The 144,179-nt window shown below is 40.5% G+C and overlaps 7 protein-coding genes and 1 non-coding gene across 11 annotated transcripts; 4 read left to right on the top strand and 4 right to left on the bottom strand.

Moving 5' to 3' along the window:
- Window positions 1-1,295: 1,295 nt before the first annotated feature.
- Window positions 1,296-39,277, top strand: LOC110985043 (zinc finger protein 704-like). Its single transcript, XM_022245752.2, has 9 exons — window positions 1,296-1,771; window positions 3,028-3,215; window positions 12,829-12,938; window positions 16,954-17,097; window positions 19,793-19,947; window positions 30,360-30,463; window positions 33,807-34,059; window positions 34,368-34,460; window positions 35,088-39,277. Exons 1-9 carry the CDS (start codon window positions 1,478-1,480, stop codon window positions 35,331-35,333), a joined length of 1,587 nt encoding a protein of 528 aa, XP_022101444.1. The 5' UTR covers window positions 1,296-1,477; the 3' UTR covers window positions 35,334-39,277.
- LOC110985044 (meiotic recombination protein REC114-like) lies at window positions 38,968-43,140 on the bottom strand. 2 transcript variants are annotated; one of them, XM_087131067.1, is made up of 7 exons: window positions 42,984-43,140; window positions 42,326-42,412; window positions 42,048-42,131; window positions 41,454-41,585; window positions 41,025-41,084; window positions 40,232-40,421; window positions 38,968-39,644 (listed from the first exon to the last, which is right to left on the bottom strand). In XM_087131067.1, the coding sequence occupies exons 1-6, from the start codon at window positions 43,110-43,112 to the stop codon at window positions 40,248-40,250; spliced, it is 666 nt and encodes a 221-aa protein (XP_086987193.1). In that variant the 5' UTR covers window positions 43,113-43,140; the 3' UTR covers window positions 38,968-39,644; window positions 40,232-40,247. The 2 variants fall into 2 exon arrangements, with proteins under 2 accessions (XP_086987193.1, XP_022101446.2); XM_022245754.2 differs by having other exon boundaries at window positions 38,968-40,421.
- Window positions 43,141-43,584: 444 nt separating this feature from the next.
- LOC110985082 (uncharacterized) lies at window positions 43,585-51,203 on the bottom strand. The gene is made up of 4 exons (XM_022245829.2): window positions 50,981-51,203; window positions 46,535-48,110; window positions 46,042-46,098; window positions 43,585-45,475 (listed from the first exon to the last, which is right to left on the bottom strand). Exons 1-4 carry the CDS (start codon window positions 51,002-51,004, stop codon window positions 45,342-45,344), a joined length of 1,791 nt encoding a protein of 596 aa, XP_022101521.2. The 5' UTR covers window positions 51,005-51,203; the 3' UTR covers window positions 43,585-45,341.
- Trnaa-cgc (transfer RNA alanine (anticodon CGC)) lies at window positions 46,272-46,343 on the top strand. Its single transcript has one exon. It is a non-coding gene; the product is annotated as a tRNA-Ala (tRNA).
- An 852-nt stretch (window positions 51,204-52,055) lies between the features above and the next one.
- On the top strand, window positions 52,056-65,720 carry exoc3 (exocyst complex component 3). Its single transcript, XM_022245810.2, has 24 exons — window positions 52,056-52,256; window positions 53,427-53,483; window positions 53,799-53,911; window positions 54,380-54,470; window positions 54,879-54,985; window positions 55,195-55,276; window positions 55,456-55,494; window positions 55,763-55,872; window positions 56,739-56,852; window positions 57,503-57,608; window positions 57,875-57,958; window positions 58,171-58,244; window positions 58,559-58,654; window positions 58,852-58,918; window positions 59,168-59,260; window positions 59,532-59,625; window positions 60,078-60,148; window positions 60,431-60,484; window positions 60,684-60,775; window positions 61,975-62,046; window positions 62,373-62,531; window positions 63,181-63,286; window positions 63,851-64,027; window positions 64,240-65,720. Exons 1-24 carry the CDS (start codon window positions 52,179-52,181, stop codon window positions 64,312-64,314), a joined length of 2,211 nt encoding a protein of 736 aa, XP_022101502.1. The 5' UTR covers window positions 52,056-52,178; the 3' UTR covers window positions 64,315-65,720.
- A 3,622-nt stretch (window positions 65,721-69,342) lies between these two features.
- LOC110985077 (uncharacterized) lies at window positions 69,343-79,634 on the top strand. The gene is made up of 2 exons (XM_022245814.2): window positions 69,343-69,531; window positions 71,866-79,634. Exon 2 carries the CDS (start codon window positions 71,903-71,905, stop codon window positions 74,465-74,467), a length of 2,565 nt encoding a protein of 854 aa, XP_022101506.2. The 5' UTR covers window positions 69,343-69,531; window positions 71,866-71,902; the 3' UTR covers window positions 74,468-79,634.
- A 166-nt stretch (window positions 79,635-79,800) lies between these two features.
- Window positions 79,801-120,989, bottom strand: LOC110985068 (uncharacterized). Of its 3 annotated transcripts, none has more exons than XM_087132957.1 (14): window positions 120,764-120,989; window positions 95,350-95,770; window positions 93,421-93,543; window positions 90,628-90,747; window positions 90,354-90,476; window positions 89,990-90,112; window positions 89,257-89,465; window positions 88,639-88,684; window positions 88,198-88,331; window positions 87,435-87,560; window positions 87,115-87,229; window positions 86,382-86,516; window positions 85,368-85,493; window positions 79,801-84,210 (listed from the first exon to the last, which is right to left on the bottom strand). In XM_087132957.1, the coding sequence occupies exons 2-14, from the start codon at window positions 95,498-95,500 to the stop codon at window positions 84,083-84,085; spliced, it is 1,659 nt and encodes a 552-aa protein (XP_086989083.1). In that variant the 5' UTR covers window positions 95,501-95,770; window positions 120,764-120,989; the 3' UTR covers window positions 79,801-84,082. The 3 variants fall into 3 exon arrangements, with proteins under 3 accessions (XP_086989083.1, XP_086989085.1, XP_086989084.1); XM_087132959.1 differs by lacking the exon at window positions 120,764-120,989 and adding an exon at window positions 115,624-116,024; XM_087132958.1 differs by lacking the exon at window positions 120,764-120,989 and adding an exon at window positions 115,462-116,024.
- Window positions 120,990-127,158: 6,169 nt separating this feature from the next.
- On the bottom strand, window positions 127,159-133,269 carry LOC147799784 (uncharacterized). The gene is made up of 4 exons (XM_087133831.1): window positions 132,151-133,269; window positions 131,225-131,420; window positions 130,527-130,618; window positions 127,159-130,177 (listed from the first exon to the last, which is right to left on the bottom strand). Exons 1-4 carry the CDS (start codon window positions 132,278-132,280, stop codon window positions 128,346-128,348), a joined length of 2,250 nt encoding a protein of 749 aa, XP_086989957.1. The 5' UTR covers window positions 132,281-133,269; the 3' UTR covers window positions 127,159-128,345.
- Between the last annotated feature and the right edge of the window lie 10,910 nt (window positions 133,270-144,179).

Here is a 144,179-nt window from a genome sequence, read left to right on the forward strand (position 1 = left end):
CCATTCATATTAACAAAGTATAGTTTCCTTTTGTCAGCTAAGTACAGTGCCTCTGTCAGATTCTCATATTTCTCATGTCTCCTTGTTGTTTATCAGTATGAAGGTACAGATCACTTATCTAATCGACGGTGACGAATTGTGAATACCTGTTCGATTTTTGAGAACTAAAAGCAAGCAGTACCATATTTCTCGTATGCCAGTGAAGCATTGTGTTCTGGCACTGTCTTGATTGTGTCTGGGATATAGCGGGCATTGTCCTCGTTTGGTTGTGCGCGCGTGGCCTACGTGCAGTCTGCGAGGGCGCACACTGGTTTGGTGCACCGCGTGGCAGACAGATTTCTCTGGGGTCTGTCGTGTCCTTGGCACCGCGTGGTTGTGGGTGGCAGCCCGCTATGATGATGCTTTGTAACTGGTGGTGAAATCACTTCCCCCGCAACGAGCCTCTTTTGCAAGCTTTCCTATGAAACATTTCAAAGTTCAATTTCGCTGTAACTTTCGGAAGTTGCCCCAGTTTTAAATGATTTACATGAGTTTGTGTTGTGTCTTCTCACCTAAATTTTGAACTATTTACAAAGTTTGTTGTTATTAACTACTGTATGACCATTTTGAGGATTCGTGGCAATCCCTCAAACTTTTCTTTTGGGTAAAACAGTTTCCGGTGCTTGAATTTTCCAACATGTTGGACAAAGGCTGGCTCAAGGAAGCTGTTGACAGCTATTTTGCCCGTACTAGTTGTAGCTGAACCGACCCACTTTCGCAGTTTCCTTCTTTAATCAAAACATGTTTTCGTCCTACATAATTGTACTTGTCAGCATCTCTTTCATTGCTTAGCCTATGACCCACTTGCCCTAGTTTTGTTTCTAAGACTGTGCTCTAAGCTGCCTTTTCTTTGCAGTTTGATCAATGGGTCCCTGACAAATCTTTTTTCAGGGTAAAGCTGTTTAATTATGTAACTCTTCGTGAGCAGCGCAGACTGGAATACACATTTCCTTGAACTATTGACGCTTTCCCAGCGGCCGATTGCAGTTAGTGTCAAGAAACTATCCAACGAATTTGGAGTAAACACCGGTACACTGGCCTTGCTTTGCGGTTGTGCGCATGAGCGCACTTCATATGAATGGCCTGGGTCTCCAGTCATCCGCACAATGGAAATATGCAAATATATGACCTCATTAGCATTCGCCAATGGTTGTAGAGGGTGTTTCTTGTTGGCCAATGGCAAGGCGTGTTTGGTGACCGCGATATCGGAAAGCCGGCTAAGCACCGCCCATACGTGAAATAAAAATCATAACAAATCTACCGGCGTGCTACTTACCGGGCCATTTCACAGCTTCAAACTTCAAGTTGCGGTCGGGCCTATGATATCGGAATGCGAGAACCTTTCGATTGAAGAAAACCACAATACTTGACGCAACAAGCCACCGGTTTTAACTATATCGAGAATTAGTCAAGCTCAAATTTAGACAGAGCAGTAAACATGTACGGTTCGAAGCGCCTAGCAAAGAGAAGCATTGTTGGCACCCGCGTTTGTGCTCCGTGGCCGGATGGTATCTACTACCCTGGCATCATCCGAAATGTAGAAAATCAGACCTACTACACCATATGCTTCGACGATGGTTACATCAAGGTGTACAGGGAGGCCGATATTGTCGGACAAGGGTTCCGAGGGGTCTGTAGCATCCACCTGAAATTCGGCCAGAAGGTGTATATCACCAACAATGGACGAGAGATGGTCGGCCACGTGCAGAAACACAAGAAGCCAACCAACGAGGTGTGTATCAGTCGCATTTCTAATTCACCACACGTATACAATTCCGTTTCAAATTGGATTGCCATAGCAATTAATTTAACCCCAGAGAGGATACAGACCTTTCTCTAGTATGATAAAACTGATCTATTGCTCATTATGAACCAGGATAACTGGTGTATTTTCCAGAATTTTCGATTTCATTGCTGGAATGAGCATTGTCAACGGTTTGGTCACTTCTATTTGTGCACAAGTGGACGTTTTCCTATAAATTATTTTTGAATGAGAAATTATGACGAAAAGGAATGACTAATGTTACATAGAAGCAAGTGCAACTAGACAATACTTAATTGGTTTTATTGATTTGATTTTTACACTAAATGTGTTAGCTCTGTCTGTGTTTCCGCAGGTTGTTGGAAACTCTATTGATACATGCACTGTACATTTTACCAAGACTAGCCTAAAAAAGAACTTTGGTAGTTGAATACACCTAGGGAACAGCGTTTTTATACACAGTATTTTTCCATGATCAACATATACCGCTTGTCACGCTGGATGTAAAACAGGCAGACGGAAGGAAAATTACAGAAATCAAAGTTGCTTCCATTCGTGCCATTGGGGATTGAGCCGCTACCCGTCATGTCTGTTAAGCCCAGGCCTTGAAAGATAAAACTTGCTTTCGAGAGGCTTTAGGTGATGATTGAGAGAACCAGCCCCCCCCCCCTTTTCGCGAAGTGAGCTGGCATAGTTATTTGCCGTTTGGGTTAACTAGTCCACCTTGAATGCCCCGTGGCCTTGGGAGTGCGCGGAAGTGATATACATAAACATGGCACGTGATACTTATAAACCCGAGTCGATCACAAAAAGCCCCCTCTCTTGTCGCACGCCTTGCAGTTCATCGCTAATCTAACCATGGAGGATGGTAAGATTAGCCCATGACCTAACAATGTACATACAGGAAGCTGTGTACCGACTCGCATTCATGACTGCATTTACCACATAACCTAATTAAATCGACCGGTCTGAGAAGGCTTGCAATGAAATGCATTCTGTTGACATTTCTATTATCATGTAAATCTTAAGGGATATTACAGTATTCTTTAGCATTATAGTAAAGTTAAGAAAATAAAAGATTTGAATGTCAGTTTTGTTAAGTATCTATAATTGCATTATTTTATTTAAATTTTCCAAGCTCCTGGTCCCCCGTCTCGTCGAAACGTTTATGTGGTATTTTGAAAGTTCCTGATGATAAATTATATTGAAAATTTTTAAAATTTCAGGTTTTCATCAAAATTGCGGACAGCTCAGAGACCATGATCCAGCGAAAATTGGACGAAGTCCGCCTAATGGAAAGCCGCAAGTCACCACGGCTGGCTGACCACGAAACCAACTATCTGAAGCTGGCCGACATGAGCCCGACTTCGGACGCAAAGAAGAGGAACGTTTCCAGCAGTATCGACGTGCCCAGGTGAGTGAACTTCCTAAGCTTGGTAAATCTGCCCACTGATAGGAGTTCTGGGGGTTTATTCATACACCAACAGCTTTCAGAGGCGCCTTGTTATTTTACATGGAATTCTAGCAGTACTAGACGTGTATTGTTAATATGGGTCGACTGAGCATTTTTTGGAAACGAGAAATCTTTCTTGCAACCTTGGTTGCTTGGGGGACTTTTCATCATGTACATGTACATTACATCAGGGACCAGCCATTTATGGTCAGCCACGCCACACATGGTTCTGGGAAACCTATCTGTGTTTTTGCCTCATGGCCGTTCCATTCACGAAGAGGTCCGTGGGTCTATGTGAACCCCCCCCCTTAACATCTCATCCAATAAGCCTGATAGTGTCCACATTTACATTCATCCTTGACCCGTCAGACCTGCGATTTTGAAAGAAACAAACAATACCCGCATCACGTGCTTTAAAGTTTTAGGTTCCATTTATAGTGTACCTCCGGTGTGTGGTGGACGTTCGCAGGGATTTTCCTGCGGTTTCACAACGTCAATTATTGACAGATGGAAAATGAATTTGTAAATGAGAAATGCTCCCTGTTGCCAGAAAGACCTTTTTATGTTTCCAAAGACCTCAAATTGTTGCCTGGGATATTGTTTATAGCTTTTATTCAATTCATATAAAAGCGTGTATTCCTGCTGTAGATTAAAACCCTAACCCCCAAGGGTGTACGTAAAATCGTATAGAAATAGGAGGATTTGGGACTGTTAAGGTTAAGTATGCATACCTACCGTGTTGGCTGATTGTTTTCAAGCTTGCAACAAAAACGGTTGGATTAATAATAACGTTATCGATCGTGACTACGTGTGCTGATATAGACTTTCCTGAATGGATGTACATGTATTTGTTAGAAGAATTTGACAGGAACCTCGGACTTTGTCCTAGTCGTTCTAGAAAAAAAGTGGAGACTTCTGCAAAATTTGGGTCAGGTCTGTACGTCATTTGTTGACATAATTCGATAAACAGATCGTTCGAGTATTTCTCGAACGTCGGCCTGTTGCCAGACATCAGCAGTTGTTTACTGTTGATTGTTTGCGCGAGCGTTGTATTTATGTTTGTCATTTGTCCGAGCATAGGCTTTAGGTCCTCACGTTTTGTCGCGGCATTATGTAAATAAAGCCCCCCCCCACTCTAAGGGGCACACCAAATCTAAGCTCGTACATGCCCATTTCATTTTTTAAAGATGGTTTCATCGCGACGGAACAGAGATCTTTTCTTATTTAAATTTGGATTGGATCTTCCGGTTGAACTTGATATAAAGTTTCGACAAGAAATCAGAAATTCCCCAAACCTGTATCGTCTGTGAAGGCGCGCATTCTTAAATCAACGTGGAGGGGAATTCACCTTGTTGATGTCATGTCTGCGTTGAGTTGCGCAACACGGGAAGTGTACTTTGTTGTGGTGGGCGTTACCGGAATCATGTGATCGTTTGTCTCTTCGTATCTCTCTGGTAGATACCCGTGCAACCTTGAGAAATCGAAGTATTACGTTACTGGGGAAATGTTCTGAAGTAGTTTATCCTTATACAAATAGCTGTCGGAGCTAAATACTACCAATTTGTATTAATTTTGAAACTATATTCTGCGGTAATGTTTTCGTCGCAAAATTGATTGATTTTGCACCAGAAATTAGGATTGCCCAATTTGTTTTTAAGAGAAAATCACTTGAAAAGAATGTCTTGAGACTGTGGCCTGCAAAGATACCAAACATACATGAATGCACATCAGTCTCATTTTGCGGTCTTGGTTGAATTCTGAGAAAGATTTATAGAATCTTCTGCGTTTTGCTCGAAGTTCACAGAAGGCTATATCCAAGGTTACGACACATAGTACGGACCCTTCTTGATGTGATAATAGATGTGTACATGTGTTAACACGTGACATTTGTGCAAGAACATAAGACTGTCAACAGTTGCTGCAGGGTACCATCGATGGTTTGCGCGTCCAGTGCAACCTTGTCTTCAGGTCATGGCCACAAATAATGACAAACGAGATCAAGAAATCGATTAAGAGATTAATACGTTGAGAGCTTTCCAATGCCGTTTTATGTCTGGCAACGAGAAGTGTGCACTAAAGATTATCTGGGGATGGGTTTGATTACAGAAGATTGCCACCAAGGTAATTAGCCCTAGTCTTCTCAAAACTAAAAGTAAAAACACAAAGGCAAATACTGGGGTACATGTGGTCAATATTTATATTGGACAGGTTGGAAACGCAGAAATTTAACCTGTAAAGTGTAAATCGTCACGACTTGTTGAGGTCACTGTAGGCTTTCAATAATACAGCTTCACTGCTGTGTTTTTAATGCACGGTTCGTTAATGCAAATGCATGTAATGTGGAAAAGCTGTACATGTACTTCTGATCGTTAATTGATCAGGCACTGTGTCTCCTGAGGCTGAATCACAGACCTTGATTGTGACTTCCCAAGTTTAACATTTAAGAGAAATAAATAGCTTTCTCAGTTGGTTAATTTGCAAATCTTTCTGTGAATACCCCGTTCATTCCATTAAAAAAATAAAGTCACACAAGCTTGGCACCGTTGTCTTGGATATCCTCCACAGAACGGAAATACACAAATTCCATTTCCAGTTAATTATAGTTACCACATTAAAATCAACAGTTAAGGTTCAACCTACGAGTTAGTCTTTAACCAGTATGTTTCAACTTCAAACTTGAACATTACATGATATTAAAGTGTGCTTGAAAAAGTCTGTCACTTCCCCACTCGGGGGATTCACATGGGCATACACATGTACATCAGGCAGTCTCGTTCATGTTCAGCTCTCTGACTTCTTGGGTGCTATTTTTGGTACTTCGACCCATACCACCTGTTTTCCAAATGGCTTAGCGCAGGGTTCACGCCAGCAATGACATACCGCGGAGCATTCCTAGGACTTCCCGCGTGTAGCTATAGCCGTGCCCGTAGAGCCCAATTTCTGTTTCAGTTAACCTTTCGATGTCAATTTACAAGCCCGCATGCCCCGACCTCGGATTGCGAACAAGCTTAAGCGCATGCCCAAACGAGTGGAACAAAGGAGAATTAATATCTTCACATGCAAATTTTTAAGCCGGGCATGTTTGTACATGCCCAGACGTGAATTGCTGGGCACGTTTTCGGTAGATTCTATTATAATGGGGCCCAACCCACTCCACAAGTTAATAATTTAACCAGGTTATGATGTTCGTATAATATTTTTGTAAACTGCTTGAGATGGAAGTCTTGAAACAGTTTGACCACTTTTGAAATCATGATAATTCCCTGTTTTACAGTCCATGAACTTGAACAAGCATAGTACAAGCCTACAGTTTTGTGAAAAATCCAGGTGTACTCATGGCGTGTTATAAGTTTATCGTTTGCTTTATGGTCCTATCAATATAGAAACGGCACGCGTTCCGATGGACACTAAAAATGTCGCATATGAAATGCATAACTATTTGTACGTGTGCTGACGTAGCCTTACTTCTTTTATTCTAAGAGGAAAAATGGCGCGATGTCTGTAATTTGTACCCGTATTTTTCCGTTGTTACCACGAACTCACTGGGAAATCACCTGAATGACAAACGCAAAAGAAATACAGTGTTTCGCAATCACCCTGCATGTTTGTTGACAGCATCTGCGAATCGTGCCAACCCCGGAAATTCCACTTGCCGGAAGAAATTAAAAAAAAAATACCCTGGATGCCGTTCACGGATGAGCTCATCCATTGACGTTTTGGTACAGTCCTTATTAAAATTCGGTCATCCACGTGCAGAAATGGTACGTCCCTCATTATTTTGTCCAGTAGAAACGCGTATTTTGTGCGGGTTCGCGTGTCTTGATTATAACTGTGCGCTGGCCATTGGACCGTGACTTGATAAATGAAACTCGAAGAACGAATTCGCCTTGATTTTTTTCAACGTTTTTGTATCAGAAAAGGGAACAAAAATGCCCATTATTTCACGGGCATGGGTGGGTTGAATTGAAGTTCCATATTACAACTATATCAACATTCATTTCGATGGGGATTTGATACCGCACAAAATAGTTTCACATGGAAACATGCTCACAGTCAGAGTTTACTAGAACTGCCTATCAACTCCGTCGTACAATATGAAGGTTAGCTCAAGGAGCTGCTGTTTTGAAATTAGAATTTAGGCCACATTTCCACCCGACCAGACGACCCCAAACAAGAGACAGACATAAATTGGTAGGCCTGTAGGTCTGATTCAGCATCTCCTGATTTCAGGAAGCGTTAGTGGTTATCGCTGAATTACGTGTTTACTTTGTAGTTTTTGGTTCTCCATTCAGTTTTTATCTCAAAACGATTGCTACCGTTGTACTCATGATTTGCGTTTGCTAGATGGTCCAACACTTATCCCTTTTTAAAATTTCTGTTATGAATACTTTCATTCATTATTTGAAAAGCCCCTTCAACCGGAAAGAAACAAAGAGCGTGAAAAGCTTAAAACCTATGTCGACTGGTTCAAAGATATTGTTTTTTCTCAATCGCGCGGATCGAGCAATAATTGATGCAGCTTGATTTTTAAAGGGAAATACAATCAAGCAAAATAATGTACACATTAATTTTTTTCTTCATTGCTGAAAAAGTGCAACAGCCATTATTCCTGCAAAAAAAAGGTTTCTTTTTATCCCCTCATCAATATTCATCTATTTCATTTCATACTCCATGCCTGAATGAAAGGTCCAAGAGTGAGACTTGCATGACTTGCGGACTGTTCCTTTAACGCTCTGAAGCATTGTATGGTAATGAGCTACACACGCGGGTCGCTTTTGCCGGGCGTGTTGTACATGTACATATTGTATCTGGTGTTATGTACATGTACATGTACAGTACAGTACATATACTGTACATGTACATGTACATGCCGTTTGCTATACGCGGGCACACTGCCAAGTAAGGCGTTGCCGGGCCGTTTCCATGACAAGCAGGGATCAACCATTATTTTGCGCCGGCCGGTGAAAATGGTCAACTGAAACACTCTGAAAAAAGCAGTATTTTGCAGAGTGAGTTCTATCAAGAGGTTGTTGATTTGGGTCAAATCCAGTATTTTCTTTAAGATTTTATATCGTTGTTTTTTGTATATTTACATTGCGCCTTAAAACGATGTTTAGATCAAGATTCAAAAGTACTGGATTTGCAGGAATATGGAATGTATTGACCCATGATTTATAAAGTACGCGCCTAAACGTAAGTGCCACATGGCAACGAAACTAATGGTTCCTTTGAAAGTAAACAGAAATTGTCATTTACAAGATGGTTACAAGAACTATTTTCTTAATGATGTGTTGCTGATTGAACTGTTTAACCCTATGACACTCGCCTGCATCTTTCAAAATTAGCCAGGAGGTTTAGGAAGATTTGCACCAAAAAAAAAAAGAGATGAACCCAGCAACGCGACTTGACAACCCCTTCCTGAGAGTTGACGTCACAGCGTGTGTGATTGGGTTCAGCGCAGCCCGTGGAAGGGGCGGGGGCGTGTCGTTGAATGTCCGCAAAAGTTGTCTGTAGAGTTATGCTTCAGGGCACTGATATCCTGGCCGAGAAAAAGGGCTTTTAACCAACCCGCATCCGCAGTGCATTGCCCATCCTTGGAAGAAATTTCACCTCATAAGAGGCCGCATATTCTGCTCCGAGTGACAGAAAAAGAGAGACTGACTATCATCAGGGCACAATGGATACGAAACTTCAAAGGAAATGGGTCAACGACCAGCCACGATCAGCTCACTACAATTTTCCACTTCCAGTCATGTGAAACACCACGTTTTATAATTTCGAAAGAGGTGAATGACTGAACGCAATGAGCATCTATATGGAATATGCTGGTTGCAAATTACCAATATCAGTGTTGTTTCTGCCTCCACAGGAATTCATTAATCATTAATGGGTGATAATATGTTCGAAAGATCGGTTGCATATATTGCGAACTGCACGTACGCTATGCAGTGAACACAAACAACAGTGGGAACCTGTCAAGTGTTCTGTTCCTCCGAGAATTTCGAAAATCGCAAGCCCAAACCTGGGGTCGGGAATTTGTCGATCGGATCACACCATAGAGCCAGGAACGTCACATTCACACCAAGTGGTCCGATGAGGCGACTTTGAGTTTGACCTGCTGCCTGTGTTGTAGATTTTGTTTGGACATGTCCCTGAAAAGAAGAAAAAGTGTGGACATAAAGGATTTTGAAAGTCGTGGTCATTGCCATGACTTACCTACTTCGCTAGAATAGAAAAAAATTATAAGCCAGATGTGATACAAAAGAAACTTTAATAAGGAATTTTTCTTCCAGTTTGGAAAATTTTGAAACAGACAAAGAAGACAATGGGTCGTATGAATAAAAACTAGCAAATGCTATGAAGTTCAAGAAAACAGCAAAAGCATTTACTGAGAAGTCAAACCATTAAGAATAAGCAATTGTTTGAATTTGTAGGAATAAAATGTTTCTTGTACTATTCTCCATTTACTGGTATAGCAAATGCTTTATGCTGGAGGCTGACTGCACAGCTGAATGATTTTGGACAAAAGGGCTTCCCTTGTCTGCACGTACAGACGCACCTCGTCTGCACACCCACCCGCACACAATGCAACACGGTGCTGTATCTCGAGACCTCCGCAAGGCTTTTAGAAAAGCACGATAGCAGTAATTTTCATCGCAAAAACCTTGATGAAGAAAATTGATCTGCTTCTCTCAAATCGGTACAACTGCCTGCATCTGCTTTCCTGAGATTCCCTCTGAAAGGCATACAGCTTTTCCTTTCGAATGACATTCGTGAACGCTGCCATTTTGAACATTAACTAAATGCTCTAAATACTCCAATTCTGTAGAAATTACTATTTTTATTCATACAAAATGAAGAAACTGCTTATTGTCAAGCACAAGCTTAAAGAGTAAAAAGTAAATACTTTTACTTGTTAGCAATTGCACTAAAGTAAAAGCATTTGCTTCATTATTATTCATACAAACGCGAGTAAATGCTTCAAAAATGATAGTAAGAGCAAATGCTACTTTCTATTCATACGACCCACCAAGAATATTACCTTGTGAGTTGTAATTAAACCTATACTCCAAAACCCAATATCTAATAGGTTCGTAGCAAAAATATGCTGCAAGAAGACACTCGTGGTTAATACAGGATACATAATTGCTGATTGTTTTAATAGAATCAGATGAAGATGAGCTGGGAAGTTGGCGTTAACGTGAGGGGGGAATGTCCTCATTGTATAAACTCTCAGCACGTTCACACAGAGCGTTGACCTTCGATGTGACAGATCCAGCGTCGCATTCGAAGCGATTCTTGGAAATGCTTTTCGAGGAAATAGTAGTGTTGATACGGAACGTGTTATCGTTGTGAGTGGCCGGAGCTGAAAGGACTTTCAACCCTCCTATGAGGACAAATAAGTAAAGCATATGCTCGCGGGGAATCAAGTTCATTGACTTGCTTTTTAATCATGAAAGATTAATGAAACATGAATATTCATGCATTAATAGTTTATAGCTTGAGTTCTTTTTTCCCTCGCATGATCCGTAAATATACTTTTGCAGCCATTCATAAAGGTCAATGTGCAGTTTAGTTGTCCCAAATATCAAGTATTCACAAAACTCTTGTACATGGCTACATTTTACAATTTACAATTCACTCATTTTAAAGTGCGACATTTTCCAACCCCCCCCCCAGTCGTGTCAGTGATCTGTTTTAGTGGTCACGCAAGCACTTTGTAAATTGCCAACAGCGGTTGATGGTTAATGAAAATAGCCAGGCGCTAAAAGTTCTAGCAGTAATGACAGGGTCCTTAACATCTTTTCTCATTTCGATACAGAACCCAACCCGAAGATAATGACATTACCATGGAAATGAGTGACTCTTGAAATGGCCGGTATAATAAACACCGTTCAAGCGATGCGTATTAGCCGAGTAACCAGATCGTGATGGTGGACCAGAACTACCTGACCAGCGGTGGTCACTTTAATTTTCAAACCTCTAGGGTACTAAAATGGTCAATTATTTCCTCTCAGTGAGCCAAGCAATTCTGCCTCATGGTCACTTGGGATGTTCACTTCCCTTTTATTCTCGAACCGTTCTTTGTTATAGAAGAAAACTGAACAATCTTGCTTGCCACCTCGTGTAAATATTGCATGTAAATATTGCGCAGGGGCAGTTACACGACCAAATAACGACATTGTATGTGTATCTAGCTCACCAACTACCGTAATTTTTTTCCTGAGTGATGTTCATTAGAACAGACTTGGGGCAGAAAATGCAAACAAGATGAGGTCAGGGCCGTTATGGATTTATTGGACCACTGTCCTGGGAGTTTGACCACTGACCTACACTGTCCGGACAGATCAACTTGGCAAATTGACCGGCCAGATGGACGTGCAAACGAACAATAAACTGACAAGTAGTTGCCGAGGATAAAATCTGCCTGTGAAAAATCTACTGGAGGTGTAATTTGTCAGATCCCTGTCACCCAGTTGAGCTGACCCAAGGGTCAAAATCTAAATGGTTCATTTTGTGGCTGTAGTGAAGGAATGAATGGTCTTCTGCAAAACTAGCTTATCTGGGTTTGATTTCTTTATCTCTCTGTAACCACTTGACAAGGTTTTTTTTATTGACTTCTTGTGATTTTTGGGTTGTTCAATCGAGTCGGGAGTTCATGGAATTTTCAAAATGATATGAGATAAGGTAACTTACGGAACAGATTTTTCGTAAATTTTTATAAGAATGTTGACATGACATTTTCAGAACACTCTCTTCTCCAGTTTGTTTTGCCGATTGGTTTGTGCCTTTTGAAACTGTGAGTTTTATTATTACTTGGGAGTGGGTTCCACTTGACTTCTCTGTATCATCTGATGTTTAGACGCCGATCACCGTGATGAATTACTGCATGCCGTATGAGCTGTGTAGCACGTGTTCATCAAGTGGTTAAATGGAAAGTTCAACCACATACCATGCCTTGGTCACATTGGCCTACAGTTGCATCATCTCATATCCTGTGCAGTTCCCAACCAGCATTCGTGTCTAACCATCAAATAGACATGATGCAAGCCCTGATGAGACTTGCCCCATAAAAGATGAGAAAATTACGGCCATATTGTCCCTTCTAAACATCAGTCGTAATACACTGCTCTGCTGCCCCATAAGTGTAGAGACTAGAGTGTAGACTTTTAGAATAGCTCCGGTTTCTCGGTCATCATCTGTGATTGAAATTCTCCCCCATTTCTGAGCTCCATTTTTCCATTAAAGGTTCCACTCAATTCTTTGGTCTGTGTTGTGGTCTTGGGGTGAGTAACACATCGGATTCAACAAAAGAGCTTTCTCATATTGCTCAGAATTTTTGAGTTTTTTCCATTTAAATAGTATTAGCATATACATGTCCCATACCTTGAAGTCACTATCCCAAGCCTGGGCTGTATGATGTGTTCCATTTCATGATATTGCCAATATTCTCTGACTAGCAAAGGCTAGCAAGTGTTAATGTTACTAACTCCTTTCCTTTTGTCACGTTAGACATCAAGTGACTGGGGTCTTTTGTTGAAAGGTTTTTTCTTTTTTCTTGTCGCCTTTTCAGTGCCAAATCGTTTAAGATTGAAGAAGAACCTTTGATGGATGATGTTATGGCAGCTATGGTGCTGACGAGCCTGTCTGGCAGTCCACGGACCAAACTCGACAGCAGCTCAGGTAATGAAAATATATATTTTATCAGGATGTGTTTAATTGGTTTGGCAGGAAAGAATACGTGCATCTCTACAACTTCCACCAGCTAGTGGTTTGACACACTTCCCATTGGCAATATTGTTTCCAGCTGCAGTCTAGAAATTCAGATGTGGCCTTAGGTATGACAAAAAAAATTGACTGGACTTGGATTTAAACCTGAAGACAACCAATGAAGACTCTGGTCTGTATCTGAGCATTGTGCATTCAAATTCTGTGGTATGGCTTGAGTTCCCAGCCTATCCTGTAGTCCGTTGGCCAACTGATTTGTATTTGATCTGTAGCACATCCCATGGTTTTTTTCTCATCACTGAAGTCCTCCATTATGAAGCCTCATTTGAAAGTCTTAAGGTCAGTTCTTTCACCACCACCCCCACCCCACTCAATAAACATACCAGGAGCTGTCAACATTGTTTTGACATGGGCAGTGCTGTGGGTTTTGTCAATAGTTACTCTCAAGGTTACGATGCCTCCTACTTTCTCAATCCCTAAAATTGGGCCGGCAGACATCAGATCAAGCCATACAGCGAGGACTCAAACCATGGCTTGCATTTGTATCACTCTCAGTGATTAAGTCCTGTTGCTGAGGATCCATTCAACTCTGCCATTTTAGCATGTCTAATATTAGTAACAGAAAGAAAAATCCAATTCGCATTTAAACTTGAATACACCTGTCACAGACAATTAGTGGCAGGCCACAGCTTAGTAGCATCTTTTGTAGAGTGAGATTTCAACTGGAACAGAGTATTCTAAAGTTACTATGACACCATTTCTGTGCAACACATTAGTGTTGTTTTTCTTCTTTCAAGGGAATGTTTGTTTTTTTTCCCCTTGGATCATGGCAAACTGTAGCTCAAGGTTGCAAAATGAAGTGTTTGACATGGTAATTTCTCTATTCCTGTGAGCTGGATAGAGAGAAATGTTTAAAATCAGATGTTCTCCCACCGCTGATCTGAGTTTAAGTTTGTTTCGTGGCAGCAAGCTGAGCTAGAGATATGAAGCTCTGAAAATGAGGGAGTAGCTCTCAACTGTTTACTGGAAGCAGAGGCTAGATCTATCAAATTAAGCCATACAGTCTACACATTATGTACGTTATCTGTGGCCACATGGTTGTCTGTAGTTTTCTTGTACATGTACATGTACAAGTGCATGATGTACAGGACAGCATGTTGTTTGTGTGTGCATGGAGTCATAACTCCACATCTGCAACCTACAGATTATGACTGAAGTTTGAACACAATTGGCTGAGAGGGGACGCTGAAAGCCGGCCGGCTAATTTACATAGTGATGTCAAGGACACGATTAACATTGTTGACAGAGCTCTGAGGTCAGTAGCACTTGCCTAACCCCTCCGGAAAAACAAGAGCACTTTAAACAGGGTGAAGAGCTGTGAGCCTTCAACAGCAATAAAATCGATTTAGCAAGGAATTATGAGGAAAGGGGGGAAGGGACTGGACTGTGGTGAGCTGCTAACCAAACAACTTGGAATTGATAACAGTTGACAAGGTCCAAAATGGTGTATGCTCATGAACCCCTCCCCATTTCAAACACTTTAATTGTTCAACATGGTTTAATTAAGCATGAAGTAAACCTTCAGTGGATTGAACAGGTTTTAAGTTTCAAAGGTGTGCTTTTATTCTCTCGTTTTATGTGTACTTTCCCTATTGTGGAAATGATTCTGGTCCTGGATGTGAATTTTCATTACGGAAAATTCAGTTATGGACCTACTTACATATGCTTGTTAAAAGCATACTTGTGCTTTCCCTTAGGCTGAATTACACTCCTTTGTTATCTTTGACTAGGTGTTCTGTTGTCCCTTTGCACTAGTAAACTTGAAGCAGGAGATCTCAAAATAACCTGTGCATTTTACAGTCTGGAACTTGGAAGAGTGCCAAGAAATGTAACATAAACAGATCTAAATGCAACACAGACAAACAATGGTCCGGAAATAAACCTGGAGTGTATGTAATGGTGTCTTGGTTTGGTGATTTTGCACAATTGTGACTAAATCCTGGGTCTTTTTTAGAAGGCTTACAAATGCTGTCTGAATCACCATGGACAATGTGGCCGCCAAGGTGCAGTGTTTTTGTAGTGGCTTGATCTCATTGATTACTTCTGCCGGTTTTCCAAAGTATTGATTTTAGCATTAAGCTTATGTTGAGAAGTTGCAAATCTGGATGTCTGATTCCTTGAATTGTGGGCCTATGTTTGTTGGGCACTAGTGAGAATACCCTTGTTAGGAGAGTCAATCCTGTTGCCCTCTGAAAAAAATTCTGTTCTCAAAAAATCTGCATTTTTACTTTCAGTTTGATTTATTTTACTCCTAGTCCATTGGTTTGTGCAAGAAAATTCAGGCTTTTTCTAAACATGAATAAAAGTTTTATTTAATACAAACAAAACTAAGGTAATGTTTTCTTTTAGTACAAAACCAATCTGCTTATGATTCATGGGCACTTGCCCTTCCATGTTGCTGTTTTATGTAAGTGTAAATTTTCTTATTACTTTCCAGAATCCACACAAGAATTTGAGCAATTCAATTGCAGTACAAATATTTCAGAAAATTCTGGAAATGCAGTTGAGTTAATTTACACAGTCCCTTCTTTGTAAACAACAACGGAGTACCGTGGTTTGCAGAAGCCAGTATGGTTAATCATTGTGCACAATCACCTGACTTACTATGAATAATTAAATTTCCCTTAACGAACTTCTTCAGAAGTATTACTAGTTGGAGATGAATGGGAAAGAATTCTTGGACAGATGAAAGAGTAAGCTTATGGATTTGTGGCCATGAATAGTCTATGAATGATACCTCTGAAGTACTGTACACCTGTGAAGATAATAACCAGGGCAGGTGAACACAAACACACCAAGGAAAGATTATCAGTTAATTCTGACACTGATGAAGTGATTGCAGATTTTCTGAAATCCTATAAAGGGTTGCCGGTAATAGCCAGTGTTTGTTCGACACTTGTGTGAAAAGTTACCTACGTGGTTGTAGCTCTATGGTCTAACTTGGCTGAGGTTCAAGTTGAGGGGGCGGCTTTTATTAAGTTGCTAGTCGTGAAGGGCAAGATTTTCTGCCTTGCAGGTTGATGGCATTGTTGGTCATGAACAAAAGTCACAAATAAGAAAGATTTTCCATACTGCTTTGCTAACCACTGAAGGACTGAAACATTCTGAAGGAAAAGTTTTGTAGAGCCGCTGTGTTGTTTTATAATTCCTGTTTTATGTTGGCGTTACTGTAGGCCTAAGTGAAATTTTTATGCTAGTCTATTTTTGATTCTCCCAAATACCAAGTAGTGTCAACCACTTAAAAACCTCAGTGTGGTGATTACAGGCCGAGAGGTGCAATGAAGATGTAGACATTATAGAACTTTAAACAAAAGTATAAATATAGGTTGTTGTTATGGCGATCTGCCATGCTAGTACATCAAATATTTTCTTACACTTTAATCAGACAAGACACCAATCATTGCCGGAGACACAGGCAAAGGTCAGAGGGAGGCACGTGCTGTGTCAAAAAGGCTGTTACTAAAGCGAATGACTAGAGAGTTGGATGGATAAATTCATCAAGGTTTGGGTCCGCCACATTGCCAAAATTTGGCAGCTGTAATGGACTAGTATTCAACAAAGGGAATTGAACCAAATTGGAAGAGAAAAAAGTATGGAAGATGTAGATTGAAATGCAAATTATGGCGACAATGTGCTCACTGTCATTTTAAGAGTGTTCAAAGCTTGATCAAGAAGGGATCAAGAGGCTGAAATCAGTTATTTCCCCCAATATAAATGCTTCATGAAAGAGGCTCTCATCCCAGTTTTTAATATATGCATGTTTCAGATACCTTCCTACATGTATGGCTTGTTTTCCCAGGAAGTTAAATGGCAACCTGAGAAGTCGTGGAGTTAACTGGTAGCGTACACAAAGTTACTTCAAGATCTTTAAAACTTCTTGATTTCTTTCCTTTTCTCTTTTATGTCACAGTACCATACAGTCCCATTAGTCCGATCGGGGGTGCCACATGCGATTTATCCACAGGTACAGCATCTTCATACAGCCCATCAAGCAGCGGTCATTTTAGCTGGGATTTCCATTCAAGGGGGACACCCTCCCCAACTTCTTCGAACAGTAAGTGCTTCTCCAATCCCATGCTTCCTGACATCCTGTATACAATATGCCAGGATTTCAATTCATTTTTTAAAAAGTAGCATATTTACAGGAAAGTCTTTGTTTGGCTTTTATGGAGTAATCCCCTGTTAAGGACGATGCTTGAGATAGGCAGTGATCTCAGTTGACTTCCATCACTTTAAGAGTTTCAAATTTATTGAATTGTTATGCTGTGGCTCCTCCAAAACCATTTTTTTTCATCAATGAATCGCAGCCATTAATAGTTCTTGTCACCTTCATTTTCAATGAAGTCATTCTTGCTTACAACCCGGAAAAGTCATCATCCAAATGCAGACAGGTGGAGCCTTGATCTTTTGTAACAGGAAATGAGCTTGTGTCATTTTCAGCAGATTGTGGAAGGAGTGGCTGGAGAGTTGGGATACTCCTTTAAAGAGAGGTTTCTATATAAAACTCCCCCTGTTTGGAAAGTTGGAGTGTTGTTTACATCAAAAGGAAACTCTGAAAAAACCTGACTTCCGGTTGGCACCTAGATCTTGCATTACGCACGGACTGAATTATGATTCCGGATATAAGTCACTTTAATGCGGGAGAAAATGAGAGAAAAAATCAAGGGTCTTAGTGGATGGAGGAAGGAGATAGAGAGTTTCCTCTTAAGATTCCTTTGGCCCAGTTCCAGGTAGGGGGGGGTTGAAAAAGAACGTCAAGCGGGAGAACTTTCCAGATTTTGAATCAGATTGATGAGGTCACGGTTGTCAGGGAGACGAGTTCCCACAACAAGGCAATGGGAAGCCTAGGGGAAACTGCCGCTCATGGCATTTGTGCTGTTCCATTGGATAAGTCTATCCCTGTCTTTAGGCATGAGTCATGAAGACTGTGTAGTTTGGAAATGAAAAGTGGCATTTGTGAGGAGAAAATATTCTTAAAGGCTAGGATTTAATTATGTTGATTAGTCTTGAGGGGGATTTCAAGGTGTTGGGATAATTGAGATGAAAAATTAAGTTTCTTGGAATTATACAAAGAGATATATTTTCATTTTCATTTGTTTTGATCAGGTATTTAGCAAAGAAACAGTTAAATGTGGGGAACTATTATCTTGTTTTGGAGGGGTGGGGCTTTGGGGGGTTTATGGGGCGTGACTGATGTTTCAAAATATACATATAAAGCTGCCAAATGTTCATGACATGAAACAACGGTAATTAAGAATATCTTGCTATTGCAATACTTCCAGTTGATGGATGAAGGGGATGTGAACAACTCTTGCTAACAATTGGCAAAAGCAATGTTTTGTAGGGACAGAATCCCAACACTGAGTCTGAAATTGAAGCTAATCTGAGCCGATCACTATACACTGGAGGGTCAAAGGTGACATTGCTTCTTGGGTACTGACTCTCTGGTGAATGGAAGCTTTAGCTCAGTGTTAAAAAAGTTATGTTACTTGTCTCTCAAGTGTGCAAAACGTCATTTTTTAGAATTCTCTATCTGAATGAAACAGAAGACTTGTGGTTAATGGAGGTGACAAAACAAAGTGCTCACTTTAAAATCACTTTCGTGATACAAGTCAAACAAGGTTCAAAATAATAGTGGTATATGTGATGACAACTTATTTAAAGAACTCGTATTCGTAATGTTCAGGAACTTGTGATGACCATTCTTTGTAAAACACTAATTGCCCATTACATCAGTTTTTCACAAATCCCAACGAAACAAAGCAATAGGCTTTGCCTAAATGAATAGCTGTGATGAAAGTCTGTTTTTGTATACTTTTTAAAATCTGTCTTTGCATAACTCACTCTTTATTCTTGCTCTGAACACAACATCAGCTGACCATCCCAACCATTTCTTTTATGAAAGTAACAACCTACGATATAGTTTGTGAGCCACAAAAGTTTGGTAACAATCTAAAATTTACGACTTGACCAGGACTGGAAACCTGTCAGAGAGAAAAAATAGCTCTGTTGCCTTTGGGCCTGATAAATTTACTTTCACTGAGGTCAGAGGTGGAAGCCAGCCCGTTTTTTTCTTCCAGTGTAGTAGTTTGAACGCATTCAATAACAAGTCCCCAGGCACCGTAGATACTAAAGATTTGGAGCAAGCTTTGAGGCCAATTTCAGGGAGGGAATTGTTAGAGAAATTGGAGTGGTCTTGAATTTAAAGCTGAGCTGTGCTTTTGGGGGAGTGGTGGTTTTGTGAGTTGCTGTTTTAGTTACTTGTGGTACATGTGGGTTTTAGTTACAGTGTTATGGGAATAAATATGGTTCTGAGAACTTACAAAAGGAGGAAAAACTGGAAAACATATTTAATCTTTTTCATAGTTTTGTTATTAAACATTTAAAGAATTGTTCTAATATTTAAGGGCATAGGTGGAGTTGAAAGCTTTGGTTAAACCTATTTAGTTCAAAAATTGCTTCAAAGTCAAGTGGCTGTGACATGTTTGCTTGGAAAAGACATGTACACAATGTACGTGCATTTTGCCTTGTTGTATAGGTTTTAATTTCCGTTCTGAATACCATTTGAGTTGTTATTTTGGTGATGTTGAAATCTTGTCTCAACATGTCATAACATGTTTTCAGAACAATCCATTGGCATGAAGTGAATCAAGTAACCACATTACCAATGCTAGAAAAACAAATGGAATTGTTTACATGACAGCCTGGCCTTGGAGAAATTTATGATTAAACATCTTATCTTGTTGCAGGCGATGTGGAGTGCAACGTAACGGTGTTCTCGTATCCCGAGATCGGTTCAACCAACGGCGTCAACTTTGACCAGCTCTCTGTTGATGAAGGGATCGACATGAGTGAGGTTGGGGCGCTGTGCACCATTGACGACATCCCTGCCAAGAAATTAAAGGTAACAGGCTGCATCATATGGTGTTTAATTTGTATTTCATATCTTTCATTGGTAGTGCCTGATACAGTTTCAGAGCAGAGTTTCCGACTTCTTGCAGAGCTCTTTTGTTGAAGGCATCTGACACTATCCTTTAAGAACTGGCATATTACACCGTCATGTAATTATCCTACCCTGTACACCTGTAAATGTTGTTGCAAAGTGCTGCAGTAACCTTGAAACTCAAAACCAACTGCTGTCATGATCATGTGTGATGTGGTGCGATGATGGTCAATCTCTTTTTAGTTGTGGTTTGGTGAAATCAGATATTGAGTGCAATAACCACACCACTCAAGGAAATCAAGATAAAGCATACATCTACATTGAACCTGCTACCCTTAGGACAAGCAGTAATACCAGTCTTTGGAGAAGAAAGATGCCATAGTTTGTATCCTATCTAGGTCATCTCTTCCCGAAGAGTGCAATTGCGAAGGGGGGGTCACCTTTTTTAGGTTTATCTAGCATAATGAATAACAGATGATGTGATTTCCCCTTAAATGACATATGATTAGTCTACCAGTATCAAGGTACCTTTCACCTTCACATCTGGGAAAGGTCTTCTTAAGTTGTCCACTTTCACTTTCAAATTGTCCTTACCCCTGCTCAGCTGTCTGACTTCTGATAGAAATTTACCACAGAATATGTGAAAGTACATGTACTAGTAGCACAAAAATATGCACCTCCCCAATTCCATGGTGGATTGCTTTCCCCCCCTTGCACTTGTTTTGGAATTCACAGCTGATTTTGTACATAACCACCAGTGATGTTTTAGAGCCCAGTGTTATGACAGACAGCGGTTAGCTTACACACTTGTGGTTTAAAGCCACAGGTTTTCAAATCTCCCATGTCTTCCCACACACCACTTAACTTTGTTAATCTGGTCAAACCTGCTAGGGTCATTCAACTCCCAGTGATTCGCCCGAGATCACCAGGGATGACCTCATTTCAACAACCACTGCCTCCACTTGTTTTGCAAGTTTTTTTATTACCCCGATGGAAACCTGCAATTGCACTGTACAAGCCAAACCCACCATGTTGTCTTGGATCCTGCTGGTGCCTCGATATCAAGGTCCTCCCTGGCCCGCCCAGCTTCTACAGTTGGCCCAGAGCCAGTTTCTGAGACCCTTCCCTCCCCCAATCACGACCTGTGTTAGAAGCAACAGGCGCCCCTAAGAGTTGTTTTGTTTCCTGATGACCTCATAAAATGGCACAAAGGTTTTTTTCACTGAGCGTACATGGGCAGAAAATGTTTTTTCATAAACTGAACCTCCATTAAAACAGGGCTTGTGCTCAGAGGTTGCATTTTGGTGAACGTAGGTAGCCGTAGAAGACATGAACCCAGAAGTTAGGAACAGTTGTGGAGGATAATTTTTTTTTTGACATGTGGTTTTTGAATTTCCAGCCATTCTAACAGGTTTTTAATGAATGGTTTGGCAAGGACAGGGTAAAAAAAATTACATTTTAAAAAATGAAAAATTGCCCTGAAGGTTGTGAGTGGCATTCTCATGTTACATGGTAAGGCTGAGAATGCTTGGTGTGAGTCTGGTATCTGCCTCTATCTAATTATGTTACCGTCAATCATCCCAATGCCAGGATCTGTGTTACTTCATACTCTGCTGAAAGACAGAATATGGGTAAATGTGGGTCATGTGGAGTCATGTGGTGCGTCATGATGACCAGGGGTTATGTTGCATCATTTGCAGGTGGGGGGGGGAATTGCAAAAGTCTGCTAGTCAGGTGGATAAGGCATGGTGATGAAAAGCAAAATACGTTGGGGGTGTGGTTTGAACTGTGATGGTGGGGGGCATTAAAGAAATACTGAATACAAGAAAACAAGAAGAACCCAGTTCTACCTGTTAATCCAGTATGAATTGAACCATACAGGTATTTCTGATCCAATTAAGGAATTTCTTGTGGTAGCTGAATCCATCGACCACTGATATGATTTTGTCAGTATCAAATTATCATTCTCATCTTCCAGCCAATCGAACTTTCTTCTGCATGTGGGAGGAATGACTTTGAGTTTGATTCAGGGAAATGGCAATAGAGCCTGAAAGTTGACCCCTGATGGGGCACTTCTGGAACCCTTGGATAGGAAAAATAACATGTAAAGATTTTAGAATTTGTAATTTTTTTTGGTCAGTTTCTTCTTAAAAAGTCGAACTTGGAAAAAGGGCTTTGAAAAATATTTGCTAGAATATCAATTTATAGAAACTGATAAATTACCTGATCTAAAAGAGAAATATCCTGTCAAAAATTGACCCATCACTTCCGAAATTCTAAAATACATGAAGAACAGTGCAATGCAGCAGTCTCGTATGCAGATGAACATATACGGTTTGAAATGTTATGGTAGCCTACAGGTAAAGCCAAAATAAAAACAGATCAAAATATTATACACACTTTGATAATTTATAAGGTAAACTTAAAGCAATGTTCTACTTTTACAAAAAATTCTAAAATTTTATCTAACCTTTGCTGACAACAACTGCGTGATGTCAACTCAACGGAATCTGGAACCCATGGACTGCAGATAGGTAAATATTTGCAAGGTTGTACAATCTCGTTTTCAAGAAAGCACGGCGAGTGAAAACAAACGTGCACGAAAAAGGAGACCTAGGTACGATATCGCCGGAAGTGAAAGGTCATTAATAAAATTCGTTTCTCCGGGTGACTTTTCCAAAATATTACTTGAGGAAGACAAAGGTAAAATGCCAACATGAGTGTTTCATGGGGTGGTTTCAGTAAGGAATTATTTTTCCAAATATTATCCAACGTGATAGGATGGCCCAATGTAAAATCCCTATACGAGGACCACGCAAGGGTTCCGGCAGCTCGCTGCATGACCTTTTACTTTCAGGCTCTTTTGCTGCATTACTACCTTTTACCCTGTTATGGTAAAACCAAGGACTTCATGTTTTTTTCTGCTGGCTTGAGATCGCTCTCAATAAAACCTAATTCTATTCTCTTCAGGACAAAATCTGTGCACGCTAATTAGGAATAATAGTAATGGAGGTAATAAGGTAATTTTGGTATCCCCCTGAAAGATAAGCTTTGCTGTGTGTAAGAATAAATCAGACATCTTGGGAGACAAAAAACACATTTTAAATCAGTGATCCATTTATGAGGCAACTGACCTATTTCAGCAGCATTCAGCTGCCCTGAATGCTACACAAACACAGGATGTTTGGCCATAAATCATTTCTACTGAAAGGGTTTTTTCATTATCAGTTGTGAAACTTCCTCGGGAATGTTGTGGATACCATTATGTTTTATTTGCACAATCGGGACTCTGGTTTGGTGATAACAGAGGTTAGGTAGTCCCCGTGCTTCTAATGGTACAGTCCATGCTGCTGTTGTACCATTTGTGTCGTGAGATAAGGGACAAGGTAGTTCCATTCCTGAGAGCGTTGTTTTGGGTGAATGGCTTATTTGAGGGGCTATTGACATACTGAAGCTTATTTTTGCACAAATTCAGTGTCATTGTAGCCACATCTCAACATATTCAAGTAATGTAGTGTATTTATTAACGTTCACATATGGACAATGTGCTGTTACTGTGATTGGACGTCCTCCCCAGTGACTGTAGCTCCTACTATTTGTAGCTGCTAGTTGTAGCTCCAACTAAAACTGCTAGACCATTCATGAATTCTGTAATTCAGATTAATTAGTCAAGACAAGGTCCCAAAATAGTGTTTTGAGCACACACCATTGATAATGTAGTTTCAATGTATTGCCCCTAAGTAAGTAATTGACCACCCCTGTTTTTAAGTGGTACAAACTTGCAATAACTCTTCATGGCCAATGTAAGTCAAAACCCATAGGGTGAAATAATTTACTCAAGGAGGGATGGAACTGTAGCTTGGTTGAGATTGGTCATTTACTTGTGTTTACAAATCTTGAGTAAAAATGACCAAATCTGCCATCATGAACCACAACATCCAACTCACAAAATAGAAATGGTTTCCAGTGGAAATGGACTTAATATTGAGGTATGCTTGAAATACACAAATAGAAGAATAATGACTAACTCAATCATCATACCTGTCATTTTTGGCCCTCTTTAATAATAACCACTTTCTAATTCTCACACATCACAGCTTTGATACATGTATCTACCAGCTCCATGGCCCCTGGGAATGGCATACTGTAGGTTAGATCAGAGGGGCCAGAACCAATTCACTGAACAGCAACAACAAAGTGTTTTACATACGAATCAGTGGGGTGCAGGTACTGAATGGAATAGCCCCAGGGGTCTTCCCTTTAAGCAGGTGGTGTTTATTTTTAACCCAGCACAAGTAAAATAATTGTGCTACATTGTATTACAATGTAGTACTATTTATGCTTCAGTGGTACATGTAGAGCATATGTTGTATGTGTACTTAAGGTGAATAGACCTTTTTCATTCTAATTCATTCTGAAAAGGAGTAAAGATATGTGTAGAAATAGATTTTGCTGCAGGCAATTTTTGATTTATTAGGAGGTTTACTGTTGATTGACTACAGTCACATGACGACATATCCTGAAATGGTTGGTTTGCCTTGCTTTGTAAGTTTGTATGGGCTGTTGGTTGTGGATAAGTGAAGCCATTGAATTAGGAAACATGCTTGTAGACTCTAATATCACCAGTACTCATTGGTTGATACCATGAAGCCCCATGCTGTTACAAACCTTCTTCGTGAGCTTCACCTTCTTAGGGAATAATTTAGGTCACAGAAACAAAACACAGTACATGTACATGAATAGGGAAAAAGGAATTTCAGCAAAACTAAAACAAACAGTAAGTAATGAGTAACCCGAACAAGTTGCAGTAAAAAAGGTTGCCTTCCTCCTCTTGTAGAAATTTGTTTTCCAGTCACTTGGAGTTTTTGTTTCTGTTTTGACAAAGAATTCTAGTTCATAATAGTCATTTATCAGTCCTTGTGTTGGTTAGGAAAGCAAGTGTTGGCTGTTCTGTATATGTACAATCCATCTCCAGGGTTTCCTGTCCTTGGTGGGTTTTCAGCCAGGGCACTTGCCAACACCAGTCAGCAGGTGGTGTTATGTAATGCCAAGTGCTGTAGGCCAACCTTGGATAGATGGTGGGATCATAGCTCCATGGTTAGATCATAGAGCTATGGTCAGATCAAAGGATCTGATTGAAATATTAATAACAGACTGCATGTAGAGTTTATGGGGGGTTAGAGTTGTAAGGAGCAGGTGAGGTTATGTAATAGTTGTTATGACATGAATGGATGACCTTAGCTCAATGTAGATAATCACAAAGACATGCAGAATTTAAAAGATTGGCAATTGATGCACAAAATAACACATGCAATACAAAGACAGTCTATTTCAAAACTTGGATTTACAGGTATTGCCTGTAGCATAGGACGCTTGCAAGACCATGGCATGATGGCAAGTTATTCTCCAAGCCCCTGCTGGGGAGTGGATTGAATTATGTAATCCATGCATACTAAGTGTGCCTCTATGCCAGAGTTGTCATACCATTTAATGACCTTTGTGGAATGACATGACTGCAAAGCAAGTTAGGCCTGAATACGGGCTGATGACTACCGAGATGTTTGTGTCATCAATAGCTGTGGATTCTTCTCTGTGTAAAAGCTCAGATCCGAGCAGGTGAAATGAACAGATTGATAAACACTGTGTTCAAATCCAATCTGAATGCTACAGTTTAAGGCCTCTCTGTTGAAAGGTGATGTCCTTAAAAACCATACTATGAGAGTTTCTGTAAACCCTTCATGAACTGGATCAAAAGTTGTGCTGTAATTTTCCATTATGCTAGTTCAACCGCAGAAGCTAGGATCATTGAGCTATGCTAGGATAAACTGCATTCGGTATCGGAATCACAAACTAAGGAAGTACCCCTTAATTTTCCACGCTGAAGGAAGGGTTAGGTTGGGAGGGGACCTAACTTGCCCCGGGAGGGCAATGAGGTAATGATTCCGAGAATCTCCTGGAGAACAGAGCTGACTCATGGTTGCTTAGATGAGACACAGCATCAGCGCTGCACTGATTGACAGAAAAAAAAGAAAGAAGTTTCAGATTTCGGGAGTCCAAGAATATTATATTCATTGGCAAATACTGACGGATGAATCTGCATACAAAATCTGCACGTAGGCCACGCACTTGAAGTAACCCAGCAAACAAGGGAGATGTGAGATTAAGTCATAGGTCTGTAAAGAGCTGGGAACTGTTGAATGAAGGCTCTTGATGTATACAGTGAAGGAGGCGATAATGAAAGCACCAAGCGTCTATGCTGCTCTGGTCGCTCTGCCAGAAAGCTGGAGATCAGAGCCAGCCGCTAATGTTGTTAGAATCTTTGTGCAGTGACATTCCCTGAAAGAGAGGCACACAACTACCCCCACCCCCCCCTCCATGCATCTGCCCGATTCCCTCACTCACAGAATTTTTTAGAGAAGACAACAGACTAAACAGAGATCAAGGTTTGTCTCAACTGACCCCCCTCTGTTGCCTCCACCTCCAGAACGGGACCCTAATTATGCTGCCGATCTTTAATCCAGACACAAAATGAAGGAACACCAACACCAGTGCCTCATGTTGAGTAGTTCACAGAAACGTCTGAAGGCAACTTATTTTTGCTCAGATTTACTTGTGGAGCAACCCTGCACCTTGTCCTTCAAGATCTTGATCTTGATTTGTTTTTTTGAGGGGGGTGGGTTGGGAGTTGCCCATCTTTTATTGTGCATAAGATATCTGTACTCGGTCAGTACTTTACTCACACCAGACAGGGTTGGAGGTTGAACGGATAGTGAGGTAAATAGGTAATCAAGTCAATGGCATGTAGGGATTATTACTGTTCTATAGGAATTGCTGAATGTAGCTCTGGTTCCACTTTTAATTCCTGTCCACCTAATTATCATAAAGCATAGAAGATAGCCTCAATACATTTCATGTAACATATAAAAAAACTTGGCTTCAAGAGCAGTCCAGTGAAAAAGCTAAACCATCTGCTGCCAACTCAAATTCCAAATACTTTAAGTTGACCTTGTAGTCTAGACGGCAATTTTCTCGATCAATTAATCCAATTTGATGGCAAAAACAAAAATATACAATCTTCTTGTTCGTAAAAATTTAATAATTAAAGTTGAAACCAAGGCTATTTGAGGATTGCTTTTATGGGGTTGTGTGTCCAAAGTAGTTAGATCACAGCGTCTGTGCCTCCTGGCATGGTGACCAATTACTCAAACAAAACTAATCCCAAGGCCACCAGTACTCAACTTGGTTTTTCATACTAATATGCGAGTAGAATTGACAAGGGCGGAGGTTGATTGGTTGATTTGATTTTTTTTGCATATTACACTACAGGGGATGGGAAGGTAATTTCTGAAAGAAAAGAACATGTCTATCCTTGTTACGGTTTAAACTTTAATATTTACCAGTAGCAATGAATAATTTACATTAACCTCAGTATTCTGCAGAGGTAATTACTCTGAAAATAAAAGATAAGATGTCACTTGGGGCAAAAAGCTAGTTATGTAATGTGTATTTTGAGAGGTTTGTCCTTGATATGATTGGTGATGATAATTAAAGGGCTTGGTGCTTGACCAGTGGTTTATACATTACAGAAGTACTGAGAATACACCAGCAAACTCCAACGCAATCAAGAAAGCAATCCATTATGGTGAAGCAATTACGGCGGCATGAAAAAAAGGGAATTTCTGTGAAATCGGGGACCCGGCTGACAAGGACTGTCTAAAGGAAATTATGATGCTCTTGTTGTAATTGGATTGTAAATAGGAAAGAGGTAGGGGGTTGTGGTCAGGAGGTTGAAAACTTGAAACCTTGATTAGGCAATAAGGTCTGACTGTTGCATTTACAGGGTGTATTGTAATATCTGATTAAAGTCCCTGGGCTTTTGAAATGGAGACAAAATATAGATGAACCCAGAGGCAGTCAAATCTATAATCACGACGCCTTACGCCCTGCCTAACTATCTGTACATCACTTGATTGGATATTTATATGACACTGATAGACTCATCTGTCATTTGCTGATAAGTTGCTGAAATTTGATTTGAATTAAAACATTAAGATTCATGATCAACAGGGAATTAGTTTCTCAATTTTTTGAATGATGTGAATAAACCCAAACCAACTTACACCTTAGTCAAGCCAGTAACCCTGTTAATATCTTCCATTACTAGCAGCTTGTAGTTCAAGTTCCCACCATCTTGTACAATTTATTACACCCACGAGTGTACTTGTATGGGCGTCATCTACACTTATAATGTGATTTCCTTTAATAAGTGGAGTTTCTGATGCAGCAGAATCTGTTATTTTTTAGTTGCCATGGTAATATGTAGTCAACGCTTGCATGACTCGCCAAGCAGATGTAATTTACATAATTGAAATCCATGAGATACCATCATTGTAGAACACGCAATGAAAAAAGAAATTACTGTCTTAATGGATGGAACCTGGCAGTGGTAGGCTTTATTTCAAAACAACAGTTACCTTCAATGATCGTGATATATATTCGCATCCAACACTAATTAGTTGCAATAAGTTTTAATGGCAGCAATTTCAAAGATATACTTGGAGGGACAATTGATTTATTTTATGCTTTGTAATGTAATACACGGTATTCACGGTATTATGTAATAGTTGATGAGATGCATAATTTAGTTGCTGAATGTGTTGAGGACAGCTGGACGTTTTCCACACTTACAAAGCTGACTATCAACAAAGTGGCTACAGTTAATGTATTATGCATGATTCATATGGCACATCTGATTAGTTTCAAAGTACAGTGCTATCATTTATAAAATGTTTTATTAATGATTGAGGTAGGCCCCCTAGATTGCTGTTAATTTTTTTAAATCTATCTAATTCTTGAGCATATGCGGGGAAACTGAAGTCGACTTAGTCTTCGCACAAAAAATGCAAACCTGGGGAGCGCTCATAGCTCGATATTAAACGCAATACTGCGCGGAGTAGATGTTTGCGTACTATTATCAATAATATATGAGGTGTAATGCCAATACCCCCTCAATGTATTGCACAATTCAATGCACTCCCTGCTTACTGTAGACAAAGTAAACCTGGTTACATTGAAAAGGTTGCCACCCCACACCACATGTACATGCCATTAATTCATTATCCCAGGATGTCTTTACCAAGCAGATGAAGCTGTTGAATTATTGTCATAGTCTTCCCTCAAGTACAAATCCAACTTAACTGATACATTGAAAAAAATTAAGGTGGCTTTCCCGTCTCAAAGTCACGAATGACAATAGGACCAAGATCACCAGTAGTAATATGGAGAATCTCGGAACCAAATATAATGCTGTTATTCTGATAGGGACTGGGAGTTATTTTCAGCTGGGAAAACAGCAATTTCACACTTCTGAGAATGAAGCCTCAATAACTGGAGTGCCCCTTTAAATCTTTTGGGCCAGCAGGGATTATTCCAAGGGATGAAAGGTCCCCAAGGGAGTTTGTGTTAAGCAGCTGCATCAATCATAGTGCTCTGCTCATGTAGAATAAATTCCCAGGGTTCTTTGATACCGAAATGCAGGCCCTGAAGAGTACTTCATTGCTTGCTCTTGTGCTGTTTCTCTGATCACGTCATTATCTTTTCATGGTGCGAGGTGCAAACCATGTTTCAAGCTTTGGTAGTGAAATAAAGCCGAGCCATTAAGAAACGTCCACAAGGCCATTAGTGCTGGTGTAAAATAAGGGCAGGTAAAATGAGAAAGTCTGAACAAATGAATATTACTCATTTGACCCATGTTTGTATAAGCATGAGGGTTATCTGGCATGCTGTAAAAAACATAACTGGCGCTGGTTAAGTTTGTCAGAATACATGACGAGATAAAATGATTCATGGTATTTCTGCTCTTGTGAGGTCTAATTTCATGGAACTCCATTGAGGTTTGGTCTCAGTCAGGAGTACAAATTGGGCATTTTGGTGTTCTGAAGACGGTTATTAATGTCCACAACATGCCCTTACAATGGACACCCCCTGAAGCCGGGAATAGCTTTTTCCATGTTTCATGGTATTTATATTGGAATCAAGATTTCAAGGCCCAATTTAGATATTCTAAAAAAAAAAGTGTTTTATGTCCTAAGGATTTGTGTGATGCAAGTTCACATTTTAATGGCTTTCAGGAGACAGCTTTACATACAACCTGGCCACCTCAGAGATAATGGACTATGGCTAGATATAATTAAAGTCTATTGGAAATGCATGAAGCCACAATCTGGTGGTTTCTAGAGGCAGGTGTGTATGTTCAGCTTTAGTTCAGTTTTTTTGGAAATCAAGTCAGGGTCAAACCACCACAGATTTTCAGTCCTGTAGACTTGGTAAACGTCTGACCACATTGTCTATTATTTTTCTGCATTGTTGTTCAGGTCGCTCCAACCAGGACAATGTACAAGTGCACATGGCCAGGGTGTGGCAAAAAGCTAAGCAGAGTGCAAGGTATTGAGAAACACATCCGCAGCCAACATCTCAGGTAAGGTGGAGCTCACCCATAGAGGCCCCAAGAGGATCTTGTAACTGACGTCTTTACAAAGAGCAAGTCAAAAGCAATTGCCTAAATAACCAGTGGCTGGTTGGAGACGTGCAGTTTTTCACTTGGAAGCTACATGTTATATTGGGCTGCATTGAAAACTTACGGCTGTGCCCTGGCCAGCAGAAACACTTATGTCTATGGAAGGGAACTGGCTAGTGGCTATAGCCACTTTCCATAGAAACGTGTGCAATGTCAGCCACTGCCAGAAATTTTGGATGCAGCTTTCCATGTGAATAACTCAGTCCAGCTGTGGTCCCCATATCAACATGAACCTTCGTAGTCTTGGTTCCCATCTGCACACTGAAACATGCATTTCTGTTGATGACCAGTGATGCCGCCTATTAACACTTGATAGACAAGAATACATCCAAATCTGTTACCTAGGGCTGGGACTATGTATTCACCTGTTGGGCATGCACAGGGACATGGTGATAGTAGACATAGCCATAGCCCTCGAAGTCTGTTTCTGACAGCCGCAGTTTGAAATGGTTGACTTGTCCAACCATCAGCTACCATGCCTTTTCGTCATAACAAAACTGATCGTGCATAGCACTAAACATAACCCAAAAGGACTGTATCAAGCCTAGCACTAAACATAACCCAAAAGGACTATATCAAGCCTAGCACTAAACATAACCCAAAAGGACTGTATCAAGCCTAGCACTAAACATAACCCAAAAGGACTATATCAAGCCTGGGCTGTTTTCCAATATTTAACTTCGTCTCCATTTCAGGCTTCATGTAGGAAACCAATCCTCGATTGTGGGCTTGAAGCATTTAACGTAAATTGAAGTACTGTAATGTTCGGCTCTTTTGCATCTTACTTGATGTTTTGTGGTACCATCAGACTTACTATTGCGCTTACAACCTCAACGTCAGGAAGTAAAAAAAACAGTTGAAGCCTGAGACGGAGCCCAAGTCGAGTATTGGAAAACGGCCCTGAATTCTATCTCGTCATGAATCCTACTCATGACAGTGGGATGGCTGTTTTGTTACCAAAACCACATGTAAGGATTCCGAACAAACTCTCCAGGTTCATTTCCTGTTACCACTGCACTAAATCCCACGATACGTGCGTGTTTTGAGATCTAAGAACAAAGATTTACCCAAAGACAACTTTAGTTCATATACCTGCCCATGAAGTTGATGAGAGAAAATATAATTAATCAGCTGCAAGTTTAATAAAAAAAATCTGTGAGTGGACACTCTTGAAAAAGTAATGAATTACAGATGAAGTGTACTGGTAGATCAGAACTGGCAGGCATTCAGGGCACATTTTCAGGCCTAAAAGCCAGGAGGCTCTTATGATAGTGGCATATAGCCATCAGATGAGATGAATTCTTGGTAAAATGAGATACACTCCAGAGAGTTGGCAAATATTTTGATGGGGGGAGAGTCTTCCTAAGTGCCCCTCCAAAGCCCAGGGCCAGGGAAAGTCAATAGATACGATCTGGAGGCTAGGAATTCCAGATGCTAAGGTTCCCATAGGATTGTTGTATGTTTGGACCAGTCTATGAACATAATGGGGAGGCGAGATAGTTATTTGTCCAGAAAGGTGTTGACGCATTGGCAGGTACCACATTTTGGACCCTGTGTTCGTGGTGGAATTTGTCTCTGGTTGGCTTGTTAATCAATCTCAGCTGCTAGAAGGTTAGTTGTATTGCTGGCTGGTTGGCTAAATGGCATGATGAATGCAGTGGTTGCTTGATTGTTGACTGATTAGATGTGTGGTTAATTGCTTCCGTTCCTAGTTGTCTGGTTATGAAGTGGGAGCTTCTTGGATTAGTTTTCTTTTGAGCTGTTGAAATTGTTACTGAAAGAACCTGAACCAAAACAGTGAATAACTGGTGGTTATGGCTTGATTAATTTAAGTAGGGTTATAATTTGACTCCTCTTTTGTAAAGGAATCTGTGAATGAAAACTTAGATCAGGGTACCTTTCTGTTTTGTTGAGACACTGTCAATTGGGTCATACGTGCTAGGCCTTCCTTTGATGTCGGGACTTCTAGAAAGTTAATGACCTCAACCATAACCACCTTTCCCCCCATGAAAAGAAAAAGGCCAGTCAACTGAAGATTTAAGTTCAAACAAGCAATACAAGAAAATGCACACAATTGATAAGCACACATGTAACTTGGACTTTGTATGCAGTGGCCAGACAGACGTAAACACTTGAATTAGAGCAAACAGCAATATTTCAGAGGATAATGCAACCTGGAATGATAGTATCATGAGATAGTTTAACATTTATAGACTACTGGCAATGCAGAAATAATTGGCTGAAGAAATTGCTGATTTTCAGGGTTGAAGTATAAGGTTGTTGCCAGGATGTTATTGAGGTACCTGTAGCTGGTCCACGGCGCCAATGATTCTTAAGGGGTGGACTGTTTGGATGTTAAACACTGACACCCAACACTATCAACAATATCAACATTTGAACAGTAGACAGTAGATTCAATAAGCACACATTTTATAGTTACATATATCTTAAGGTCTGTCCAACTGTGCATCTAAGGCTAGTTCTAAGATGGACAGTTGGCTCATTGGCTGCGTCCTAACTGGATTTGGAATATGATGCAATTCTGTTTGGGTTCTGAATCATGTTATCAACCTCAGGTTTTCAAGCTATAACGAACATGATGGGGTCCACTCTAAATGTTTCGTTACATCGGTCGTTGCAATAGCGAAATTAACAGCTGAATGTTCCGTTGCCATGTTGAATAGTGCCCTCTCTTGTCTAACTGAAGTGCACCCTCTTGTGATACTATGATTTGCTGAATTCGCGTTTGAGGTTTTTAGAAATGTATCTGTTAATTATTTTTGTTTTTTATTAAATCTTGAGTCACAAACTTGATATTTAGTTTATCCTAAAAGTCGTGAAGCTACTGCTCAGGATCGATCTTTGATGCTTGCTGTGGCGAATCTTGGTTGATTTTCAACTGCATAATGTTTGATAGGTTTTGTGCACAAAATATTGGGAGCCAAGGATGACATTTGGTACAGCCGAATGTTCAATATAGCGGTGCTCGGTATAGCGACGTTCCACTATAATGAAGTATGCAAGTTGTGTTACACAGAACTCTGAAAAAATACGGAGTACCCTCAGCTGGCCACTAGTAAGCTGCCCTGAGATATCAAATGCAGGACCAGCAAGTATACTTCATTTTGATCTAGATCAATTACATTTTGCACATCATGTCAAACGGGACAACATCTTTTCAAGATCTTATTCAATCTTGACATGTGGAGGATCAATTACTGATTGTTTTTCTCTTCGTCCACAGGACGAAAGACACCAACAGCAGCTGTAGCGACCATGAAGAAGAGTTTTACTATACAGAGGTGGAGACCACGGTAGACAGCATGTCGGACATGTTTGCTGACATGAACACCTCCTCCCCACCCCCAGCTCCTGGTCCAACCGACATGGTGAGACACACTCGTGAAGACCTTCGAGACAATAACGGCAACAATATGATGTGCCTAGATAGAGTGATGGCCCAGATGGAGTCTGTGCCCGAGAATAGCATGACCATGGTGAGAGAGAGTGTCAAGTTTTAGTAGAATGCACATAATCAATTTCCAGTAGAATGTGCATAATCAATTTCCAGTAGAATGTGCATAATCAATTTTGTGTAGAATGCACGCGGCCAGTTTTCAGCAGAATGTGCACAATTTTTTCATTTATAGCTTCCTAAAATTTCACTCATTCTTGTAGAGTCCGCATTAGAGAGGTTATTTTACTTGTCAGGTTGCTCTTGAAAACTCCATGAGCCGCTTTAAAAAATGTGCCTGGGAAGAATTTGTTTAAGTGCTAAAAGATGTTTCCTCCTGTTTTTTTCCAGGTTGCACCACACGGTCAGGTCCCACAGCAAACCACCTTCACCTGGCAGACGACCCATCCTGCGAGTGCCACCCTCTTCCAGACAAATGGACAGGTAAGAGTCAGAAAGGGATTCACAAGACTCTGGAACATACCAAATGTGTCTTGGGGAGGATCAAATTAGATAACACATTACTCAACCCTAAAACGTAAGCCCAAAAGAAAAACATGAGAAGTTGCACGTACTTTAATACTCCAAACTTTGCAAACAAGCACAAGTTCATGTTTCTGAGCAGGGCAGCTTTTCAGTTATTTCTAGCAGCCAATAAGTAAAACGTTGCTCAAACATGACAACTTGATTGCAACCATGTGGCCACAAAAGTTAGTGGCTTTCCAGGGGGTGAAACCAGTAATTGTAGAGGTAAGTACCTACTAGCTCTGTGAGCTTTACAATGTGATTTGTGGACAATATTTATTCTCTAAAGAATTTATTGCTAGAATTATTTTTCACAAAGCAGGGAATGGGATAGAATCTGTTCCTTTTTATCGGTCCTGAGCACGCGCAGTTCTGAGTGTGCTTGCATAGTTCTGAGCATGCACAATATTGTAAAAATGATGGTATGTCTGCGGCTACCAGTGTCCCAAAGTCTTCAATTAGAGTTGGTTTTCTCGTCAGACAAGCCAGATGAGTTCTCAAGTCCAGGAAGTTATGTTTTCTTCAATTGTATTCACTCTTCTGCAGTATTCATCGCCCATCCGAACCAAAACCAGCATCGTCCAGCAGCGACAGCAGCTCCACCAGGCCGCCTCCCCAAAGACCCACCTTCACTTTGCCCCCTCCTCCACAGGCTCTGGCTCCGCCTCCTCTTTGGGGCACCATAAAACCCGGGAAGGCAAGAAGTGCCGGAAAGTATACGGAATGGAGCGTAAGGACCTGTGGTGCACTCAGTGCCGATGGAAGAAAGCCTGCGTTCGATTCACCAGCTAAAGATGATCGGCCATGAAACACAATGACCAGACATGTGACTTGCAGCAACAGGGAGTGTCAGTTTAAGAAATGGTGACTGTAAGACCTTGAGACACTTGTTGAGGTCCTGCATGCATCCTTGATTAATAGCTGTCATTGGTCGATATGATTCTGCATGCTAAAAAAAAACAGGATCTACATGTATCTGAATTTGACAAAGTTTGATGACACAGTGTGAGGAGAGAGCACTCTAAGCAGGAAGTTGGGTTGGAAACATTTCTCTTGATGAGAATTTTTGCACACAGGTTCTAGATTTTTATTTAGGGGCATTTGGTGAATAAATCTGGTCAAGCAGAGAGAACATTGTCTTACTGAGTATTAGTGTGCCATTTGTCCAAGGCAGTTAACGTGCACACCACAGGTTGGTTATTACCATCTTGTCGGCCTTGCGTGGGCTTGCTCAGTTAGCAAATGTGACACAGTGGTCTTAGCTTGCTGTCCCTATTTGGACATTTGAATTACACATTGAGATAAATGTTGGCAAACCCAATTCCTAAACATGATTTGATAACAGCAGTACAATGAAATTATACGTCAAGACTCGTTTGAGCAATGAAATTATGTGTCAAGACTCGTTTGAGCAATGAAAATATGCGTCAAGACTCATTTGAGCAATGAAATTATACGTCAAGACTCATTTGAGCAATGAAAGTATGCGTCAAGACTCATTTGAGCAATGAAATTATACGTCAAGACTCATTTGAGCAAAAAAGGAAAACATTTCTGTCTATTTCTGACACTTTGCACAACATGAAGCGCTGAGTTCTGAGATTGGAATCTCTTTGCCAGTGCCATGTAGGCTCCTTTGCATGAAACGTATTAAGGTAATCCACTTTTGTTTTGTCACTTTCCTATGCACAAATATTATGACGTCTCATCGCATGTGTCGGTTGTTGTAATTTGTCTTGACAGTTGAAAACAAATCAATGGATGACGTCCGGGATGAGAGAACTGCAACTGGTGCATTGTATGTGCAGATGTTGTTCTTTTATTGAAATGTCTTTAATTGCGGTTTGAAAAAAAAGCAGATTTGGTATGTGCTGAACAAGTGCAGTTATGGAGCAACTATTGGGGGACCTGACATGCTCAATTTGAAGGTTGAGGTGGTCACCTGTAAGGGTTTTTGTTTTCTTTTTGGAAATGCTTTTTTCGGGTGGGGGAAGCTGAAAACTTTTTGAATGTGGATGGAAAAGGCTACAGAATTGTTGAGAAATTGTGAACTGTAATTTGGTAGCTTGGCTTCATCAGGAAGAAATCTCTTCTTTAAATACTGGGGAAGGCATTTGACCAGAAGACCCTCCCCAAGAAGAACTGTCTAGAGCTATGCCTAGAGAATGTAATGGTATTCACAAGAAGAAAGATTCAATGAGTTGCGCCATATTTTGGTCAATTGTAAGAAAATATATGTAATCACTTTTTAACATGTAGGTGAAGAGTCTTTATAATAATGGAGTATTTGAAATGTTACAGAAGTGCATTAAAAAGTAAAAGCTAAAGATAATCCTACCGTATGATGTTAATCTTCTTTTACATACATTTCATTTAAATTTAGTTTTCTTTGTTTTTCTGAAAAGCAAACTCTAAACATAAAAGTGCCAAGGTTGGTTGATAGAAATTAGTTGAAATAATGCATGGTTTTAGGTTTGTTAGACACTTCCCACATTTGGCGGTCAGACCTATTAGAGATCAGCACAGCCAGTCACTGGTGGCGATTTCCGAAGGCCACTTTCTTAAGACTGCTCTTCAGCCTCTTTTGGCCACTTGCATTTAGTGGCCTTTGGTCAGTGTGGCCCATCTGATCACTAAACATTCATGAAGTTGGTACTTGCTCAACTTGAAGGCATTCCTGGCCTCTGATCTTTTAATGGCCTTCGTTCAATTGGATGGCCAGTTGTTGGATGGCCTTTATCTTGGGTTTGGTGGCTGGTTTACTGACCTTGATCTGGTGTTGGTAGCCAGTGTTTGGAGGCAATCATCTGGTGTCAATAGTCAGTGCATGGTGGCCACTCCACTATTTTGTGAATTTATGAACATGTTGTCCTTGTTTATTTTTGTGAGAGATTTCATTCTCTCAAGATCAAGAAGAGAAAAAAGTATTGATAATCGTAGCAGAACATTCATTGGATCACTGTGATTCCTGTCCCCTCAGAAATGTATCAATTTTCAAACATCTAGTCTTTACATTCAATTACCTGAGTAAAGTGTTGTCATGAAAGTTGTGTACAAGTTTGTCCTTAAAATTGAAACTATGAGAGTGGGATATGTGTAGCGTTACCTGTTTAGATGAAGTTCAAAATGAAAGGTAGACATGTAAACATACAGCAGGAGTGATAATTAGTTTTTATCAAAGTAGCTTTATAGATGCTTTACAACCTTAAAGGCACATTGTCGGCAAGTGACATGAAAGGTGTCAACAATTTTTACTCAGATTGGGGTGAATTTTTTTTCTCTGAACAGCAAGGTTTTCTTGTCAATAATTTCTCAGGTACACTTGGACAGCTGCGGATGTGCACTACCTTACGTGTACATGTACAGACATCTCAGGCAATGTCTTTTTTACTATCAAATTTTCATATCAAATCTTCCAGTTAAAAACAAGTGGGCAAAAAAAGGATGTGGAAAGATTTTCTCTGAACAGTTTCTGTGTGCGAGTCCCAAGGAGACCAACTGTACATGCATCTTCCACTGTGAGTGTGCTTTATCTGATGGAACTTTTCACAGTATCACAACCTTTTCTATCAAAATGTGATTTAATTTTTGAACAATTTCTCAACGGTAGACAGTTTCATGTATTTTAAGATTTCTTAAAATGAGCCTTTCCCAGTATGTACAGAATAAGACTGTTCTGGCTTCATAGTTCCCAATAAACGATTCTTCTCGCCAAAAAAGAATGATTGATTTCATTGCTGATATGCCAACCCCAAAACAACTCTTACAATAAATAATTTGTCATAAGTGTCTAAGTTGTTCTACCTGAACTCTCTCCATTTTCTTTACTAATTGGTATTTACTTATTGGTAAGTGCCTTTATTTAGTTAAGGGGAAAGCCACAACACTCGAAACAATGTGTCCTAAAAGTAAACAGCTTAAAATTACACTTGATAATTTTGATATTTAAAATATCTGGAAATTTGTGTGTTCTAAGTTTAGAAGCTCGCCACATGGTTTTCACTGCTTTTGTCAAAAAACCCCCAGATATTCTGCTGCCTGTTTTGCACAGTAAGAAGCTCTGCTTATGAATAGCATGTAAATTAGGAAATCTTCAGAAATCAGGGATTTTTATCAGAACTATGCTGGTGCCAAATATCAGATTGCCTGTGACTTTGTAGAAGATTTCTTTTGCATTTTCAGACTTGGAGGAGAAACTGCTTTTTGTTGTACCAACTGCAGGCATCAATAAGTTTGATTTCAGACAATCTTTGAATGCAATAGAAACAATATATCTCTGTACAACATTTTGAGGTCATTGGGCTGATGTTGAAATTATTTTCTGATGTTGAAATTATTTTCTCTCTTGATTTCAATTCCAAGTTGTAGACAATGCATAACCACTTGGTATTTTGTGGCAAAGTATTAAACTAGCTTTTGACATAAATTTCAGTAGGATAGTAGTGGCAAGAAAACGTTTATTTTAGTTTGGAAATGGCTTTTTTTATAGTTGATAAGATTAACTATAATTTTCTCGTTCATCAACTAAGAAGGGTTTTTAAAGTTAGTGTTAGGTTCATCATTGTAAACTGAAAACTCTTGAAGTGTTCATGTCACAGCAAAGTATAAAGTCATACTCTAAAAGGAACTATTGTAAATAAATTTGTATAAGTTGTACAACAAAAAGGAAACATGTACATAAAAGTGGCTTTTTAAAGTCAAAATATCAAATAAAAGGTTAAACCAAAGAAAAGAAATCAAGTGCATTCCTGTAGTTTGTATTTTTGGTGTGAAGTTTTATGGTGTCAGATTCGCTTTGTGCTTTTATTTGCATGAGGTGTATATATTGTTGAACTTGCAACCATCAGAGAGACAAGTATTCTAGTAGTCAAAATATGAGAACTGATTTACTGGACTATATTTTTAGAACATGTCTTGGCTTGATTCTTGGAAGGAAACAAAGATATACTCAGTGGGAGAGCTGAGTCCGGCAACAACCTGCCCCACCTGTTGTCTAGCTTGTCATCTCAATCTTAAAAATGCAATACAATTTGTGTGCAGATAGTGGTTTGGTAGTGAACCAAAGTTGCACCATGTGACACCGTCTTGTGGGTTTGTTCAGTTCTGAAAATAACCAGAGAAATAGGGAACCAACCCCATGTTTCAGACGATACATGAGGAGACTTTGGGAATTCCAAAAGGCAAACACAATGTCTTGTTGCTTCTCGTGGAATAACAGGCCCAAAATGCAAGTTGGATGAAGAAACGGTCCATCCTGTGTCAAGTAATTCAAGTCAACTTTCAAATCAGAAGTTTGGCCCTAGATTGAGTGATGGTTCTTGTCAACTGATTGGAATGATTTGGGGCTAAGACTGAGTCTGATTAGCAACCATCAGCGAAACACGGATTGATTTTTGCCCAGTACCCAGCATATATATTTTCTGCATCAAGGGAAAGAGACCAGATGTCAACAAAAATCACTGATTAAATTTGGTCTAGATAACTGCCAAAGTGATAGACTTATGAAAACTTGACTGCAATATTGTTGACACTTCAACATGTATCTCCGGCTAGAAGCAGGCTATGCCACTGGTATCAATTTTAAAAGTTAGCCCTGGAAATTGTTTTCTCTAAACTTTTTTTTTGAGGTAATTAGACTCTTTTTGAAGGGGTAATTTTGCTTGGGTTTGACATTCGGTAGAGGAACTCAACTCTGATAGTGAAGTGTCATTTTTCTCTGTTCAATTTCTTCAGTTCATCCTCCACGGCCTCCACAAACGCTGGAAATGTTGGATCTGCAAGGCAGAGCCGTAATGCCCCGGCAACCTGCTCAGGTTGCCATGACGATTGGTGATGGTGATAGGCCAGAGGGAGGTCAAAGGTTGTGTTGCCTAGTACAACCTGTGTTATAAGTTGAGAATCACGTCAATGTATGAGATTAGGTAGGCTATAGTCTCTTTATTGAGATCTTCAACGGGCATTCAAAGCGTAAGCCCTGTCTGCACTTGACTTTTTGGGGTAAATCTTTACCACGACGATGGGTACTTTTGCCGTTTTAAGTCCAGTAACTTTTACCAGGTATCTTTCCCTGGAACGAAAAGTCCAGTGCGGACAGTGCAAGTCAGCTCAGTAGAGTGTGCATCCCATCCAAGTGCTACAGAAATCATGCAAGCACGTTTCACGACAGTGTGGCATAAAGCCAGTATTTCCAGAGCGTTATTATTCTTTTTGTGTCAATCATGGCGGGAATTATTGGCGCAAATGGAAGTTGAATTGATTGGTGCATCATTTAGGGCAACGTTGTGTCTAAGGATGAAAACAAATGCAGAAAGTTCACATATAATGACCTCATGAGTCGAGTGACCAACAGCTCGGGTACTTGTCCCACAGTCTTGGTAAAGTTTGCCCGTTGAAGAATAAAAAAGCGTGAATGGAGGTAAAATTTCACCATTTTTCACTTTACCATCATCTCAGTAAAAGAGTTCAGTGTGGACATGGTTTTACCTTAGCAACAGTTCCCATGGAAACCTCTCCTTCCAGAGTCATTCTGTTCTCAGCAGGATTCTGACGAATTTGAAATGAGAAAAGGAGCATATGTTAACAAGTCTACAAAGACACAGACAGGCATCTTGAATTCTATCCACACCATCCATTTCTTCAGCTCCCTTGAAAAATTATAGATGTTATTTTATTACAGTCGTTTTGACAATGACCTTGCAAATTTCTGGAACTCTCTGCCAACCTTTTATTGACAAAACAGCCTGCTGTCCCTTCTCTGGAAGTGTAATTGCCAACTTCAGCATCTTGGAATCACTTCACTGCATCAGTGAAGGTTTGACCCATACATCAATGGCATCCTAACGTCCTAAGACTAGAAGATGAAAGCTAATGTCCAAAGAGATTGTTTGGACAATGGTAAAGTAGCCTGCCTACTTGTGAAGTTCCAGCTCCTTCCTCTTGAATGTGGAAGAATGCCTGCAGAGTAGCGATGCAGTCTGCGCAAGCCTTCAGAGTCGACGGAAATGGACCTTGCATAAACTTGACACGGAACTTCCTGCATTCGTTCTACCCATGAAAAGAAGAACAAAGATACCCGGCACACTAGCAACTCCTCTGCCTTCCTCCTCTGTCTTGCAGATGAAATGAAGTCACTTTATACACCTTTAGGTTATCAATTGATCCAGTAGATAAGAACAAATTTACAGCAAACTAGTACTGTGCAATAAGACCGGGGAGAGAATTCCATATACAGACACCACTGATATTGCCCTGCAGTGACCTTTTAGCTACCTGAAAGCAATAAAATTCAAATTGTGCGGTAAAAATATTGAGGTATTCACTTAGAAACACTTTTCCAGACCAGTCTCATGGTGCTTGAGGACAGGGTGTCAAGCAGCCTCTCTATATGGAATTCTTTCCTAACACTGTGGAGGCAATGACTTTTCTATTTCACAAATGAGACCATTTCATATTATATCCCAGTTGGAAAATGGAAAATTAATGGCCAGAAAGTATTCTTAGTCAAACCTTAATTTTCTGGATGAATAACACACAATCTCCTTTGAACGCCCCCTTTATGTAGTGCTCAGCATCAAAGAGAAAGTGACTCTCCTGAAAGATTTAAAGATAAAACTTTGTTTCCATCCAGCAGCTAGGAGGTCCTTGACCTAAAAATGCAGCCAAGAATAGCATGACAAGGTTCACATTATTTAGCTGAAACTCAAACCTGGATTTCTTTCTCAAAAACTTTTGATGAAGCTAGCAGAAAGTATTTATGACAGTAAGAACATTTGGTATTTTCTTACAAGGATTAGCTTGCCTCTGGTGATTAGAAGCTGGCTGGAATCTTGAATGGACAGCATTAGTGGTTCAGCATCAGACCAGGAAAAATGCTACATTCAATGCAATGATAAAAACGACTTTCAGGTCCTATTAAGTATTTTGTTACTAACAGCTTGGCAAAGAGGAATCTCAAAAGAACAGAATCACTTTTTAACCTTTAGGCCTAGCAGTGCTTCATTGTCTACCTCTCTATGAAAGAGTGTTGCATCCTGCCTCCACTTTTTTTCATCGGAATAGGCACCTATCATCTCGATAAACATGATAACGGTGAATCATAAATGCTGAAACTTGAAAGGGTCATAAAAGTAAATGTAGTTCCAATTTTGTTAGGAAATACATGTACTTTTAAAAATTCTTGACTCTCTATAGACTTTATGCGCGACCACTGAAGTGGAGTCAGGATGCAATCGTAAGCACAGACGCTTCTTTTGTCATGATTTCAATGCAAGTTATTTTCTGACCTTCGTGGTCAGCCAATGGCAATACAATGCGCGCAGCGATACAGAAGTTGAATGAGTAGGCCCTACTAAAAAAGTTTCAACTTCAAGTAAAAACTCAGAGAGTTTGGACACACAGGATAAGTGCAGTTGTAACTCCTCAAGGTTAGCACATTAAAGTCACCTTCCACGTTCCTGCTGGTGTCGAAGCATTTTCCTTATCTTTTTCGGCACTCTGGACGGCATCATTTGAGCGAATAAATCGCGCATATCGGAGCAAATGCCACTCATTTCGCTTGGAGTTCAGCGCCATGATTTCTACACAGCGCCCTCTTGCGATGGTTACAAGCTATTGAGCCACGGTGAGATAACTTGAAGGACCTCTCGGTCGTCACCCGTTAAGTTTTGCTATTCATGCATCAACAAACTGAAATACCAAGATAAAAAAAGAGTTTTTAAAAAAGGCGAGCCATGCTTTTTCTCCAGTCATACTTTATAATCTTCTTTCTCTTTCCAAATTACCTTTTTATTTAAAAGCAGAGGAGGAAACAAGATCGCCACACGCCGGTGTCAAAAGGTGTCTGGTGTAAAAGAGTGCCATCAGCATAGGTGACGTCGTAATGACAGCCAATGCATGGAAGGTCTGATCTGTGCATTTTCCCCGTTTTACTGCACTTTCCTTGATTGTTAAATTAGTTTCGAACCTAAAGTTTCATTATCATTTTGTTACCGGTCGTAAGGGATATAACACATACTGTTACATTTTCATCCAAGTTGAAACTTAATTTCCTTTAAAAACATCTGCAACATAATATGAAGCGCTACCGTATATTTATTTCAACTAAATTTTAAAAATTGCAGAACGTATTTCAGTTTTTACATCATGATATGAGTAAAGGAATATTTGCATGCTCAAAATAAAACATATTCGTATGAAAAAAATCTACAATTCATCATCATCATTATAGTTACCATAATCAGGAAATGTACACACATACACCTTTCATAACTATTTTCTTATAAAAATCATAAAGAATATAAGAATTTGTTTAAAATTTACATAGTTCCACATTAAAAATTTAATGTATAAATTGCTTTCCAACATAACACGATTTACAAGTTACATGTATACAAATATTTTAATTTTATTAAAAGGTTTTTATTACATTGAGTTCAATAAGGTTTTTATTACATTGAGTTCAATATACACTATCGCTATCAACTTATTTTACTTTTGCAGAAAGTCCAACACTTTTTTTATTGGATTATGAACCCGCCTACACTGAATAATGGAATTTTAGACCACAAATTTAATTTAAAAACTAACATTATTTTTCCCGACGGTGATTTTTAGTGGTTTAAAAAACAGGACTAAGCCCCCCCCCAAAAAAAATAAATAAATAAATAAGTCTCCGGTTTGTGGTCAGGAGCTGGATTCAAAAGCATATGCAGCAAGGTATGAGACGGAGAGAACCCCCCCCCCCTGCTTTGTGTTGGTCATTGTCTCGCAGGAATCTGGGGAATTCCTTTCAGAAGTCTTGGGGGGATGTGTTAGGTAACAATAGTCTGGAATGTGTATAGGGATTGGACATGTGGGGGGGGGTACCCCTCGGTCTCATTTCTTGCTGGGTATAGCTGGCCGCTACCAACGCTAAAATAAACTGGGCCCCGCACTTTCTTAACTGCTTATAAGCATTTTAACCTTGTACATGTACACAGGACATAAGACCACTTCGTTTGTCTGGTTCCCAGATGTAAATGTATAATACAGAAATGACATCATCTGACAAAGAGTGCCCGACTATGTATTGGAACCTACATTGACTCCTTTACTGTAGTGTATTACTTAACCATACCCCATCAAAAACAGGTTACAATTACGCAGCAGCAAGATTCCAGTCGATTAAGTAAGTTTGACCGCTTTCGGACATCGTTTTACACCAAATACATTATTTTGCCGAGGCGCAGGTCTACGGCCGACGCGCGCGCCGACCGGAAACCGGAGACTTTTTGTTTGGCCTAAAGGGATTTTTTCCTCATCCGACCCTAGATAATTAATTGTAGGGGGAAATGGAACTTTAGAGTTTTATAATATTTTTCGTCCTCCTACCCTGCAAAGTTTCCTGCTATGTTCGTAATTCAATAAATTCAAAAACATGCTAGCCAAATGAACGTTTCAGCGTTTTGGAAAATGAATAACCTCGGACGCAAACTAAAGATGAGCAACGTTTTAGCTGAGCTGGGTTTTACATTTGTTTGGCACAACGTCTTTAGGTTTTGTCATCGTCAGATTTCCATAGTTTTTCCTCAACTGAAGTCACTGAACTTGAAGGTAAACGGAAATTTCAACATTCTGCTTCCGTTTTGAAGACAATTGAAAAAGCATCGTCGTACTGATGAGCTACATTTTTGCTATAATATAATTAGGAACGAAATCAAGCTGATGAAAAACTGCATTGGCATTTGTCCTGTAGCCTTTAATATAGATATAACCATTAATTTAAAATAACTGGTAATTGTTCTTAGTCTGTTCAGTGGTTTCTCATGGAAGATACGTTTGTCTCTCTCGTGGTCTGTACTTATGTTGGTCGCGTTGTCTCCGAGAGACGTTGTAACAACACCACGTGAACAACGCAAAGACTACGAGAATGGCCAGTGCTCCCAACGCCACGAGGCCTGCAATTTGAAGATGAGGAAAATTATCAATTTGTGTATTGATAAAACAAATCTACCCCTTCACAAAGACAGGGGTTAAGTGTCTACCCCAAAATTGTATACACTTCTAAATTTGCGCGCCAAACCATTATTGTATGCTGTATCTAAAAACAGCGCGTGTTGAACGATCAGTGTTGATTATTTTTTTAACAAGGCAGTTTTCATACGTGTGCCGTTTAATTTTCATTTTACTTCGTGGTATTGGGGAATAAGGCTGAAGTGCTTTCATGAGGAGAGTATCCAGTTTTTCAGTAGATACTAATTAAAATCTTTTATCAAACAACCAGAAGGTAGCTTTCGAATAACCCTAAACCGAAAACAAAAATTAACAATAAAATAAAACAGGATGTTTAACCTGTTCAAAACATTCTGCAAGTATTACATAGTACAAGGTGAGGTTTTAGGCTCAGAAAAAAAAAGTGGGAAGAAGTATCTTTTTTGTATTGTGGTAGAGAATTCATGTTTCATGTTTGGTGCAGATTTACATGGTTTGGTGTTATTACTGTAGGCCTACTTGGTTTGCTTACCCCCAAGATATCCTTGTTCTTGTATCAATCCACACGGAGCACCGTCACAGTTACCAGCTGCAATTTAAGTGGAGGAAAAAGTACTGATTTCTTGATCTTTCATATATCGATTAATAGATCGAAGAGATTGACTGCCAAACAGGCTACCAGTTGACCAATCACCCAATCGATCAGGTCTGATCCAGCAATTTCACTAAGTAAAGCATCTGTCAAAAAAGTCACGACTAAGCGGGGACATAGCTCAGTGGTAGAGCGCTCGCTTCGCATGCGAGAAGCCCCGGGTTCGAATCCCGGTGTCTCCATCTTTTCGTCAGTTAATTGGATCTCTATTTTTATTTTGAAAGATTTTTTTATCAAGATAGGTTGCTACACGTAATACTACACAGTACGAATGAGTCTTTTTCAATGAAATGAGGTCATCTATATTTCCGTCTCTTTGTTTGGTCAAATTAAGAGAGAAATCTAGTGAGAACTAAGACGACAGTCTACTCACAGGTGACGTAAACAGAAGTGACCACTGCAAGGCCTATAATGACTCCGAGTGCTAAAAGCAAGAGCGTGACAAAGCAGCATCGATTGCAGAAAGCAGCCATGGGTATGCCACTGTCTGGATACCGGCGCCTTGGGGCGTCCCACTCCCTAGACGGTGGTGGGTAATTCCTCATATCTCCCGGTATGGGCCGCAAGATTTGCTCCATTTGAGGTACTATGGGAGGTGACCAGGGAGGGGGTTCCTCGCGGATGTGGGAAGGGTCACGTCGTCCTTCCTGGTGCTTGGGTCGTTGTTCTTGAGGAGGTTCTCCTCTCTGTCGATCTACTCCGCTCAGCTCGGCCACCACTCGTCGATAGTTGACAGCCAGGCTAGTGCTGCGAGTCACTGGTTCTGACGAGCGCTGTGACCATGGTGCCACAGCCTCCCAGTTTTCGTGGGTCATGATGCTGACGTCTTCTCGACCTTCTTGTATTTGGATGAAGCGTTCTTCTGCCTCCTCCCCCTCCTCTGGCTCATCCTGCTCCCCACCGACGGCTTGTATGTTCAAGTTAGTCTGCGTGCTCATGTCACGGAGTTCCTGGGGTGCCGACTCTGGGACCGGTTCAACCTCGACCTCCTCAACCTCCTGTTGGTCCTCATCTTCCTCAGCAAGGGTATCCAGAGGCTCTGGTACGGGAGGCGGTATCTCCTTCTCTTCTTCCCAGGTGGGTTCCTGTTGTCTGTATTCATCCTGATTCGCCACAGCGCGCGGTATCACCAAGGGCTTGGCTGCTGGCTTTGGCAGCACCGGTGGAGGCTGGGGGGCAAACGGCGGTGGTTCTGCTCTCATCTGTTGCGATCCCGATGATTTGGATGCCCAGTTCTTGTTCACAGACGAGTAGATGGCCCCGTCTCTCCTTTGGGTCTCTTCTACTATCCGGGACGCAGAGTCGTTCACGCTCACATCATCGCCGGCTTCTAAGTCTTCTCCCATGTTAGAGGACTCCGATTCGTCGCTGTCACTGCTGTCCTGGTCGTTGCTGTCGATGTCACGGTCGCCCGTGTCATCATAGCCACGGTTATGAGTTCCTGGGAACTCAGAGGTTCCGGCCAAGAGCACATCCAGGTGCACTCCTGCTAGCGGATTCCGTTTTATGTCGTAGTCCTCCTCAGTGAAATCGAACTCATGATGGAAGCGGGGAGCCATGGGGTTCCGGAAAGCCCGGTGCTTGGACGGATCGGGGAACGACAGCTCAGGAGTCGGCTTGGGCGGTCCCCTCCGCATGAAGTTTCTCATGCTGATCTCGGTGTCGTATAGGCTCTTGGGATGGCGCGGATTTCGGATGAATCGAATGGGCGTGACTCTAGGCTGGTGGTGAGCGCTCATCTGGCTGGAGCGAGGGCTGTTTGGTGAGTAAGACTGGCTTGGCCGCAGACCACCAAGACTCCGACCAGCGGCTGCCCTGATGTACCGTCCCGTAGGAGATCCATAACGGCCAGAATCCCGTTTCCTTCCACCGTACTTGTGAGGTTGTGAGGGGGTGTGGGACACACGCCCAACAAACTCCAAATCATCTTCCTGAAAGCCTAAGGGCTCCTGGTAATTAGAAACGAATATATTCATCAAACCACTCACATTATTTCTTACTCTATTACTCCGTTAGGACAAAAATTCTTTCCTATGGATTTTTTCACAAATTTTGTTCATTATTTACGTAGATTATCCTTACATGCAGGATACAGTAAATTAGCGAGACCAACAACACTTTGGGGTTTCAGAAAACAGCATTACAAGTGCATTGGGGAATGAACTGCATTTAAAACACAACAAATCACAGGAGCCGTCCTGTTGGGGTGTTTGTTTGTTTGTTGGGTTGTTTGTTTGTTTGTTTTCACGGTGCATAATCTAACAGGGACCTTTCCCTCATAAAACCAACTTCATTTTGTTTATATTTTTCAATAGCACACTTTTCATTTTGTACGTCTTCCTCGAATAAATGTTCAGTGACAGAATACTCGAGAAGAAAGCAATGAACCATCGAAATGGCGAACAATGGTTGAATAGGCACAAATCAAACGCATTCAAATACACTGACGTGTTACAGCAAAATGTAATTTATGTGGAAAACATGCTTAGTCAGTGTGTTTCCTCTTAAGAAAAATGCCAACTCACCTGTGCAATGACGCCTTATAAGTTGTAATTGAAAATGATTTGACGTAACGTAGCTGCACCACATTTTTTTAAAGAAACCAAACATTTCTGCTGTTTTTTTTCTGAGATTTACATCTTACACAGTAATGTCTCTGGAATCAAAATCATCTTTGCATATCCAACCGGCAGAATAGTGCCAGATTATGAATAGCCGGCTGCACAAATTGACCCATAGACCCCGAGTTTATTCTCAATTGCCTCAGAATTCAGAAGAGAGAATTGCTAATTTCACTTTTCTCCCAGTTAAAAACAAACTGCCCGCAATCCGGCCCACGGGCCCAGATTTTGGCGTTTAAATATAACACAATAAAGCATGCTTATGCGAGAGTCAGAGTTCGTCTTAATAAGTTCGTTTTTTTTGGTGGTTTTTTTTGGTTTTGTTTTTTTGCAATGTATTCCAGTGGCGTAGCCACAGCAGGCCTGGGGGCACCTGCCCCCCACAAATTCCCGGTGCCCCTTGCCCCCTCACTGAAAAAAAATATTGAACAAGGTTAACAAAAACACACCACTGAAAGCTGGTGCCCCCAGAGTAAGATGCTGGTGCCGCCTTTGTGCCCCCCCTAGTAAAATCCTGGCTACGCCACTGGTGTATTCCTCCACTGACCCGAAACTTTCATATTGAGTGGTAAGACTATTTGCCACTTTTCACTTGGCGCGCAGGATAAATCACAGACTGCATTATGTGACCTTGACATCTTGACCGGCTACATGCAAGAACTCCTCTTGTCATACAGCCCTTTTGTTTCAAGTAGCTTCGCATTCGGCCCTGAAACAATAATGCTACTCACATCGTGACTGAGGCTTGCCAAAAAAAAAAAGATAAATGAAAACCATAAATAATGGACAAAAGACGCGGACTTTCTACACTGTCAAATACATTTCCTCTGCATTTGTTTTCACTTGCCAAGGTTAGAACTTTTCCCATCAAAAGTGTCAGGGTTATTTTCTTTTTAATCTCTCCGTTCTCTCCATCTATTTTCTTGTTTTGCAAAATTTTGACTTTGTAAGGTATTCAGTATGGAGTGCGGTTCGAGTTTCGACCATGCATCGAGGGCCCATTGGAGTGTAACCTTCCTATCCACCCAAGAATATCCTATCCACCCCAGCTTTATTCAAGGCGTTTGGTTTTATCTTATTGTTAACAAAGTCGACCGACGATGAAAAAAAACCTGAACTTTGCTTGTGTTACCGTTTGTAACCCGCTGATCTGCTCTGTGTGGGTGAATCTCTGTGTGCACGCGGTATGTTGTGTGCCAATGTTTTTTTGTTTTTTTTTTGCTCACTGCATGTCGACCAGACAAGTCCAGGTCAGATGTAAGGGGCATTGTACATACACGCACGGACGGAGCAGTACGGCCGTTTACGAGGGTTGGTATGCCGTGAGAGCACACAGCAGCCTGTTTGCCGGGCGGCTTCGCTTGCGTAGTCCCATGGACAAAAAGCCACAGACGCCTTGGACAAGACTAGTCAACATCCGGATTTCAACTTAAAACCTAGCCGGTGTCTTAGACTAAAAGTGGGATTCCCAGTTTGTTTACTGACAAAGCCACGTTTGACGGGGACCACAGTGAATGTAACACAGGTTTCAAACCTACTCATATGCTTATACGAAGAGGTATTAGCAGGCATTATAATAAATAAATTCCAAAAAGCAAACAAGCGAATAAAAAGAAGTATTGCAAGATATTGGACAGCTTTAGTTAGTGTGTTTAACGATGATTGTAACGTAGAAAACCTTTTGGTATTTTGATAAATGAACTAAACTAAATTGATATAAATACGCAACCATTCTACAATGAGAAAATCCAGTCCAAAATACGGACATTCCCCCACTAAATAATGTCATGCGCCTCAGCTCCATAACCATGAAAACACTACGGCGTCAGCGCTTCAGTTGAAGAACTTCAGTGGCCGCTACTAAGCCTCATGACTCATGGAACACTTTTATTGCCTAGTGACGTCAACAGTGGTATGAAAACGAAATGGCAGTGCACTATGGGCTGAACCTCTCTGAACTGCTTTAAGGCGTAGGCCCATAATGCAGCAACTTAATGTCACGGTCATCTTCATATACAAAAATATCTGTCACAGCCTTATGAAGTTCAGAAACACACGCATGTATACCTAAAGTAGTTGACTGAAATGTGCCATGTAGCGACATACAGAAATCAATAGTTAAGTCAAGGGTAAAAGTTCAGCAAATTTGTCGCTGTTTTCTAACTGTCGAAGATTTCTTTGTGATAGTTTGATCTTACCTCCATGATGACACTGAGTGACATGACTGTCCCCTGTCGGTTCTCAAATTCCTCGGACCTTTCTCTAAAAATCAGGAACCAGAAAGTTGTGTCTGGTTCCAGTAGGCATTGGTAGGCCTACACTGTCCCGCCTGCATTAAATCGTCCACCAACTCCCCAAAACAACTTGCGACCCAACGTTTTTTTCCAGTGCCACAACTAGTGGTATGCAGTCTTTTTGTGAGTGTCCTTTCATTTTCGGCCTTGAATGCACTACCCTGAACGCTCCAATGCGTTTGAAGTTTACATGCAAACAATCGATTATTATTTTTCTGCCTTTCAGGGGACGCCTACCGTATCGGGCAACCAGAAAAAAAAATCTTGGTACAAGTTAAATTCAAGGCCGTTCATCGAGCTTTGAACAGATTGTAGAAAAAGTAGAATAGATTTTCGTTGTGTTTTTACTTTCTCCAAGCAGTCCACAAAAAGTAAGATTACTGATTTAATGTGATAATGAGGCTCATCGGGCCGGGGTATAACACGCCTGAAAATTAATCACAAAATTTAGGTTTAGAAACTAAGGAAGGTTGCACACTCCCTGGGTATGTGGCCTACATACGAAGGCGTGAAGGCATGAATTTAGCTTTAGATCCCCTCAAAACTTACAAAAACCTTAAGTTTTGGCCCCCACTCCCCAGAAATATCATAAAATATGGTCGTAGATCCTCCCTTTCGTAATAGTAGTAAGTGGCAGGCACGGTCACCTACAAGACCATACCAGTTGTAAGCACTCAGGATAGTTTCTTTTCATCGAAAATAATGCGCTTCGAGTATTTTGAAATATTTAAAGGTCTAACTTAAATAGTTTATGACAACCTGTTCGTTAGTGTTTATTTTCTAATCTGAATCCCATGACAATCCCAAACCTTTTCTGTTTGTTGCAATTTGTTCAATAATTGAATGATTCAGTAATCTGGCTGAAAATACCAAATTCATTCGAGCGTCTAAGACACATGAACGGGATGTCTTTGGTCCGCGCAAATCCGCCACCTTCATACGCTGTGAGTGCGCCCTCATCGAGCTGATGTAGTTATTTGAAGATGGCGACTTCCATTTGAGACTAGACAGTGGAATTTGACTCTTAGAACTTTGTATCAAACCTCTAACAAATAAGTTTGATTCATGCCTTATTCTACGTTAAGGGGACCTTTATATCACCATGAATGAAGAGGATTTCAGCAAAGCAGAAATTGACGCCATTGAGGCGGCATGCAAACGGATTGAAAACATGATGAAGGTGGGCAGAAGAAATTTTGTTTTCTTCATGATCGTCACACTTCCATGACTTCCGTCACTTTACCAGGTTCACCGTATTCTCACAGCGCAGTTATGATTTTCTAACATTCTCCTAGAGTATTATTAAATTGAATGACAGTATTCATCCATATGGTCAGAATATATCAAAAGGTGAAGCGAAATGAGTTCATGATATACGGGCAACACTAATTTTCCCTTAAACCATCAGTGACCATGCCATGTTCGAAGTGGCTATCGTTACAGCACTCGTAACACTTTTCTCATTTTCTATCGTTACGGCACTGAACTGCACAAGTGCGATGACGTAGCTGATCATCACGACGGTTTATATATTTTAAAATTACCTGACTTGTTGAACGCATTTGGCCAACTGGTCAAGGTGGAAGCTTTGGAAACAATGGTGTGTGAGTTTGAATCTGCGCTTCGACAATTTTTTTTTGCCTAAATTTCATATTTTATACTGTAATTGGTTTTCTGTGTTGGTTTCTAAGTGTATTGGCCTAAGCAGGAATCTTTTTTTCTTTTCTCATCGGAGGCTTTGGAGGCTTTTTTTTTTTAGAAGGAAATAAAGTCCGAAATCTGCACTTAAGCACAGTTGCAGTGCCGTAACGATGGAAAATAGGAGATGCATTATGGCTGCCGTAACAACAACCAGTGCGTAAAATGTTTTACTACTTTTAGGCCTAACACTAGTAACAGTCGTCAAAAAGTTGTAATGTCCAAGGCAATAAAATGAAATTTAGCTAAAAAATTTCCAAATCATTGTGCATCAAGTGTCCGTATATGGAACTCTTTCCAGCAAAGCAAAGATTGGTAAATAGGGCCTACCGTTTTTACTGATGTAAATGGAACAAGTTGAGAGAAGAGTTCCATATAAGTAATTCCCTATAGTGACCTATTAGTCATCAGAAAGCAAAAGTATGTCCAGAAAAGTGCGATTTAGGAGGGAAAATACCGAATTGTTTACTGCAAAAACACTTCCAATTTTTCAGACCAGTCTTAAAGGGTTTGTGCACAGGTGTCAAGTGGCAGTCTTTCCTGATTTGAACATTAGCCCAGGTTGATTTCAACTTCCATACACAGACATGACGGAAGACATTACTTGCCCATTTTGTTATTACTTTGTGAGTTATTGTTTTCTTTTTAACAGAGGCCAGATCAGCTGGAAAGAGTTGAGCAAATCCGGAGAAGGGAGTCAAGAAAGAAGGTAGGAACCTAGGCCTAGACAAGTGATCATATCTGTTTTGTCTATTATATTAAATCACATAATAAAAGTTAAACATTGGTTATTGTGGCATCAAGTTCAATAGAACTTTGAGAGAATCTTTTGAAAGAGTCCTATTCCGTAAGGTGTTGTAAAATTACGAACACATTGTATCCACATCAAGTTGATTGCATCGGGAAGTGGTGGTGTTGAGAGCTGTGAATAATTTCATAAAAATTCCCCTGCAGTATTTCAAAATGTTGTTGCTTTTGGTCAGTCACGTTTTGGGTTCAAATTGTTGACTGTATTTTCCCACAGGCATCGGTGGAAGCCAGATTGAAGACAGCCATGCAGTCACAGCTGGACGGTGTCCGTACGGGACTGAGCCAGCTGCAGAGTGCCCTCTCTGGCATACGAGAGGTCAGAGGTTGGTAAGTGAACCTTGGCTGTATGATACCATTGAGGGTGCTACTTTGTCTTGTGCTGTTTCAGCACATTGGTTTCCAAATGCATGAAAGTCTCATCAAAGTCAAATATAAGAATGATCAAGCTAGTTTGAACAAAAATAATTTTAAAGGAGGATGTTCAAATGTTTCCCTCATAGCTGAGCCCCTTTTTTCTTCCGTTAGATTGTATTGAAAACTTGCTATATTTTATCATGTATGTTAATTTCACATTCATAAATCATAAATTTGCTTGGTTTTTTAGTCTCATTTCAAGCCCCTTTACGTTAATATTAGTTGCTTAAAATCAAGAAAATGCTCAGTGAGTAAGGAGCTTAAACAAAAATTAAAGACCGATTTAAAAGTCTGGGGGTTTTGTCCTCTTTAGTAGTAAATTCTCTCCGCCCAATTTTGAAATCATGAATTAAGAAAAGAAAACTTTGCTCTATATTTCAGGATTCAGGAAGTTGATGGCAAGTACCGGGAGTGTGCTGAGCTGTCATCCAAGCTGGGAGAAGTCAAAGAGGTTGCTCAGCAACATAGCCAGGTCAGTATGTCAAAGGTCAAAGGTTTAGTCAGATGACTCTAGCCTCCTAGTAGCTTTGTGGCCTCGCTGAGACAAATGCTGTCAGCATTTGTAGATTTGGCTGAAAAAGTAGGGATTAAAACTGATCTTATAGTTGGTGGTTGAAAGGTTGTCCTTGAAAGCTGAATCTTTCCCCAACTCCCAAGGTATGTTTGACAGAGGCCGCAGTCCTTTTATATCTTCATTCCTTATGCGTAAGTTTCCAAGAGGCATCAAGTCCCATCTGATGTAACAGTGACTGGGCTCTACCTTCCTTCATACCGCAAACCTTCTAAACCTCCTGGTGGCTTTTGAAGGATCTAGGATCAGTTCTTTTAAGAAGTGGGACCTGTGACTCATTTCTGTTGTGCTTCCATCTTTCTTCCTCAGCTGGCTGCTGCCGTGGAGAATCTGAAACACATCTTCACCGTGCCAGAGAACATCATCAAGACAGAGAAGTTCATCCAGGATGAGAAGCTACTGGAAGCTCACAAGGGGTAAGCAGGGGGAGGGGAAGACATCATGGAAGGGAGGTACCAGGTACAGATAGAGCTTAAGCTATTTTCTCTTTGGCATCATAAACTCTCATTCCTTGATTCCAGGATGCAAAATGAAGTCTACTATTTTTGTTTTATCTGGCTTCTGAGAAGTCAACAAGAAAGGTCATTGACTAGTTATCCTTTTTTCTACACGGGCATCCTCACAGCTTGATGGAACTGGAGAGCTCTCGGGATGACCTCTTGTACGAGCTGCATAAACATCCCTCTGAAAATCCAACGGATGATCACGTAAGTGAAACGAAAAACAAAACAACAGAAAGGAATAAGGATAGCAAGTATTATCTAGAAAAGGCCAATCCATTCAAATCCATTTTATGAGAATTTTGGTAGCTGACGAAGCCTCTAAACCATGTAACTTCTAATATCCAGTAATAATGCGGATTGCGTCCTGGTTGTTTCATCCACAGCTCCTGAAGCAATACTTCTCAGAAGTTGGAAGGCTCTCGGTAAGTATGAGCTTTATTTCTGCTGATTTGATAGATATTGATGCTCCATTTTTCCCATTTGGAAACTCAGGAACAGCTCATTCAGATTGGCAAATCTCTTGGAATCCCACATTTTCCCATCAGAAATATGCTACGTTCTGACAGAAAAAGAGAGCTCTTAATTTTGAGACATTCTCTTATCTTAAGCTGAGTGTCTAAAGTGCACTGGAGTGTCTTCTGTGTTCCAAGTTTTTGAATTCTTCCATTACCTAATCTGACTGTCCTGCAGGAGATGCTTTTCAGGCAGTTGAAGCTGGTCATGCACCGGGTCCTGAACGCTGCAAGGGAAAACCCATCCATGGTCACCACAGCGCTGCGCATCATCGAAAGAGAAGAGAGGTGAGCCTTTAATACCCTTGAGATACATCCTAAGGAGACTTTACTCTTGTCAGTTGGACATGGCAATACGGTCCACTTGGACTGCACTGGAGGATGTAAGAGCTGGTCTGCTTATGGATTGAATGAGAGGGTGCATTAGACGATAGTAGGGAAGTACTTAGTGCTTCTCAGAGGATTGCTGCCCTTAGAATGTCTGCCAGCTCACCATGCTATCATGTGACACGTATTTATGACCTCTGCATAAAATCAGCACTCTCTTGTTAGCACAAACTGACGTTTTGGAGGTTTCAGCAATGTTACAAGCACTAATTAACATACATGTAATTTGGGATCTAACTTGACAAAAATGAGTTTTAAGTTACCAGAGGCACTACTGAGTTAACGCCCTTCAAACTTATCTGACGTAGTGCATCAGTAGGAACCCCTGAGCAGTTTTCACCCACATGATGCCCATTTTTCACCTAGATGCCAAACTGAGTGATGCGTCAAACCAAAGAGCTTATTTTTCACCCTCTCATACACACCAAAACAAATTTAATGAAAAAAAAGTAACGTTAAGACTCATTTTGTAAGATCAGGTCATATTTGTATACACAGTAGGAAGTCTCTTACAAAAGATCTTGAGAAGACTATATGAGGCTTACGGATGCACCATGTAAGAAACTCTCTCTTTTGGAAGAAAAGTGGTTCTGATTAGAAGGGGGAGTACTCACTTCTTTAGAACCACACTTCTTCCAAAAGAGAGAGTTCCTTACAAGGTTCATCCACAAGTCTCATACAGTTCAGCCACCACCATGCAAAGCTCCACGCCTTACCCATCTTGGGATCAAACTCATGCCCAAAAATCTTTGTCTGATCAAAATCAGAATTGACAAGAAGATGCTAGACCGAGAGAAGATGGCTGGTTTCAAGGCACCTGATCGTCCCAAGAGCTGGAAGAAGAAATGCTTTGATGAACTCAAACAGCTAGTTCTTGTACGGTAAGTGGTTGAATATCATTTGCATCATTTAAACATCATTTGCAAAGGTTTACTGCATTCAGTCATCACACAACGTGAATGACAGCCAAATGTATATTTAACCATATGCTGCCGGGTTTACTTTGAAGTTACGTGACGTATTCCCAGGGGATTTTCAAGATTTTCCATTTTCAAAATGCTTCAAAAATTAATAACTTCATTGACTGGACGTATATACCCACACAAATGACTGCCTGGTGGCTACTCTACTCTGACAGACAACATCCAGTGATGCCTGAGTATTTCAGCCAGGCCTGCCGCCTTGTAAAAAGAGCCCAAAATGTGCGGTGTTACATAATTTTCTTTTGTTCCCAAAACTGGCCCACTTTGCTGCTGGCAGCTTTTCAAATGTGGACCAGATTAGCGTACAGGGGTATTGTATCACTCATCCCTGTAGTGCTTTTGTCGCTGGTGGTAATCCGCTCGCACTGAATGCCACAAACAGTGGTATAATCATTCAAAACAATGATGGACTACCTCTGGAGCCAAGCTCCTTTGTCTGATTTCGGGCACCCTGGCTTTGCATATAAAGCCAACGACTCCGGTACTGGGCTCCCAAGCACGAAGTGGTTAATTCAGTTGGGGTTTTTCTTTTTGATTTTGTCTCTCAGGATTGAGGGCACTCAATTGGAGGATCGTACCATTGACAAAATGTGGCTCGTCCGCCATCTTGAACTCATACGTCAGAACATGGTCGGTGACCTCAAGGTTGTCAAGGTGAAGAACAAATTTCTTGGACCACATCCATGAAAGTATTGGTCTGCATTAAAAGACATTTTTCTCCAGTGTTACCAAATCCACTTTGCAAAACAAAAGTTGTAGTCTTCTCTTGTTTTCCAGTGTGCATGAGTTTTCCATGTTTCCAGTCGAAGCTAACTGTTACTGGACCAGTGATATTGTCGTGGAGAGAACTTTATGTCTGCCTTGTTCATTGAGAAACAATGGAATTAAATTTCACCCTCGTCTCTTTGCTCTGTCCACAGTTCTTGCTAATGCCATGCTTTCCGCCACATTACAACATCTTTGACCATTTTATCAACATGTTTCAGGAGTGCCTGGCAGTTCATGTAAGTTGGACTTGTTTAGATGACATCACTTTCTCACACAAATAATGTCATCATTGTTAATAATGATTAAACATTTTGCCCAATAAGATTCAGATTGGCTTGAAATTTAGGTAGTTTTGTTTGATATTGATCTCTTTTTGTCAACTGCGCAACAGGAAATATTGAGTTTACAGTGAATTTCTTATTTTATTATTTTTTTTCATTTATCGCAGTTGCAAGAGATGATATCTGATGAATTGGAACCAAATGAAATCATCTCGCTGCTTACTTGGCTAAATGAATACAGGTTAGCACAGTAATTAGTGCTTGAGATTTGATCAGCACTTTTCTAAAATTCCAAGATGATCCATTTTCATATTTTTACCCGTAGTTGGTGAAAGATTAGTTTCAAACCACTCAGAGTTCCTCACAATTGTTAGAACTTTACCTTCTAACACAAATATGATACCTTAAAGCCGTAATGGTACCAATCCCAGTTTCTGATTGGTCACTTCCTGCCCTTGTGATCTAAACTGACCAATGATAACAGTCCAATACAAGATGTTCCCAAACATCTATCCATGTTCCTGATTGGTTGCTGATTTGCGTACGTGACCTCAGGGGACCAATGATGATGAGCCATGCTGAGCTTGGTATTGACATCAAGAAGTTACCTCCTCTACTTCCACCAAATATAGTTGAGGACCTACAGCAACAGTAAGTGGAAGAATCACCAGTATTTGTCTAACCATTTGTACACTTCTGTGAGCTGCATTTTGGAGCTTATGTATTTCTTAGTATCTGTTGTTTATTATCGATCCTCGCTACTTTTGAGGTTAACTTTTAAGCAGTAAAAGTTTGTTTCAACCCTTGAAGTCAGTGGTTGGTGTTTCTGATCCCCTTTTTTTCATCAGATACCTTAAAACCCTTCACACTAACATCCAGAGGTGGATGGGCAATGCCTTGCAGTCGGATGTCAAGGTCAGTTTGTCCTATATTTTAAACCCCACAAGAGAAGTTTGCCGCACTTATGTTGTCAAGATGTGCTTGCCACACAAGCCCACACGTCACATATGCCCATATTACTTGTTAAAAAGCACAGAACAATAACTTGCAGTGCAATTTGATGTCAGTTCGTGTATTACTGACTCCAGAGTTCTGTCAGATTCAAATCACCCCAGTCCACTCTCCCTTTCTGCAATTAGAAATTTCCTGTCTTCATTTTGCTAGGATTGGCAGAGTGACACAGAGCCAGATGCAGATGGCGAAGGCTACTTCCGTACCCAGTTACCTGTCATTATTTTCCAGATGATAGAACAAAATGTGAGTCCAATGAGAATTTGATCTTCCTCAGAACCATCGAGTGCTTTCCACTATCTACTCAACTAACTTGCTGTGTTCTTGCATCCTCTTCCAAGGGATTTAACTCCTCCAGAATTTCAAGATTTTACGTCTTTTAAAAAAAAATGTCATGTTCTTGTTAGTATTCACGTATGTACATTTGACCAAATTTCCAGTTTTCCAGCATTCATCCCTACATTTGTTTGATGTTTATATCTTTCCTATTTCCCCCTCCGTCCCCTGCCATCATTAGCTTCAAGTTTCCAACCAAATCAGCACAGATTTGACCACCAAAGTGGTCCTACTCTGCATCGAAGAACTCCAGCTCTTCATTGACATTTACAGATGTGAGTCTTGGCTTTCAATACGTGATATCATTCAAATTCTTTGCCTGTCCATTAGATTTTGTATTTAAAATAAATAACATGACATTGCTGGTATTACCAGCCAAACAAGTGATCCTTGAACCCTGACCTTTGACCCAACTCTGCTTTATCATTTACTAAGGGGTGCACATGCCCAGGGTTGTACCATTTATCGAGCAAATTATGGAAAAACTCACACATTTCCTTCCTATTTATTTTTTAGATATTTTTGCTTGGAACCTTCCTAAATCTACAAAACCTACCCTGTTGGAAACCAACACCACATTCTCTTTACTTCAATTTCCAACGGACATGAAGCCACATGTAAAGAAAGATTTGCTGTATTCTACCATCCTTAGTCCTACAAAATCTTCCAAACCTCTTGGTGGGTTTTGAAGGATTTGGATGGTCATGATTTTTATGACTTATTGCAGGTGCTATTAAGAATTACAAGAAGGATCACCTTGCTGACCGAAGCCAGCCAAGGTTCTACTTCCAGTACATGGTAAGCCAAAAATGAGGATTGTTCAACACAGAAAACTGCTAAGCATAGAGAAGAAATGCTCAGCAGAAATGGGCAGAGGCAAATGCAATGCAGTGCCTACTGTGTTCAACTGCTTTTCTGCTAAGACTTGCAGAACACCCACATTTGCGAGGCAGTGTTTCCTGCTGAGGAGCTTTGCAGCATTTAGTTCATGCTCTCAGTGGTTTTGGTAATCACTTGCCCCGTTGACCTTGAGCAAAACATTTTGGTGAACTTTCTTCCTGTTACAATTGGTCTTATCAGGTTGCAGTGGTCAACAATTTCATGCTCTTCATTGAATTCACCAAACAACTTGAGGTAAGGCTTTTCAAAGTTGAAAGTCCCTTTAAAATAGCCAAGGGAACCAGATTGACAAAGTGCTACTTTTCTTACCTACATCTCAGAAGCCGGGGTTCAAATCCCACCCGGATTGATTTGTGGATAAGATCTTCTGATATTTGCTCCCACCACAGAGGTTTTGATTTTGCCATTTTTGTCTTTGTTTTTATTGTTTTAGAAGAGACATCTCAACCTCCCTGCCAATGAGCCCAGTTCCACAACCTTTGTCCAGAACCTCGTTGATTCCTTCAACAGACTCAGTATGGAATGGTACGGCAACTTTTTATAAAGTTGCACTGGATTAAAATGTAGATAAGCCCATGTTTCATCTCTCTGCGATCTTTATGCAGCATTTAGAAAAAAAAATGCACAAGGATTGGCTGGTGTCAGAGGGTATATTTCACAAAATGCACAGGGATTGGCTGGTGTCAGAGGGTATATTTCACAAAATGCACAAGGATTGGCTGGTGTCAGAGGGTATATTTCACAAAATGCACAAGAGTTGGCTGGTGTCAGAGGGTATATTTCACAAAATGCACAACGATTGGCTGTTGTCAGAGGGTATATTTCACAAAATGCACAGGGATTGGCTGGTGTCAGAGGGTATATTTCACAAAATGCACAGGGATTGGCTGGTGTCAGAGGGTATATTTCACAAAATGCACAAGGATTGGCTGGTGTCAGAGGGTATATTTCACAAAATGCACAAGAATTGGCTGGTGTCAGAGGGTATATTTCACAAAATGCACAGGGATTGGCTGGTGTCAGAGGGTATATTTCACAAAATGCACAAGGATTGGCTGGTGTCAGAGGGTATATTTCACAAAATGCACAGGGATTGGCTGGTGTCAGAGGGTATATTTCACAAAATGCACAGGGATTGGCTGGTGTCAGAGGGTATATTTCACAAAATGCACAGGGATTGGCTGGTGTCAGAGGGTATATTTCACAAAATGCACAGGGATTGGCTGGTGTCAGAGGGTATATTTCACAAAATGCACAGGGATTGGCTGGTGTCAGAGGGTATATTTCACAAAATGCACAAGGATTGGCTGGTGTCAGAGGGTATATTTCACAAAATGCACAAGGATTGGCTGGTGTCAGAGGGTATATTTCACAAAATGCACAAGGATTGGCTGGTGTCAGAGGGTATATTTCACAAAATGCACAGGGATTGGCTGGTGTCAGAGGGTATATTTCATAGTGGAAAGCTGTGGCAATACTCTCAATAAATTCTTCAATTTTTTGCAAATCAGATTTACAGTCCTGCCCAGGATTGAACTCGGACTATAACCTCTAGATAGACTCATAGATTTTCCTCCTTGTGCCCCTTAGCTCATGGGATAATTCACTTGTGCCCTTTAGCTCGTGGGATAATTCACTTGTGCCCCTTACCTCATGGGAGAATTCAGAACAATAAAAATCACCTGTTTTTGGTCAACATTTCATATTTGTCTTTGTCATCCAAGCATGAGTGATCTGATTGGTGAGATGTTGATGGATCTACAACCTCATCTACAGCAACTCCTGTCAAGAACGTGGTGAGTTTAGTCGTCAAGCCTCTCCATGAGTACCTCAGCGCTTAGGCTACATCTGAAGCCATTAGTCTAGAGCTAGGTCTAGGTCCTCACCCATTGGAAAACACACTGGGCATGCTGACAGCAGACATAGCCACAATTCCCGAAGGATGTTTCCGACACAGCTGTAGAAATCTCTAAAGATCCAGCTATTTTATTCTCTGTGTGCTTGAGGGAGTGATAGAGGGCGCTGTTTAGCCTATCAATGGTTGCATTTCATTCCTGTGACTTGGGTTGAATGTAGCACTTGCACCTCTGACAGTAGCTGACTAACCCTGTCGTTATCGTAGGCTTCAGATTCAAACGTCTCCAGCCATTGACACCGTGTGTGTGACCATTGAGGACTACTATCGAGACTTTGTTCACCTCAAGAAAAACTTCTTTGAGCCACTCGTGAGACAGCTGGAAACAACTCTGGTGACAGAATACATCAAGGCGCTTGTAGAAAAGTAAGACCATCTATAAGGTTTTCAACAAAATCTTTAATTCCATTCATGATCAATGAAATAGTCCATCAGTCACACTGTGTAATTGCCAATGATACACTGGCATGGTTATCATCCTGCTGAGGATGTTTGCGAAGTACCAAGCACAAGTAGAAACACACAAAGCCTTTAAATAATTATTAACAGAATCTTTCTGGCCAGTTCTTCTGAACAGCAGTAATTTCATTTCCCTTTGTCAGTTTGCAAAGTCTCAGTCCATTGCCTAAGATCTAGATGGAAGACAGTAGACTTGGAATCCATAAAAGTTTAAATTCCAGGCTTCACATTTCCATTGTTTCAGCCTGATCCAAACCTGTCATTAGTGGAATAATTCTTTCATGTTTTCATCTTTCAATTTATCCACTGATGAAGTAATCAACCATTCAACCAATCAGTCAATCCATTGATGAAGTAATCAACCATTGGTTGAATCAGTCAATCCATTGATGAAGTAATCCACTATTCAACCAATCAGTCAATCTACTGATGAAGTAATCCACTATTCAACCAATCAGTCATTCCATTGATGAAGTAATCCACTATTCAACCAATCAGTCAGCTCATGAGCAAAGTAATGATAAGGTACTAATAGAGCAATTTTCATTTCAACCAGGCGAATGACGTTCAGGAGCTACGAAGAGCGAAGGACAGCAGCCGACAAAATGTTCAAGGAATCTGAACAAATCGAGGCTCTCTTTGAACGCATCCTGAAAAGAGAGGTATTCAGTTTTGCCCCAAAATGGCTTTGGACAGAAATGTTCTGCATGCTCCTTAGATATCTGTCGATTTACAATGGAATTAGTCCACTTTGTTGTGTAAGGACCAGCTTACTGTCTGACACTTCATTTCTCTGAGAAAAACCATCCAAAGACTAACTTCTGATTAATACTAGTTGAACCGAGCGATTGATTATAGTTTGGTTTGAACCCCTTCCACTCATCAAACTTAGTACATATACTGATGTTTTAACTATTAATCAATTAACCCTATCTTGCAGGTGTCCCCAAATCTTTGTTCACAAGGCACAATTTACAACATACACACTGACAAATGTAAAGGGTCAAAGTGTAGTGGTGGAAACCAGTACAGTGTTTTAGGCATTGGAAGTTCAAACTTCCAACAAAATACTTAAGAACCAACATGATGTTCCACCTTTGCTACATTTCAAAAGATTGTCAAAATAACCCAGTAGGTAATTCATGAGAGTTGGTGGATTAAGCAGGTTACTTTCCGCAGTTATAGTAACATTATAGTGTTCACTACGTCATTGTCTCATCCAATAGGACAAGTCTCCATGTGAAGTTATTCCAATGCTGGCCGAAGTCATCAAACTGATGGACACGTCCCTGCTGTCCCTAGAGATCTCGGGACTGGTCAACAAGTATGCAGACATTCGCACTGACCACCTGGTCAACTTGCTTGTCATGAGAGGAGATATGTCCATCTCCAGTGCACGACAGGTAAGGAGTCAGGTTACCATCTTATATTACCGGTACCCGTCATTCTTAGCCAACCAGAGGCAGATTTGTATTCTGTTCCAAAACCACATACACAATGGACTATTAAATGCCTGACTTGAATGGCAAAAAAACCCATTGCTGACCGTTCATATTTGGTCACTGTGTCTGCTGTTTTGATTTAGTACATTTGTATTTTTTTCACTTTTCTGCAGGTTATAGAAGACGTTTTGGGAGAAGATAGTGCAAGAAAGAAGACACCAAAAACAATCTTTTCACTTGTAAAATAAATAAAAGTATTGTCTACATTATTTAGGTTCTTACAGTTCATTGATGTGAGGCCATTTATTATTTAATTTGGAGAGACATGTTATAAAATGATATGTTTAATGATACTGAGATCGTAACGCTTCATTGGTTGAAAACTGGTCATGTGATATATTTAAGAAATTCATCTCTAATCGCTGGTTGGATTACCCCAGATACATTTCTATAATCATCTTCAAGATTTGGGATTATTACAGTCTTGTGAACGGGTTACATGTACTTACAATTGGTGCCAGCTCCAACATTGGTACAAGACAGAAACTAGGTTGAATTTTTTCAGTCTACAAGATTTTTTTGCATTAACGCAAAACCGAGAAGACTTAACAACTAGATGTTATTACTGGCATATTGCACGTAAATGAATTAAGTTTAGTGACCAAACTACATGTATTTGGAATTGAAGATAATGCTGTAAATTATGTTAAAGGAAAAGAAAAATGGCTTGAAAACATGTGTAATATAGATTGCATGTACCATTCGTAGGCGTATGAAATGTACAGATAGCCCATGATTTTTGGAGGAATTTGTTGGTAATATACCAATTAAGGATCAACCCCTTAAGTGCAATACGTATACATTGCTTTATATTCGGTTTGCTTTGGGTGTTTTTTTGGGGGGGGGTAAGTAAAACTGGCCCGCATTTTGGGGTGTGGCTAATATTTGTCAAAATGTCTGATCTCATTTTGTGGCATTGTTGCGTAACTTGCGTAAAACCAAATCATTTTTTAATACACGTGTTACAAAGTTGTCGCATAGTATCACATGAATGTAGTGACAGTAGTTGGAAAGTCATGTTTTGCTCGAGAAATTCTCTTGTATGCCATCGATAACGTGGATTCACACGTGAAATGTGATGAGAAGTGTTTCGTCTGTCTCACGTTTGAGTTCATCTTGAGCATACTGCTAGATTATTTTCACAATTTTAGTAATTTTCTTTTCTCTCTACTGTCATGTCTTTCCTCTCTTTTGTGTGGCCACGTGATCAGCAGATAGCTCTTTTAAAATTAGTGCCTGTCTGAAATTACAGTGACAGTTAACTGGGGATGAAGTGTCAAGCTTGCGACTCGAGGCTTTTGCGCGGAATTGTTTCCCCCACGCCCGCTTCGAATTTTGAAAACACAGGAAGAGCTTTTGTATTGTTGAAAATCATGACCAAATCTAATCTTAGTGGCCTTTAAAATAGACCTCTCGCAAATTCAACCCTAGGCACGCCACATTAGATCAATGAAGTAGTTGGCACATTGTAAGATGCCCTGTATGGAGTTGAAATATTAAACGCGAAGCTTTAGAAACTAACAGCCTCCAACACTCAACACGCACTTTTTAAAGAAAATAAAAGGATGGTATGTTTGTTGTGTAAACATTGAAAGTTTGAATCTTGAGAATTGTAGAGAAAGAAGTAGACTTTACGTTAACAAGGAAAAGGGGAATACAGTGACACCGAAAAAAATGCGGAGAGGGGTCGGTATGAAGTTGCGCGATCCATTCGACGGAATACAGTGCATTGAAGGTATACCTTATGGTGTCATTGTCACCCGAAGATAGGATTTCATGACTTGAATGGTTTTCAATCAACCCTTCAAGAAACTGATATTAAGTTCTCGTTGAAATGTCTCTATATACCACAGACGTTGCACTATTAAGAAATCGCCTTGGATATAATAGGTTGATACGGATGGCGGCAGGAAACTTGTCCCATAGCGCGCAGACTTGGAGGGAAAACGATCTTGGAGACGGTAAACCAATCATCAGCTCTGTTGGTAACACGATCACAGCGTCTTTCTTTCGTCATCTTCCCGCCTTTTCTTGCAAGCCATCGTTAGGTTGGAGGAAATTGGATGAGAATAGCATGGGGTTGAAGTGAGGGTGTTATGACTAGGATGTTTTATGTGGTAACAAGAGGCGAAATTTTTACGTGCTCTCCGCAAATTGCAACAGAGTTGGTTCGCGCTGGTGACGTCATCGGCTGTTGTGATTGTTCTGTGAATAATGTTAATTTTCTATGGAAGTGACACTGGATCATAATGATGTGCATGCCTTCTTATCCACAGCAGTCTAATATCCATACTGTAAAAGAAATAAGTAGGCCTATGTCCAGATCCTTGTGCAACGAAGGGGCTTCAGTAAAATCTCATTGGACAAGTGAAAACTGTACCCAGACTTCCGTACTAACGCAGTGCGCATCATCGGACTCGGACGTAAACCAGCATCTGGCGAGCTTTGTCTCTTTCTAGAGCAGGTCATTGACATGTAAATAGTTTCCGAAACCACCTGTATTACAAGAGGAACCAACTGTTTTTTCTGCTTTAGCTTTGCGGCAAAACACCCACAATGCACGCATAGGTTGTTTTAACGCATTTGTTACCAACTTCTGTTTTGAAATTTCTCAGCAATTTTCAGGAAGATCTGTCGTCTCCTACCGTGGGAAGCTGTGATAAATATGTTTATTTGTATAACTTGACAACAGAAGGAAGCAAGCACACTGGTTTCAAATTGAACACTGTTCAGTGAAGGTTCCTCACATGGAATGAAAGTAGGCTAGAGTAGTTTGATCCACAACTGACAAAATGTAAACGTACATGTACATAGTCGAGACGAGAGCGGGCGTCCACGTTTGCGTTGGGAATGCTGTGTCCTTTTGAGAAGGTGGGCCTTTTTCGTGTGTAAAGCGATTCGATGGTGGGCTTGTCTCGATTATGACGGGTTGACACTTCAAAGATTATGGCAAAATATTGTAGAGCTTGGGTAACTTTATATCTTTGCATCCCCTCCCGATTCCCCATGATAACGCCTGAGGGTAATTTTTATCAAACATAGCCGTTCAGGCAGGCCTTTTCCGAATAGAAATGAAAAACAAAGCTTTTTTTCCCACCCGGAGAAACCTTTTGGGTCGATGTAAATTTCCCCAGTTTACGGTTTGTTATCATAATGAATTATTTTATTTAGCATCAGGAACTAGTTGCACAGCCACTGCACTAGTTGGTTCCACATCCGGGTACTCCAAATTACGGTGGCCGGCGGTTGGTTTCCTGTTAATCCATTTATTAATAAGCCTTTTATCTTTTAGACAGGGCTGGTTGACGACGTGGCCGTAGTGTACACTTTGAACGTACTGGGTACCAGCGCACACGATCTAACTGGCTTTTTGACCCTTTAGGTCATCACCGTACGGTCTTTACACGATCTTCGTGTGCAATTATATGGGTACCAGTCTTTTATACCATGGATAACTGTTGGTTGCGTGGCAACTGATGGAAGAGATGCTTTGGACGAAAAAAAATTAACATGTACTAGAAAATGATTGTTCCATCGTTGAATTCAGACAATAACAAGATTCATAAAAGATTTTGTTCAATCTGTATTTCAGTCATTACCTTGTCGAGCTCCTGTCACCGATTGGTTTATTCTGTTGTGTGACAAGCAGTTTGATGAAGATTAAAACAAAATCTTGGTCACAATCTGTCAAAATGCCCGGTCAGTTTTTCCGCTAAACAAATGATACTTAAAGCAGTTTTCAGCACCTTTCCTCTGAATTCACTCGAAGAACGCTGACACCGAAACGGTTTCCTGCCACCAGAAACGAAAACAACGTGCGATATTCGAACGAATTCATTTTTCTGTCACAGTCCGGAAAGCTGGTGTCTGTAATGAATTTCCCGGCTTCGTCAGGATTTCTGACCAAGTACATGCTGACATCTTCATTTGCGAATTCCAAATCGAATGCAGCCCATTTGGTTACTCCGAGTTTACGTATCCAAAATCGATATCGGTTGTTTCAATTCGATTATATCCAGCCATTTGCACTGCAGGAATTTAATAGAAGTTACCGGCTCGTTACTTTGCCTGCTCTACTGCTGGGCCGATCCCCCATCGCCTGTTGGTCTTGATCTTTGAAATTTACCTGTTTTCATGTGTTTTAGTCTGGAATCTTTTTCCTCGCGCCGCTATCCTCCAGTGCACGTTCGTAATAATTATTTCGTGCACTAAGTCGTGCGTGATATGGTCGGCGTGTCCATATTTATAATCCAAATTTCATAAAGGCCGAGGCCTACTTTTATAATATAGTTTGTGACCGGAAAATTACCGACGCATGTTACGCGTACGCTGAACAACCTTTATTGGTTTACATGGTCATTTACATTAATAGACATCGAAATGTGTCACTTTTTGGCAAGTGTCAAAATCCAGAGTGTGTGTGCGGACTCAAAAAGCGAGTCACTCATCGATTGCAGATCTCATCGGAGCGAGGTAATTTAGTGTGCCTGCCTGTCACGTGGCCACGGATGGCCGAATATGGTCTATTCACTTTCGATACCCAACATTAACACGGCTTTCAGGATGACAGCTCATTTTCCCCATTAACTTCGGTAACTCGGGTATACACGAAGCCCAGCTCCGAAACGACCAAAGAATCAATCATTTGTGTGGACATCGAGTCCCAAAAGGCCCCCTGGCCTCAGCATTTGGCAAGGGGACGGTCGGCCTCGCCGACGCGGCAGGTCATGCTATCCTTCGGCAAAGGACAGACGGCGTGATAAGAACACCTGGGGCATTCGAGATACATCATCCAGAGACTAAATTGCAAATTCATTTACCATTCTAAATTAGCTTCCCTTTGAACAAGGAGGTTAAATTTATTATGTCTCTTTATTTGGTCATGCAGTGTGCTGACTACTCTGCGATTCCTCGAAACAAAAATTGATTGCAAATTTTCTTTGAAAGTGCAAGAGCTGAAATGGTGGAAATAATGACTGCAAACTGACCGTCAAATCACATTTTTTTTCTTGTGGGTATTTCCCCGCTAATTACCATCATCAGGGTCATCGTTTGAACATGAAAGTGATGAAAATTGTCTGGTCTGGGTCGGGAGCTTGTGCGTTTTTGTATGATGTTTGTTGGGGCAGAGTGTAATGTGTGCGTGACGAGCGGACGTGTCGCAGTCAGACGATCGACCGCCAGGTTTTTTCGCTTTGCATTGTGGGTAACTAAGAAGAAAGAGGGCCGTGTGTTGTGCGCCATTGCTCTTTCCGTGGAACGGTGCGCGAAAACCGGCAAGTGTCGAATCGTCGCCGATTCTGCCCAATTTTTTTCACCTTCGTGAAATTTAGCCCCTGTCTTGTGGCCGAAGAGTCTTCTAGCTACCCTTGGAAGCATTGTGTTTCGTTTTATTCAGTCTGCAGGTGGGTAAAATAGGGAATTCCGGACTTGTTTTCGGGTCGGTTGAGACAGGAGCCGGCCGAATGCCGACCGACGCGCTGCGTCACGAGTCGTGCATTTTGTGGGGGGCTCGGGACGAGTGCCTACATTCTTTGGAAACTTTAGCCCCTCAAATGGTCCAAAAAGGCCCTTATCCCAAACGTAGGTTAGTCCAGATATCCTGAATTGTGTCGTGGTGAATGGTTTGGTAATGAGGAAGGACCATTTTTGGCTGTATTTTTGAAGCTTGAAACCGGGAAGTTTTCAGCAAGAATTCGGTTGCCGGCCGGGTGGTTGTCGAGACACCCTCGGGCGCAGTGCTTGCCCACCACATGACACAGAGTCTGCTTGACGCGACATTCACGTACATTATAAACTCTTTTGACATGGTTACCATGTCTCGTTTCACTGCATTTCCGTGACTGTCTTTGTGCATGTAATTGAATAATTGATTTGCTGCTGACTGTTCCTTCAATTCTCATAAATTTTTGGCTGTCTGACTGACCATGTTGACAGGAGTTTGAAGTGGCATTAACCATGTTAATACTAGTGTTTGGCCTTGGCCCTATGTGACGACGACAGATGTACATGTGAACTGTAACTTGCCAAACATTGTTTATGCAATGTTGAGACATATTTCGGCTGATACATTTGCCTGGCAATTAATCATTCTGTAGGTTTTTAACTGCACATTTCTTACTTGTGTATGCCCTTAAAAACTGTTCTTGTTTCATTTTTGGTCGTGGTGGTAAAAATATGTTTCGATGACATGTACTCCCGCCATCAAAAATGGTAGTGTGAAAGTTTATTGAGAGTCCATACTTCACTTTTTGTGGATAAAATTATATTTTATCATGCCAACTTTTTTGTTTATCATGCTTGCTCGTATCCAGTTTTGAGTAGTTTATCACACCCACCAAGTGTAGCTGATGTTAGAATTAATCATGCATTTAATGTATCCCCAAACTTGCTAAATTTTTATTTGCAATTTTTTTTTGATTAAGCAACAAAATTGTAAATACCAATAATAACAAGTAACAAGAACACTGGTGTGGTGTACAACTAAAACCATAATGCAACATGTTTGTAATTTTTCTTGACATTTTGCATTAATGCGTAGAAGTTTTCACTTCCTTGATTCAGCAATTTAATATTTCAGATGCAATACATTGGCTCTATGTACAAATGTATAGGTACACATGCTTGAAGCAGTGTTATGGTCCACATTAGTTGTACCATTTGTATTCTAAATTAATGCAGTCAGTTGAGTGATAGCTAGATTCTGTTCCAATTTTTAGCACCAGTTGCTGATTTCAATCGTACTCTTTATCATGTACAGTCGAACCTCGTTAATAAGAGTACATGTACAGTTAATACAAAATTCTGCTTTCAACGAGGACATTTTTAGTCCCTATCCTTTGTTTTCAGTGTTTTTATTCCTGATAATACAAGGTTCCTGTTATAACAAGGTAATTTGTCAAGTCCGAAGGACCTTTTATTGACGAGGTTCGACTGTACATGGTAAAGAGTCAATGGACCGGTCAATTAACCCCTGTCCTATGTTGCTCTGACCAGTGACATAATTTCTGCCTGACATGCTTGGCTCAATATTGGCATTGGTGGAGGGCACATGTTAACTGCATAGAGGACAGGGTTCAGTCTATTTTCCTGTAGCATAGACTCATCAAGAACTGCAAACAGTACTGTGTGGCTAAGGCTTCGTGTATGCCCAGTTTACGTGACTGTGGCTTTAAAACAACATGTTCCTGTGGAAACTGCTCGCCACACTTTGTTGCTTCATCCATTTTTCAAAGACCTGTGTTTCAGACCTGGACCAACTCAGATATGTAAGAATAGCACAGAATTGGGGTGGCCAGTTTTCAGTTAAATGTGCACAAAAGTGCGGAATAAATGTCATGTAGTAGTTTGACCCTAGTGGTCATGTTATAAACTTTGCTACGAGTAATATGCCATGATTTTCAAGTTAACTTGTAGCGTCTTCACATCATAAAAACCTGCATAAGCATATTGTGTAAAAAGTACATACACATGTGAGCAGGTTCGGGCACATATCATATGGCATAAATTGTATGTCCAATATTCAGTTTATTTGTGGTCTCGCTATTCTTTTACCAATGAGGGGATTGTTTTGCACAAAGCTCACACGGAAAGAGAATTTGAATGTAAGATATGAAAATGATGTCAGCTGATAAGGGCTGATTGGAAATTTCCATAAATGAAGTTCTTGCTTGTTGCGTGAAGATGATGTTTGACTCCAGAAGCACACAATAATTTGTCTTTAATTTGCTTTTGTACAGATTGGCCGACACCCCTGCCTGTGCCCATAACATCACCATGACAGACATGGGTGTCCTTGACACCCAAGCTGACATTGCTAAGGGTCAGGAGGGACCAGCTGCCCAGGCCAAACAGCCGGATGTCACAATCCTTCATCCACCTATGAATCCAGCTCGTCATGGCATCCAACAGATTGTTGACTGCTTCCGTTTTGGCACACCCTTTGTGAAACAGCTGATCCTGCAAGAGGCAGATGTGATCTACGAGTGTCGAGTCTGCCGCAGCCTTTTCCGTGGCCTGCTTAACTTCATCGAGCACAAGAAGTGCTTCTGTGTGGAACGAGTCAGCTCAGACAGTCAACTGGCAGGGAGACGGCAGAACACTGATGCAAGAGAGCATGGGATATCCAATGATGAAGCAGCTAGCATCTTATCTTGGGGTGGACCTGGACCAGAAAAGGAGATACGGAAAAATGCAGAAACTGCATCAGTTACAGAAGGCGAAGCTTCCAATCAGTCAAGTACAGAATTGAAGGACATATATGATGGAGAGGAAAATGACAGATTCGTTGTGCTGCGTCCAATTCCAACCACATCAAGAGCTATTGAGCAGCAGATTGTCAGGTCTGATCAGATCCTGCATGAAGAGGAAATCAATAAATTAAGTGCTTTCAGGGCTCTGAGAGATCAAGGGGATCAAAGTGAAGACACTTCCAAGATTGTAGGTGAGATAACTATTCGCCAAGCTGCCAAAGCTGGAAGAGTTGCTGTACCAACTTTTGTGGATAAAAGAGAAACCCTCCACACCTTACTCAAGACAGTGAACTCCCAGTTTTATGCAGAGAAAAGTACTTCCCCATCATCAGATGCCACCAGCAAGAGAGAGACCTTGACAGTGGATGTAAGCACTCCGAAATCTGCCGTGAGTCCAGCTGCCTCAAGAACGAGTGTTTCTCCACGTGTTCCCGTGCCAGACAAGAAAGCCAGTAGCGTCTCTCCAAGACAGAAGAAGGTTGCCACTACCCCTCGCCCAACTACACAGCAGATGTCTGCAAGAAACATATGCAAAGTCTGCAAGAAAAAGTGCAAGAACTGGACAGCCCTAGCTTGGCACATGAGGATCCACAAGAAGCCCTTGTTCAAGTGTCCTCTGTGCCAGTATCGCAGTCCTTCTGTTTATAACGTTCGCCGCCACATACAGGCTATGCACAACTTGTCAACTGATCGTGTTGATGAGCTCTTGAGTCGCAAGATTGAGGAGAAAGGAACTGAAGTGAGTACCGAAAGCAAGAGTGGCCAAAATAATAATGACAGCTCTTCTCCGCCAGCCTGTGACATATGCTTCAAGACATTTGCTAACCGCCGGAATGTGGCCCGTCACAAGGTGATCCACGAACGAGAAAAATTGCAGGCTGAGGGGAAGTACACACCTGCATCTAATGCCACCCAGGAGGAAATTGCCAGAGGGAAGGTGATGCAGACCATGGATGAGAAGAACATGCGTTGTCGCCGTTGTCATAAGCAACTGTCAACTGTCCGTCGCTTGCAGCAACACTGCTGTAATCACTTTGGCTACAATCGCTATCGTTGCCGCATGTGTCCTTATGAGAATAATGACTATACGCAAATGCGGCGTCATATGATGGGGAAACATGGCCGACAGTTCCGCACCATCCAGCAAATTTCAGAGGCTATCAAGTCAATGAAGGTTGGTGTATGGATCAATCTGACTCAGAGTCAAAATACAGATGACAATGACTCCAAAAAGGCAGGTATCTCAGCAAACAAATCGTCGAAAGCAGAGGAGAAGAATCCCAAACAAGGAGCTTCAGTGAGCAAAGCTGGAAGCTCTACTACCAAACAGGGCTCTACAGCCACAAAACAAATTGGATCAGCCACCAAATCCATGAGCACAACAGCAGACAAAGTTGGTACCAAAGGGGTAGAAGATGGAAAGAGTAGTGTATCCTCATCCCCAGTGAGAGTTAAAGCAGAGTCTGAATCCAAGAAGGTCACAGACAGTCCCTCCAAGGATGTACCTTCTTCGTCAGCAAACTCACCCGGAACCTCCAGGAGGTCCCTGGTGGACACTGTTGCTGCAGGGAAGGAGAGAGAGACACCAATGCGTCAGGCCAGACTGAACCATCGCAGCGTTTCTCCCAAGGGTCCCCAAGAGAAAGAAGAGGAGGAAGACAAGGCACTGTTGCAGATGATGATGGACAAGAAGAACATGAAGTGTCTCAAGTGCAAGAAGCGCTTCCAGTACCACAGCTCCTTGCTGCGACACACCCGCATCCACCTCCTTGAGGAATCTTCATCATCAGAGCAAGGAGGAACCAAGAAGAACCGGGAGTCTGCCTCCAAGAAAGCCCAGGCCATCAAGTCTTTGATCAACCCAAGTCAGCTGCGTTGCCTAAGGTGTCGGAAGCGCTTCACTAGCATGAGCACCCTCAAGCAGCATGTTGGGCGCCATCTTGGGTACAATACTTTCAAGTGTCGATATTGCGGGTATCTGTCTCATAATTACTCCTGGTTTAAGAACCACCTCATGATCAAGCATGCTAGTCATGTTGCAAACATCACTGACCTAGGTCAACTCATAGGCAGCATGAAGACTAAATGAACTTCCACGTTTTGGGGAAAATTAATATTCTGCTCCAACAGCACTTGGATGTAACTTCCCCTGTTTGGGTTTTAATTGGATGGAAAACCCAATAATGAATCTCATTGGTATACATATACAAGGGTAATGTGTACAGAACACGACTTGTTTGTCTTAAGTTATGTTCATGTAAATACAAAGAATTCTTTTCTAGTTTACTACCGTTACATACATGTACATGTATGTTCCCTGGTTTAAAACCCATTATGACCATTTAAATGCTCTCACTACCCCAATGCCTTCTGTATGAATGTATCAACAGACAGGTTTAAAACGATTCTGTTACAGATGTTTAAACCAAACATGTGCATGTGCACATTGAACATTTAAGGTGTTAGCTGGTTAGTGTATCATTTTATAACCTAGATTTTATAAAATCCCGTTTTTGTGTTTGATGAACAATGAATATACTCTTGTGTTGCATGTGTGTTTTCTATTTATGTTTTCAAATCTATCTTACTACATGTTAAACACAGCTAAGTTGTAGGCCAGTATTTAGTGGCCATTAGAAATATCAGAATGGAGTGTTGATGGTGGTATGAACACTCTTGTCTACTGATTTCAGTTGTCACATGGAATGTGAAGTGTTTTTTAAGTGTCTGTTTCAGGGAAGGTAATGCTGTGAATAATGCTTTTCTTGTCCAGTTGAGAATGACCTGTAAAATGTGAGTAATCCTTAGTGAGCGTTATCACTCTGTCAAGAATTTGGCAACTGGGCAGTGTCCAGGACTTACTTGACCTTTGTTCAGAAGTAATACATGCTCCAATGCAAATGGCTGGCTAGTGGCTGAATCCATTTTCAACTAAAAAATACACAAAGTGCCATCCATAGCCAAGAATACAGACACAGCCTTTTCTGTGTCAAACCACATGTACCAGTACAGGGTGTGCATGTACGTACATACATGTACATGTATGTACATATATGTACATTTGTACATGTACTTCTGTTCGTGTAGGATTTATCCCCGATGTGACAAATCAGAACCGATTGAGGAATTTTACATGTACATGTATATTCCCCACCTAGTCCCCCCCATCACAGACACTTTTTCAAATGATCCCCCTTTCATTTCAGCCCTACCACATCTAAGTGCAACATGTTGGCTGTGGTAGGTGGAATTAAAATGCACTGACAAAAATTATTTGTGCATAAGAAATTTTTCACCCTTTAATGCTTGAACCATCACTGATAAATGTAGTGATATACTTGTAAAAAATGATAGGAGGTAGTTTATAGGTTTTGCAAGTTAGAAGGCTTGATGATGATGGTTTTGTCCAAGCTTTTCTTGCCCTGCAGAAGCATGTGTAGTTTTAAGAACTGTTTGTATTAATTGGGGTTTCTCAACAACATGCTCTCTGAGCATCTTAAGAACATTTCTGTCAAACACCCTATGAAGAAAACAGAAATGACCATCAGGATTCTCAATGGATACCTCCTGCTCAGCTGTTCATCTCAAAACCACTGCCTTAAAAGGGATATCCATGTGTGTACAGTGCTACCGCAGAACATCCATCCCGCAGATGATGGGCACAGATTTTTATTTTTTAAGTTTTAGTGCAATTTGCTGTTAAATTCTTGCTTGAGAAATTATAGTTTGGCTTGATTATTTTTTTGTACAAAAAAACCCTGCTGAATCAAACACTTATGCATTTTAAACTCTTTTTGTAACAAAAATTGTGAAGAGTGATTTTCATTCTCATTGTGTAGAAACTGTCATATTTTTGGAAAGAGACTGGAGATTTGTTAGACAAAGCTAGAGTCAAGCTGTTGTTGATGTATTTTTTTGTTATAAAAAAGCATATAATCTCACAGATATAGTTTTTAGGCAATGTACAACACACACTTTATCAGTTTCTGGACATAATGCTTCTTTGCAGAAATCGGAATGAAAATCCTGTGTTACGGTTCCAGTTTGATCAGCTTGGAACCTTTCTCCTGCACAGAGATAACAACATAACTGTTAAAGAAATAAGGCATTTTATGTTAGTGTGGAGAGTGATTTGCTTTTAAAAACACTACATGTGTGTGTAATAAGCTCCAGAAAAAGACATTTGGTTTGTAACTGGCTTGGACCATAGGTGTTTGCATAGCTTTACAAGATGAAACATCAAGTTTACACCCGCATGTATGGTTTTCATCCAAATCACATCGCTCCTCTGACTTTGACACAAGGCATATCCACAGTCATTTCCTACTTGTAATTTGTAACTACATGTATAAAAGAAAAATGCACAGGTTGTGTATAAGATCTAGCACTAGGAATTCAGTGTATCTGGAATGCTTGAATGAAAACGGAAAGTATATTGTAGGATAGAAAAAACTATGTTCAGTTTGAGTCGAATGTAAACAAATCATGCAGCTTGAAAAAATCATTAGGAAGGTGGTAAACTCAAATTATAAAAAAAATAAATAAGTTGAATTTGATTATGAATTTGAGTACTCATGGTTGATCTTTCTTGAGTACTTAAAATATAAATTTAATTTTGACCTGTCTCTCAAGTTTATTTGACAAATTTACATGTATTATCTACAGAGTTGCACAGGTTCTCACAGGTTGTCACTCTTCTGAACTCATTCCCACAAGCCCAGTGAAGGTAATATCTGTAATATACTGTTGACATGTTGTATCACCAATTATTGCTGTTGATTGCTCTTTTGATATTGGAAGTAAGGATTGGTCAAAGTGTTAGTTTGTAAGACTTTTTGATGACCACAATTACAAATGCCAGTTACTTCAGTGCAGATAAGGTTTAGGCCATAATTGGATCAATTTATGAAACTTATTGCATACATCTAAATAACATTCTTAGTTATGGCTCCATTATGTTGAATACTATTTTGTATCATTGTTATGAAAATACATATTTACTTGCACCGGTGAGTATAGCATTATTGTGGCACATTAACACCCCAATGTTGTTGAGATACAGTTAACAGAAATATGATAAACTTGTGTTATTTATATTTATATACATGTACAAAGTGCAAAGAAGTACAACTTCTTTAGTAGATTTTGTTAATTTGTGACCTGCTCTAGAAAAATGGGTAATAAGTCGCCAGATTCAGGTTAGGAGTTTTTGATATGGTCGGATTCTGTACATCACAAGCTACAATTTGATATATGAATGACCCCTGTAGTGCACGGTATTCTAGAGATATATGGACATTTGTATATCCACAGTTTCGGATTCAATAAAAGCACTTTTTGAGAAAAAGCTCAGAAAGTGTAGCACTTGGAAACACAGTGCTATGCAGGATTTCCTACTGAATGATCAATTTTTCACCTTTATTCATCAGTATCCATGTTTGTAGTCAAATTTCTTCAAAATCACGTTTTGAAGAAATTTTGCCCTCTCCAAATAGAACAGGCTATAACATGTTTTGGGATTGCGTGACTTATTACCCTTTTTTGCAGAGCGTGTCACATTTGTGCATTCTACATTTGAGACTAAGGTCATAGGACTACTGCCATGATTTAGGAATCATCCACTTAACATTGTCTGTGCTTCAGGGTACCAGGCTCTGCCTGTTGTGTGATGTCTGTTAAGTTAGTTAATTAGCTTCACGTCAAAAGCTATGAATTGAAAATTTTCCAAAAATGATTTATATTGTTGCCTGTTGAATTTGCCATTATACATGTAGTGAGATTTATTGCAGAGACAGATTAATTTTTTTCCACTCCTGTGTGAGATGAGTAAACTGTGTTATGGTTTTAGTGTTTTTTCTCATGGATTTGCATGCTTGCGCATTGTAAGTCCACTCATCACATTATGCCCCAACCCAAGGCCTGGTATTTTGATGGAATCTGTGGGACAGCTTTAAAGTGAGCTCCATGAGCTATTATGGGTTTTGATGGATTTGGTGCCCTTACCCGTTCCTATGAAAGTACCTAAAACGAGAGGTGAAAATTTATCTGCACACTATTCCCTTGCCCCATTCTGTGCTCCTTTTTTAAAAATCAAAATAAGCCAGACGTTATTCTTTGGTTGCAGAAGTGCATTTCATCCTGTTCTTATTGGCAGCTGATTTATGACGTGCTTTTCTGAGAAAAGCTGTTTGGAATTGATAAAAATGGTTTAAGATAACCATAAAGATTGAAAGGGGTGCCTGGAATTTTTGATGGGGGTATTCAGTGTCTAGGTAATTATCGCAGTCCTAAAGCCAGACTATTGCATTGGTTCTTTGGTCTTGATACTCCAATTGTAAACATGCTATTGGATTTCATGAGTGTGAAGTTGAGTTGGGTTTTGGATAATTTATTAAAGGGTAACAGAAGTAGAAAACATTGAGTTCATGTAAAGTCTTTTAGAATTACAATAAATTTGTAACCATTTCAAAAACATCGCAAACACTGTCTCAGTTCAAGGCAGAAATTAAAGCCACAGTCCTACCGTGTATTTCTTGAACTGAGAAGTGTTTGCCTGTGCGCCAAGCTACATCAAACACAACACGGTCTATTGCAAGTGAGATACTGCATGTGCTGTGCACAATGACTGTACATGTCAGCATTGTGGTGATGACGTCATCCAATCAACCTGGGAGCACAAACGGCCAAAAGGGGATTTTTTTTGTGGATGGGGAAATGCAGGATCTTTTTATTCATTTTGGGGTCACAATTAATGGGGTGAACATTAAATTTACTATATTTTTGAAATGGTTTTTTATTTTTTATTTTTAAATACTTAATGTGAACTAAATGTTTTCAATTTGTTACCCTTAAAGCTGAGACTCGTAAATAAAATGCAGTATTTACACTCCATTTTTACAGTATTTACAGTCAAAGTTGAATAGTCAATTGTGAATTCTGACAAATTTCAGCCATAAATCTGATTGATGAATTCTACCTACTATTTTCAAGTTGTAGCGATGAAAGTTATAACTTGGAATTTTGCTGAATTTAATAAAATATTTCCTATTCTGCCGAGTTACGAATATTTCTGATTTTGGTAGCAAGGCTTAACAGTAATTTGTATCCAGATGATTACCACCAAAGAAACACTTGATAGAACTCCTGTGGTTTATCCTTTCATTTTATGGATAGTAATTTAACATCTTTTTGTACTTGTATACTCATGTATACTTGAAATAAAAATTTTGAACTGTGGTATGACGTGTAGAATATGACATTCTGAAATGTTTTCAACTTGTTAGAAAAGTGTCTTCTCAAGAACCCTGGTCAAATCTCATCCAAAGTGCTAACCATTTCCCCAACTGTAAAATTTTGAGATACTTCATTCCAAAGCACTGTAAGTGATGACTCTGACAAGTAATGTCCACACAGGAAAACAAATTGGTCAAAATGTAATTAAAATCTACACTTTATGAGCTTATGTACTTAAGACAGGGACATTGTGATTCACAATACATGTCATAGTTACTATACACAGGCATGGTATAAGCAGAAAATTTCTTCACTAAAACATTGTTAAACTTGCATTGAAATTATTAAAAGGGGGCCATTATTGTCAATACTGAACTCTAAATACGGCAAAATTACCTATTCCTGTTTAACTGAGCTGCTCAGCCTCAGGTAAAGTTATACAATTGCTGAAACTCTTTCAAGCTGAGTTTTGTTTTCACACTTTTTATCCATATTGACTTATAATTACAAATAAAGTCAACTAAATAGCATGCTGTAATGACAGAATTAAGTAAGGGGTTGAATCACATAATTTTAGATAGGGGTTGAATCACATAATTTTAGAAAGGTTATGTTTAACTTGAAAAGGTGTAAAATATCAGTGGCAACAGACTGTTGGACACCCATTGTGTTTTTGTGGTCCCCTGAGACCCTTTGGCAATGACATCAGCTTTGAGGATACCTCCAGCTAGGGACAAGTGATAAGGACACCAAATTCCTAAGGTCTTAAATGGAAAATGACTTTTCCCTATAATCTACCACCCAGATAGTTTGCCATGGGTCACAATGAACCACAGAAAGGTGAAAGCTAATATTTCAACGGAACAAAAATCAATCTTGCAATCTTGCACCAACAATTTACAACATACACATAGTTTCATGATGTCTAATGTAGTACTCGAATACTGTATGGTATTGAACTTGGTAATATTGAAATACTGAAAGACAACAGAGCTACGATCATTGGGATTAACTTGCAGTTGGAAAATTAACTTGCAGTTGGAAAATTATAAAATGTTAAAGTAGTTTACACAAGGGACAGTATGCTCACTATGTCACAGTGTCAACAAAAATCTAAAATTCACACTCTGCAACATTCCTGTTTTTATTTTAACTGGGATTTGTTTAAAGTTCACAACTTTCCATTTTCTAATACTGGCTAACTAGTCATTAATGGAGTCAGTAGGCTAAAAAGTTTCAAAATGTTTGAAGTTGTTTTCCCAAGTTTGTCTCAATATTGCTCATGTCTGGCCCTGTGCAATACTGTCTCCGTTCAAAGACCCACAAAGTCCAAGGAACAAGTTTGCTTAGCACATAAAATGCTTGCTTAGTAAAAACAGGTAACCAACCCAATGTACTTTTCTGACTGGTTCCCTAAACGAATTAGCAGCATGCAGCTTCAGATTTTCTTCACACTGGATAAACCTTTCCACTCATTCAAATGGACACACCGTCCTACACCTCTCAACCAAAAAATGACAAGAAAAAGTGATTGCACATCATACAATAGCAATCTGCAAAGATGTTACTACCAGTTTGCTTAAACTGGGTGCCAAACTGTATTGGAGGATCACATTGAGACTCTTCAGTGGTAGTATGAAAGTTATTATTAAACCTTTATCTCGGCAGATGACAGGGGCTGCACTTATTAGTGTCAGAGGTGAATGACCTAGTGTAGTTTAATCTTGGACCAATATGGCACTCGCCTAAACCTCTTCCCAATTTTACATGAAAATAAGATTAAGATCAGCCACTGTAGTTTCCATGCAATGACTTCAATTTCAAACTTTCCAAGTTGTTCACATAAATATCCTACACCATATCCCTTGAAGAAATAACTACGCCCTCCTATTACTCTTTTGCCATACAATAGTTCTTACGCCAAGTCATATTTCCAAGAACAGTCAGACTTATCCTGTTTTAAGTGTCTAAAACAACACCTGCAAGTTTGTTTTTGGCTAGGACTGACACACTATAAAAGAAAGTAAGGAATTTTAAATTAAATACCCCAAAATATCTTTAAAAAGATAAATATCCCGACATATTTTACAAAAAAACGTCTGAAACATTTGACAATTAACTTACCCAAGCTAAAAAGTTAATAAAAATTCTACCAAGCAAAAATGTATAGTGACTAGTAAGATTTCCTGTTGGATTACAATAACTGAGCCCTGAAGAATGTAAGTGAATGGCAGAAAATACGAAAGTACCAATTCGTTATGTGCTTGGAAGAGGGACGTAAGCACTTATGCCCTTTTGCTAGGAAGCATGATCACTGCAAAAAATTTTCCTGGCAAAAGGACGCAAGTATACAACTGTTTTATTTTAATGAAATATAAAGATTTCTTTGCAAAAAGTTAGTAAATTAATTTCCAAAGTCCGATTGAATTAAGTTGTTCAAAGGTTGCTTTTTGTACAGCTCGTGTTGATTTTGTGGTAATTTTTATCCATTTTTACTAAACAGAGAGAATGTGTTTCTTATGCCCTTTTGCGGGGAAAACTTTTTCTGCTGTGATCATGCTTCCCGGAAAGGCGCGCTTACAACCTTTTGCCGGGCACACGACGAATTGTGCATTGTTGAGGTCCAGTAATGGGAACAAACTGACCATCCTGTAGCAGTAATCAACACACAATGTGTTATCATGTCCACTGGATATCAAGATGGGAAAGAATAGCCAGCCATCAGCACAATTCTGACATTTTATAAACAACTTTTCTTCAGCAAAGTTCAATTAAAATACGGAACAAGGTGGAATTTCTGTTTAGTGGCCAAGTAGATGGTGACGGGACAAAGAGCTCTTGCCATAAAATGCAAACGCCTACTTGGGTACATCTAGACAAATCACTACTTATTAAAATTGATAAGAATAATGTCAGGCATAAATATAGTGCATCTGTGTAGACTCACTTCAAGCAGAAGATAAAACTTTATGGTGAATGGGGAACACAACATTATCTTAAAAAATTAACCTGCCATACTTAAAATTTCACATGTTTAACGATGACTGAAGTCAAGTTCAAATGTTTTCACCTCTCGCTGATGTACCTTGCTAAAGGAATGTATTAAGTACACTCACACCAAACGTGCACGAACAAAAATCACTTCAAATTTATCAAAACAGCACCAGCTAAAAGAAAAACCAACATATAGAGGTCACACTTCTGTCATAACTACCAGGCAACACTAAAGCACACACAGTTTTATGCAGGCCTTCACAAAAAATCTTCATGATACCACAGAGCCAATACCTTCTGCAAAGACTGTAAACAGGCGGACAGAACAAACTCGCCATCTTGAAAGAGACTGCTTTGGAAGAACGAGACCCAGTCTTTGTCCATCACATGCAGGAACAACTACTGACCAGCTGTGCAGTATCACGTTGATTATTCTGTTTGGCCAAAGCACAACATCCCTGATTCATAATAATATCCTAACAGTCCTCCACTCTTCAACTTTCTGTAGGATTGGGGACTGCTGGGGTTAATCACTCATAGCTACACTGTGAATTGGAACCAACATCAAGTAAACGGGATCTAAGAAGCCTTCCTCAAACTCAGCTCTCCTCACTGTCAGGATCAACTCAAAGTCCCCAACTCGGAAACTGTATGTTATCAGACAAGACGGAGATGTTTTAGTTTAGTTGACACATGACAGGCGTACAGATGGTTCTGGAGCCTTCTACATAACCTAAGGCAGAGACAAAGTCAAGGAGTGAGAAAGTACTATTGATATTTACCCTTGTTATTCTGAGTGGCAGAATTCTGGTGAATTAGAACTCGGAATGTTCAGCATATATCATTGACATATTTGGGTCAGGAAGTTACTGGCTCTAGTATCACTGCTTGTCCTTGGCAATCTAGCTTAATAACATAAATCCCTCATAGCATTTTCCCAAGGCATAGTACTGAGTCCCCTTTTAATATCTGCAAGAAATCAACGGCACACTCTTCAAATGACAGTAAACCTGATGTAAAGACATAATGCTTGGACACCAACACACAAAGCTATTTCTTTTTCGCCTATGTGTCCTTCTAACTAACTGTAGGCATACTACACGTGATAACAGAATTTAAACACACATTCTCAATAACCAAGTTGAAAATAAATTAGTTTTGCGTAATGCATGCTGGGAAGATCACAATTGGGGCAGAAGTATGTATGGTGCTGGTGGAGTCTTATGTGGCTGCAGTGGAGACTAACTTTAGTGGTAGTTATGGTGACATCATGCAGAGTGGTCTAGTGATGTTTGCACATCACAACAGACATGCATTGTGTAAAGGGGATAAAGCTGATAAGGTTAGTCTCTAATTCAGTCTGGTTGGCCTAACATCATCCACTCTGTATTGCTCAGTGACTGTCACCCTCTATCATCCCTAGCATCTGACGTCTGACACCCTCTCAGTTGACATCTCACAGGTCTAGCGAACTCTATCAGCCCATGTTGTCCAACACGGTCTGAGCCAGTTGCTGTATCTGAAGTGGAAGAGACGGTCGCTGCTGCATGCCCTCAAGGAATCGTGGGATTGCACTCTCCCCGAAGGCGGTGCGGAATGTGGCGTCTATCAGCAAACATAAAGAAGTTAACATGCTGGTACAACGCGGTACACTTCAATAACAATTCTGCCTGTCAAACAATTCTAAGTAGGCCATTGCTTGCTTCATTCCAAGTTCTACAACTGGGCTACGACTGGATAATTTTTCCCTCTAAAGTGAGAGTCCAAACAGCCAATCAATACCAGACAGCCCAAACAATACCTGTAGCAGAATGGTAATGGAACAAGCAAATCAAGTCAAATTATATCTTTCCCTATGTCCTGTTCGACTCAACAGGACACCACATCAAGAAGCATTTTTCCTAATATTGATTTTTCACTTATTCCTTAAAATCATACATCTTCTGAATGTTTGTAGTTTTTCATGTCTACATTTTAGCTGTACACTTGAACCTCGTTAATAAGAGGTCCTTCGGACTTGGCAAATTACCTTGTTATAAACAGGAACCTTATACACGTATTATCAGAAAGAAAACAATGAAGAACAAAGGATTGAGACCTAAAAAATTCCTTGTGATAAGCAAAATCTTGTATGAACAGTGCTCTTATTAAGGAGGTTTAACTGTACACAAAGAAACTTTTTCCCATCCCTGTAAAGCACTCATAACCTTAACCACATGCTGTCGGGTGTTTTAAAAATGCAGTGCACACATACAGGAGATTTTCAAGATTTTCAGTTTTCAAAATTCTTCAAAAATTCATCATTTCATTTAATGGACGTTTACAACCAAATGAATGACTCTTTTATGGCTACTCTAAGCTGACAAGTAACCTTCATTGACTCCTGAATATTTCAGCCAGGCCTGCTGCCCTGTAAAAAAAGCCCAGAATTATGAGGTGTTGCGTAATTTCCTTTGTCCCCAGTGAATGCGAGTGGTGTCTTTTCAAACAAGGCTGGATTAGCATGCAGCGGCGCTGTGTCGCTCATCAATGGGGCCCTGTCACTGTTGTCCACGGTGCTAATCTGTGGGTGCACAATGCCCAAAACAGTGGTATACTAGGTCTTTTGTTAAAATTTCAGGCACCCCGGCTCTGCATATAAACCCATGGTGCTCAAAACGGGGTTCCCCGGCAGCAAGTGGCCAATAATGTGTTCTGTGAAGTGACCATGCATGCGGAAATGTATGACATGGACTCAGGCCCTTTGTGACTTTTGTCCCTACCTTTAAGAAGCTGCAGGCTGGTCCAGAGACCGATGTGAATGAAGCTGGGGTCAGGGTGCTTGACAAAACGCTCAATGTATCTCAGAAGACCTAAGATATTGGCTGTGATCAGCTCAGGCTTCAGATCTGTGTGATTGAATGATGTATGTAGGGTCTATCACTGCATATTCATTACCTTGTAACACCACCTCTAGCCAAAGGTAAACATTATGCATGGTCTATCACTGCATATTCATTACCTTGTAACACCACCTCTATCCAATGGTAAACATTATGCATGGTCTATCACTGCATATTCATTACCTTGTAACACCACCTCTAGCCAATGGTAAACATTATGCATGGTCTATCACTGCATATTCATTACCTTGGAACACCATGCACCTCTAGCCAATGGTAAACATTATGCATGGTATACACTACATATTTATTACCTTGTAACACCACCTCTAGCCAATAGTAAACATTATGCATGGTCTATCACTGCATATTCATTACCTTGTAACACCATGCACCTCTAGCCAATGGTAAACATATTATGCATGGTATACACTACATATTCATTACCTTGTAACACCACCTCTAGCCAATAGTAAACATTATGCATGGTCTATCACTACATATTCATTACCTTATAACACCACCTCTAGCCAATAGTAAACATTATGCACAGTATATCACTACATATTCATTACCTTATAACACCACCTCTAGCCAATAGTAAACATTATGCATGGTCTATCACTACATATTCATTACCTTGTAACATCACCTCTAGCCAATGGTAAACATTATGCATGGTATACACTACATATTCATTACCTTGTAACACCACCTCTAGCCAATAGTAAACATTATGCATGGTCTATCACTACATATTCATTACCTTGTAACACCACCTCTAGCCAATAGTAAACATTATGCATGGTCTATCACTACATATTCATTACCTTATAACACCACCTCTAGCCAATGGTAAACATTATGCACAGTATATCACTTCATATTCATTACCTTGTAACACCAGCTGACCAATGGTGCCAGCGCTGTTGTACTGTACATCGGCATGGTGTGAGTTAGCCGCTAGACTGATCAGTTTACTGAACACCTTCCAATCTTGGGCATTCACAAGGATAGCTTTGGCTTGCTCTGTAAACAAACGCAACAACAAAGTCAACAATGTAATTAATGCCTCCATTATTTAAATGTTCACGTGTGTATGATGTTGTAGTGGTCTGTATTTGTAAATAATAATGTTTGTCGTATTTGTCAAGTTTACTTTTCGTTGTGAGTTTCTAACTGTTTAATTAATTTGTAATGATTGCAGGGCCCCAATGGAAACCAGTTTGCAACTGTTTGGGCATACCCTTGGTAAAGAAATGAAATAAATAAATAATGTCAATGTTAAAAAATGAAGATCCTGTTGTATCTAACCCATGATAGGCAAGATGTGTCTGAATCAACTGGCTATGGCTAGCAATAACACACACTTACATGAGAAATGGCAGCAGCCGCTAGGCAGTGTCTTCCATAAGTTTACATTTTATTTTCAGCTGCAGCCATAACTTTCAGACACGATCTAAGTCAAGACTCATCATACAATGGTCACAAGTGAAGACTTGAGGTTCAGCCCGAGTAAAATTATGATGCAGTTTGCTGGTTTCATCAGAATCAACAGAGCAGACATCTAACAATCCCAGATTTGGAAAATCTGCAAAATGACTTCAACTGGATCAGCAGAACTCACCATCTGCAGACAGAACTGCCAGGGCAGCGGTCAATTCAGACTGGACCGCTAGTGGTGATGTTGACCGCATGAATGCCACAATCAAGCTGTCTAATGTCCCCTTCTCCACAATAGCCTGGAAGGAACGAGATGACATGGTAATCTTAGTAACCAACCAAACCTGAGTTCATTTGTCCACAAATTTCTGTATTAGTCAGTACCAAATTCAGCCTAGGGCATGTAAATTGATTGTATAGTTGAATCTGGTGCTGCTTTGATTTCCATTTGGGTGGTTTTTGCCATCAAGCAAACAAATTATGGACTTCATAACAACAACTCACCCTTAACTGGTCCCCTGCAGCCAAGTTTCGTATTGTGCCGGCAGCATGGCAATGAGCATCCCAAGACATGGGTTCCCTAAGTAGGTTCCCCAGCTCAAGTAGAAAACTTTCCCTGACGATTGGCATCTAAGAAATACAAAATGCATGTCACTCCCTTTAGAGAAAACTCTCATTACAAGAACATTGTAACATTTTAAACTGCACATGTACATCAACTTTCCAATCATCTCTTTCATAAAATTTCAGTATAATAGAGAAACCTTCTAGGGTCATGATGTCTATGTAAAAAAGCTAACCATAACCTTGCCAGACACATCAAAGTGTAACAGGTGTTCTCTGGGATCTTGTGGTACACTTGTTGAGGCAATCAACAATAGTAATTCATTTATGATTTTTCTTATGATTTAATTCATTATTGTAATCTCAATGTATGCATTCTGCACTTTTGTGATTGTGCTTAAATTTATTTATATATTATAGTTTTGATGTGAAGGCTCCTTTGGAAAGCAGCTTAAGTTAAACTGAAAGGATGACTCTCATTAAAGATTATAATAAATAAAATGAACAAAAAATAGAGGAAACTTTTCAAGATGATTGGTGCTTGTCCAACTGCAAAATGTCAAGGAGCAGCCTTCTCATTTTGACAACAGTTGTATGCTGTGTTCTACAGGGTGTCTGACCACATAACGCTAATGAGCTGGGATTGACGTCTGGAATGCACTTGCCAAAATGTCAGGAACATCTTAGATGTTCTGAGTCTCACCTCATTCCTTCTGTGTATGGAAAGATTGCGTAATGCCGCCACCGCCGCAGCAACTGTATCCTTGGTGCACGTCTCCATGATACGGTGCAGCGGAGGCAGGGCACCAAACTCCACAATTGTTACCTGGTTGTCTTCTAAAAAAGACGCATTTAACAGAATGGACAAGTATGTTTTGAACAATGGTCATTCATGGGCTCCTATCCTTTTGTCTAAACCTTTCTGTGTTTTGTAATGCATAGCTATAAATATCCATGAACAGCAACGTACAAAAATCAATGTCTGTATTACATATCCCCTTTGTGTTGTTATTTCAACAACCTTGCAAAATCCACGGCTTTGAGTTTAACACTTCATATACTTTGTGCAGTATGCAATTTTATTGGAACAAATCTTCCGACATGATTAATAAACACTTTTTTGATCATTAAAAAGAAATCTTACCGTCTGAAGCCAGATTCCTCAGAGCAAAGCATGCTTGGCACTTGACCTGTAAAGACAGAAATATGATTGGTACGAACTCTTCAGAATGTAACGTAAATGAAAACTGATCTTAAGCTGTGCAGATCTAACACACTGCCGACACACATCCTCTAAAGACAGAGAGATAAGAACTTGGTGAACATGTCTTGAGCCAAGGCTGAGGTGCTTTGGTCTTACCCAAAGTCACGACCTATTTCTGCACAATCAACTAAAATTGGTCATGCATACTCTGCACCCTGAGCAGATGAAACACTGCATTCCATCTGTTCTTACTAGCTAAGAGTACTTAGCACACTCCTGACATTTCCATCTACAATTCCTGTACTATGTCCATTTTCCTATGCCTATCAATCCAACAGGTGAGCCTTCTCTAATATTGTGGACCTAATCTGCAGTGTTGTTGGAATTGGGTCTATGCATGCACGGTAGAGGGCGCTATACGGTCTACTCCAGAAACAATAGAGGACAATTCAGTGGCATGCACACCACTTCTTCTTTGCCAAAGGTAACCACAGTAATTTTCCTCATTTTGTACTACCAAAGATGAGAGGTCAAATGAGGTAAGTCTTCCCTCCGCACCTTTTCTGACGGCGATTCCAACAGCCTGATAAGCTGCCTCAGGACCTTGTTGTTGCCAGCTTGGACCACTGATGCGCGATGTGTAGCATCCACAGCCAGGTTGCTGAGCGCTGCAGCGCAGTAGTACTGGATCTCTGAGTCATCTGAATGCAGGGATGCTACAAAGAGTGGCACGGCACCATGGGATACCAAAACAGTCCTCGTGGAATCTGGAAAGAGCAGAGCGAATCCGCTACTCAGAACCAATCATTCCTATAGTTAACGACCACCACGGGACCACCACAAGTCCACAAAAAACCTTCAGCCAGACTTCAAGGCACCAGCTATTCAGATTAACTACAACAAAGCCATTTCTTTGTTGTCATTCAACCAGTTTTGTTTCAAGTTTTGTGGTGGTTTCAACTATAAAAACTGGTATTGATTAAGACAGTACAGCTCCACTGCCAGGCTGACTAAACTGACTAAAAAAACCCTTCACTAACCATAAAGGTCACAGGATCTCAACCAATTCTGACTTCATTGTAAATGTGCATTTTCCCTAGACATAAAGCCACCGTTTAGTAATCAATAATATTGACCATGTGTTACTCCAAAGTTCACACAAAGCCCTGCATTTGCAGAAAGGAACATAATTCTACATGTAGGCTTCTATAACACAGTAAAGTTGACATTTACAGGTATATGTGCTGACTTTTCAAATGGCTTGGATTTTTTAATCACACACTTAACTTACCGATGTGCGTGAGATTAAGTAATGCACCTGTTGCATTTCTCTTGACTCTCATGTCTGGTGATCGTGCCAGGTTGATCAGTGGTGGAACACCCCCACAGGATACAATCTCTTTCTTATTAGCATCTACAAAAGAAATCACAGATGTCAAGACAAATCATCCACAGAAAAACTCACATGAAATAATAACTCACAGTATGGACCATCAACAGGCAACAGCTGCAACTTCTTCAGATACAATCTTGAATTCCAGTTTAAAAAGTCTTAGTGTAACATATCAGTCAGTTGGTTATCCCTTTCCATGAAATGATTAAGTATTTTATGGAGCAAGGCCTAAGGAGACTCTATGAAGACATGGCACATGTACCTGTCGTTGCCAGTGTGGTGATGCAGCCGCATACATTGCATTGGATTTCCTCGTTGGGGGATCGCAGTAACTTGATCAACAGCTGTAGGGCTCCACTTCTCATAATCACCTCCTTATTGACATCTGCAATGAGGACAGGTCATTAACACAGAGTCAACAGATCAACTCGCAGTGATGGGCTGAGGATCAGCTGCTGTGAATCGGTTTGCTTGTGGAGGATACCAGCATGTCATGCCGGTGTACCACAGTACAAGAGTCCATTTTGTGTACATACCATGGCCATGCAGTGCCAGATTGCTAAGGGCTAAGGAGGCAGCTTTCTGTGTCTCAATGTCTCGGGATTCCATCAGGGTAAGCAACGGTTCCATCACCTTGTTGTTAATGGGGTGGAGCACTGTAACAACAAACAGACAATCTTGTGACTACAATGAGGTCAAGCTACGAGGTATTAATTAATGGAAAAAACAGTTTCATACCAAGGATTTGAGTATGACCACGCAACAGGCTTGGGCAAATCCATGCTGGAATTGGGTAGAATTAACTCCAAATTTGCAATCAGAGTCACGATTCCACTTTTTTGAGGAATCGAATCCACGTCACCGCCGATTCCATAACCTTGAAATCTGATTCCAGAAACAGTCCTGCGATTCCAAAAGACTGCCGTATAAAATGATTTGTCGATTTTTTGAAAAAATGTGTGGTTTTATGCCAAATCAAGGAACCTACATTGTAAACCACGCGGCTTTATTTTCGTTGCCAAAAACTGAAGTCTGTGATGAGACATGACCCACATGCTTTGCAAAATCACAGCGGCACAGTGCAGTACTCCGACCCATTTGTCTGCAGCATGCTGATGGCCCACTGTTGGCTGCATGCCAATTGTGACTCCTAAACATGCTGAGCTTTTGGGTACTACATTGTGAGCGATGAAAACTACACGTACATTGGAGTTTTTCCCGGACGCCAAACTCCTTGCAATGAAATTTCTTGTCGCTGATTACCCTATATTTCTTATTGGAAACTCAATTGCAACATCTGAAAGATTGACACCAATTAGAAACTCAATTCTTGGAGTGTTTATGTCTTCAAAAAAATCTTCCACTGGACCAACGTCGCGGTTTAATCTTCAAGATCAAAGCAAACTGTGGTGGAAAAAGTAGGCCTACTTCGTCACATATTATAAAAATTTGCTCAGAACTGAAAAAACCTAAACAATGCAGCCCTTAGCCAGACATGAATTCCTCCTTTACCATGAAAAACTCGAAATGCAAGTAATTGTTGAAGCATTTGAAATTCCCATGTTGCCAGCTTTTGGAAAATCCCCCAAATCCCACGAACCTTGACATAAAATCAGCGATCCGAAGTTATTTAAAGTCAAACAGGGTTTGACAACTAAACCTAAACCATTCATAAGAGAGAGAAGCTGGCGAGATAGGCAATGGCATCGGTCCTGGTGGAGATCGGTGTTCATACATGTGTTTCTAATAGTCATGCATGCATCGACCACTCTCCGTTGGTGATCGGACATGTGGTTGCGGGCCGGCTGCAAGTGTTTCTTTGCTGATGCTTCATTTCCGAGTCTGTGAGACATGCACCACAATTACCGCCATTCACTCTGCCAAAACACAAATCTTTGACTACTTTTCATCCTTCATTTCTGCCATAAAGAAAAGAAATTCTACTCAACCTGTTGAGTGAATTGAAGGTCAAAATAATGATCAATTCTCAAAATATTTCATCTCCACCTTGGAACAAGACTAACAGCTATATATAACGGGTTTGCCCTTACCCAACGTATATTAATAAACACTGTATGCTCAGTTTATTAATATACGTGGGGTAAGGGCAAACCCGTTATATATAATTAACATCTCCCAACGCAAAAAAAATACATCTTGAAAAAAGACTAACAGCCTCATGTTGAAGCTGGTAGTCGGAACACACATAGGAAGAATGCAGCTTTAGGCATGTTCACCAGCGATTGCACGAACAGGCCACTGATGCAAGCGGTGCTCTGCGGCGTGCGAGCAGTCTAGTTTTGATGGAATTTACAATCGAAAGATCAAGAAAACTATCATACTTTATCGTCGATGGAATAAGGTCACATTTTTTGGGACTTTCAGGAAAAAAATATTTCTACAGTACATTTTTGACGGCATAAAAATAAAGGTACACACCTTATGTTCTTTTCTTGTCAAATATGCATTTTAAAATTCATGGTCACTTCTATCTAAACTGGAAAACCTGAAAGCCGGCGGTCTACGTAGATTGATAATCTTTTCCCATAAATGATATGCTTCCATCAAGTTAAAATTTCTGATTTAAAAATCAGTAATGATAATAAATCTTTCATGTTTCCAATGCAATAAAAGGGGATCATTTTTAATGACACGAGTGTTTAGGAAACAACTTACACGTACATGTACAAGTGCATTTTGCATGTAATCTCGGGTATACTCAACATGGCATTCGCACATGTAAAAATTGGAATCGATTCCGAGTGGAATTGTGATTCCTGGACGGAATCGGAATCAATTCCAAAAATGCTGGAATTGCCCAACACAACCACGCAACCACTAAGTCCAAACAAGACTAATATTTCATCTGTGCCTTTCATTTCAGCACAACTATATGAAATCTTCCAAGAAAACAACACCTCAAGCTAGGTATCGGTAATACGGTACCTGTCAAAGACATTAATGCCAATGTTTTCTTGTTGTTATAAGAGCCCTTCACCTCTGTGACCCATGATTGATTTCCAGCCATAATAAAGACAGAATGTGCCCTCTCTCTGGATTTCCTACGGTAATCAACATTTCTTCCGGTCTTACGTCTACCCCCACCTCAGCAACTAAATATCCCTCTAGTTCCTTTGCTGATTAACACAACATACTTGCAGAGTCATAGTGCTCCCAGAAATTAAATCCTTCATCAACAATTATGCCTACTAAAAATCATGACTATTTAATAATACTCCAAATATCACTTCTGAGAATTAGATCTCCAGAAACATACCAGTCCAGCTCAATAATCAGGTTGCTATTCAGATTTCAACAAGAACTCTTACATCTCTCACTGATCTCTGCCAGACAGAGGGCAGCAGACCTCTGGAGGTCATCATTGCGGGAGTAGGTCAGGATGTTAATGGCTCGTAGCCTCTCCTCCGATAACGTTGGCTTCTCCTCGTATTCTGCAAGTGGGAATAATGCAGAACAGTTACTCTAAGGCTGAGTCCCAGAGCTACAGTACATGTAGGTCTACAGTAGATCTTTGGCCATAGGAAATGCACAGGGATGCACTGACAAGAGACACAGCCTTAGCTATGCCAGCTGGTTTTGGACACATTCATTGAGGCAAAGACTAGGGGCATCAAGGCAATTGCTTCCAATGCCTCTTTGAAGTTCCTGCCTTGTGTACATACATGTACATCATGTATACAAACTTTACTATTGTACAAGTAGCATCCTATAAAGGTCAATTGGTATGAATGAAAACATTCTGTTCTTTTCAACTCTACATTTCATTTATCCTGCAGGCAAAAGTTCAACACAGAAAATTGTTAGCATGTAAATACTATACCTCCATACATGTAACAATCACATGATCAGCACTCTCACCACTGGACATCAGATCATGACACACATCTAGACCAGTCCCCGCTTCACAGTCCCAACCAATATATGTACATGTACAATGTGTGGTGATTGCTAACCAGACTATTCCCTGGTACCTCTGCTATTTTCACAATAGCAGTAAATATGATAATAGTTATCTCTAGAGGGGACAGTGAACTGGCAAAATATGGTCCTGTTGGAAAGCTACTGGTACAGCTCTTTGTTGATGGCTGAAGTTTGGTTGAAGTTCATTTCTTCATGTAACTTCCTTACTAAAAGTACCTGTTGAGCTTGAAGGCACATGCAGATATTCCTCCCAAAATGCTTTGTAGAATGCCAAGAGATTGCTCTTGAGCAGCACATGCAATTTAATACATAAACTGATACAGCCAGGAATCAAGTTTGTGCGCACCGCAAAACATTCCGTACAGCAGTGGACCGTGATTATCATCATTTTGATTAAACTGGAGACCTCCAGGTGAGGGAAATATTACAAACAATTAAAGACAGAGCTAGATGTACATGTACGACGAAACAGTAATTGACTGCCGCCCTGTGACGTAGGGCACGATGTTTAATAACCAAGGAACTCATTCCACTCATTTATCCTGACTCATTCATCCTTATCCTTTCATTTCTTAAATCAATTATTCTTTACTTTAGCTTGTACTGCACTGTCGTCATATTTATGGAAACAGCGCATTATAAATGTTCAATTATTATTATTATTGGCACCCAAGGTGAAATCAAGGGTTGTATGCACCCCTGAGGGTGTTAAAACGTCTTGTCATACCTGTGTCTTGGATACTGTCAGTTTATTGGCCCAGAACTATCACATGACAGGGCGATATATCTGCATATCACACTCACAGTGAGATATCTCTTTCTGTCGAGACAGAAGAGCTTCGGGAAGTTCAAGGGTGAACATTTCCACTCCTTTAGTCAGTTTTGCATGGTACCATGATACATTTTGTGCATAGGCTACCAGGGAAGTTGATCAATGATTGCGCTCGTATAACAGACTCGTTCCCGTCTTCAAGCAAATGTGATGCACAGTAAAGATTTTATAGGGGCCAAACACGCAACCTTTGAAATAAAGCAATTTTTGCAGTTGTGCATTTTGCTTTTAGCATTAAAATAGCGCAATGCATTGAGTTGGAACAGCGCATTGCGAGGGGTTTAATATAAACCATGCGATACAGTTATATATCACACTGTTTGTTGCCATGGACCGATATATCACATTGAGAATTCAAATTTTCCTGAAGATAAAATGGGATACCACACTAGTGTTGCCATTAGACTGACCAACCATCATCAAGGATTTGAGTTTGCTCAGCAATAACAACCAATGGCAATCCATGTGCTCGACTCTTACCTACCTCGGTTTAAGTAGTTCAGCAGTTCATTCACAGCGGCTCGCTCCTCATCCAAAAGAAGTGGTTCGTACAGGTCGTCGTCAAGTGTACGAGGGGCATAGCAACTGCAGCACATGCAACAATATGACAGGCAGTAGTCCAATACTGTCTCCATGATGCCAGGTCAAAGGTCACAGTTCAAAGTATCATATCAGTTTGTACATTGATTATGACTCAATATGAACAACTCAAAGTGTGAGAGAAATCAGCCAACGGGATGCTTCAATGGCTCCACACCAGAGGTCAAAGTTCACTGAAGGGGTGGACCCTTACATGGACATGTACCACCGACTGCAGCCACTCAATGATCAGGTTTCTTCAGTCCAGCAGACACTTGAGACATTTACCCAACTGCTTTTGATGAGACTCAACTTGATCACTGTACCTACAGGTTTGAAGAAACAATGATATGTGAGCATGATTAGGTGCAGAAAAGTATTTACCCGTAGTTACATGTACATGTATCTTTACCCTGGGGAAACTTTTAAGTGGAGTGCTGGTTTCCAGAGGGGCCCAGCAAGTGTAGAACATTTCATTACGATCAAAACAAACAGAATGATATTCAGAACAAAGAAACAAACTAACTAACAAACAAGTACTGTAGAAAATGGTAAAATGTAGGAATAAAAACATAGTCATACATGTAAATGTATATACCTCAGACAGTCTCCCTATTCAACAGTGTGCAACTTGACCGTGTATTAACATTTACTCATAAATACATGTACCTGGGACAGTTTTTTTCTATTCCTATTGGTTGAAACATGTACAGTTCATGTGCATGTATGTGACTATGTGTTAACATTTGATAATGCCCATTGAGAAGTGACAATGCCCACTGCGTAAATCACTTGCTGGCACCTGGAATCAAGACAGTTTAATCAATTCTGATTGGTCAAGTCTGTGTGCATGCCACACGCCACGCCACGCATATCATATGTTGACTTCTTTTGACTCTGAGTAAAAAGGTATTTATGAATGGGAATAAAGATGTGCTTGGCCAGTCGTTAACTAACATTTAAGACCTTGCTCAGGACAACGAACACTGATCATGCTCCAGCTACAGGCAAAAGCTGCAGGCAAGAAGCATGAGACAGGTGCATTCTCCTGAGCCAGTCTTAAACGCACATTGTACATGTAGACTGGCCAAGCACAGGTGTATTCCATTACTAATACATGTATACATGTACTCGTGACAGGTACTACTGAAAATTACCAACTATAGCACCCATAAATGCATGTACATGTACATGTACCGGTACGTTTAAAAAACGGTTTTTGTACATGCTTTTAAAGTTGGCTTAAGTAGCAGGCAAAGGACCTTGAAAAGATGCAGGAAAGGCCTTGTTAAGTTGTAGGTTTACAGTTCCTTAAGACCATTACACAAGACTGCTACAAGATCGACACAAGTCCTTCAGTCACATGCTATTCAATGAACTGCAACAAAAGCATCTCTTTGCTATCAATTTCTCATCCTGTTACTTGTGGCTGGTTGCGTGGCTGGTCTTGGGGCTGATCACGTGTCTGGTCTTTTGACTGGTCTTGTGACTGGTCTTGTGTCTGGTCTTGTATCTATTCTTATGACTGGTCTTGTTTCTGGTCTTTCTTCTCGTCTTATGTCTGGTCTTGTGTCTGGTATTGTGACTGATCTTGTGACTGATCTTGTGACTGGTCTTGTGTCTGGTATTGTGACTGATCTTGTGACTGGTCTTGTGTCTGGTCTTGTGACTGGTCTTGTGTCTGTTATTGTGACTTCTCTTGTGACTGGTCTTGTGACTGATCTTGTGACTGGTCTTGTGACTGATCTTGTGACTGGTCTTGAGTCTGGGCTTGTGTCTGGTATTGTGACTGATCTTGTGACTGGTCTTGTGTCTGGTATTGTGACTGATCTTGTGACTGGTCTTGTGTCTGGTCTTGTGACTGGTCTTGTGTCTGTTATTGTGACTTCTCTTGTGACTGATCTTGTGACTGGTCTTGTGACTGATCTTGTGACTGGTCTTGTGTCTGGTCTTGTGACTGGTCTTGTGTCTGGGCTTGTGTCTGTTATTGTGACTTCTCTTGTGACTGGTCTTGTGACTGATCTTGTGACTGGTCTTGTGACTGGTCTTGTGACTGGTCTTGTGACTGATCTTGTGACTGGTCTTGTGACTGATCTTGTGACTATTCTTGTGACTGCTCTTGTGGCTGGTCTTGTGACTGATCTTGTGACTGGTCTTGTGACTGATCTTGTGACTGGTCTTGAGTCTGGTCTTGTGACTGCTCTTGTGTCTGTTATTGTGACTTCTCTTGTGACTGGTATTGCGAATAATCTTGTGACTGGTTTTGTGTCTGGTCTGGTGTTTGGTCTTGTACCTCATTTGGTGTCTGGTCTTGTAATGGTCTTGATTGCAGCACTGGGGCACTGAATACTTATGTTCCACAAACCACAAATTTATATATTTACATGTACCTGACTACAAGGATGCCTTGAGAAGCATACAGCTCCTTGTGTTATGTGCAGTTGCACTGTTGTAGTGACAATTTCAAATTTCTGGACCATCGTAGTGTGTTGAAGTATAAGATACAAGTATGTTACACCTTTCTTCTGAGATACTCCCTCCCAAAGTTGATCAAATAATGTCTAAGGAAGATCTCCAGGGAAGGCCTACTAGCAGGTTTACTTGCGCAGCACTGTTCTGAAGTTTGTCAAGCTTGTTGAGGGACAGGTTGGAAAAGTTGCCCCAGGCAGCGTCAAAAATAGTCAAAATGTGGGAGAGAATCTGCCTTTTGTATACTGACTCTCTGGGAAACCACCCCCTTGCTCTGGGGAACCACACCTTACACCTTACCCCACACCTGAGTAAGTTTCCACCACGCATCACTGAGCCAGCCTAATCCCTTCTCCAGACTTCCCACCTTCATGCATCATGGGACTAATCCCTGTCTCCAGAATCCTCCACTAGACTACTTAAGCTCCACTCCCAGTCACTGAGTATCCGGCATTCTCCTGATGACAAGCAGAGCATACTGCTCGAAACGTCGAGTACCACTGGTTCTTTTCAGAACCGCAAATACTCACAAAAGAGATACGTCCATGGTGCTACCGCAAACCTACTTTCTATTACACGCCTTGCTTGTTGACTTTCTTCATAAGTTTGTAAATAAGCACATTTTAGGTTTGAGATGGATCCCACCAGACACTTAAAGTGAGTTACCATGTTCATTATCATTGGCAAAAATTGATCCCGACATGTAAACTGTCCTCACTTCGACTTAGTTTGGCTGTACAACATACATGTACATTTAGTTTTGCTGGTACTCAGAGTTTAAAAAAATGCACCTGAAACAACTTACATGTACATGTTTTATCATTGGCGCAAGTAAAAATGGCTCTATCACCATTATATAAAAACATAAACTTGGTGGCGAAGCAGTACATGTAGCTGGTTTGGTTTTCCACATGTGAATGCTACAATCTACATGGAAAGTCTCTCCCCTTGTGTGGGGAAGTTGGTTGTTTTATCCCAAACTTGTGGATGATCAACCAATCAATTACTGACTCGGAGAATTCATTTTCAGTTTTGTAAACAACATACATGTATTTGTAGGAGACGATCTGGCACATTTCTAAGCGAGCACTCATTGGATCAGATTCCCCAGGAGATTAAGGTATTTATGAACAACTTTATACACTGTACATGTAGCACGTTCCTGACTGTTTCTCGAGGCACATTCATATTGTGCGTTGTAATATAATCCATCTTTATTCCATAAAACGTACAAGTACAGGTAACAATAGAAATGAAGTATTAAGGAGAGGAATGAATAGTTGGTATACTAAAGATAAATGCTGTTACATCTGAGCGACTACAGTACACATCCTCAACAGGAAGGTTACATGTACAGTACATTCAAATTCGTCAAAGTACCTGGCACCAACCTACGCCACCTATTATATAATCGTGGTGCGTCTGCAGGTCTGCCCAACATGCACATCCCTGCGACCTTGAATTTAGTTTCTTTCTCATTTTTGCCTCTATTGCTAAGTACTAAGTGTTTGTTTTATAGTTCATCATATGGATACTTCAATCAATGTAACTCTTGCAGCCTAACACTGTCGTCAACTAGTGAGAAATTTCTGTTTTGAATTCGTTCAGTCAATCAGCGCCATATCGTCACCACGTTTGTATACAGCTATGCACACGTACTCTATGCCATTTTACTAAGGCTTGGGGTGATCAACGACATCGATGCAACTGGTACCCTGCAGTATGATTTAGGTGACCCCCAGTGCACGAACTACATGTATGTGCTGGAACCTACTGAATATGGCAGCCAACGCCCGTTACCCCAGGAACTGACTCCGTTATATTAAACAAGAACTTGTTGCCTTGAAAACAGGAGACAACAAGTTTAGACTTTTCAGCAATGTATGGCTTACCTTAAAATCACTTAACCTCTGTAAATCCAAGAAAACTAAATGTGGGTGCAGAGCTGGAAAGCGCTGCAAAAGACAGATTTGCGTTGCGTTGGGTCATTGCAGATCTGAAACCACCACCCAACATGGCAGCCTTGAGGCTGGCGTGAATCCAGCGAAGAGGCTGGCGTGAATCCAGCGAAGAGGCTGGCGTGAATCCAGCGAAGAGGCTGGCGTGAATCCAGCGAACTTAATCCTGGTAAGACCATCATCTACTCAACCTAAATACTGCCCGTCAAAATCCCAACACCACTCCCTCGATGATTTTAGTCAATGCTCGCTCACTAGTCCAACACATTGATGACATAGATATAGAGCATTTGACAGGAATTATTTTGGTATTCCTACCTACACTCTCCAGAGCAGACCTCAAAGAGATAGAAGGAATGGTGGAGTTGCATTGTATGTGAAAAATGATATCCAAACCCAGAGCTTGACTGATATCTCAGTTCCTGTTGAACTTGAGGTTTTATGAGCTTGGGTCCATCCCCGGCGTCTCCCACGCCCCTTGAATGGATAGATATTGTGTATTGTATATCATCCCCCTGCATCTCTTCAAGATTTACCGGTACTACTCATTAATCAAATCAACTGCACTGGACACCCTGCTTACCAAGTGCCCTGGAGCAGGCATAGTTGTTCTGGGCGATTTCAACAAATTGGACACCGACATATTATATTGTCTTTCCAGCCTCGTGCAAGTTGTCAACACCCCTACAAGGTGTCAAGCCACTCTTGACTAAATCCTCACAGATATCCAACTGCATTATCAAGAGCCTCAATTGTCATCACCATTGGGACACAGCGACCACAAAACTGTGATCTACAGACCTTTTATCCCAGAACACAAGAACAATGTAATTTATAAAAAGGTGGTTCGGCCTATTAGGGACTCTGACAAAAGAACCTTTGGCGAATGGATTTGTAACTATGACTGGTCAGACATCAAAAAACTATGTCACCTAAGTCCAAAGCGACTGCTTTTTATACTACATTAGCAGATGCTGTTGACCAGTATTTCCCAACCAAAACAACATCAGCACATAGTGATGACAAACCTTGGCTGTCTCCTAATCTCAAATCGTTCATTATTCAGTCAGCCAGCCTACCATCGTGGTGATTTCTCCTTATGGAGATTTTTACAAAACAAAGTCATCAGATTGATTAAACGTGCCAAAGAATGCTTTTACAAGCTGAACATCAGCCGGTTGAAGAAATCTAACCCACGACAATGGCACCAGCAAATTCAAAAATTAACTGGGAACAACGCCCGTAAGCAGCTGTCCATACCAGAGCTGTCTTTGTTTGAAGCTGCAAATGAGGTCAACTGTCGCTTTATCTCTGTAGCTAAAGACATACTTTAACTGGATTTAAGCCAGATATCTGCTTACCTCCTAGCACGTACATGTAGGCCTGTCCACTCCATTTCCCAGAAGATGTGAACAACGGGCTTATGAGACTGAATTTGAACAAGAGCGGCAGTCCAGACAGGTTTTCTCCACGCCTCATAAAGGAATTTGCTTATGAGCTTTACTTCCATTAGCTGAGATATTTAATTTCTCTCCTGAGGCCGGAGTTGTACCGGACATACATGTATAGAAAAGAGCCATTGTGATTCCTGTTCCAAAGACACAACCTCTAAACATTGATCAACTACGTCCAATTTCCCTCACATGTTTTTTGCAAAGGTGTTTGAGGATTTTGTTGTTAAGTGCATAATTACCAATATTAATAATTCGCTGGTTAATTATCAATTTGGGTCGTTGAAGGGATCCTCAACTACGCATTGCTTGGTTAAACTAATTGATGATGTAAGCAGGGAAATGGATAAACCTAAACAATCTGGTGTAGTTGTAGCTACCAATTCCTTGAAGGCATTTGAGAGAGTCAGTCACCAAATTGTTATCCAGAAGTTCATTGATCTAGGTGTACGGCGGGCGATCATACATGTACCTTGGATTTGTGATTTTTTGTCAAACCGTTTGCAAAGTGTTCGCCTTGTTAGTACTTTGTCTGATTGGCAAACTATTAATACAGGAGTGCCACAAGACACCAAGATTGGCCCAAATGCCTTCTTGGCTATGATGAATGACTCTAAACCAGCCACTGCTGAAATATTTCAGTATAAATATGTAGATGACCTGACTTTTTTTTTCCCTTTTGATGAGATGGACCGAACAACAGTTATGCAGAGTGAAATTGACAATCTGAAACAGTGGTCAGATAGTAATTTCATGCATTTAAATCCAACAGAGTGCAATTTCATGACTGTTTTCAGCGGCCTCCTGTCAAACCTCGGTTTTACATGTACATAGACAATTTGCTGATTAACCAAAATAATTGCTTTAAACTCCTTGGAGTTTGTGTTCAGGGGATTCTCAAATGGGATACCCAGATTGATTCAATGTGTAAATTGTTTAATCTAAACTTTACATTTTATGGCAGCTGGAGCGCTGCAGTATACCGGTGTGTGACCTCAGAATAGTGTATATCCAGTTTATTAGACCTGTTATTGAGTACGCCTCCCTTTGATTCTCTGGGCTAACCCAAAAGCAACTTGAATGTTTGGAGAAATTGCAGAAGAAGGCCTTCCGTTTTATACTGATCTATGATTATTGTTTGATTCGTTCATATCATAATATTTGTGACGAACTAAATATTCCCCCAAATATCACACAGACTCGATAGGTTGACCCTCAATCATTCCTTAGTACAAACAGTTTTCAAGACTGACTTCCTCCTACCAGGAACAATAATGTAGGAAATGCAAATCACTTAACTACAATAAAATGCAAAACAAACAGATATAAGAATAGTTGCATTCCAAGCCTAACCAAGTTACTGAACAAGCAGGATAAGCAGGTTAAATTAATGACTGATATGTTTTGTATTGTGTGATTTCCGTCGGATCATTTGTATTACCTTTTAATTAACCGGTATATATGTATACTGTAACACTTTGTGTATGTGTACATGTTTATGTGCATATATATATATGTATGTATATATATGTTTATATATCTTACAAACTCAACTTTCCTCCCCTCTTGCCTATATTCATGATATTAGACTTCTAAACGCTTGTAATTTGTTAGATATGATCTCTTACAAATTTATTATCATACCTTTTTTTAAAATAATTTTTGTGATGTATGTATGTGCAGTGCAATTCAACCTACTGGTTGCCATGCTGTACATATTTAACATGTTATTTTATCTTATGAAATAAACCAATAATAATAATGATAATTATATACCGGTACTGAAAACGGCATGACTACTCGTATCGTTATTTCAAGGTTTGTACTGCTACTCTGTGTTGTGTAACATTCAGAAATTAATTGCATGGCATAATTATATGCAGAATCAAATATTTCATACTGAACAGGTACATTTATTTACTTTTGACCTAGAGGAGTGTACTGATTAGTCAACATTGCCTGTTTTGTAATGTACATGTATTGAGATTACATGTACATGTAAATTCCCTTTTACAGGTAACATATTAATGAATCCTCTGATTTGCACGGTATGTACCACTGGATCTTTTAGCGGGTGCGAAAGTTTCCTAGAAAAAAAGGAAGATTTTCTGTGGTTACCCTTAGCCGGATTTTAAAAGTCTTCTTTATCATATAAATTGGCCTCAGTTTTTGTGGCCGACTTTAACTTGATGAAAAATAAATTCAGCAACATACTTTCTGCTGTTTGAAATGAAAAGATATACATGCAGTTACAAAGAGCAAGGTTATGAACAATATTATATACATGTAAAAAATAGATAAATGCAACGTCACTGTACATCTACATGTATGTGCAGGTAGCCCACCAATTACATGTAGCTACTAGTACACTGCCAAACCTGGTGAACTAGGGCGATGAAGCAATGCTCAGGAATGAGAAAAGATTGGTCACCAAGTGTGTGTATACATGTATGTAGGCTGATCTTGCCAAACCAGTGAAGCTAACATGGGAGTAAGAACGACTACACCGAGTCGATGGTTTTTATGATACGATTGGCTCGTCACATTGCTCCAATACAGCTTCTGAGTACCGCTAATAAATGAAATTCCAAGCTTTCATACAATCTCACTGCAGAAAGCACTGTACAATGTATATGTATTACGCTGCATGCATACATGTATGTACATATATCAGTAACAGTGCGAGGACACATTCGTCTGCTAAAATGTCTAGCATTCGATACATCTACCGATGCATGCAGGTGTAAGTCCTAACTCAGCAAGTTACCAATACATGTATGTTAAATACACGTACATGTACATGGATACATGTACATGTATGTTTACCACAGTTGCACTGAATGGATTTCAACTGAAGTTTGCAGATATATGTACGTGTAAAATACAGCTATGTAACGATTTGTCTTCAACTCTGATAGAGACAACAAAGCATCTGGGCAAATTATTTGTAATGTCAGACAACCCTCCTTTAGTTGTATTTAGTTACAAACAGTCACAAATTCACTTTAGTTCTACACTTTACACACAGGCCAGTCACCAACAGTCAGATCATAATAGACCGACAACATAATGACGTAATGCAGTGTTTACCACTGTGCATTGTGGGTGAAAGGTGGGGATGTTGCAGGAACGTGTGCGTACACGTTATGTGTATTAACGTACATATTGCATGTGTATCGACCTGACATGAAAAAAATATTTTAAAAATCCTGATTGTCCGAAATGGTCCCTGTGAACTGCTGTGTTCCATTGTGTTTATCAAGCACTCAACGAATGCCAGAGCTGCGTTTTTTAAAACTTCCAAGGGACCCCAAAAGGTGACAGATTTGGATAAGTTCCCTCAGAAATAAGCCCATCAAAGCGAAGTCCAAGTGGACCGACCTCTGTATGCAGTCTACATTTTGTAGGTGGAGACAAAACTTACGATGTACCGGATCCAACGATTTTCCCGTGGACAAGTGAGTGGGAGCGGGTTGTTTCCCGGCTGCAAAATGAACGAAGAAGCTACTGCAAACCTAGAACCTTATTTCTCACAGAACTTATGCCAATTTAGTTCTGTGAGAACTAAATATACATGTACATATATGGCCATATGACCAGTCTAATTCAATCAACAGACAAACGCAGGCAAAGTTGTAGACAGAACTGGCTTATCAATTATTAAATGTCAAGGCACAGTTACACGTGTTAACTTACATGTACATGTACATGTATATCAACAGTGCAGCCAGTCAATTTTGGTAGGATTTTTGCCGAACGCACATTTGCACTGAAGGCTTAAAGGTACCTGTACATGTACGGTCCATCATTTGCAGTTATCCAAAAAATATTTTATGAAATTGTTGTTGAAATGCATTTTTGGTTGAAGGATTATTATGGGACTTAACTCCCAGTGAAACTATTCTTCTGGTGAACTACTATTTTGAAGAAAGCCATGAAAGAAAGCCATCTCCAATAATGTGTCTTAAGACACATTTTAGGAAATAAACTGTGTCGTTCCTTTTTAATTAGGCTCATACAATCACTGGGACTTCAGTTCAGACACATGTGTGCATGCAAGTTGCAACTATTCTGATTTGTCAGTTCAGTGCGTGACATCGTGTAATGTGTCATAGACGCTGACCTTGGGGACTCTGATTTGTCAGTTCAGTGCGTGACATCGTGTAATGTGTCTTAGACGCTGAACTTGGGGACTCTGATTTGTCAGTTCAGTGTGTGACATCGTGTAATGTGTCATAGATGCTGAACTTGGGGACTCTGATTTGTCAGTTCAGTGCGTGACATCGTGTAATGTGTCATACATGTAGACGCTGACCTTGGGGACTCTGATTTGTCAGTTCAGTGCGTGACATCGTGTAATGTGTCATAGATGCTGAACTTGGGGACTCTGATTTGTCAGTTCAGTGCGTGACATCGTGTAATGTGTCATAGATGCTGAACTTGGGGACTCTGATTTGTCAGTTCAGTGCGTGACATCGTGTAATGTGTCATAGATGCTGAACTTGGGGACTCTGATTTGTCAGTTCAGTGCGTGACATCGTGTAATGTGTCATAGATGCTGAACTTGGGGACTCTGATTTGTCAGTTCAGTGCGTGACATCGTGTAATGTGTCATAGACGCTGACCTTGGGAACTCTGATTTGTCAGTTCAGTGCGTGACATCGTGTAATGTGTCATAGATGCTGAACTTGGGGACTCTGATTTGTCAGTTCAGTGCGTGACATCGTGTAATGTGTCATAGATGCTGAACTTAGGACTCAATTCAAAACATGCCTTAACAATTTTTGATTTGAAATCTTGATCATGGAATACTGTTACTGAAGTGAATGCATTTACTGAGCTGAAACTTCATCAGGTTATCTATTGGGCACACATCGTTAGATTTTGAAATAATGAAATTTGAGCACAAATAATAAATGACGGATTCTATTTGTGGTTTTCAGACAAGGTAAAAGAATTTAACCTATGGTACATGTAATGCTGATATCTGGGGCACTCTATCATTTTTCCAGCTAAGGTAATAGTTGTTGCTGATTTTAGCCACCTACCTTGCAGATACTGAGAGAGTAGTGAAGCATTCAAACATTCCAGTTTCATAAAATACCAGTATATCCATAAGATGACCAGAGTGAACAACGTTGAATGCTTTCTTTAGATCAAAAAAATCATGCAAATAAAATACCCAGAGCTCATGATTTCAAGTAAATAATCAGTCATGGTCAGAAGACAAGTAGAACTCCAGCCATATGAAGATGAGTCTTTGTGCCAGCCGACCTCAAGCGCCTAGGCATTGCCAGGGCTGAAGGCACTGACCTGACTTCAGACCAACTCAGGTGAAGAGATGATGGTGATGACAGAACTAGAGCGGGAATTCCTACATGTAAAAAGTGTAGTCTGATTGCTGCATGTACCCTCAGATGCATTCCACCAAAAACTGACTGCTTCCATGACAGGCTGCATGTCAAGTACTATTTTTTGATTGCTACATGTACCCTCAGATGCATTCCACCAAAAACTGACTGCTTCCATGACAGGCTGCATGTCAAGTACTATTTTTTGATTGCTGCATGTACCCTCAGATGCATTCCACCAAAAACCGACTGCTTCCATGACAGGCTGCATGTCAAGTACTATTTTTTGATTGCTGCATGTACCCTCAGATGCATTCCACCAAAAACTGACTGCTTCCATGACAGGCTGCATGTCAAGTACTATTTTTTGATTGCTGCATGTACCCTCAGATGCATTCCACCAAAAACTGACTGCTTCCATGACAGGCTGCATGTCAAGTACTATTTTTTGATTGCTACATGTACCCTCAGTATTGTATGCATTCCACCAAGAACTTACTGCTTCCATGACAGGCTGCATGTCAAGTACTATTTTTTGATTGCTGCATGTACCCTCAGATGCATTCCACCAAAAACTGACTGCTTCCATGACAGGCGGAATGTCAAGTACTATTTTTTGATTGCTGCATGTACCCTCAGATGCATTCCACCCAAAACTGACTGCTTCCATGACAGGCTGCAAGTCAAGTACTATTTTTTGATTGCTGCATGTACCCTCAGATGCATTCCACCAAAAACCGACTGCTTCCATGACAGGCTGCATGTCAAGTATTATTTTTTGATTGCTGCATGTACCCTCAGATGCATTCCACCAAAAACCGACTGCTTCCATCACAGGCTGCATGTCAAGTACTATTTTTTGATTGCTGCATGTACCCTCAGATGCATTCCACCAAAAACTTACTGCTTCCATGACAGGCTGTATGTCAAGTACTATTTTTTGATTGCTACAAGTACCCTCAGATGCATTCCACCAAAAACTGACTGCTTCCATGACAGGCTGCATGTCAAGTACTATTTTTTGATTGCTGCATGTACCCTCAGTATTGTATGCATTCCACCAAGAACTTACTGCTTCCATGACAGGCTGCATGTCAAGTACTATTTTTTGATTGCTGCATGTACCCTCAGATGCATTCCACCAAAAACTGACTGCTTCCATGACAGGCTGCATGTCAAGTACTATTTTTTGATTGCTGCATGTACCCTCAGATGCATTCCACCAAAAACTGACTGCTTCCATGACAGGCTGCATGTCAAGTACTATTTTTTGATTGCTACATGCACCCTCAGATGCATTCCACCAAAAACTGACTGCTTCCATGACAGGCTGCATGTCAAGTACTATTTTTTGATTGCTACATGTACCCTCAGTATTGTATGCATTCCACCAAAAACTTACTGCTTCCATGACAGGCTGCATGTCAAGTACTATTTTTTGATTGCTACATGTACCCTCAGATGCATTCCACCAAAAACTTACTGCTTCCATGACAGGCTGCATGTCAAGTACTATTTTTTGATTGGTACATGTACCCTCAGTATTGTATGCATTCCACCAAAAACGTACTGCTTCCATGACAGGCTGCATGTCAAGTACTATTTCGCCAGCTGTAGTGTACCAAAGTATTTCACAGAACACAGCATGACACACAATTTTATTAAATGAAAATTGTGTAATTTCAAAATTGTGTAATGCTAAAATTGCATAATTGTCCAGGACTACAGATGACAGTGCATAATTTACCAATATAAACAAGGTGAAATGACCACTGACACTTGCAAAACAAATTAAACTTCCATATGTTGCTGACTACACTGCTGATTAGTACTAGACATCTGATTAGAGGACAATCAATTTACATGTATAGTGGCCATGTTTCCAGCCCAAATATAAGTACATGTATTTCACATCTGAGAAAATTTTCCCCAAAGGAATCAATGTGAATAGGATAAATATGAGATTCTGCACACTACCAGCATTTTATTCTGCCCAGCAGAGAAACAATTTTCTTTTGTTTTTCACTTGCAAAAAGTGCACTTGCTTTACATGCACATGGGGAAAAATAAGACCAGTATATACATGTATGTACCGGTACATGTATATTCTCACAGTTAAAAGTCAAAAGTTGACAGTTACCAAATACGTATTTCAAAACGTGAATAAATCTCACAAAATGAGCTTGCATTAGAAGGAGCACACTACATGTATTTGTGGTTATAGTTTGTTACATATCCTGTTGAAACTAGAAACGAAATGTATGGGGATAAAAAAATTGATGGATACTACCACTGAACCTACAGTAAGCAAGATTCTTTGAAAGAGGCTGCATACCACTGAACCTACAGTAAGCAAGATTCTTTGAAAGAGGCTGCATACCACTGAACCTACAGTAAGCAAGATTCTTTGAAAGAGGTTTGTGATGCATCAATGAATCATGAGTGGATCTTATCAGGTTGGGTCAACTCAATGTACATGTAAACCAGTACCTTTATGCATGTACCACTATAGTACAGTACATGTACAGGTACTTGTAAGCACAGTAAGGTACATGTACAATACATGTACAGGTACTTGTAAGCACAGTAAGGTACATGTACAATACATGTACAGGTACTTGTAAGCACAGTAAGGTACATGTACAATACATGTACAGGTACTTGTAAGCACAGTAAGGTACATGTACAGGTACTTGTAAGCACAGTAAGGTACATGTACAATACATGTACAGGTACATGTACTTGTAAGCACAGTAAGGTACATGTACAATACATGTACAGGTACTTGTAAGCACAGTAAGGTACATGTACAATACATGTACAGGTACCTGTGAGTACAGTAAGGTTCATGTACAATACATGTACAGGTACTTGTTAGCACAGTAAGGTATATGTACACTATATGTACAGGTACTTTGAAGCACAGTAAGGTACATGTGCAATACACGTACAGGTACTTGTAAGCACAGTAAGGTATATGTACAATACATGTACAGGTACTTGTAAGCACAGTAAGGTACATGTACAGGTACATGTACCTGTACTCTCTGCAATTAACCGTCTGACAGATTTCAAATGGACCATCAAGTGCAGCCAACTGTGACTGTCTGCTTGCTAGTGCTCTGATACTTTCTGGTAATAATGTATACGCCTACATGATGGGTTTGAATTCTGTTTACAAAGTTACCAGGTTACCATACCGGATGAATTGCTCACACAATTTTGGGACAGAAACTGATTTTTCAAGACTGCCACTGTCTACATGCACCTGTGCTTCTTAGGACCAGCTTTGTAGAATTCATATGTACCAGTCTCTTTTCTGTCATAATGGATAAATATATTCTACATGAATGCTGTCCGTGTTAATATACCTGAACGTGCACACTGGGTGTTGCTAAAAAGGTTCCTTTTGTGCCAACTTTCTTTGGGGGGTACAAGTGGGTTGCCGGTGTAATTCAGTTTGTGTACAACACTGGCTACAAAAATACTGGACCACTGAGCTTGTATGGCATAGGCTGCACAAGATACATGTACACATCAAATTCAGTGGACATGGTCCTGCAGTCCAGTGGAAACTATGTACTCTGCAGAATGCTTGGCGTGCAGATAGCTTTTACAGAACACGGTGAATTACTGCTGCATGTACATGTACAATGTACAGGACATGTACATGTGGGACATGCACATGTACCGGTACATGGGCAAGCTTGATCATTTTAATGTCATGACACTGTAATGCTGAACATTGCATAGTACACTGCAAGTTTTAACTTGGTGTCAGGATGTGCATTTCTGGACTGATCTACTTACCTTATGCCCAGTTTAAAACTTTTACCATAAAGTACAGAGTGAGTTCAAAAATGTATGAGGAGATCTACAATTTTGGTCATAAATGTTCATGTGACAGGGGTTACAAGTATTGAAATGCAAATCGACAAGAAAAACTGTACGTGTCCTGCCATTCAAATCTCTCAAAATGAAATGAAGTAATCCCACAATGGTACTTGCATGACAGGCTCACATTGTGGGGACCAATTCCAGACCAGACATTCTCCGCATGCACAATGTACAATACACTTGTGAAAAGCCACTAGGAACGTTTTCGCTGAGTGAAGTAGTCTTTTTCATCAGGTTGGTCAGATGATCTTTGGCAGGAAGGATTTTTGCACCTAGCATTACAAGAGGATTTACAGAATAGAAACAGTTGGCTCTTTCTGTTTACAAACAGGATGCTGGCATTTAACAAAGGAAAATGAATTAAGAAAATACAGTTACAGGTACATACATTAACCCCAACCCCCTAGGGTGTATGCAAAATCATATTGAAATCGGAGGATTTGGGACTGTTAGGGTTATTTGTCCATCTTTTGAAGAGTGTATAAATCAAACTAATTGTTACATGGACAAGGTAAATGCATGTTTTCTCTTCATTTAAAATACATGTACCATACACAAATTTGAATTTGTCTTGAAGAATCATCTCCTACAAAGCTATGTCTTATTGCTATTTTAAACGGGGCAAGATGAAACCCCTTCATGTTGGTTTTCATCACTTGAAAAAAGAGATTGTCTTCTGATTAACTTACATGCATGGTAACTACCGGTACAAGAAAGGTACATGCATTTAATTTACTATTAACATCATTTTCACTGATTCAGCAATCTAAATATGCAGAATTTGATCTCATGTCAGTTCCCAAGTTTGCTTAAGCACCACATCCCAATCTGAAAAACAAACTCAAAAAGGACCAGATCAAATAAATCTTCCACCTTAGTGGAGAAAACCTTTTGGGGAGTGATTGACAGCTCTGTTGTTCCAGAAGACCTAAGGTACAGTGTATCTCTTTGAGAATCAAACTTGGATTCAGCCTCAGGGGTTTCAAGTCACAAGTCTTTGAATGTTCATTGTTGGCTACATGTACATGTAGCTGTGATGAATCTTATCTCTGTTAACTATTATGATTTGATTCCATGCATTTATACTGGACATGTACTGTACATGTATATTTCATCAACAATGTGCATATGTAATCACCAAGGTATATACAGTAGTAGCCTTTGTAAAGTGTTGGCTAAGCATTTAAAAGATCAGTTGCAGTTTCAATTAATGTTTATCAAAGTAAACATGAGTTCCTGTCCTTAATGAACATGACAACTCAGTTGAGCTCATCTGACCTCACTGCAATGTACACTGTACATGTACATGTAAATAAAACACTACCTTACATGTACATGTACCTCTAAAAGGTGACATCTGACACTTCTATACATGTACCTCAATTCACTCTCTACACACAGCTCCAACTTTTTCATTAAAGTGCTGCCAAAAAGGGACCAGGCATTTCTCCAGTTGCCACACTCCCCCAAATCATTTCAATCCCTCCCCCCAAAATCTACTAGTATGGTGATTTCCAGCGAAAAAGTGAGTTAGGATAACAACTTGGCAAGGGTTCAAGAACTGTTACAAAACTGTCGATGTCTGGGGCCACTTGAAGGAGAATTTCATAACATGTTAAAATGTAAAAGCCATATGGTGAACACTACTCTTTGAACCAAAACAATTCACTGAGTCAGTGTATTCAATTAGTACATTATCGTATGTGTACATAAATTATGTTAAAAACAAGTACGTTGCCTCTGATTGTGCCTGGATATGTGATTGATACAGTAAGAAGCATTTCTTTAGGGAGAATATCACCTCAGTGGAATATTCATCGATCAATGTCTTTGAAGGAATTTATAAATCACAAAATACTTGTATCAAACTGTCTTGTGTTGGGTGTTTGAGGGAACACATCTTAAACAGCTTCAATTTGTCACGCTAAGAGACACACCAAAGATATGTATGTCAACAAAAACAATATATCCACATAAAATGGATATATGTTTTAAGTCTGTCAATAAGTATTTTTCAATCAATATTACCTTTCGCTTAGGGAAATGCAATCAACACTAGCAAGTTGTACAATGTATTACACATACACATACATGTAATTTACGAACCTTGTACCAAGTAAACACACATGGTACAGTATACATGCACTTTATCAGACTCAAACCAACTGGTTGCATAAGCAATTTTCTGTATCAAATAGTAATTAAACTCTAATCTCACACGTAATTCAACAATTTTGAAGTCCATTTCATCAACCAGCAGATATACTTTATGATCTACTCAAAGATGAATCTGGTAACCATAGTAACACTATTACTGATCATTTCAGTGGCCCCCACCAATGGCAGTATGATGTACATGTTGGTATAGTGATAAATGAACAAAGGCACTATTCCACGACAATTGCTAAAAAAGCCAAACACAGTGTTTTCTGCCTTGAAACATGTTAAAGTATAGGTACATGTATCCATCAGAAATGTCCAGTGAAACCTGGCTGGATTCTCCCAACTTTCTACATACCCCTATGTCCATGTACAAACTTGTTTACAAGCAAGTGATAAAAGCACTGCTGTTTATTATAACAGTAAACTTACACCTCCACAAAATACATGTACCTGTAGTTGCAGACGGGAGATTGGGGCTCAGGATTTGGACAGATGTTCAAACAGCTAAATGTGCACAGTCAGGTCAATATTGTTCATGTACTGTACAAGCCTGCCTGAAAAAATGTTTAGAACTTACATCTTTCGATAATAACAGGTAGTCAAGAGGAAACACAATGCACACAAATGTACACATGGTACCTTATCTTCAGCACACGCCATCACACATGTATGTACATGTATATGTTGCGTACATGTACTGCACAATGTACAGGTACATGTACCCGTACCGTAATGTACACCTGTATGGTTCACTCAGTGTACATGTTAACTTTCTGGCACATCACTAAGGCTGTGTATATTTCACATGTAACATGTATCATGGAGGAAGGAAAACACATGTATGAGTATTCCATTGTAGGTACATGTAAGTACTGTACCACACTCATGGGCTATGACAACTTGCAAAACAAGTGGAAACCCAATGAAATGTATTTATGCATGTGTACACATTAAATGTACATGTACAAATGTACACAAATCTATACAATAGAACTTAGAAGTCAACATGTCATGCATGGATTGTTTTCCGACTACACGTACATGTAATTTAAAAAAAGGACAAAAGCATATAGGCCATGAACACGTTCCTTTCAAAAACCTTGCATCGAATGCCTGCAAATATTTCCAATCAATTTTTCTTGTCTGTGTGTGATCCAAATGTAAATATCCACGGCGAACAGATTCGCTAATGAGTACATGCGCATACACAAACCTGTCTTAACGACTAAATTGATTGGCGTTGATTTGGTTTTGAGTTCTATTTCTCTGTGTATTTTGTTTGTTCTTTTTGAGACCTGAGTTGGTTTGTTTTGTTTTTGTCTAGCCTCGTTCTTTTCTTTCAGCCCTTGTCTCCCCTTTTTATACTTCACATTTTAATTTTTTTAATTTCTGGTTTGGATGGATGAAATGTGTATTGAATTGTTTTATCATTCATTTTTTTGTCTAATGCTTCATTTTCGTTTCAAATTAAACTTTGTTGATCTTTTCAGTACTAGATGTTTTACACACACAAGGTACTGTTTGTTTCTGTTTGGTTTAAACTCTGTGTCTGTTTCTTGGATATTGATACTTCTTTCTTATTCCTAATTTTATTTTTGATTCCCGAGAATTTCTATGTAATTGTAAATGTAACATTTCCTACATTTATTCTGTAAATTCTGCCTGGTCTCATCATGTTCAACTTACTTGGTATGCAAGTCAATGGGATATGGCTCCACGGGTAAGGTACAGTACATATACATGTGGCAGCTTACACACATTTCATACTGGTAAATGTACATCTACGTGTAATTTCAAGCTATAGCCAACAATTTGGACAGCTTCACTTCAACTTTGTGCGATGCACAAAGCAGTAGCACGTGCAGTGCTTTGTATGAAATTCTTCTTTGGTACATAATGCATACATTGTACATGCGTGTACTGGGACCACGCCAATGTACACACTACCATTATGGTCCATTTGAAATGGTTGGTCCCAACACTAGCCAGCTAGCAAGGTATACACTGGTTAGTGTTGCCACTACTAGAGTGAAGCTTGTCTGGACCTTCCTTGCCATCCAGTCCATAATGGAGGGGCAGAAATCAGAGCCTTGATCATGCTGTTGTACGTACCAGTAGCTGACTCTAGACGGAGATCTGATCACAACACGACCAAACTCTGAATAATCTAGATGTACTCGTAATGCGTGAAAGTTTGGAAGCAACAGAATACTCCAAATCGTGCAGTTCTAAGTAAACCTCCTTCATGTACCCCTACTGTACATGTAGGGTACCATGTGTGCACATCCCTAGGATCATTGTATGCGGTATAAACATTCACATCCATGTAGATAACATCATGGATAGGCATGATGACAATCTGAGCTAACTGGCTGTGATGCCTACAGTGTACACTGGTTGCAGGCCATGTAAAAGCCCCAACCATGGAGCCTACATGTACAGTATGTATTTCTTGCTGTACCAGCAACTTCTATGGTAGTCCCAGTCAGCTAAAACAGGCTAAAAGTCCAGTTGGAGGATCAGAAATCCAATGTGGTGTGAACTGTCTCAGCTTGTCCTACACAAATGTACATGTACATGTAATTACAAATGTACATGTGTATTCAGGCCACATTCGTGTACGTTGTCCAGGCACCTGAGCAGATACAAATGCATGTACATGTACAGTACATGTATTGTGATGACTGTGCTTCGGCAATATTACAGATACCTGTATTGGTTACCTTACCGTGTATCAACTGACCCACACGACAGGTACACATGTACCTGTAGGTGAAATGTCCAGTCCTGTCCAGCAGACCCAATGAAGTTTAATGTTCATCTCCTCAGCTCACAGGCTTACATGTAAATCCCAGCTACAAAAGCAAACTGTAACTTCAGCCCGGCCTACCTGCACAATTCTGCATCTTCTTCATCTAACAACAAAGAATCAATGCTTACTGCACGTATGCACATGTACACTGTACATGTACCTTACAGAATCTGCACACTGGGGCTCAGCTGCACAGTGTGTGTTTATTGCCAGACTAGATGCAGCTGCTGTCTTTGTTTCTGGGCCTATTGTTTGGATGTATACATGTACATGCAGACTTCAATAAACCCTGGCAAACTGTGAAATGCACAGTGTGGGGACAGAGCCATGACGGTTCTGCATGTGTAAACTTAAGGCTACAGGGCTCATTGATGTGGATGTAACAGCAACACTCCTGGAAAATAAACTAAAGGTCTATATTCATTAATTTCACTTATGACAATGTACCGGTACAGTGTACCAGTAATCCTTGTTACATGTACAACATTTGGATAAAACTTATACGATGTACACGTACATACACTATTTGTATATACTGGCTACATAATTACATGTACAAGTGCAATATTGCCAATCTTGTACATATTTACTGTACCCTCCAGAGTTATTCTATTTATGAATTTTCTTTACAGGCAATTACATGCAACTTGTAAGCCAACTCATGATGGAATACAATACCAAACATGTGCACTTGTAGCATGTACATGTATGTATGCACAGTTTGTATACAAACTACAGCACGTACCAATGCCAGTAACAGTACTGTGCATGTACATGTACCTGTACAGGTGCACCTGTACATTTTGTGCGTAACTTTGTACCAGATTCTAAAACGGTATTGCTGACTGTAATGCTTTCTGTTGTGTACGCATCAAGCTGATTGGATTGCTCATGCAGGTACCATGTACATGTAAGGATACCAAACACAGATTGCATTGTTTCTCCCCGACATAACCCATGCTTAAGTGGGAATCACATACATGTACGGTAAGTTATGGTAGCCATAGCAACAACCCTGCAGGAAAAATGATATCCCTTCCAGAGGCACTGCGAGGCTTATTAAAATTGGAATCTAACAATTGGAATTACAATGTCAAATGGTGGTGGGGGGTTATGAGGCTTCTTGCTCCATTGTATTTCTTAAATTCACCCTCATTTCCCTTCATGCTATTGTACTTGTCACTGGTACCCGGTACCGGTACTTTGTCGGCAAGTCAGTCACAAATCACCACAAGTCAGTCACAAGTCACCACAGGTCAGTCACAAGTCACCACAACTCAGTCACAAATCACCACAAGTCAGTCGCAAATCACCACAAGAGAGTCACAAGTCAGTCACAAGTCACCACAAGTCAGACATGCAAGCTTTAACAACTTACCTGTACACATAGGCATTCCTTTTATCATTGTTTCCATGCACATGTATGTTCATATAAACATGTACATGTATGTTCATATAAACATGTACATGTATGTTCATATAAACATGTACATGTATGTTCATATAAACATGTACATGTATACATGTTCATATAAACATGTACATGTATACATGTTCATATAAACATGTAGTTCTTACCTGTACAGTGAAACCACAAACTCACTTGCTACTGACTTGATTTGAACTTTGCTGTTCATGTACAAGCTTTCAGCTCTCATTGTATAATGGCTGGGCATTCTTGCATACCTCTATGACCAACAGGCATGTATCTGGCACAGGTAACCAGTCCATCCACAAACTGTGTTTGTGTACTTTATAGATGTTTGCCAGTTGCTCCATGGCTATGCCAGACAACTGATGCCAAATTACTCATTAATTTGCTTGGTACAAATATGAAATACTGAAGCAGATACAGAAATTTGAAAAAAAAATTGGAACACAACAACTATCCATCCATCATGATCAATTTAGTATTCAAAATATCGACCGCACTAGTTCACAAAAAAAACATAAACAAGGTCCCTGGCTTTATTTGCTTTTCTTTGATTCGTGGTTTATTGAAAGATACCATAGTATTACCTTGACCATTCACAATGATGACAATGTCTAAACAGCAAGTCTAGTTATTCAAAGTCATTTATTAGCCTAAGAAGGCCCTATACATCATCATTCTTGAAGCTGACATTTTAGACAGACAATTTTAGAAATAACAACAATATTTGTACATGATTAGAACATTACCTGTTCATTCATCAAGTTGAAAATCAGTATTTGTATAAGTATGCATAAAACAACTACATGTACGTACATGTACAGGTGTTTGCATCGACTTGGTACAAGTAAAATGCAGTACATATGGTACGTCATGTAGTCACTAGTCAGTCAAAGGAGTTCCATTACTCACATTTGCTCAGCCTACACATACATATATGTACATATGTACAATATGCAATGTCGGAACAAAATGTGTTGGAGTTATAGTACTTTAACCACATGGGATAAGTTTGAATAGAAGTATTGTTTGGTTGCTTTTTGGTTAACTTGTCATGCGGTTGAAGATAGGCAGTCAAGTGGATACAACTGTCAACAACAATCTTGCCCCATTTGCCACTGGCTTGACATGACATGCTTCCAGTGCTTCAGTGAAGCAAAAGAGTCACAGGCAACATTGAAAAGATGAAAGCTCTTCTAGTTTTGGGTGACAGATGCATGCTAGTTTATGGATGTAACACATACTTACTGGGGTAGGTACTCACTGAAAATGTCAGTGTGTTTTTGAAAGTTTTGACGAATTGCTGTACTGCACAGAAAAGATCTTTCCATCCTGAACAAATTCTGAGAGCTACCGGTAAATGCCAAATCAGACGAGGATTTTTGTTAATAAGTGAAAGCTTTGTCACAATTATGGTACTGCTTTGTCATCCATCTTTGATGTGCAACACATACACAAGGAAAAGTCCAGGGGACAGGGGCCATGGCAGCCACGTCTCCCTGCTCCTCCCCAGAATTTAAAAAAAAAAAAAATTGAAAAAAAAAAGAGAGAAAGGGACAACTTTTCATGTCCCTTCCCAATATGTAGCTTCAGTTCCTAAGAATGGCCACTAAAAGTTAGATGAAAAAATTCTAAATCGTTTTGGGCCCCAAACACAAGTTCACGCCCCCTTAAAAAATATTATTGGGCCTTTGATATGAAAATAAAAGGAAAACGTAAACATATATGATGTGACCTTTACATTTCAAGTGAGAGGTCAGTGCCAGCAATGTGTACATGTGTATTTACCCACACAATCTTCACATGTTCTAGTACATGTTTGTATTTACGTACTGTACATGCATCTCAACCAGCCGGTAATCTTGACCTACCCGTATACAAGTCAGGGTTAACCAATCTGGGGGTCAGACAAGCAAGGACTCTGTCCCTTAATTAAACTGTAGGGACTGTTTTAGGGGCACAGCTAACCTACCGGTACACACCAGTGTTCCTGTATGCTGCATGATACGGAACCGGGGTCATTGAGGGTGTTTTTTTGGGGGTAGGGGGGTTGCTGTTGTTGTTTGCCTTTGCTGTTTTCTAAAGAGTTGCAAATCGGATAACATTTTAGCAAAACTGCTTTCTTAAACTTTGTGGACTTTGTGTGTGTGTGTCGCCTTCGTCAACATACATGTACGAATGGTACATCTTGTAAACTTGTCACAAATGTTGAACAATGACAAACTGAAAACGCAAATTGAATATGGTCAAGACACTTGACCATACTTGGTACAGTACATGTACATGTAAATGTAGGACCTTTTCCAGTAAACATTAACTTCAAAGTCAACACAGTAGATTTCATCACTGTTTGTTGATGATATGCCATGCACACTCAAAACTATTCTGTCTCAACAAAATGCAGCAATTATTGATAACCAAGAGGGTCTTACCACTTAGTACCTACAGGTCTACAATGCGGTCTCAATGCAGAAACCATCCGACTACCCACCTCTGGTAATAGGCCACTAAAGGGTCACTGGTCACCCAAGAACCAAATTACCGGTACGATGTGTGGACTCTGCATGACATCACATGACAAATGTTGTTTAGGCCAACCAGTATCCCCACCCTACGCCAAGACTGGAACCAGTTTACTTGACGACCTCAAGGATACGGAGGTACCGTAGTCCAGCAGACTGGCTCCAGTCTGAGGCTATCCACGCCCCATCTGCAGCAATCATGGCAGTAGTCAGTCATGTCGGTTTTCTTGGCCTTGCTTTTTAAAATTATAGGCCCTATAGGCAGTGGTGTAACTAGGGCTATTATTGTGTCCAGGGGACACCCGGGGGTACACACATTTTTTTCAAGGGGGCACCAAAAGACAGAGCTGAAGCGGCCTACAGCTGCATTGATTTCAAATGGGAGGAGGGGGGGTACTGGGGCACCGGTATTCGGTAGGGGGGGACAGTTATGCCAAGTCTTGCCCATAGTGCCTATTTTGTCTTTCATCCAATCTCTCATTGAGAGTGGTCTCAAAACTCTCATTTATACATGAGCAGCTGTCATGACCATGGACGATGCATGCATGCTGTTGGCATGGTTGGCGGTAAAACTAGCACTGAGCGTTAAGCCAATCTTGAACCTTGTGCAAATTCATCGTACAATTTATTGTACCCCTCCTGCAAATCAAAGGCAAATCAACTCAGGATAGAGAATCAATTTGCACAAAGTTTAAGTTTGCGCTTAACAAAACTACTGTGTACTGGCAAAATTAGCAATATGTGCATATTTGTTCAGGGATTGTATCTTTGGAGACTTTGTTCCTATAATAGAAGGGACAACTACATTTTAAGTTTTGAATTCACCTTGGTAGATGATTATGACATCATGCTCGATAACTGTAGGGTTGATGTTTTGAAAGAGGGCAGGGTTTGGAGTTGTATGGGAAATTACACCATAGGTGTAAGGGCAAACTGTGAGTCACATAACACATGGTGGATTCAAATTTGCACAACTGGTTTATCAGTAAGGAAGTCACATTTTCTGACAAGTTACAGTTTGAAATGTCCAAAAAATGGGAGCAGTGCAATAAAGGCAGCGTTGGCCATTGCCTTTGGTTTGGTTTGGGGGGGGTGCTGATCAGTTCCACAAGATTAAAATCACAAAAAAATGTGGCTATCCAAATCGGTCTAAGCAATCCCCATCTATTCCAAGGTACAGTGTACATCCTAGACCCGACGATGGAGTAGCCTACATCACAGGGCCCTGTGCCCCTGTAGGGCCCTGTTGTTTGTTTCTACCTACCTTTTCAAACTAGGACGTAGCTCGTCGTCGTCTCGTACTGACCTGACGAGATCAGTCTGATCTGAGAGAAGGTTCTTGCTTCTTAATGTGGGAACGCACATCTGGTACACACAAACAGCTTGACAGTCTGTCGCAGTTTGTTGATCTCTGCGGACACACTGTACTTAAGTTCTTGACCAAAAAAAACCAATTATTGACTTCCACTGATGTTGACATTTTCTAATGATAATGCACTGCCTATTCATTTTGTACATACATCGCGTGATGGCGCTGTGCTCTGAGTCGGATCTTAATCTTACAGACGCGGATTGTTTGGGCACAAAATGCGCAGCCAAACAATGGCGGCGCTTCAGGAGGGTAATGTCATGCTCAACATAACCTTTTTCTCATGGGGTGATGGCTATTCCATGCCTCGGCCTCCCTCGCCTCCCGAAAACAAGCCAAAAACAAACAGAAAATGCAAGGATATCATTTCCGGAAATAACTGGCCATTTTCTTATCAACTAACCCACTCGAAAGCGATAATGTTAACCTGTTTTTGTGTGTGTTTGTTTTTAATTCATTTTTTTTACACTTATTGTCTACGGTTTTGCTTTAGAAATATTTTCACTTCCGGCGGTTCAATCGTGATTTGTTCAGTGTGTAAAACTTTGAGAATTCCGCCGGGACATGCAATTCGCTCCAAGTGGGAAAAAAGAGGGCGTGTTTTTGACTCGGGGCAAGCCGAGTACGAGTAACTCAGGCTGCATCCGAATCCGTTGTCTTGACAGCGCTTCCACTTTCAAGGCAATTTCCTTATTTTAAGGAAATTTTTGCTTTCGAATGAAATTTTCAGGAAATGAAAAAATCTCATGAAATTTTGAGGAAATCCCCCAAATCTAAAGAAATTCTAAGGAAATTATTAAATTCTGAGCGAATTCTACAAATATTTACAAAATTAGCAACAAAATCTACATTTCAAACTCAACAATAATATTCTGTCAGATTCAGGATGACTTGAAACAAGACTAGTAGAATCAATATCACCACACATGATGCACACAGCCTGATTTTTTTCAAGACCGTGAGTTTGAGCACTGTACTGACCTCTGCTTATCATCTGGCAAACAAGCATAGTAGTTTTGGTAGTATATTAGGCTTTTTGGTGGTTAACTAAAAATAAGGAAATTGGGAGGAAAATAAAGAAATTTGGCTCTGGGGATATGGAAATTTTCATTTTGACTGTTGGAAGCACGTGTCTAGGTCTAGGTCTTCGCTCTATTGGAAATGTGTGGAGACGCGTAGGCAATAGATCTAGCCGTACCTCTCGAAGCCCGTTTCGGACACAGCTTTTAATTTACTCCAGTATGTATGGCCTTTGCGTACACGCAGAACGTGTGCAAGAACCCACTTGTAACCACCTGTCTTTCTTTTCGCCAAATGGGGGGGGGGGGGGTTGCACTGCAGCTCGAGGAGGATAGGTTTTGTCATTAAATATAATCTCCAAACTGTCCATGTGTTTTTCCGTTTGCTTTCGATGAGCCAATACTGAAAACATCATAAAAAAAGATTATAATATTACACCCTCAGGAAAAATTGTACTAACTAAAATTCATTCATATCTTGAGTAAATTGAAAACCGACATGCAGCATACGGAAGTGTGACAATCTTTTCTGTGAGCACAAAGTGAGGGCAGCTTTAAATGACCAACCAAACTAACTTACTGCCGTTTGAAAACTGACACTTAATCGGCTTAAAAAGTTGACTTCATAACCTGACTTAAGGATTTACACTAAATAACTACTTCCCAGCATAAAAAATTCAGTTTTAACTGAGAACGAATAATTTTGTTGTGTAGGCAAAATTTCTTTCATTGTGTTGACTTTGAATTCCCTTGTTTGTAACTTTATTCAACAGAAACATCAACACTCTGCTTCTCACTTTGGTTTCATCTCTGCCAAGAACTTGAATTCTGTCACTTACACGATTTGGGTTCAGTTCGTCTGCATATCTGACGAACACAAATCATGGCTTTCTGGGAGATCTTTCTGGTGAAATCTAGGGAAAATAAACCGGACAAATTGAGTCGTTCACTTCAGCTTTGAAATCACTTTTGCCAATGAGTAACATTTCAGACGGTCCCAACTTCGAGATAGTGAAGTTTCATATACAAAACCTAATAGGCTGGATAGACTGTTATAAATTTCTCACTAGGCCTATATAGGCTTAAAGTTAAGCATTAGGCCTATGAAGTACAACTTGAGAAACTTTCTAAAACTAAAATGTGCGACTCACATTTCCTTCTGTTCCTTCTTCCAAACTGGACGTTGATCTCCAATAATTCACTGATGCGTACACCTCAACCATTTTTCTTTCTAAATTTATTCATTCCAAGTGCAGAGTTCAGTTTTTCTTCCAAATCTGACTATTGAAGCACAAAACCTCAACCGGTGAATCAAGGAATGTAGGTATATTATGTACGTTAAAAGCATTTGTCCCACAACATATTTTACTGACTCTACATAATACTCTAGTTCTACCATATTGTGGCACCGGCGGGTTTGGTCGATGGGGGCGCCAGCTCGGACCCGCATGGAGCTAGCTGGCTGCACGGACGTATATAAAAAAAACCTGGACTTGCAACGCCTTTGTATGAAAAAGAAGCCAACCAGCGGCCATTTTACCGAGCCGAATACAAAAGCGTGGGCGGTTCCCTTCTATTGACGCCAGGAAGAACAACGGTGGGCATTGCCGGAAAAGCTTTGTATTCGGCTCGGAAAAATGGCTGCGGGTTGATTCAATGACTCTATAAGCTGATTAAGGGCATTGCGAGTCCAGATTTTATTATACACATCCGTGGCTGGCTGCCCCTAGGCCCTGCTGGTATGCGAACGGCCTGCGGTTTTCCCGCCTCGCGCCTGCGCAGTCCTCGCAGACTCCTTGGTCGAGTTCGGGCGGCCTGTTCTTGACACGGGTTTCTCGTTCTCGCGCTCGAACGGCCGAAACACGACTGATGATAATGCACTGCCTATTCATTTTGTACACGTATCGCGTGATGGCGCTGTACTCTGAGTCGGATCTTAATCTTACAGACGCGGATTGTTTGGGCACAAAATGCGCAGCCAAACAATGGCGGCGCTTCAGGAGGGTAATGTCATGCTCAACATAACCTTTTTCTCATGGGGTGATGGCTATTCCATGCCTCGGCCTCCCTCGCCTCCCGAAAACAAGCCAAAAACAAACAGAAAATGCAAGGATATCATTTCCGGAAATAACTGGCCATTTTCTTATCAACTAACCCACTCGAAAGCGATAATGTTAACCTGTTTTTGTGTGTGTTTGTTTTTAATTCATTTTTTTTACACTTATTGTCTACGGTTTTGCTTTAGAAATATTTTCACTTCCGGCGGTTCAATCGTGATTTGTTCAGTGTGTAAAACTTTGAGAATTCCGCCGGGACATGCAATTCGCTCCAAGTGGGAAAAAAGAGGGCGTGTTTTTGACTCGGGGCAAGCCGAGTACGAGTAACTCAGGCTGCATCCGAATCCGTTGTCTTGACAGCGCTTCCACTTTCAAGGCAATTTCCTTATTTTAAGGAAATTTTTGCTTTCGAATGAAATTTTCAGGAAATGAAAAAATCTCATGAAATTTTGAGGAAATCCCCCAAATCTAAAGAAATTCTAAGGAAATTATTAAATTCTGAGCGAATTCTACAAATATTTACAAAATTAGCAACAAAATCTACATTTCAAACTCAACAATAATATTCTGTCAGATTCAGGATGACTTGAAACAAGACTAGTAGAATCAATATCACCACACATGATGCACACAGCCTGATTTTTTTCAAGACCGTGAGTTTGAGCACTGTACTGACCTCTGCTTATCATCTGGCAAACAAGCATAGTAGTTTTGGTAGTATATTAGGCTTTTTGGTGGTTAACTAAAAATAAGGAAATTGGGAGGAAAATAAAGAAATTTGGCTCTGGGGATATGGAAATTTTCATTTTGACTGTTGGAAGCACGTGTCTAGGTCTAGGTCTTCGCTCTATTGGAAATGTGTGGAGACGCGTAGGCAATAGATCTAGCCGTACCTCTCGAAGCCCGTTTCGGACACAGCTTTTAATTTACTCCAGTATGTATGGCCTTTGCGTACACGCAGAACGTGTGCAAGAACCCACTTGTAACCACCTGTCTTTCTTTTCGCCAAATGGGGGGGGGGGTTGCACTGCAGCTCGAGGAGGATAGGTTTTGTCATTAAATATAATCTCCAAACTGTCCATGTGTTTTTCCGTTTGCTTTCGATGAGCCAATACTGAAAACATCATAAAAAAGATTATAATTTTACACCCTCAGGAAAAATTGTACTAAATAAAATTCATTCATATCTTGAGCAAATTTTACTGAAAACCGACATGCAGCATACGGAAGTGTGACAATCTTTTCTGTGAGCACAAAGTGAGGGCAGCTTTAAATGACCAACCAAACTAACTTACTGCCGTTTGAAAACTGACACTTAATCGGCTTAAAAAGTTGACTTCATAACCTGACTTAAGGATTTACACTAAATAACTACTTCCCAGCATAAAAAATTCAGTTTTAACTGAGAACGAATAATTTTGTTGTGTAGGCAAAATTTCTTTCATTGTGTTGACTTTGAATTCCCTTGTTTGTAACTTTATTCAACAGAAACATCAACACTCTGCTTCTCACTTTGGTTTCATCTCTGCCAAGAACTTGAATTCTGTCACTTACACGATTTGGGTTCAGTTCGTCTGCATATCTGACGAACACAAATCATGGCTTTCTGGGAGATCTTTCTGGTGAAATCTAGGGAAAATAAACCGGACAAATTGAGTCGTTCACTTCAGCTTTGAAATCACTTTTGCCAATGAGTAACATTTCAGACGGTCCCAACTTCGAGATAGTGAAGTTTCATATACAAAACCTAATAGGCTGGATAGACTGTTATAAATTTCTCACTAGGCCTATATAGGCTTAAAGTTAAGCATTAGGCCTATGAAGTACAACTTGAGAAACTTTCTAAAACTAAAATGTGCGACTCACATTTCCTTCTGTTCCTTCTTCCAAACTGGACGTTGATCTCCAATAATTCACTGATGCGTACACCTCAACCATTTTTCTTTCTAAATTTATTCATTCCAAGTGCAGAGTTCAGTTTTTCTTCCAAATCTGACTATTGAAGCACAAAACCTCAACCGGTGAATCAAGGAATGTAGGTATATTATGTACGTTAAAAGCATTTGTCCCACAACATATTTTACTGACTCTACATAATACTCTAGTTCTACCATATTGTGGCACCGGCGGGTTTGGTCGATGGGGGCGCCAGCTCGGACCCGCATGGAGCTAGCTGGCTGCACGGACGTATATAAAAAAAACCTGGACTTGCAACGCCTTTGTATGAAAAAGAAGCCAACCAGCGGCCATTTTACCGAGCCGAATACAAAAGCGTGGGCGGTTCCCTTCTATTGACGCCAGGAAGAACAACGGTGGGCATTGCCGGAAAAGCTTTGTATTTGGCTCGGAAAAATGGCTGCGGGTTGATTCAATGACTCTATAAGCTGATTAAGGGCATTGCGAGTCCAGATTTTATTATACACATCCGTGGCTGGCTGCCCCTAGGCCCTGCTGGTATGCGAACGGCCTGCGGTTTTCCCGCCTTGCGCCTGCGCAGTCCTCGCAGACTCCTTGGTCGAGTTCGGGCGGCCTGTTCTTGACACGGGTTTCTCGTTCTCGCGCTCGAACGGCCGAAACACGACTCAAGAACACTGTTCTCGGAACAGGGTCACGCGCCACCTCCTCGTCGGGGTTTTACTAGTACAGGAACACATGGAAAAACTCGTGAGATTTTGATTTTTGAGCAGCTGCAAAAAGTAGAGAGATGGCTTCCAAAGCCATAGACTATGTAGACAACGGGAAGTTTTGCCAAATTAACATTAACTATTTCTGAAACACAGAAATGAATGTTCCTGTTTATATAGAAAAGAATTCATTCCATCCAAACCTTAAGTCTCGAATAACGTAGACGGACGCCGCCATGTTGCATGTTGTCTGTGATAACCGGTTATTTGTTCCCGGCGTTCGAGCGGCCGACCCACGAACAACTAATCGAGCTGTTCGTGAACATATGGGAACAAGCCGCCCGAACTCAGCCCTTGTGTCTGGGGCTAGTGTGTGTGAGACAGCTTTTTGACTTCGAGACATTAAATAGAGTAGTTTTACCCTGACTGAGTGGTTCTTGTCAGCGTCAGAGCCCAATAGGCAGGACACGCCGATATTTATCATATGGCATACTTGCATGGGGCAATTGTGGAATAAGCCTAATAGATAGAATACTTAAACTTCAAAAAAGGCACTGCGCATTATCAGTTCTACATCTTTTCAAGAACATAGTAATCCTTTATTTTACCAATGTAAAAGTCAGTAATATTTATTCTTTCCAGCTAGGGACCTCGTGCATCAAGTAAATAATACTAATGTACCCAACTATATCAGCTCAATGTTTATAAAAAATGATGAAACCATCACCATTTAACAAGGCAGTGTAGTGAGTTTCATCTCTCTTCTGTACGCACGAAACTTGCAACCAAAAGAGTTAAGCATGAGGGTCCCAAGCTGTGGAACTTATTTGGTTTGTTAAAAGATTTACCCACCTTGTCGCTATTTAAACAGAAATATAAGAAGTGCTTACTGAATAATTACAAGGGAAATAACTGAGCCTTACAGGTTACAGATTACAGGTTTTATTATTTTATTTGTCCATGAATTCATGTACATTGTTATACACTTTTTCTTTGTTAATTGTTACATATATGTAGATGATTTACATAACGTTTTTGTCCTACATGTCCAGTTATGTCTGTACAGAGGCCCCTACTGGACAAGCTGTGCTTCTTAGTGGGCCCTCCACCTTTGTGTGGAAATAAAGTCAAGTGTGTGTTTGAAAAACTCCATTTGAAAGTTCACTCAACGAAATTCGCAACGCTTGTTATTTACCCTCCTGAAAATATGCCCACGTGGGACGCGTTTTGGACGCGATGTGCTATCCAGTCTATAATGGAGACCAATTTCAAAAAAATAAATCTTGAAACAGTTCGCGGTACCCGCTGCTTCACCCGACTCGGACCGGTGAGCCGACCCCGACAAGCTCGGTGGTCGAGTGGTTACGATGTCTGCACTAGTAAGCAGGAGGTCGTGGGTTCGAGTCCCACCCGAGTAAGCCTGTGAATTTTTTCGCAAGCTCTGGCAAGCACTCAACAGACAGTGTTTATCCAATATATACATATTGGGTAAGGGCAAAACCCGTTATATAAATTATCATCTCCCCAACGCAAAAATACATCTTGAAATACTAGAATACGGAGCGCGCATACTCCAGGTTTAAAAGAATGTTAAGTTTAAGTTTTCAATATGTTGTACCTAAGTGCATGTTTTAACGTGCATACAATTAGTTATTTTTTCTTCACGTCCAGTTGACAAATTATGAACAGAACAATTGTGGCAGTATGTGGACATGCAAACTGAATCTAAAGCTATATACTAAACAAAATCTGATGATAGGTCTACAATCACAAGAGTTCACAACTTTGACTGAGCCATTCTGGGAACAGGAGCCTTCTTCTTTTTTGTCATTTCGCTTCGCTGACGTCTACGTTTTGTCAAGGTCCCAGACAGACGTCTACACCAAGCGATCTTTTGCAGAGTGACTGGCGGTACCTGATTTGCCTGTTCCTGCGGAGTCGGCGTTTTAGAGGGCTTGGTGTTATTAAGTGATGACATCGGTATTTCTTGAGATGAAGTAGACCCTTGCCTGGATGTGTTGCACTGACTGGGAATAGAGCCGGGTCGCCGGCGTTGGTTCTTCCTCAACTTCCCCGCCTGCTCCAGGCCCCCGCTTGGAAAGGCATGAGCGTGGTTTAGGTTTTTAGCGGGAGTCGTTAACCTTTCCTTATTTTCGTCGTCCTCTTTGTCGGCATAGGCAGCCCCTACTCCTTTCGCCAAATCGCATTTCGTTCTCTTGGACATTTTATCTGTCCAGTGTTTGGGATGTGGATGGGTTTGGAAAGCCCTTGTCGAGAAGTCCTTCTTTTTCACAGTGTTCCAGCGGAGAGATTTTTTGTGGGTGCGAGTTAGATCGGCTCCCAGTAGATTGAAATCGGGCAATCTGAATGGAGGTTCAACTGAAGAATCAGAGACAACAAAGAGAGGCGACAGACGGCCGCCTCCTTTGGGTAGTTTACGCACTGGTATGCATGTACCATCACTGGACGCTGGAATACTTAACGACTTGGGTGAGATCGAATTGTCATCATGCTTCTCTGACGATATCGACTCTGGTAAACATCTTCCCTTGTGGGAAGTACAAATTTGGTTTGTCGATACAGTGCCATCTGTCTTTCTTTCTTTCTTCGTGTTTTCAGCGAGGCACCAAAGAGGCGGCAGGACGAGTCCTCCTTCTTCGTGCTGCAGAGTATCTGGAGGTCCCCCAGGGAGACTTTCATCTAGGTCATAGGTCAGCTGAGGCACAGGACCTCTTCTTCGGGCCGGAGGTGTTGAGGACGAGGTAGCCGAGCACGATGCATAGTAACTGGAGTCTGTTGGGTTGGTCGCGTGGAGGTGCGTGCTGGAGAAAGACGGCAATGCCTCTCGATTGGACCTGTAGAAAGAACTTTGCTGTGTCATTTCGCTGGTGTGGAACTCCTCATTCTCCCGCCAGCGATGGCCGAAAAGACCCCCTTTTCTAGTAGAACGACACCTGTTGCTGATGTTGGTGGCGAAGACGATGGTTGACCGACGATAGTCCACCCTCCCGGTAGGGCAGCACAGCCGGATCAGGAGTTTGCGCAGCGTCTTGCGCAATCTTCGATTCAGCAGCGTATAGACATAAGGGCTAATGACAGCGTTGGTATAAGCCACAAAGGTGACCAATGTGATCCACCAGCAGGTCATGTTGTAAGGATCTCCAGAGGGATCCCCGTTCTTGGACCAGCTGACTTGAGTTTCTAAAGCACGGATGACGTTCCAGATGTGGGTGGCGACGTAGGCAGCCCAGCAGCAGAAGAAGGTGCCAAAGATGACAAGGATGATCTTGGCAGCGTGCGCACGGTGGCGCGGCGGGCGCCATGCCTGACGCTGCTGCTGATGGCCACGCGGCCGGCTCCGCTCGCTGGATCCCGATGTACTGTCTCCCCCGCGGGAAGACAGCTCCCGCACCCGGCGGGACTGCGACCTGGCTGCACGGAAGATGCGGAAGTTGCAGACAGAGGTGATGGCCAGAGGTATCAGAAATCCCGTGGCAAGGACGGAGACAGAGTACGCAGGGGAGAATGTCCAGTCTGAGGTGCAGTGGTGGGTGGCTGGTAGGAAGCGATACAGCCCCACGCCCCATACCGGGAACAGTGAGATGACAGCTAAAACAAAGAGAAGTTGAGTTGTATTAAATACAAAATGACGTCGACAAAAGTGTTGTTTTGTCCAGTTCTTCATTTACCAGAACCACAGGAACGATAATTCCTCGGGAGGTTTTACCATTTAAGGCTAGACACGTTTTCATTCCAACTTACATATTTGGTAGAGTCTACCTTTACCTGGCCTTATGTTTGTCTGTTGTTCAAATTCCTGCTCAACTTTACCATCATATCAACTTGCAACACTGACAGCTTGACATGTTTATTCCATGTTAACTAATAAAGTAATTTCATTTCATTTGTTGATTAGAACCACACTGGTCAGACTATGTAGAAAGTAAATTATCCATACCTGCTGCAAGCCACGTCAATACCAGCATCACCTTTGCCCGGCGCTGCGTCATTATCACTTGGTAGTCTAATGGATAGACTATCGTACAGTACCTGTTGAAAAAGAAAAATAGACTACTTGATAAGGGTACTAAAATCAGTAAACTTTTGAAATTTTTGCATGATTAAGATGCAATTTGATAGGATGTGCAGATAGTCATAGAAAAACCTCTTTCGAGAGGTGTGGTTCTAAATGGTGGGCTGGTCGCCTTCGGCTTGTCACCCGAAACCCCTAAACTAGTCCCGAAAGGTTCACCGGGAACTGCACAGTAATGTTGTGATCGAGTCTACAACGAGCGTTTCTGGACTAAATTCGGTCGACTCTGGCATTTGCACGGTACCAGACCTAGGAATTATCTGCTTAGCTGCTCTTTTGTGAAAACCGTGATGGAGTAACTGCATGCGCTGGCCGACCATCAACCGACTTTTGGTTAATTGGCTTCCAATCCGTGGGTGTCTGTGAGTCAGTCCCAAACGCGTGATATCACCCAATAATCAATAGGCCCTAATCAGTGTTAAAGCCGTTCAAAAGCCTATCCGTACTTTCAAAGCGAACGGCAAACCATCGTTACTTGCACCACCAGTTTGCAACGTTACATAACCTGTATGTCAGTCAAAGTTTGAGATTTTGCATGACGTCTGAAGTCAAGACTAACTCACCTATCTATTGAGACACAAGCGACGGACAGCGTAGAGGCTAAACAGAGCGTCTGACTGACAAATGCAGTCAGTTGGCATACGGTGTCCCCTAATAGCCAGTGGTCCGTGTCCCTGGACACCATGGTGATGAATGCAAAGGGCATGTCCAGGACGCCCCTAAGGAAGTCTGTGGCTGCCATATTCATCATGAGCATTGCTGAAACAAAGGATGGAGAAATAGTTAAGCTTCGAGACAAAAGGAGACAATATAGTGATCTCTATATTAACATTACTACTATACAGTCATGACAAACGGGTAGTGGGCGACGCAGGGGAGAGAAGAGATTGGAATGTCTCCATTTGGTGCTATTGTATTCCAATCAAAATGAAAATATCCAACAAATAAAAGCATCAACCTTTAATTGTATTAACTTAAGTTGTGACGTTTCAGTAAAGATCACACAGAGAAAAAAGACAATTTGAAAAGTTTTTGACAATTTCAAAAAGAGCAAACAGCAGAACGCAGTCAGGAATCAACGCCACGACATAAAACGACCAGAATGGAGCAAACACTGCTCCTGGGAGGTTTAATCGTTTTATTTCTCAGTCAGCATAAAATGAAGGACCGAATCTCACCAAAGTTATACTTGCAACTTAAACTGGACATTTCTGAATTTGAGCAAATCGTTCTGGGATTGGCTGCCTACTTCTAAAACACTCTCCTGTCTTTAATGCGTCATTATTCACACCTCAGGGATTAATAAACCCGTCAAAAATTAATCAATGTATTTATCTTACATTTTAATCAGTGTATTTAACTGCAGCGCTTAATCTCTCTGCGGGGGAACGCGAATCAAAATCATTTAAAACACCTACTGTGATAAGAAAAACATCCTTTGGTATTGTATTTGTTTCACACTATTGTCCCTCTCTAATAGTGAACTCACCTGTTACGGGCTCAGTGTTGCGCGTGTTGTAGGTGACCCAACAAACACCCATGTTGCCAACTATTGACAGCACTATCATCATCCCAAGAGCAATGGATTTCAGCGTAAGTTCAAAAGACATGATGTGCATAGTGCTAATTCCAAAAGAAAGAAACAAAATACTACAGTACAACTTTGAATTCGAGGCTGTTGGGGCACTGGTTCCTTACACCAATGGTACGTCTGCGTCCAATGATAAATTTCCTCTTAATCGATGAAATCCCACTGGAAAAATAACGCACAGAGATTGTTTTCAAACGGAATACTTAGAATTTTTATTCAATCGACACTTGGTGCAGTATCACTCAATTTCGGTTGGTTTAATTTCTTGGAGGAAAATCCCAGTGAAGTAGGATGCTTGAAGTGGCTACTCCAGCGAACACCTACGGGTAAAGAACTGGCCAAGAACAGGTTAACTTTTCAATATGAAAGACGAGGCTGGCTCTCTGTCAATTGATTTTGAAGCCTAGTCGGTTGGAGCAATTGCGGAAAACGACAAAGGGAATCGAAGAGGTACGCCCTCAAGTCCAGTCTTAAAACTGTGTATTGAATGGTCCCTTTATGTCTGCGCTGTTTACCACGCATGAAGGACCGTGATAGAGACACATTAACGTAAGACTGGAAAGTGAGAATGATGGATTTCCATAATCGGGTTGCAGATGTGGCATCCGTTCATCGACAAGAACCACAAGGACTACCTCTTCCGGAAGAAAGATACGCTCCAAGATGCAGTAATAGCTTGGGCTGAGTCAGTTGTACACCTATCGGCTTAGGTTAGGAACTTGATTTCGCGACACTGCGTACTAAAACGCCATTTTCGACGAATTTCAAAGACCGACCAACAGCGGGTTTCTGATGTCAACGACTTGCTCTTCCTTTAGTCTGCATGGCTTTGTACTTCCGAATCTGCGGGACTGCCTTATAGGAACTTGCATCAAACAACCTGAAACCCCGGTCGTCTTATTTATGGCAAGGGTAGCCATGACAGCCTACATCGTTAACGACGAAAGCCCGTCATACGTCATGGTCATATTAAGAGAATCCTCCGTCATACCCGGCTTCCTCATTAGTCCAAAAGGAATCCTTGTTAAACCGGATCCTTGTTTTTTTTGGGGGGGTTGTTATGCCTTCATTAGTTTTTGAAGGCCAACAGTGCAGGCTGTAAGATACGCGTATCTCAGTTAATGGCACAGTTCATTTGAAAATCCCATGTTTCTCCTTGAGTGCGGACTACCTAATGAGAAAAAGAGTCATTATTGTGGGAATTTTTTGTACATATATGGTAACATTGATTTGGTACGGGTTAATTCGTGCGTTCTTCAAACTTGAGGCGTGTTGTGCTTCGTACAGTCGTAGTTCAAGCCGTCTACGGCACGTCTAAAAAAGGTTATAAAACTTACAAGCACTAAAATATTTTAACCTAACTCTGATTATCCTAAATTAAATGGACCAAGATTAAATGAAATTTATGCAAATCGTGGCCCTGGCGTACACTTGTGCTCAATGTCTTTGAAACAAATGAAAAGGAAAGGGCCCGTTGTTAAAGTACATGTATTTCGTCACTCTTTGTGTATTTCGTTTGCACACAGTTACCGTCAAGTCGAGTTTCCCCAGGATGTTGTGTAATAAAGATACAGTTTTACCGGACCATTACGTGAAACTTTAACACAGAATAAAACAGAACTGTATTGTTGCAACACGAGTGTCTTAATTGTTGAAACCAAAGGCGGATTATGCTTCAGTGCACAGGGACAATTATAGCACCCGTGCAGTACTGCGCCCACAATGAACAGCCATTTTGGTTCCAAAATTTGAAGTTGGCGCTGGGTGCATTCTACTAAATCGGTCTAAATCGGTAGATTTCTACGCGCGAGCTCATTGATATTTTGTGATTCCCGCACGGGTATTTACTATAAGAGGGGTCATAATTAGGAACAATCATAGAGACATGTCCATACATCACAAATTTTGGACTCGGGGTATAGTGTACACAAAAACTTTCAACCTGTTGGCCTGTTTTGAATAGAGGCGGGCAGCTACATTCAGAACCGAGTGCATAGTTTTACTGCTATTTTGGGATGTTTTCGGGGAAGGGCGAATAAAAAAATCGCATGGCTAACTCTTCTAAATTAAAAAGAAAAATGAAATGCGAGGCCAACTTGTTCCTGAGAGTTACCAGGCGGCGCCCTTTCTGTCCGATTTTGCTCTTCTTTTTTTTTTTCTATGGGAGCGTGTTAAAGGGTGCAGTGAACTAATTCAATTGAAAATTTGGGCTGAGCTCGTTGGTATGAAAAGGGCCCCCCGGTTTCTTTTGGAAAAGGAGATTATTTGGCGGGGAAAATGGAAGGATTGTGGGAAATCGGCTGGGATCGATTCCCTGGGTTTGGGAGCTTCCATCCGAGGGCAGAGTTGATAAAATTACCAAAAAACGATCCTCAGTGCCCAAGAAAGTAGTAGAAAGCCATTTGAATAATGGATGCGAGACTCGGGACAACGCTCGTCACCCAACGCCCTGTTTGAGCAGTGACGCGTTCGGGCGCTGGGAGACGAGCGAAACTTGGGAACTATCACTTTTCGAGGGGTGAGTTTGTTTTGCGCGAATAGTTAAAATGCAATTCCCTAACACACCGAGAATTGAAAAGAAATGGAAAGACTAGGGTCAGAGCAATAATTTAATTTTGTTGAGAAACTCCGGTATTGTCGACTTGTATATTATTGAGCTCTGAACCTTCTTGAGTTTACACTGTTTTCGATGGGACTTGAATTAGTTCACTGCATGGACCCTCTGAAGTGTGCGTTTATAACAAATGTCTGTGGCTGGAGTTCTGGGACAAAAATCACCATAGCGCCACCATGTGTTACAATCGTGCCATGCACCAAATGCAGCATCATGACGCTGTGTTGCACGTGTAGGCGTTCTGTTTGTATTTTGTTCGTATTCGTCATCACACAAGTGCTACGAACTTGCCTACTTGGCTTCATCATTGAATCGTGTCTGCTGAGAAGTGTTCTAATTTCTGCCAAGTCTGTTTGTCTAATTTCTGCCAAGTCTGTTGTCATCATTGAATCGTGTCGGCTGAGAAGTGTTCTAATTTCTACCAAGTTTGTTGTCCAATTTCAGGAGGTAAGAGCTCTAGTTACTGCCCATTCCCTCTTATAATTGTCACTTTTGCCATACCACTACGTCATGTACGCTCCATGGAGGAAGAAACCGCGAAATCTATCAATAATATTTGTAACTTGTCCCGCACTTACTACTCCAACTTCTAAGACAAGAGAAAGCAACAAGTTGATACATGTACATATAGGCCTATGTACGAGTTCATGTGTAAATTCGTTCTGTCCCTTCACATTAATGTTTGCCATGTATTCAGGGCCTAGGCCTGCATCATGAAAACGTGCAAAGTCCAAGTTTTCTGATTGTTTGTTCGTAACCATTTTGGAGTGATACATGTAGTTTTCTATAAAATTACTTTGGAAAGAGTTCCATACCATGTCACGGAGGAATAAAAACTGCCTACTGTACATACAACTCCTGATACCCCTGTGTACAAACCTATGGTTATGAGACCTGTCTGAGTGTTTTCTAAGTAAATGCTCTGAAATTTTCTTAGCTAAATTTCACTTTTTTAAGACAAGTTTTCTTTTTGTCTGGCAAAATTGTTGTCTGTAGGCCTACGTGTATACTCAGTTCTATATGTATATTGCATTAACTCTGTTATCAGGGTATCGGAAATGTTTAGTTTTGCATTGCCATTACTAGATAATAACTTATGGCCTGAGGATTAGTTCTATTAAAACAGAGTGAAAAAATTTTGTAAAAAATTTTGTAAGTTTTTTAAAGTTTTGATAATAATCGTGTCTGTCATTACCCTGTTATTTCTAATGCTGCCCTGCCCTTGGATATCCATTGCTAGGTGTCTAAAGGCACATTTTTTTCGGAATAAAAATTAGAACTTGCTGCGCTGAAAAACTTTTTGCGTGCATAAAGCGTGTCCCCACTCTCCATTACAATAAACTTGTATCAATCGTAATTTTCTCCTCCGGGGCAGTTAGTCATGTTAGTAGTGAATAATTACATTGGCATTATAGACGCGGTTTTATGTTTTACATACAATTTGAAGAATTTTCGACAGATATTTAGAATTTCTAACATTAATTTTGAATAAAATAGTTCAGGTCTAATGCGATGATTATAGCTATCAGAGAATTAGAACTCAGAAAGAAGACATTTTTAACAATTGTTTCAGACATTGATAAAAGAATGAGCCCACCAAAAAAAAAAAAGAAATTTTGCGATACCCACATATTTATTTCTTCGGCAAAATACCAATTTCAGTAATAAGATGAATGTCAAAGTTGTTGGTAAAAAACTTTTGGTGAAAAAAATGAAGTCCTTCCTTTCCAGAGTAACGAGCGTAAGGCGACGCAATGCAAGTTTCCCCATCTCATTCTCTGGGCGGATGGCATTTATTCAGGAGAAGACTGGAAAAAATGGAGTCCATTCCACGTAAAATGAAATGTCACAAAACGTGGCTATTTTGTTTCCTTTGAAAACAAAATCATTCTTTTTATCTTTACATTAAGCAAAGTGCTTTAAAGGCCGTTATAGAAACTGTCACAAGAGGGTGTAAAACCTCTGTACATGTATAATGAATATTCAGCATATTTCAGGACCCACCTTCCTACGTATAGTAACACGGGGAGTATGTAAATTTTTTGACTAATATGACCAAATACTGTTGACGCGGGAAAAATGTGAAAACGTGTGGAATTTTGAAATTTGCAGGACATTTAGATTAATTAGCATGATTTCTGCGGGGTTAAAATCATAGTGAAGCATTGGAGAGGCAGCAGACAGATCTTGACATAGGGAGACTCCTGATCGGTCATCGTGCGATAGCACATTTTGATTTCGTTGATTGAGCTCCATGAGAATTTGAGAAACAGAGACAGTTTGTGGCAATAGCCCAAATCGTATATTTTCTTCATTGGAAAGGGTTAGCTTAACGTAAGTGCTTACGAAGTGAAATCCACAAATTTTTGGAAAGCTAAATCCACGGTTAAGAAAAGTTAATCTACGGAAACCCATCATTGTTTCAAGCCAGGGAGTCAGACTTTGAGACTGTTCGCTCGTCTTAAAACTGACTCCCTTTAGTGGAGTTTCAGTCATAGAATCTTCCTCTTTGAGGGAGAGGCTGCCCCGTTACCCCGAAGAGAACCATAGCGTCGCGGGAACGGAGGACCTAGAAAGGGGGACTTGCGGCCTTACTACCTTATCAAATTGACGGAGATCCCCAGAGCGTTCAGCCGGTGGAGCGACGACACGCTGGAGGACATGCATGAGTATTCATATGGGGGATAGTAATATAATGAATTTGTAATGATGGGATTAATATATTTTTAGTTTGGGTAAACTCTTGAAAACCAAACTCACAAGCTCTATCAAGGATTTTGTGAAGATTGTAATAATAATAAATTTCTTTTTACTTTTTTGTTGTATAGATTGCTACCAGTTCCTGAAAGTTTCTTTTTTTGTGGCTTTGTTGTCAGTGAGTGGAGATAGAAAAGTGATCAATCTACATGTACATATTTTGGACCCGGTTTGTGACAGAAACCATTTCTTGATACTGCGATAATAGAGACTCAACCTCCACTTGCCTACGCTGCCCACACAGATTTTCTGAGCTATTGTAGAGGAAAATAAATTGAACCAAAAACAAACTGTTATGAATTAAGTTAAAAGGAAGAGTTGAACAACAGCAAGGAGAGGATAATTCAGGAAGGTGAACAAGCCTAAGCAATCTTTGTTTCAAATGTGATCACTACTGCGATAATAGAGTAGCCCTTCCTATATGGAACTCTTTCCATTATTTAAAAAATATCTGGTAAGTGATTAGTTCTGGAAACCAGAAGGCTGCTCTGTATGCATTTGGGTTTCTTTCCATTATTTAAAAAAATTCTGGTAAGTGATTAGTTCTGGAAACCAGAAGGCTCCTCTGTATGCATTTGGGTTTCTTTCCATTATTTAAAAAAATTCTGGTAAGTGATTGGTTGTGGAAAACAGAAGGCACCTCTGTATGCGTTTGGGTTCCCAGAAGCATGGAAAGTTGTCCGTAGTTTGTGGCAATCAGGTCAGAAATATCATAAACATTCTTGCGCAGAAATTACTGACACCACAACCCAGTTGCACAATCTGAAAGCGGTGCTGACGGACTGATAATTTGCATCTAAGTATGCAAATTACTCCCATTTATACCTTTGGAGTCACAAAGTCAAAACAGGTTGAACAAAATTATAAATTCCCAACGATATTGCTACTTCATTGTTCTTTCATGTTGTGGTCTGGTGTGCCTCTTGGCAGTAGTTTTGACAAAGTGGAGATTGGTGAACATGTGGCACGTGCCGTGTGTAGTAGCACAAATAGGGATGAGCCAGTGTAGCATGAAATGGGACTTTAAAATGCAGGCTCATCGATAGTATTGCAGTAATTGCACAAATATAAGTGAAAATTGTGAATATTCAACTGATAAAAAGAAAAAAGGACCAGATTTCATAGTGAGTATAAATTTCATGTGATGCCAGATAATGTTTAGAATCAGCCATCTGATGATCTGTCAACTGTTAAGATAGCCACTGTACTAAAATGCAGTCTTACTAATTACCATCAACACATCGTCAATACCTCTAAAAGGCGTGGTACAGTCCAAGTAAAAAATAAGAAGGCAAAAATGGTGGTCAACGGTGACGCTAGTTAGAGATGAATTTTTTCGTGTGAAAATACTCTGTTTTCAAAATTACAATGTAACTTCAAATCATTGAACATTCTCGTTTAACCTAAATATTACGGTTCTGTGTCTCTTTACCGGAATTACACGTACATGTATACTGCACTTTGGATGTGTTGACGGTGATTAGTAAGACCCTTACAATGCTATTTGCTCCAGACCTACGTTTATATGTAGTTTGTATGCAACCCCCAAAATGGGTAAATCTGAACCCTACCATGGTACATATTAAAGAAGGAATGAAAAGAATGTGTGTTGTTACAAACCTCAAAAGCTATTAAAGTTAATGTTACCACAAAGTTGATGAAATGAGGTCCAATCGACTGGTAGGCTTTGTTCCCCTATCCTTCCACCCCTATCTTGGTATTCCGTCTGACCACAGAAACTGAGCAGTCTGTGCAGTACTGTATTCATCAAGTCTCGCTGAGTGGGTGGAAATCTAAATGTGCATTCAAGAAGGCAGAAGCCATTTCTCCAGGAAGTCGCTAAGGGGGAAGAGGCAGGGGTGACAGAGGGGCTGGTCCCCTCGTTTGCCAGCAGTTGTCCCAACCCCCCTCCCAAAAAATGCAGCAAAAACAATCAGCATCAAAATTAAAAAGATTTGTGTTTTTTCCTTATGATGTACGAGTACTCCTTTAGCAGGAATGAACCCCCCCCCACCCAAAGCTGGTGATAGGACTGCACTTTCCATACTTGGTTGGTGTCCCTGGCTAATTTTTCAGGACATAAAAGTCTCTGATGTAGAAACTTTGTTTCAATATACTGGTCTGTGTCCAGCTTCAAGAACACGAAATTCTTAACCTCAGCACAAAGTTTGAATTCATTCAATTTAAGTTTGATGATAAGCGCTTCCTCATTAATATTGAGCTGGCAGCAAAGTCAAAGTTGGAGGCAGACTTGGGGGGGGAGGCAGGGAAGGGTCCTCCTGCCGAGCACCTGGCTCCCCCTAAACCATAAGCTGTTCTTATGATGTACCTTCAGCAGGTACTATGGCTGTCCCCTGCCTCTATGCCTGAAGCTGGGGATGAGGCCAGTTTAAGGTCAAGTTGAGGTTTTACAGTGGGCTTCAGCCTATAATTGCTTCCATCCACATAGTATGGTACCCATGCAACACTCTGACTGATGCCAGTAATTGCCCCTGCCGGGTACGTTAAAAAAAAGTCAAGAAATGATGGCAGCTACTATAACTGGAATTCTTTGAATGTTTCACCGTCTGTGTAAATGTAGAAGACATCGTACCCTAAAAATACAAGGTCTCCAGAAAAATGTCGGGGGGGGGGGGGGAAATTTATGTATTTAGGGTCAACACAATTCATCATATTTTTCAGTGTATCTAGGTTGTTGTAAACTCAGTAAAGGAAATTACCCAAAATATGCAATGAAATTTACAACTTGTACAATGTACATGTATGTACATACAGTGTCTACATGTGTTTATACTGGTACATGGTTTGCAGTATTGTTAATGTTTTGTACACGTACATGTATGGTACAGCACATGTACCGGTATATACACTGTACATGTATTGAGTAACTCTCCACCCTATTAACATAAAAGTTCTGCAGTCTTCACTTTTAGGACAAGATGTTAGGACATTGTTGTGAATCTTGGAAAATAAACAATCCATTTAGGATTGAAATCATGGTCTGTGCTGATGTAAAGAATTGACTTATAAATTCCGTCTGGAGCCAGTGTTGAACACATGCTAAACTATTGGTCTAAATCAATCTTTTGCCCCCCCCTCAAATAGTTGTCTTAGGGCTCCTTTATAAACTCTGACTGACACAATATCCCAAGCCACTGCATCATTGTCCAGTATATTCTGGGCCCAGCCAGCACAAGCACCTTTGCTGTACCCCTCAAGTCCTTGGGGTAATTGTTCAGAACCCCTATACAGTATCTCAGACAGTGTCCAGCCAAAAATGTATTGGACATTCCTGCGGGGGATCTCTTTAATCTTGGGCTTTGGGAAATTCTAGACTGGGGCAAAATTTGGAACACTTTGCCCCTTTTGTCCATACCTGGTAAACATTTTGAAAATCCTAATTCCCAATTTTACTTGGGAAAGAGTAGGGAGATAATGGTAAGAAATTGTGCAAAGGAGCTGAGAAAAAAGTAGGCCTACATGTGAATGAGTGTAAACAGTTTTGAATGTCATTTTTGTCTGGGTTACGTGTTATGAAGCTTGCATTTGACATTAAAAACATAACATTGTTGATGTTCACCTTAGTGTATTGTACAACCTTAGCCCCACAGGAATGGAAATTCAGATCACTGAATTTTTAGTCCACATTGAATGCAACCAGAGCTAACCAACCTTAGCTGAACTTTGTATTTTTTTCAGAGATTACTGACTGCACTGGTACGAAGCACCTACCAGACCCCGACTTACAGCCAAGTTCACTGTCCCCAACTTGTTTACGAGTGCAACATTCAACCAACCAACCCCCCTCTCTCTCTTGTTCCTCTGCTTTTGTGATTTGCGAGGTGCAGTAATGTAAACCCCTACAGCCAAGTTTTCCTTGTCGGGTCTGTTGATGACCACGCTGAATACAGATAATTTGTAAGGTGAATATGAAAAAAAGTCTTGTGTCCCAGGCTGTTATCAAGTTTGTTTGTGTGTATGGCTTGCTGAAATGCTGCCATTGGAATTTGGAGAAAGAAAATGAAGGAGGCACTGAGTGGAAATAAAATGGTAAAGCCGTGAACTTTCATCTGTCTGTCTGGGAATTAAAAAGCAGTTTGATGTGACAAAAGACGGCAGTGTTCGACTGTGTAACAAACACTGCTTTTGTGAATTTTGCATATCCGTCTCACGGTCTGCAATGGATTACCTGCAATGTTATTTGTTCAAAACAAACACACTCCAAGTTTGCGTAGGGCCTACTTAATACGTGTACCTGCACCACTAGCCCCAAAACCTTGAACTCAAGCACTGGCACAGGTATGTACTGATGTGTTCTTCAGGCCATGTTGCCCTCCTGAGAAGCAATTACTTTCCTGTGAGAGAGGTTGACCAGTCCAGTGCCACTGTACAGGAAGCATTTTGATTCCAAATGGGAGGGGAAAACAGGAAAAAGAAAGAGAAAAATTGGTGTTGAATTTGTCAATATTAAACCGATTGCTCCCCAGGGATGGAGGTTGAGGCATCTAAGAACATTCCAAACTGTGGACCTTTGGCCACTGGTAGTCTCTTGACGCTCTACATGTCTTTCTCTCTCGCACCCCTCCCCCTTTGTAAATTGCTCCCAGTTTTTATATACACGTCTGACAGCAGTGGATCACCATAATGGATCTGAGTCATTTTACTTGGGGAGGATGGATCTGGAGGATTTCTGTAATTTTTGCTGTTTGGGGAATAGGCTTGCCAGTACGAGGTTGACTGAGTGACATGCTTTGTGGGCAAGACTGAATCTCACAAAATGAGGCTTAGCGTAAATACATCTGTTATCACACATTTTCAATTGTCATACAAAATGCTGGGTACAAAATACCGGTACATGTACAAGCAACTCTGTTGACTTATGACTCATTGTTTTAGATCAGCCACAAATTTTCAGTAGTACTTTTTTGGGGGGGGGGTTAGTGGGTCAGATGGTTTGGTCTCCAGTTAAATCTGCTTTCCATCAGAATGCACTGAGTAGGTGTGAAAATTGTTACAGTCTTGCATCTGGGAATGGGGGGGGGAGGTCCAGTCCTCAGTGCACACCAACCCAGGGAGCAGCCCAGTTTTCTCATCTCTTGGCTCTGCTCCATTAAGCTGGAATTCTTAGTCTCAGAAGTGTTGCATTCTTTATGTGATCGCCCTCATTTGTTTTGCTTTCCTCCCCAGAGTTTGCTCAGTGTGGACCTTTTGGGGCTTGTTGTCTCAGCCTTGTTATTTCAATCCAAAGGTTGGGCCTGACTCAAGCTCCCGACAGATTTGTGATATGGAGATCTGCCATTTACCTGTACGAACCTCTCATTTAAGTGGCTGGAGTTTTTCTGTCCGTAAAGTCCTAGGGAAAAAAAAGAAAAAATTAGGGTTCACTTTGAGAAGTCCTTTGACTTTATAGCACCGGGCAGTGGCAATAGCAAACTAAATGTGACAAAAGACTGCTTTTTTTTTCAGTGTTATTTTTTTGCTCTTGGTGGACGAGACTAGTAATAGCACCTTATTTGTTGGGATCAGGTATTCACACGGAACAAATGCTAGGGGACCTTGGTGTTTATTCAGGAGGAAAAATACTCGTCAAAAGCAGCTTTTGTCTGCCTAAGTACACATTTATACTCCAATTTGAACTGTGCACAGAGTAAACCAGTGAATTCTGTTCAATTGTGAGAAAGATAGCAATAGCAGGTTATCATGGTCCGTTATATTGACCACAGAACCTGTGGATATACCTACATGCTCAATATAGGTACCTACCAGTATTATATTGACCACAGAACCTGTGGATATACCCTACATGCTCAATATAGGTACCTACCAGTATTATATTGACCACAGAACCTGTGGATATACCCTACATGCTCAATATAGGTTGCAACTCCGCTCTGACAGGCCGGGTCTGAGGTCAACAAGTAATACCCTAGTTGTTCCCCCGGACTCGGCTGGCCAGTGCCGGAGACAGGGCTTTTTCTACAATTGCACCACGCTTATTGAACTCACTCCCGGATCATCTAAGACAAGAACATGACATCAAGCAATTTCAGCATCATCTCAAAACATTCTTCTTCTCACAAGCTTTTTCACTATGAATGCACAATTGAGTTTTTTCATTTTTCCACCTAGACTGGCGCCTCTGAATGCTTTGCAGATATAGTGCGCCTTATAAATGCTTTATTATTATTATTATTATTATTATAGGTACCTACCAGTATTATATTGACCACAGAACCTGTGGATATACCCTACATGCTCAATATAGGTACATGTACCTACCAGTATGCCGGCATGATGTACATGTACGAATGTACATGTACCTGTGTCTTGTCGACAGTACTGCAGTCTGAATGACATGGATTTATACGGTTTATTAGCCAGTCTCAGTAATGTTTCATTTGCAACTACTTTGTATTACACACACACATGTACATTACATGTGCCACATATTAGCTGCATTTTATTATATTCACAGGATTTATAAATATGTTTTTTCGTAAATTCTTTTCTGTGTGGATTCATTTATAAAACTGACTTGTACTGCATTTGTGTTCAG

This window comes from Acanthaster planci, linkage group LG02 (genome assembly GCF_054643075.1).
Source record: "Acanthaster planci isolate LZ-2023a linkage group LG02, COTS_SCS, whole genome shotgun sequence".
NCBI lineage: Eukaryota > Metazoa > Echinodermata > Asteroidea > Valvatida > Acanthasteridae > Acanthaster > Acanthaster planci.

What these genes read in the sequence shown, in the direction of transcription:
- LOC110985043 (XM_022245752.2), top strand. Translation starts at nt 1,478, where the DNA reads ATGTACGGTTCGAAGCGCCTAGCAAAGAGAAGCATTGTTGGCACCCGC. An exon ending in CTCCCCAACTTCTTCGAACA is followed by an intron (nt 17,098 to 19,792) that starts GTAAGTGCTTCT and finishes ATCTTGTTGCAG; the next exon opens with GCGATGTGGAGTGCAACGTA. An exon ending in TCCCTGCCAAGAAATTAAAG is followed by an intron (nt 19,948 to 30,359) that starts GTAACAGGCTGC and finishes ATTGTTGTTCAG; the next exon opens with GTCGCTCCAACCAGGACAAT.
- LOC110985044 (XM_087131067.1), bottom strand. Translation starts at nt 43,112, where the DNA reads ATGGCGCTGAACTCCAAGCGAAATGAGTGGCATTTGCTCCGATATGCG. An exon ending in TATTCATCCAGAAAATTAAG is followed by an intron (nt 41,586 to 42,047) that starts GTTTGACTAAGA and finishes TTTCATGGGTAG; the next exon opens with AACGAATGCAGGAAGTTCCG. An exon ending in CCATGGGAACTGTTGCTAAG is followed by an intron (nt 40,422 to 41,024) that starts GTAAAACCATGT and finishes CTTATAACACAG; the next exon opens with GTTGTACTAGGCAACACAAC.
- LOC110985082 (XM_022245829.2), bottom strand. Translation starts at nt 51,004, where the DNA reads ATGTCACTCAGTGTCATCATGGAG. An exon ending in CACTCAGTGTCATCATGGAG is followed by an intron (nt 48,111 to 50,980) that starts GTAAGATCAAAC and finishes TCTAATTACCAG; the next exon opens with GAGCCCTTAGGCTTTCAGGA. An exon ending in AGAACAAGGATATCTTGGGG is followed by an intron (nt 45,476 to 46,041) that starts GTAAGCAAACCA and finishes TTCAAATTGCAG; the next exon opens with GCCTCGTGGCGTTGGGAGCA.
- exoc3 (XM_022245810.2), top strand. Translation starts at nt 52,179, where the DNA reads ATGAATGAAGAGGATTTCAGCAAAGCAGAAATTGACGCCATTGAGGCG. An exon ending in AATTCACCAAACAACTTGAG is followed by an intron (nt 60,485 to 60,683) that starts GTAAGGCTTTTC and finishes TTATTGTTTTAG; the next exon opens with AAGAGACATCTCAACCTCCC. An exon ending in AACGCATCCTGAAAAGAGAG is followed by an intron (nt 63,287 to 63,850) that starts GTATTCAGTTTT and finishes CTCATCCAATAG; the next exon opens with GACAAGTCTCCATGTGAAGT.
- LOC110985077 (XM_022245814.2), top strand. Translation starts at nt 71,903, where the DNA reads ATGACAGACATGGGTGTCCTTGACACCCAAGCTGACATTGCTAAGGGT.
- LOC110985068 (XM_087132957.1), bottom strand. Translation starts at nt 95,500, where the DNA reads ATGGAGACAGTATTGGACTACTGCCTGTCATATTGTTGCATGTGCTGC. An exon ending in GAGGAATCTGGCTTCAGACG is followed by an intron (nt 88,332 to 88,638) that starts GTAAGATTTCTT and finishes CGTCTTTTTTAG; the next exon opens with AAGACAACCAGGTAACAATT. An exon ending in CCATACACAGAAGGAATGAG is followed by an intron (nt 87,561 to 88,197) that starts GTGAGACTCAGA and finishes TGTATTTCTTAG; the next exon opens with ATGCCAATCGTCAGGGAAAG.
- LOC147799784 (XM_087133831.1), bottom strand. Translation starts at nt 132,280, where the DNA reads ATGCACATCATGTCTTTTGAACTTACGCTGAAATCCATTGCTCTTGGG. An exon ending in GCTTGTGTCTCAATAGATAG is followed by an intron (nt 130,619 to 131,224) that starts GTGAGTTAGTCT and finishes CTTTTTCAACAG; the next exon opens with GTACTGTACGATAGTCTATC. An exon ending in ATTGACGTGGCTTGCAGCAG is followed by an intron (nt 130,178 to 130,526) that starts GTATGGATAATT and finishes TCTTTGTTTTAG; the next exon opens with CTGTCATCTCACTGTTCCCG.